Source organism: Nomascus leucogenys, chromosome 2 (genome assembly GCF_006542625.1).
Source record: "Nomascus leucogenys isolate Asia chromosome 2, Asia_NLE_v1, whole genome shotgun sequence".
NCBI lineage: Eukaryota > Metazoa > Chordata > Mammalia > Primates > Hylobatidae > Nomascus > Nomascus leucogenys.
The window spans coordinates 106,600,575-106,744,753 of NC_044382.1; the positions used below are offsets into that span (position 1 = coordinate 106,600,575).

The following is a 144,179-nucleotide window of genomic DNA, read 5'->3' on the forward strand; positions in this document are numbered from 1 at the left end:
TGGTTAGTGCTGTCAGAATTCTTACATAAGAGCCAGGATTGCACCCTGTAGCCTTTTTATCCAAACAACTTGACCTTACTATTTTAGCTTAGCCCTCATGTCTGCGTGCAGCAGCTGCCACTGCTTTAATACTTTTAAAGGCCCTAAAAATCACAAACTATGCTCAACTCACTCTCTACATTTCTCATAACTTCCAAAATCTATTTTCTTCCTCATACCTGACGCATATAGTTTCTGCTCCCCGGCTCCTTCAGCTATACTCACTCTTTGTTGAGTCTCCCACAATTACCGTTGTTCCTGGCATGGACTTCAATCCGGCCCCCCACATTATTCTGGATACCACACCTGACCCTCACGACTGTATCTCTCTGATCCACCTGACATTCACCCCATTTCCCCATATTTTCTTCTTTCCTGTTCCTCACCCTGCTCACATTTAGTTTCTTGATGGCAGTTCCACCAGGCCTAATCACCACACACCAGCAAAGGCAGGCTATGCTATAGTATCTTCCACATTTATCATTAATGCTACCACTCTGTCCCCCTCTACTACCTCTCAGCAAGCTGAACTAGTTGCCTTAACTCAAGCCCTCACTCTCGCAAAAGGACTATGCGTCAATGTTTATATTGACTCTAAATATGCCTGTCATATTCTGCACCATCATGCTGTTATATAGGCTGAAAGAGGTTTCCTCACTACGCAAAGGTCCTCCATCATTAATGACTCTTTAATAAAAACTCTGCTCAAGGCCCCTTTACTTCCAAAGGAGGCTGGAGTCATTCACTGCAAAGGCCCTCAAAAGGCGTCAGATCCCATTGCTCTAGGCAATGCTTATGCTGATAAGGTGGCTAGACAAGCAGCTAGCTTTCCAACTTCTGTCCCTCACGACCAGTTTTTCTCCTTCACATCGGTCACTCCCACCTACTCCCCCTCTGAAACTTCCACCTACCAATCTCTTCCCAAACAAGGCAAACAGTTCTTACACCAAGGAAAATATCTCCTTCCAGCCTCACAGGCCCATTCTATTCTGTCATCATTTCATAACCTCTTCCATGTAGGTTACAAGCCGCTAGCCCGCCTCTTAGAACCTCTCATTTCCTTCCCATCGTGGAAATCTATCCTTAAGGAAATCACTTCTCAGTGTTCCATCTGCTATTCTACTACCCCTCAGGGATTGTTCAGGCCCCCTCCCTTTCCTACACATCAAGATCGAGGATTTGTCCCTGCCCAGGACTGGCAAATTGATTTACTCACATGCCCCGAGTCAGAAAACTAAAATATCTCTTAGTCTAAGTAGACACTTTCACTGGATGGGTAGAGGCCTTTCCTACAAGGTCTGAGAAGTCCACCACGGTCATTTCTTCCCTTCTGTCAGACATAATTCCTCGGTTTGGCCTTCCCACCTCTATATAGTCTGATAATGGACCAGCCTTTATTAGCCAAATCAGCCAAGCATTTTTTTAGGCTCTTAGTATTCAGTGAAACCTTTATATCCCTTACAGTCCTCAGTCTTCAGGAAAGGTAGAACAGACTAATGGTCTTTTAAAAACACACCTCACCAAGCTCAGCCACCAACTTAAAGAGGACTGGACAATACTTTTACCACTTTCCCTTCTCAGAATTCAGGCCTGTTGTCGGAATGCTACAAGGTACAGCCCATTTGAGCCCTGTATAGATGCTCTTTTTATTGGGCCCCAGTCTCATTCCAGACACCAGACCAACTTGGACTGTGCCCCAGAAAACTTGTCATCCCTACTATCTTCTGTCTAGTCATACTCCTATTCACCATCCTCAACTACTCATACATGCCCTGCTCTTGTTTATTCTGCCGGTTTACACTGTTTCTCCAAGCCATCACAGCTGATATCTCCCGGTGCTATCCCCAAACCGCCACTCTTAACTCTTAAATAAATAATCTTTGCTGGCAAGGCTATGCTGAACCTCCTTAGGCACTCTCTAATTAGATGTCCTAGGTCCTCCCAATTCTTAGTCCTTTAATACCTGTTTTTCTCCTTCTCTTATTCCATTTAGTTTTTCAATTAATACAAAAGTGTATCCAGGCCATCACCAATAATTCTAAATGACAAATGTTTCTTCTAACAGTCCCACAATATCACCCCTTACCACAAAATCTTCCTTCAGCTTAATCTCTCCCACTCTAGGTTCCCAAGCCGCCCGTAATCCCACTCGAAGCAGCCCTGAGAAACATCGCCCATTATCTCTCCATACCACCCCCAAAAATTTTCACCGCCCCAACACTTCACCACTATTTCGTTTTATTTTTCTTATTAATATAAGAAGACAGGAATGTCAGGCCCCTGAGCCCAAGCTAAGCCATCATATCCCCTGTGACCTGCACGTACACATCCAGATGGCTGGTTCCTGCCTTAACTGATGACATTCCACCACAAAAGAAGTGAAAATGGCCTGTTCCTGCCTTAACTGATGACATTATCTTGTGAAATTCCTTCTCCTGGCTCATCCTGGCTCAAAAGCTCCCCTACTGAGCACCTTGTGACCCCCACTCCTGCCCGCCACAGAACAACCCCCCTTTTTCCTTTACCTACCCAAATCCTATAAAACGGCACCACCCCTAACTCCCTTAGCTGATTCTCTTTTTGGACTCAGCCCGCCTGCACCCAGGTGAAATAAACAGCTTTATTGCTCACACAAAGCCTGTTTGGTGGTCTCTTCACACGGACGCACATGAAATTATGGAACACTCTTTATGTGCCAGGCAGTAATTTCTGTTCTTGGAATACAAATACAACAATGAACAACAGGGATGGGCCCTTGCCCACAAAGAGCAATAAATGAACAAACAAAAAAGTAAATAAGCCCGGGCGCAGTGGCTCACACCTATATTCCCAGCACTTTGGAAAGCTGAGGCAGGCAGATCATGAGGTCAAGAGATCGAGACCATCCTGCCCAACATTGTGAAACCCCGTCTTTACTAAAAATACAAAAATTAGCTGGGCATGGTGGCACGCATCTGTAGTCCTAGCTACTTGGGAGGCTGAGGCAGGAGAATTGCTTGAACCTGGGAGGCAGAGGCTGCAGTGAGCGACAGAGCGAGACTCCATAAAAAAAAAAAAAAAAACAAAACACAAAAAACAAACAAACAAAAAAGTAAATACACAGCCTTGCCTTAGTTGCTATGAAAACATATATATATATATATATATATATATATACTAGACAAAGAGGAGGTGAAGTAACAGGAAATAGTTTCAGGTAGGTATCCCACTCTAGGGTCTGTGAAATACTAAGCAGGTACTGAGACAGAGTTTGGAGTTCAAGATTTTTATTCGTTTTTAATGCCTGTGAAGTAAAAGGAAAAGAAGAAAAAATGAATAGTGGAAGGAGTCAAGCTGTGATGCAGGCAAGACACACCTTCTGAGAACCCGCTGTGGAGCTCTGGAGCAGGTATTGCTCGTTAATGCCCCTGTAGGTTGAAAATTATCAGTCCTTTTTTTATCTCTGCCGCACTCAGTGGTTGAATGTAGACTGCTATAGGAAGGGCATAACTTTGAATGGACCATTTCTGCAAAGGAGGCAAACCTTGAAGTTGCTGACAGACCAAGGTTTTCCACTGATTGTACTTCCTACAACTCAGCAGCATGTTCTTCCCTGGAATGGGATCTAGGTGGCACAGTTTTATGTCCACCACAATAGGATCACCAAGGAAGGTTTTTTCTGAACAGAAACCTGAATGAAATACAGAAATAAACTTTGCTAACATATAAAAATGCATAGCTACACTCAAGACCCTAAAAAAAAATTTAATAATCTATTTTACCATTCTTTAATTTTATTAAGCAACAACTTTTTTTATAAGAATATCTGAAGGAAACAAGAGACAGGCAGTCAATGAAGAGATCAGGAAAGGGGTTCAGAGAGCCTGGGAAGTGATAATAAGGACAGAAGTACAAGAAAGGGGAGAGAGGATAAGGGTGTACTAGGCACAACGATCAAAATATTCATTGAGCCAACATTTCTTAATAATTGAAGGTGCCTCATGGCAAAGGCAGCCAGGCGGCCACGTTAAGTTCTAGGCCGCCCTAAACCCACCTTGGCATAGCCGTTTGAAGCCAGCACAGATACTTCACCCAGGGAAAACTAGCTCACACAGGCTAGACAGCACCTATGACTTGGCATGTCATAGCACTATAGCATTTTTTTTAATTCAAAGAAAACAAGCCAAAACAATACTTATTTGCAGAAATCTTTGTTGATTTATTTGACCTTACTTGATGTGCATTATTTAACTTCACAGCGAGATTAAAAAATTCAGCCAAACTATTCATAAACGTTAGAATATAATTTCATATAATTCACTAATTTCATATAATCCTAAGTAATCTACTATAAACAATGAAAGTGAAGAGTAGCTGAAGCATTTTAAAGAAGAGACACTAAGACCACCAAAAGTGAGAACCAGCAATATTTAGGAATAAAAATATCTGTACAAATCTACTTTCTAGATGAGCAGTTTTTGGATGTATTTTGGAACATGCATAGGTAAGCCTATAGATTTCAAATTATATATTCACAGACAAATCATTTTTCTAGGATCGTAGAATGTGACAAGACAGAAAAACAAAATGAAACAGCAGTATATTATAACAAATATCTAGTAATACAAAGCTCAGGCTACTTCACAGCCCACCATTATCCTTAATTATGCCAACAGTTAATAACAAAAGTATTTTATTTGCAATATTACATATCTGTAGGAAAGTCATAAAGCTGATGGAGACCTACCAGGAGCAATAGCCCTGCCCAGAATTCACAGATGACAGAATAAGAAATGATGCTGAATTTCATAAGGTGCCTGATATTTAGTAAGCAACACAATTATCATTCATTTTTTTCATCAATATTTATCAAAGGAGAAAAAATGTTGATATTTTACTATTTCCAATATCTACTTCCCAAGCAATTAGCCTTTTTAAAATAACCAATTAAAGCACAAAAATGTGGCACTGAATTTTTATATTTATGTCTTTTTTTGTATACAGTAATTAATTATAACAAAATGTTTTAGTTCTACCCAAAGGGAGTTATGCTTGAAAAGTATAAGACAATTTAATTAGGTAACACCCTTATTTGAGCTATGTTATATGAGAATTTTTAAAATATCTTTTTTCTCAATATATTAGGGTACAAACAATTAAAAAGATGGAAGCCAGAGACATTTTCAAAAGTACGTTGAGCTTGGTTTAGCTGCTGAAGGATAGCAGATATACAGACACGAAGTCTTCAACATTTATTTTGATGTTGTCTGGGAATATCTGCTGAGCATGGCAGCCCATTCTCTTTAGATCTGGCTTCAATCTTTAGCAGTGCAGGAAAAGACTAGGCTAGAAGTGGGCTCGCATTGACAGAACTGACCGTCTCTACTCTTAGTCCAAGCTCAGTGTCAAAATATATGACAATATATAGAACGACCCAGACAAAAAGTTACCAAGTAGGTGAAGTCCCATGATAAAGTATGAGAGTGTCTCAACAGGTGCCTGGGAAGGTGAGGGCTGCAATGGTTGAGGTGATACTTAGGTAATCATGTCAGCAGAAAGGTCCTTATCACTGCACCACAATCCCACTCACTAGCAAGTTCTCCTCAGACCTATCTGTGGTTATAGGTATGAGGAAAGCTACTGAAATAAAAGCTTGGGAAAGGAAGCATAGATCAAGCATAGTTATATGATATGAGGCACCAGATGTGAGCTCCTCCCTGGGACTAGGAAGAAACACAATTGGTCTGACTATGTGAACTGATCTCCAAATATACTCAGTACTTCCCCATGTCAAATCAAACAATGCTTTTATTTGGTCATAACTTGTCATCTCTCTTTTTTTCTTCCCTTCCAAATATCTTATTTAATGAAATTGAATTAACTCTAATTTTTACTCACCAGTATCACCAGTACCCAGATAACTCTCAGATCCAATGGTTTCATTTCAGTCCTCACCCTGAAACATACATCCCTGTGTAGAATACTTCCACTTTTTTGGAATCAGCTCTCACTTCTTTTCCTTCTTTCTCTCCCTTCAATCCTGGGACAGAGCAGGAAAGAGGAAGAGAACTGCAAGATGGGTAGATTTTTACAATCCATCCCAAGAGGGAGAAAAGAGGAACTCTGAGGTTACATGAAAGCCAGGTTTTGAGAATTATTTAGACTCATCATTGTATTCAGTGGACTGAAACTATTATTGAAAATAAAAAAAAATGACCACAGTCATTTTTATAATAAGGAATTATGTAGAGAAGGATCTGTTGAAGATGTTATCCAAGTGGTTAGAAAATAGCTCTTTGTGAGAGTTTTAAGGGCCAGTGAAAAGAAAGGATAAAGCTATTTTCTGCTTATAAGTAATGAAGTCTGGGATTTCCACATGGATAATTATACTAATGAGTATCAACATGTTATCTTCAGCCCCCAGCTCATTTAAGACTCACATTTCCAGCTTCCTATTGAGTATCTTCACCTGTTAGTCAGGCACCACGTTATTTTCAGGTATCTTAACCAAGCATACTCAAAACCAAATTTGTACCTATCAAGCATGTTTATTTTCCTATATTCTCTCTCAGTAATAAGGACATTATAGTTCATCCAGCCTAACATGTTAGTCATTTCAAATCAATTCTGACTTCTACTTTTCTCATGAGTCTGACATTTAATTCATCAAGTACTTTGTCCTGTCTCTTAAAGAAATTTCACTTCTAGCCCTTGTCCTTCTTTGTGTCCAATCCATTGACTAAATTCTAACCATCAAAATCTTTTGTCTTGACTTTTGAAATACTCCCTTATCCATCTTACTGTCTCCAATGTCATATTTTAGCTGCTCTCCCAAACTACCTCCAGTTTCTCATTTGTAAAACAAATATGATTACTGCATCCTCCTTTGTCTATGCATATTGCACATGATCTTTCCTCAAATAGAACCGTTTCTTCTGCTAGAGAACTCTTACGATCATTCAAGAAGAACTCATCAGTTTCTGTGTCATAGCAGGATAAGTCCCCAACTCTTTTTCTTGATCCCATCACTTTGTATGAACATGGATTACAACATTAATCACTCTGAATTGTGATTATGTGCCCCCTCCTCCCTCCAGAGGCTGAGTGCCTTAAGTGTAGGGGCATTTTTCAGTCATTTTTTTATTGTCCAAATGCCTGGTTGTTGGATGAATTATCCCAATGACGGGCTACCATAGGTGGTGCTAGACATTCTTACTCCACATTTGACTCAAACTAGGGTTAAATCCTAGGAATTAAAGGTAAAGCTGAGCCTTTAGTTTTGAGCCCAATATCAAAATGTAATCCTTGATAGAAATGGATAGATGAGGTAGGTGAGGTAAGTGAGGGAGATGAGTCAAAGGCTGGAAACCAGACTAATCTTCCTAAGTACTAGGATTCAGCAAAGCTAAAAGCCATTCATTCATTTCAGTCTTGTTTTTCTTCTTTCAATATTTTATCCCTGTGGTTACTTAGAACTAGAGTTATTTGTTCAACACATTGTTAAGATATCATCATAATTCACTACTTTTCATTTGATTGTTCAAACATCCTTACAGTTTTTAAATAGAAGTCATTTGCATTATAACCTTGCTGCTCTGCTTTAGTACTTATTCAATTCTTCAGACTGTTGAATAATGAAGTATTACATAAATGCTCCATAAGATTAAACAGTCAGTATGGACTGAGGAGCTGAACACATCTATGTTTAGAAATTGAATGAGGACTGCATCAAGAGAAGATTGTCTACAAAATGCAATGATTCTGCTTATTATTGGAACACAAATGTAATTGTTTTTTATAATAACTCTTATAGCTTTCTTTTACATTATCTACATGAGAAAAGCTTATTTGCTAGAGCTGTCAACCAGAATGAAGTACTGTGTTTGGAGAAAGAGAGAGAGAGAAAGATAGCATGTAATTATCTATGTATCTATATCTATTTCTGTGTCTTATACGTAAGAAGCTTTAGTGAATATATGGATCCCTGTGTGTTAGTCCATTTTCACACTGCTATAAAGATACTACCGACTGGGTGCAGTGGCTCACGTCTATAATCCCAGCACTTTGGGAGGCAGAGGCAGATGGATCACCTAAGGTCAGGAGTTTGAGAGCAGCCTGACCAACATGGTGAAATCCCATCTCTCCTAAAAATACAGAAGTTAGCCGGGCATGGTGGCATGCACTTGTAGTCCCAGCTACTGGGGAGGCTGAGACAGGAGAATTGCTTGAACCCAGGAGGCAGAGGTTGCAGTGAGCCAAGATCATGCCACTGCACTACAGCCTGGGTGACAGAGTGAGATTCTGTCTCAAAAAAAAAAAAAAAGGATACTACCTATGACTGGGTAATGTATAAAGGAAAGAGATTTAATTGACTCACAGTTCCACATGGCTGGGAGGCCTCAGGAAACTTACAATGAAGGTGAAGGGGAAGCAAGGCACATCTTCAAAAGATGGCAGGAGAAAGAGAGCACAAGGGAAACTGCCACTTTTAAACCATCAAGGGGGAAATGGCCCCCACAATCCAATCACCTCCCACCAGGTCCCTCCCTGGACATCTGGAGATTACAGTTCAAGATGAGATTTGGGTGGGGACACAGCGAAACCATAGCACCCTGATTAAACAATTAGCCCCTAAACTAGGGACCATGTAGCAATATAATTCCTGATGTGTGCTTAATTTATCATCTCTATGAATTTTTTGTCATAATTTAGAAATTTCCTTTTTTTGGTAAAAATTCAACATGTATTTGTGATTTTAAAACAACCTCTCAGTAGATTATGAATAAAAGGAAAATATCTTTATTTTTTATATTTATTTATTTATTTATTTATTTATTTATCTAAGACAGGGTATCCCTCTGTCACGTGGCAGGATCATGGCTCACCGTACCTATAACTTCCCAGGATCAAGTGAGTCTCCTGCTTAGCTTCTGGAGTAGCTGGGACTATAGGCGTGTGCTAAGTTTTGTATTTTTTTTTTTGTAGAGACAAGGTTTCACTATGTTGCCCAGGCTAGTCTTGAACTGCTGGGCTCAAGCAGTCTGCCTGCCTCAGCCTCCCAAAGACATGAGCCACTGTGCCTGGCCCAAAATTTCTTCTTCTTATTTTTTTTAGAATTTTTAAATTGACAAATGAAACTGTTTAAATTGACAAATGAAACAACAAGTTGTTTTGAAGTCTGTATACACTGCGGAAAGACTATAGCTAACTAACATGCATTACTTCTCATAATTATGATTTTTGTGATGCAAAGATTTTATATCCACTCTCAGCATTTTTCAAGAATATAATTTATTGTTAGCTATGGTCACCATGTTGTGAGATAGATCTCTTGAATTGAATCCTTTTTCCTAGCTGAAATTTTGTATCCTTTGACCAGCATCTCTCCCCTGCCCCCCAGCCAACCACCCAACTCCTGGTAACTATCATTCTACTCTCCAATCTATACTAATATCCTAATAGATAAGATATCTCCAAATGACATATGATGGCAACAGTGATTGATGCATGCAGCAAAATGCAGGGCACTCTACCTTGAAAATGATACTGTAATGCTGTAGATGTAGAGTTAGTTAACAATTGTAACCTAAACAGATATATATCCTTAACACCAATAATTTCACTTCTACACATAAGCCATTTGAGAAAAGAGATTCTGTCTCCATGTCTCCCAAAATGCCTAGCACAGTGGTAAAAAAGATAAATATGTAATAACTGGTTATCTGTTAAAATTGTGTAAAATTTTTGAGGAGGCACAGACAGGCACCTACTTCTTTCTTGGGTATTGCAATTTTCTCTTCCCACCATTTTCTATTACTATAATCATAGTCATCTTTATTACTTACTTAGAATATGTGACTGTTATGTTATCATTGCAGAGACCTTTTCCTTATTACCAATCTTCTTTTAAAGCATTACATGGAGGAACATGAACATTCAAAGTTCAAGATTTCAAGACAATCAGTTCTGTTTGCCTGATTTACAGGATGAAGGTAACAATAAGAGAAAGTGATCATAATAGTCAATATTTAATACATATTTTATATATATATATTTTTAGATTTAACAACTGGTTAAATCTATTAACCATATATCACCTAACCATTTCTATACCTTCCTATCACTCTTCTTTTCCCATTCTCTCTTAATTCCAATTTTCCTACAACACACACACTCATATACATATACGCACACATGCACCCACTATCCATAAGACCATCACGTCTGGAGATTTTGGACATACAGAGACTAATAAAATTCAGCAACAAAGAACGTTCAAATTCATAACTCAAAAATTATCAGGTACAGAAGTATATGAGCTGAGATGAAGAAAAGCCAAAATACTGTGAGAAGTGGAGTATCTTTCACAAAAGACCTTCTAGGAAGATCATATGGTACTGTTCTGCAAATCTTTCCTTTTACAACATTGAATGTTTTAATGTGAGCTTTGCTGATTCAGTTTCAAATCTTATCACTAATCCTGCCCTTAAGCAAAGCTGTAAAGAAAGTGAAATTAATTTTATACATTTCCTATTCTGCATTCTGTGATCCTCACCTTCCTTTGAGGGTCTATCAACCACTTTCTGCTTGTGCCCATTACAACCCAGATTTTCACCTTTTGCACCTGGAACAGGCCTGGCCTTCCACAATGCTCTATGTGCTATGAAATCCAGTTTCTGCTATTATCAGTGTGTTCTATTATTTCATGTATTTTCTAATAGCCTTAAAGTTTACTTTGAATAGGCCTGGAATCTCTAACACAATTAAATACTATAGCAGGCATATAGTATTACCAAGGAAAGTAAAGCAAGATATAGAACAAACTTGAATGATGAAAACTGAGACAAACTGGAGACAGGGACCATGTCCAAAATGGACATCCATTATTCAACTGTAGCCTAATGTTATCATGTGGGAATGAAGGCCTAGTGTTGTAAGATTTTAGATTTTTAAAGAGGAGCCAGAAATGTGGATCTTTATATAAAAATTTCAATATTTGTAAAACACCATAAAAGTGAAAAAAATACCTATAAATCAGAATTTAGACTATGTTGACATTAACTTGCTTCCTCTGTTATACGCAATTTTAGAATAAGATTTTATTCTTGCTTAATTCTTCTCTTCAGAGATACCTAGTGTAGTAGAAAATCTAACACTTAAAAACAGGTCAGGTATGGTGTCTCACACCTATAATCCCAGCACTTTGGGAGGACAAGGTGGGTGGATTGCTTGAGCCTAGGACTTTGAGAGCAGCCTAGGCAACAGAATGAGACCCTGTCTCTACAAAAAATACAGAAATTAGCCAGCTGCAGTGGCCTATGCCTGTAGTCCCAGCCATTTAGGATGCTGAGGTGGGAGAACACTTGAGCCCAGAAGGTCAAGTCTGCAGTGAGCCATGATCATGCTACTGCACTCCAGGCTGGGCAAGAGGGCAAGACCCTGTCTCAAATAATAATAATAATAATAGTAATAATACTAACAATTTTGTGATGGGTGATAAATATCATAGGGGCAAAATGTCATGGGAGCACAGAGATGGGAGAGGGGAGTTTCATAAGCCTAGAATGTTCTCAAGGAGTATGTCTCAGAGAATATGAACCTCAAATGAAAGTAGGCCTTTACCAGAGAGAGAGAAAATAAAGGGTATTCCAGAGAGTTGTGTGTGGGAAGATGCAGATGTAAGAAACAGCAGCATTTACTTGGGGAAAAAATAGTTTAGGTTCTGTTCCCAGGTAAGTGGAATTATAACAGATACAGTTTTTGAGGAGAGTCTATTTGGGACAGGAGGGCCTCTTGAGTTCTTATTAATAGTTTTAAAATATGAACACACCTTACTGCACATTTGGCACATGTACCCCAGAACTTAAAGTATAATAAAAAAAAAAATTTTAAAAAGAAAAAAACTGTGAACACACCTCTATTTCTCTCTCCAGGTAATTTTAACATGACCTTGCTACTCCCTTGGATGAAAGGATCATCACAAAGTTTTACAACAAACTTTATGGTTATGGAAGTTCTGTATTTACATTTGGAAGATGACAAGTTTGCCAGTAGCAAATATTTTAATTAAAAATATTTTCCTTACTGTTCCAACATCTCTAATGTTTTTAAAAGTAGATTTATCTTACTTACAGGTTCATATGAGGTAATTGAAAACAGGGTGATCTCAGATACAGCAGCACACATGTGAGGAAATGTAGTAGTCAGTCACATTGGAATACCTTCAAAATCTTCAGTAAAATATGGTTGATGTTGACAAATAGTTCATTTTCTCTGTGGAGCTGTCCACAGAGGCTAAAAATAGCTATAAATAGAAGAATCCAGATAAAATCATGTTGTATCATGTGTCATATCAATAGTAATATATACAAGTGAAAAATATTGTGAAAATAGTAGAGGTAGAGGTCAGATATGTTAATAAAGGGGTTTAGAGATGAAAGCATGGATAAATAAATATGGCATAGGTATTTTGAGCCAGGCTTTTCAATGATCATAACATATTCTATATTTATATATTCACATATTTTTGCATATATACAACCTATTCACATTCAAAGAAGTTGTTGCAAGAGTGTACAAAAATGTCACTAAGAAAAACAAGATTTATCAGGTAATTGCAGTGTTTGCCATTACTTTTAATTACTTTTAATGGCAAACGCCGCAATCCCTTTTGCACCAACCTAATATGTGGCCTCAGGTAATATGCCTGTAATTAGCTTGTTGGTTTTATTTGAAAACAACTATTGTGTAGCAGTTGGAAAGTCATTAGCAGGACTCTTTTGTCACATTCATTTTATGCAGGATAACCTTGAGTCCACTCTTGTTATATACCTATTTGCAAGAAAAGTCAGTTTAGTTCATCTGTTTCTTTTACCCTGTTCCCCCACCCTGTTCTTATTTTATGAATGTATTTTGAGTGTGTTTACTTAACCTGTAGATTTCTATTTTGTGTGGATTTCTTTCATGGCATTTTCAGCTGATATGTTGATTAAATTTATTCATATTCTTAACCAAATCCAAGCATGCTGATCAATATTTTCTGAACAGAATTGAGTGTGAAACACCAGACAACAGGAGCAAATGCACACTCATTGATGTTTCTCTACAGTGAGAATTATTTTAAGGTGTGGAATGATTTATGTGTGTGGATGTGTGTCTCTTGAGATATGATGGTATAATCAATATGTCCCACTGAGGACAAAGTCCTAAGGCTAAATGGTTTCAGCTGGGCTGTGAAGGAAAGCAACTGAGAGTATCATTATTTCGAGAAAAATATGTATGAGTTTATCTAGATAATGAGAGTTTGCACTGTAGCAACATTCCTAGATGAAATCTCTGTACACCAGAGGTTTCCTCTAAAGCTTCATCTTATATACTTAGGTGAGGGTGAGGCAAGGGTTAGGTGGCCCACTAGAAGGAGACTTCTGTGAGATTCTTCATTATGCATCCATTATTCTAGGATTTTCTCACTTGCTGAGTTCCATAGTTTTTATTTATTCATAAATATCAGGAATAGGAACAACCAAGCCAGATTCAAAGAGCCTAACAAGGAAGAAGATAAAACAGCAAAAGTTGAAAATGAAATGTAGATGATGACACATAAAATTAAGGCATCACTGATTCATTTTCAAAATAATTTTTAAAACGCCTTTCTTTTGTGAAAATCCAAAGAAAAAGCTCCTGGATAGAGTAGGGGGAAGAAAATGGCATTTTCTTGGTATCCTTCATCTCAGCCAAGAAGGAAATCTTACGTTAAAAATGAGTGGTTGCGTTAAAAACTTTTTTTTCTGAGAGTCTTTAACATCATCAGAATAAATTATCCTTCTGTATCAAATTCAAATGAAATTTATCTGGAGCATTTAATGTAGGTAATATGGCTTGGCTCTGTGTCCCTATGCAAATCTCATGTTGAATTGTAACTCCCAGTGTTGGGGAGGAAACTGGTGGGAGGTGATTAGATCATGGGGGTGGATTTCCCCCATGCTGTTCTTGTGATGTGAGTTCTCACAAAATCTGATGGTTTAAAAATATGTGGCACTTTCTCTCTCTCTCTCTCTCTCTCTCTCTCTCTCTCTCTCACTACCATGTGAAGAAGGTGCTTGTTCCCCCTTTGCCTTCCACCATGATTCTAAGTTTCCTGAGGTCTCGCAGTCATGCTTCTTGTCAAGCCTGTGGAATTGCGAGTCAATTAAACTTCTCTTCTTCATAAATTAAACAGTCTCAGATAATTCTTTATAGCAGTCTGAGAATGAACTAATACAGTAGGACTATCAGTTTAAAATACATAAGAGACAGAGAATTATGTAGTTTAAACTAATTTTTGCAGATGTGAGGTGTTCTTTCCTCTTTTAATTACTAGACAAAACATTTGAATGAATCTTAAATGTATTCAGATAGATGAAATCACTTTTCCACCAACCCATCCCCAAGGCCGTCATGAACTATCAGTTAAGAAAATCAAATTCTGTGCATTTCTATTCTTTTAACTTTTTAATTTTATAATTTATACTCTAGTCCAGTATTTATAGCTTTTTGGGTTGTGTATATTTTGGGGGCAATATTACTTATGGATAAGAAAATGGAGGCATGAGAACTTTATCAATTATCCTAATTTTAAAGTGCAAGTTGCACTGTAAACAGATCTCAAAGTACTGTGTGAAGTAGATTGGAGTCACAAGTAGTACTATTAAAATTGTGAAGAGCTTGATGTTGCAGCTGCAGTTGAAGCTTGAACAAGTAATTGTGAATGTGATACAAAATGAGACGGATCAGCCAATAACCACAGAGTCATTGCTTTAAGTTCAATGTCAAAGTCACTTCAGACATGCAGCACAATCTTTTTGAACAGACTTGAGTGTGTAATAAGTGGAATAAATGTTTACCTAATAATTTACCTCTGCAATATAAGTTATTCTAAGGTATGAAATGCTCCTTGAGCATTTACGTGTTCTCCAAGGTTGTGATGGAATAATTTATTCATTCTTTTAAAGATCAATTGCTAAAGCTGCATAATTTCAGCTAGAAATGAAGGAAAGGAAGAAGCAATTGCATCATGCTTAGAAAGGCAAATGTGAGTTACATTGAGTAATAATGGCTTACACATTCCAATGAAACCTCTGTGGCCCAGTATCTCCAAAAGTAAATAAATGCCTTGAAGAAAGTAAGATATAAACCTAAATGGCCTGCTAAGCAAGCTCTGATCTAAGGCCTTTCATTTCGTATATCTGTTATCCCAGGCATGTATCTTACTAACAGGACTGTAGGTATTGATTTATGCATAAGGTGTCAGACATAGAAGCTCACATCTTTGGTCTGAATATGGTTTTTAACAGTGTATCTATCACGGCAGCTTTTTAAAGTTAAGTTCTTTCAGGATATAGAAAACCTTTAAAGAAAAAAAAGTGATACGTGGATAAATTGTTTTCTTCTCATTTCCAAGGATTGACAATTTTTTCCTTCCTTCCTTCTTCCTTTCTTTCTTTTTTCTTTTCTTTTTTTTTTTTTTTTTTTTGAGGTGGATTCTCACTCTGTCACCCAGGCTGGAGTGCAGTGGTATGATCATAGCTCTCCACAGCCTTGACCTCCTGGGTTCGAGGAATCATTCCCACCTCAACCTCCAGAGTAGCCGGGACCACAGGCACATGCTACCATGCCCAGATTGCCATTTTTTTAATGCAATATTTATAAAAAGTGTTTTCCAAGTCTATAATCTATATGATATAAATGGCATTTATTCACTTTATAATCCACAAATATCATTTTTCTCATTTGAGAAAATCCGTAATTATGAACATTGTGGCCAAATAATTGGCACCATGCTATTTACATTTGCTGTCTCTAAGTTTTATAACCTATTTTTATTTATTGATCCTGATTATTTTATTTAATGATTCTTCTATATTTAATGAGATGCCTTCTAGTTCTAATATTCTAGAGCTGAATAAATATTAATCATATTCACATCTTTTATAATTTTATAAACTTTGATTCCTCCAACCCTATGTTCACTCTTACCTCTAAGTTTTGGTCTCTTTAAATCACATGTCTTAAAAAGCCCATTGATCTTTGTACAGTTGTTCTTTTCTGGATCAGTTTCTATATTGTTATTTCTTTCTTAAGGTATGGCATACAGAACTGCATTCAGTACACTAATTTCAATAAATTATATTTTATTCAAGGATAAGAATAAACTAACTAGCTAATTTTCCTTTTAACTACATTCTCAATAATAAGCCTTGTTGTTCTGTTGACCTCATGTTTTTCAGAAAATATTCTTAGGAATGATTCTACAAGAGGAATGCATTTTCCTTGCAGTATAGAAAGTATGGATGTGGGTATTGTGTGTGTGTGTGTGTGTGTGTGTGTAATTTTTATTTTTCAAATGCATTATTATACTAGTTCATTTGGATATTTAGCTTCTACTCATATGCCAATTTATACGTAAGACTCAGTTGTAGCCTATACTCCTCCACCAGACATTTCATTTTCTTCAAGTATTTAGTGCTATTTGAAAGTCATGAAGTTTCCTTGCTGACTTTCTTTCATAGTGAAGATGTTCAGGTAGGTCTTGGCAGATCACCAAGAAGGTTAAATCTTATGTATTAGTCAGGGTTCTCCAGAGAAACAAAACCAACTGAATATATAGAAAGAAAGAGTGATTTGTGGTAAGGAATTGGCTCACATGTTGGCAAACCCAAAATCTGCAGAGCCAATGTCCCAGTTGGTGACTGAAATTGGAAAGCTGCTGTAGAACCAGGAAGAGCTGATGTTCCAGTTTGAGGACCATCAGGCAGGAGAATTCTCTCACTCAAGAAATTGTCAGCCTTTTCTTCTATGTAGGCCTTCAACTGATTGGATGAGGCCCATCCACACTATGAGGGCAATCTGCTTTTGTCTAATGACTTCATTGTTAATCTCATTTAAAAATACTCTCACAGAAACACCCAGAATAATGTTTGTCCAACTATCTGGGCACCTGTGGCCACTGTTACATCATGGTATCTGTTTCTCATTTTTGAAAGGAGCCTATCTCTCCCTAGCCTTTGTTTTTCTGTCTATGAGTCATCCCCTCTTTAAAGAATTTGTTCTTCCCACTTCATACTGATCAACTGCTTTTAATACCCTTAATTACATAATTTTATATAATTTAAATTCTGAATAAATTGTTTCTCATATAAATGATCTGTCAAATAATTCTAAAATTAATAGAAACAATTTCCCTTGAAAGAATACCATATTGCCTTTCCACTAAATTTCTATGCATATTTAAGTGTAAAATAATCTTGCCTTTTATTGTAATTCCAGACAGTCAGATATGGTAGTGTATTTTAACAGTTTGTACTTTTCAGGGTCTTTTCTGGGTGCAAATTACATTAGCTATGAGCTTGTTCCAGTTGTTCAGCAGAGTATGGATTTGGATGTTGTTTCTTGACAAATGAGCTGAATAATTACTTACTTTAGCCATGATATTGTTTATATTTAAGTTCTAGATTGCTATTAGATTTGGAACAGTGATTCCTAAACAAACCAATCATCAAAATCACATGGAAACTTATGAAAAATACAATCATAGGCCCCCAAATCCATAATTTTAAAATATTACTTTTCTAATTCTAAGCCATTGATGAAGAGAATATTTGGATTTACAAAGTATTTTTATTAATTGTCTGGTTTTTTTTTATTTTTTACAATTATGTATAGCTAGATATTTAGCTAACTTTTTCATAATAAAAATCAAAGTAAAGAATCTATTGATTCTCTTTGTTGAATTCTATTTCAAAGGTCAGCTTTTCAACTACCATCATTGTATAGTCCTGGTGATTCTCAAGCTGGCATCCTACTATTGATTGATTGATTGATTGATTGATTGATTGATTGATTTAAAGATGGCATTTCACTCTTCTTACCCAGGCTGGAGTGCAATGGCGCAATCTCGGCTCACTGCAACCTCTGCCTCCTGGGTTCAAGCGAGTCTCCTGCCTCAGCCTCCTGAGTAGCTAAGATTACAGGCATGCACCACCACACCCAGCTAGTTTTGTATTTTTAGTACAGACAGGGTTTCTCCATGTTGGTCAGGTTGGTCTCGAACTCCTGACCTCAGGTGATCTGTCTGCCTTGGCCTCCCAAAGTTCTGGGATTGCAGGCATGAGCCACCATGTCTGGCTGTTGATTTATTTTTTTAAAAAGCTTTTATTATTTTCTTTGGAATATAAAGCACAGTATTCCTTAAAGTCTTTTTTTTTTTTTTTTTTTAGCTAGTCTTATGGGGTTTTTTGCACCTGATTTACCTTACTTAATAGATTTTCTTGTTTTGTCCCCTTTACCAGTTGTACCTTTAAAAAATGCCATCTCCTTTTTCTCACCCACAATGACCTTTTTTGCTTTGCCAGTTAGCCATACAGGGTTTTTGTTTGAGCACCTGGGTTTCTTGATCCTTGGCACATATTTTCCCTGGGCTTCTAATAAGGTGTTTTAAACAGTTTCCAGGTTTCTGGTAGATTATTTGCTTTTTTTTTTTTTCCAACTCCCTTGCATTTTATTCTAATATTCACATTTTGATGTAGGTCTCTTTTCCAAAAGTGAGTTAGCATGTGTTCTATGTTTCTTGGCTTTTCCACCCTCAGTAGAAAGTGAAACTTAATCATATACTAATCACTAATATATAATGATTGTATAATTCCTGATTCAATTCCTGTCTTTTATGCAGAACTTAGTGTATTTCCTTTCAATGTGAATTCTAAAGTTACTTAATCTAAGAAGCAGTTATTTATTCTCCCAAAAATGTATTCCTCATACCTATCCTTAATGAGAAAAATCTATGAATCCAGATGTGAATAATTAAAATTGTATTTGATTACCGTCTGTACTGATTTCGAGTATTCACACCTAGTGTCAATATTCTTAGCATATATATTATATTATGTGTATAGCATATTATACATACTAGCATACATACATATAGCATATTATATATGCTAAGAATATATATATAATACATATATAATATGTATTTGGGCATAAGATGAAGAGGATTGAAGTAATCATAAATCTCAGTGCATAGCACATTATTTTTATTAGCTTCTCTCTTGATTGACTGATTAATTGATCAATTATCTTCCTGCCATAGTTCTCTATTTTCTCCTTCTAGACATGCAATGATGCTAAGAAATTTAACACATCATTTTGCTTATTTGTGTTCTTGCAAAATGTGTACTGTTATTTTGTTTGTATTTTGTTGCTTATTGTACTTGGCATATTTGTAAAAAGTATTTTGATAGATATTTCCCACTGTTCTTTATGTTTAAATCCGTGCTCTGTTTCTGTATAGTGCTATGAGTCTATCTAACCTTTTGTTTCTAACTGCTGTATAGTACTCTGTGGTGGACATCCATGACTTTTCCTTTATTTTCTCTTTTAGTGATGGTGACTCAAAGTGCCTCCAACTCTCCTACATTATTTAGCCCTGGTTTATGGCACCATCCACCACTAATTTCTTGCTTGCAATTAATTTAGGAAAGACTAATTCTCCTCCAAGTGGTTTCATAGTAAAATCTTTATTTAGATGAGTGCTTCTGAACCCTGGCACTTTTAACATGTATTGTAGGATATTTAGCAGCATCCCTAGCTCCACCCACTACATGCCAATAGCACCGTATTTGTGAAAATTAAAACAAAAACAAACAAACAAAAACCTCTCTAGACATTGTCAAATGTCTCCTGGGGGAGCAGAATCAGTCATCAATGAGAACGATTGATATAGATCTTCTAAATTTTTATTTAGATGCTACTTTTGTTAAATCTGATATATTCTTTGTTGTCTATTACCACCTGTAACTCAGTGGCACTATATCTTGGCTTCTTTATCTACTCATTTGTTGTTTTTCCAAGATGTCAATTACAGAATTTTACTCATTTCCTGACAAGCATTTTATTGAGGAATACAATCTATCTGCTTGCTTGATTGGATTTTTACATAATCACTGGGGAAGAAAATCCTGGCTTCTTTGCCAAAACACTTCTGACATTTTTCAGTGACTAACTCCTTGTATGATTTTTGTTTTTCATTTTTTTTTTTTTTTGACAGGGTTTTGCTCTGTCACCCAGGCTGGAGTGAGTGGCATGATTAAAGCTCACTGCAGCCTCCACCTCCCGGGCTCACACTATCTTCCACTTCAGCCTCCCAAGTAGCTGGGACCACAGGTGTGCCACTATGCCTGGCTAATTTTTCTATTTTTTGTAGAGATGGGGTTTCACCATGTTGCCCAGGCTGGTCTCAAACACCTGGGCTCAAGCAATCTGCCTGCCTTAGCCTTCTAAAGTGCCAGGATTAAAGGTGTAAGCCACCATTCCTGGCCCGTGTACATTCTTTATATATAATGATGTTCTTTTTTTACTTAATACACATAAGGCAGACTTCAGGTTAAACAGAAATGTCAGCACTTATCTTTAATTACTTAATTTCAAATTTGCAAGGAAACAAGCCCATGATTTTTGTCATACCCTGATTTTAATTATAACCTGAGTTATCCAATTATTTCACAGATTTGATTTTAGGCTCCTTCTGTCTGTATTAAAAATGAAGCTTCACCAAAAGGTCCAAGATCTCATTACTCAATTAAGTGGCAGATTCATTACCCAAAGAATCCAACTATCAGCAGCTATCTTCTTTTTAATTACTATCAAATATGAACAAGAAAATTACATATTTAGAGCCTGAATTAACATTTCATTTCAATGACTCCTAAAAATATATGAAATGTTATGTTGAACTTCCAATTCATATGGTCTGAAATCATGCAAGCAGCATATTTTTAGAAGTTTAAATTAGTGACAAGGTTAAAACTCTCAACAAAGGGTTGAGAGTCAAAATATTTGAGTTTAATAACTGATTTGTCCTTATTCATTTTGCTTTAAAGTCTCTAAATTTTGTTTTTTCAACTGAGAAATGGCAAAATTATTTTAAGATAAAATTACATTAAAGTCCATTAAACTCAAAGATGCTATCAAATAGATGGGATCATTTAATTCTTTACTGGAATTTGAACAAAATTTTGACTCTGTCATGTATGAGACCTTATTTGTAGTGGCAGGAAATTATCTAGAGAAATTCATCTGGACTCCATGAAGTTACCAACATCATCTGGTATTGGTTACATACTCATCTTTGATTCTCCCACCCCTCTATTTCTGCTATGACATCATAACTCACCACTTCCAGTTTGTCATTTGTTTTTCCTCCCTATCTTATCCATCTATTCTTGGCCAACACAAAAGATCTGCTTACTTCTGATTTTTGGTCCAACATTTCTTCAACCTGTCCCCCACCCAGCTCTGGCTCACAAATATTTCTCACTAACTATTCCATTAATGGACCTAGTCATAATCCCTAAACTGGTGTTCTTATACATGGAACTCAAGAATATATATTGCCCATAAAGATCCAGCTTACAGATATTCATCAAAAGAGCAGAAACAAGTCAAGATAGTATTGGATTCTGAGGTCATGTAATGCCCCCAATGAATAGCCTCCATCAGCTTCCCATTTAACCGAGAATAGAATTCAGTATCCCTACAAACACATCCAAACATGATTTGACATATCTATACCATCTAACTTCATCTGCTGCAGCTGTACCCTAGCACATTCTACTTCATCCACACTGATTTTGTTTCTCATCGTTGAATAATACAAAATAGACCTTGCAGAGTTGTTTTTCTTTCCGCTTGGAATACACTCCTTTCACAGTAAATGCCTAATAAGTATTTGTTGAATGAATGAATGTTTCATACCTCTCACTTACCTCTGTTGCCACTTGTAAGGGCTAAGGATGAAAGCCAATGTTCTATTATGTGACTTACAAGGCCATCTCATCTAAATGCTATGTCTATTCCCAGTTGCTCATTGGTGGTTATCCACTGAACTTCCCCCCAAAAATAAATGCATAACTATGTATCAAATGAATATTTTAATAAACCTAAAAGGTCAGTATGTAATAATATATTTTACAATGTTTTAGAATAGATCATGTGAACTTAAAATATGCATTTTTTGTACCTGATCTGTTTTCCAGCTATACAAATCATAAAAAGTAAAGAAATTATTAGTTAATGACATTAAAAATCTGTAACCAACTTATTTTGCTATTATGTGAAAGTTGTTGTTGTTGTTGTTGTTGTTTTGAGACGGAGTCTTGCTCTGTCCCCCAGGCTGGAGTGCAGTGGCACGATCTCGGCTCACTGCAAGCTCCACCTCCTGGGTTGACGCCATTCTGCTGCCTCAGCCTCCCGAGCAGCTGGGACTACAGGCGCCCACCACCATGCCCAGCTAATTTTTTGTATTTTTAGTAGAGACGGGGTTTCACCGTGTTAGCCAGGATGGTCTCGATCTCCTGACCTCGTGATCTGCCCGCCTTGGCCTCCTAAAGTGCTGGGATTACAGGCATTAGCCACCACTCCCGGCCATGAAAATTTTTTAACTTCTGTGTTTATTGATTTATAAAATATAAATGAATTTGTATGGAAAATGGGTAAAGTAAAAAGGAATGAAAATGCTTATAACATTCAAAATTGAAATCTGTGATACGTAATTTTTTAATGATTACAGGAAACTGGCAGACCCATGAAAAGCAGGTTAAATTATTGTTTGGATTGATTCTCTTTATTCATGCTGAACTTTGCTAATACTATCTAACATATGAAGAAGCTGCGAGCTTAATCGTTGCCATAATCAGAAAATATAATAGTGATAATACACTGCAGGCTCGCACAGTGCTGTGTAATGTTTCCAGCCAGCTGCAATCTCTCTCTGGCAACCAGATATGCCGAGCCGTATCTCCTGGGGGATGAAGGAGAGACAATGCATTTGTACATCCAAGTGAGTGTGTATCCAATTTGAACATTCTCATCAATGAGAAAGACCAGTATTTTATGATTATTTTTCCTTTTGTTTCCATTTCTGCATAAAATGCTTCTTAAACAACATAGTAGGAGGAGGTTATTAATATCTGTTACATAAACTACCTAAATGAAGAACACCAGCACTTACATGGTAACAGGCCATTGGTGTTGAGTCATAAAAACATCTAAATCTCAATTCTGCCATTTATAGCTAAGCTTGGGCAAGTTTCTTCATTGTTCATAATTTAGTTCATGTCAGTAAAATGGTGGTAGGTGACGTTTAACTTATAGGTCTAATCAGAAAGATTACAGTTTAAATGCCTTGCACAGTTGTTGACCCACTGAGCACTCAGAAAGTTTAGGCCTTGAAAAACCACACCATCAATTATCTAACTAATGATAGATTCAAAGCCGTGTGGGCAGCACTCCATTGAAGAATTTTTATTGGTGTTATGGTTAGGAACCATGTCTTGATTGACTTGGTGTGATTAGGAGCTTGCTCTGTGCCTGGCTCATGTGTGATTAGGATTGTGCTCTTTGCCTCTCTCATAATACGTGCTCATTAAATGTTGATTGCTGTTGAATGATACTCAGCTGTTCAAAGTGAATATGGAGAACCGAGGGTAGGGGAGAAAGGGGAAGGTGGGTCATCTCCCTTTGTTTACCTTTCTACCGAAGAGTTTGTTGATTGTTTTTATCCTAATGATTTGAGTGTTCTCTCATCAACACTTAGTTTCTCAACAGCTTTGAGTTTAGCAATCTGAACCTTCCCCTTGTCTTCTACTGGCCAGACTCTGGGTTATTTTTTAATCCCCTGGGTTAAGTCCTGGGTGATTACCACAGCATCCCTTTCCTCCAGATCTTGCTGCTCTACAAAGCCATACAGAGCCCTTCAGATATTCAAATATAGAAATGGTTTCATAATAATTTATTTGTAACAGAACTCTGTTGTTTGCTTTTCTGAGATCTGCTCACTCAGGAAGCAGGGTTCCTTAGGGCAAAATCTCTGTGCAAGGCACAAGGTGAGAGGCTCAGAACATATTGCACCGATTTAAATAAAAAAGCCTCTCCTAGGCCTGTGTGTCTAGCTCCTCTGCTGACAAAGTCTTTCTCATAGGAGAAAGACGAGAACCAGGAAAGGTGGTCTGCCCTAAACACACTCTACCATCTTAGATATCTTTAAAACAGGCTTTCAGAACTCTTGTGGGGGACATATTGCACTGCCCAATTTAATTGCCAGTGTCCTGCAGTATCTTACCAGGGCAGCTATGGTTCTGCCCACTGTCAATAAAATGGGCAGAGTTTCAGTGAAGCAAAATAAACAGGCTCTAGAGATCTGCTGTAACCCTTGTCAACAATAATATACTGTACACTTAAAAATGTGTGAAAAGAATGGATCTCATGTTGTGTTCTTATCACAATGAACTAAAATTTAAAAAAACACGTATGTTTTAAAAAATAAATAATACAAAATTGTGCCTTCTTCCCTACTAGTGTGGGAAGAAAGGAAGCTAGACTCTTAGAAGCAACAAAGGCAGGCATAGAATAAGATGAAATTACATTTTAATGTGGTGAAATCTAACAGCAAAATTTTGCGTGCAGGGAGGGGAGGGTGCAAGGGGGAAGGAAACGATTTACCATTCTCTGTCACTCTGGGGTTAAAATTAGTTTCAGTGATTCACTTGTTATTGCTGTGTACTGTGAAGGCTTTATTTAGCTTCCCATTTGGGGATTTAAGTCCTTTGTTCATTTAAAACCAATAAGGAGAGAATATTAGTTCATGAAAGAATAATATTCTTCGTATCATCTCTCAAGGACATTTTTTTCTCTTTCTTCCAGAAACCTGGGGCTATTGCATTGATTTGCTTTTCCATCTACAGGCAAGTAGAGAACACTAGTAGAGCTTTGCTTACAGTATCATAGATGATTTCCCCTCATTTTCCAGTGTTGAAAATCAGAATATCTAGTTCTAAACAGGTTGTCATGGTTGTGTGTGTCTCTCTTTTCAGGTTGGGTTTCAAAGCGAGTCTGCTTTATAATTTGTTACTGAAAATGCTCATTGACTTGAATGCCAGTTGGATTAAAGGGAAAAAAACCTTATTTTATGATTTGTACAGCTGTTTCTGAGCCCAAATTCTTATAAAAGGTACCGTGGTGGCATTTCCTTACCACAAGATTGACAGACTGGGGAAAGCTAAACATTTTCTTTTCTAAAGAACTAGTGGAAAACGGACCTATTTTCAGGATTGGCTTGTCCTTGGTAACAAGTTTGAAACCACTGAGTTGCATCATGACCATAAAGCAAAGAAGTTATTCCAATGTTTTAATTTCTAGCCAGTGTTTAAGCAGCTGCAACAGAAAATATAATGGCTCCTGACCTTCCATGTCATTCCCAGTAAACTGATTTTGCTGAGAAATTTCACAATGGTTATTTCCTCTTCATGTCCAAACAGACGTTTAGTGTTTTTAAGACCCTTTCTGTAAATGTCATATGGTACTTAAAGTATAATTTAGTGTGTACATGCTGTACACCTTGGTGGTATTCTTTCATTTGAGAAAATATCAAAAATATCAGAGAGTAGGAGGATAGGAAGTTTAGGTAGGATTTCTTGGGGGAAACCACATATGCACATGTTTCTTGAGGAGCAGACATCATTGAGATTTAGCAGTTGGAGTATCATTTAACCTAGCCTTTTTTTTCATAATTTTTCTTGCATTCCTTAGTGAGTTTCATTACCATGTGAAGGCAAGCTCTGCAAAGATGAAGAGGCATCATCTGCTCCCCAGAGAGGGAGGGAGACTAATATAACAGAATTTCAGGGTGTGAGCAAGAGTGCAGACACACAAACCTCCTGTGGATTGTGGGAAACCAGACAGCTTTTTTTTTTTTTTAATATTATTTATACTCCAAATCTAAGGGGAGAAACACCATAAGACTACATGTTACAGTCCAAAAATAATTCCTTTTTCCAACAGAAAAAGGCTATGATATGGTTCTAATTGATAACATACTTGTACCTTTTTTCCCACAAACCAATCTTCTTTCTAAACCTGCTGGCTGTATTCCTATGGTCTTTGAACCCCACAATTTCTTCCCATGTCTGTCTAACTAAAGAACTTGGTTAAAAGTTAAGTAAAAAATAAAAATAAAAAACCTTTAATTTCTTAAAATATTTAAGTATAGGTTGGTTTCTTTTTTTTCTGTTTTCCTTTTAGATGAACTATTTAGTAATCTAAAACAATCATCTTATTATTGTATGATTTAACTTTCCTGTCTATGCAATAGAAATTGTAAAATGCTAAATATAAATCTCTCAACAAAAATATTTTTTTCTCTTGCTCTCACTCCTAATGAGTGGTATGTTCAGATGGATCAGAGATGAAAAACAATAAGAGAAACCTGAAGTTGACTTTATTGGACATTTAGAACATTGTTGACCTAAGAGACATTAGAAATTGAGGTGGGGATATATAGAACATTAAAAGAAAGAGAATTTACTGCTGAGAATAGGGAAAAGGGCAGGAAGTGGCTATAAAATAATGATTTCTGTTTTCCATAAACCACATAAAAACCCCATCTCATTACCATATAGACATGGGTATACACACAGTAAAACCTTTGTAATACTGCATTTTAGAGGAAATGAGTTGCCAGCTAATGTCAAGTTATGGTTAATAAAGACTTAGTTCATGTTATCTCAGGTGGTATCCTTCTTGTACCTCCCTTATTCTCCCCTTAAAGTCTTAGACCTAAGTCATAAAAGGTCAGTGGTTTATAGAAGTAAATCATTATTATCTACTTAAAGAGAAAAGACTAGTACAGCGGGGATCTACCTTGTCACTATTCATCAAAACGGTTACATGACAAAATGGACCCATTAACCTCCATGTTTCTCTCCTTTCGGCATCCTTATCAATGAATCCTTTGCAAATAGCTAGATTCATCTCATTAATTTTAGGAGAAAGGGATCAATACACACACATATATCTTATATGTATATATTAGATTCCGTAGACCTTGAAACAGATATATGACACTGAGGAAAAGCAAGGAATAAAGCCACTCACTGATCTTTTAAAGTAGAGCTAAATATAGCTGTCCAACTTCCATGTCCTTGATCATTTAAATGTTAGTCTAAACCTCATGCAGTATGAAAGTAGATAATAGACATCTATATCTAATATACTTCTCCTCGTTCTTTTTAATTTTTGGTCTTCTCCTCTGAGTTGCACAGACCTTAAAAAATGTTGATGGTCCACTCTCCCCAGTGAGAATGCTGCTTTCATTGATCAAGCCCTTTTTAGCTTCAAATCCTGTGCCAGAAGTGAGGATGCAAATGAGACACAAATGCTGCCCTTGAGGAGTCTGATGTGCTAGCTTGGGGGACTGACTCTCAATTCCCTTTACCTAAACATCTGGGCCTAATACTGGCCCTTTAGAATAACTACTCTTTCCCATGTCCTCAGAGCTTTGGTTCATCAGAATAGTTCTCATATTCTTCAAGCATGAGAGAGTAAGCTTTATGATTGGGATTTGTGTTAGGGGAAAGTGATGGTGCTGTGAGTCAGAAGTTCTTAAAGTTAAAAATATAACAAATTACTTAGATATCTAGAGGTTTTTAACACATACATTCCTAACCCCAGTTTGATTCTTCTGAATTAGATTTTCCATACATGAAGCCTATGGGATTCTGGTGGGCAGTAGAAGATAAACTGTACTTTAAGTAAGGTTTTTATAAGCCAGCTTGGGATCAGGCAAAGATCAGGTGAATCCTTCTTGATCTATATTTGTATTTTAATCTATTTAAGAATTGTATGTAAAATACTTTAAAAGCTTGGACTGGGGAATCCTTCATTGTCCAAGTGTGGGGTACATTTTCACATCAATTTTTCTGTTTCCGTTCTTATGCAATTATAAGTCCACATTATGTATAATAAATAGTGCAAGAATTTCCTCTGTCAGTATATTGCCATAGGTATTTCTGACAGATGCATGCAGACAGACGTGAAGTTTTTATTTTTTTACTGTATAAGCATATATAATCACATTACATATTTTTTACAGAATCAATCTGATTATATGTTAAACAAATATATGCAGTGTATGTTTAGTCAGAGGGTCTTAGGAATATATCCAGAGACAACTGGAAAATTTTCATTCACAATCAAAAATTTTTACCACCAGTTCCAGTGAAACATTTCAAAGAGATCCATGTGTACTAAATACAAATTGTACCTTCATTTGGAATTATTCAATCTTTAAAGTCCATGTAGCCTCAGAAAGCCCATCTTTCATCCACACAAGCCTTGGGATGTGTTTAATGCATTACAGGTAGAGTGCCAGAGCCACTGACCTTGCTGCTTTCCAATCCTCTTCCTTCTCCCCCCTTCAGAGTGGAGAGTACCAGCCTAGTAGACTGGCACAGGCAGCCTGAGCCACGCTAGCCTCTATGTGGTGTGCTCTGTAAGCCTTAGTTGGAGAGGTTCTGGCTCCCTCTGTCACATATGATTCTGTGGTTTTGAACATCAGTTTTCCTTTTCCACTTTTTCCCTAGTGCTCCGGACTTTTTTGTGCAGAAAGCAGCCTCTCACATCATCCTGCATTAATCATCATAAACCCCTCAAATCAAAAGTGGAAAAGACCCAGTGATTCAGTCATCTGTTTGCTAACAGTAATCTTTTTGTGGGTTTGTGTGTCTGTGTTCTTTGTTAAGTTCTGTTTTAAAAGAATACAGGCTCCCATACTGCTGGAGTGTGGTGTGCTTGCAGTAACCTCTCTGTGAGATGCTCCAGAGAGAAAGGCTTCCCAGTGAAAACACTAGACTCAGAGTTGTTTTCAACTCACATAGCCCATGACTCTGAAAAAAAAAAAAAGAAAAAAAAAAAAGAAAGAAAAGAAGAAAAAAGCTCTTTTTGGAGCACATTTTTTCTCATCATTAAAGTGAAGAAATAGAACCAGGCTGACTTTAAAGTTCTCATTATTTTATCATTCTATGGCTCCTTCCAGGAAGTTTGTCTTCTTTACTTTGGCCCAGCATCCCATATATTTTATTTAGTCATCATGTTTTCCCCATATCTTTATTTATCTGAGTGGGGATGTCATCTTTCCTCAGGGCTGGGTGGTTTCTATTCACATCTTTGCAGACTGATTGCAAAATTATCCTTAAGGGAACACAAGCATTGACCAGCATTTATAAATCCCTAGCAGCACACCACAGATGGTTAATGAAATAAAATGCATTATCTCATAGGCTTAGCTAATCTCAAAGTTATGGACCATCTCTGGATGTGAGGACTTAATATGGAGGCAGGCTGTAGAGTGACAAATTAAAGCTGATAAGTTTGCTGCTCTGCCTCATCCTTCAACTATTCATAAACTTTGAACCGAGTCTCTCACAGGAAGCAGGGATCACTACAGAGATATGCTACATATTGCACTTGCTTGACAAACATGCATGAACATGAAATACAGGAAATACTAGGCACAGTTACCATCACCTGTTGCTCAAAGTAAAATTAAGAAAAGAGCCGGGTTCAGAAATGTTTGCTTTAATCTAATTATATGGTATGTTCAAATTTGTCTCACTTAAGAACCAGCTAAGCAGTGGTCTCCAACCTTTTTGGCACCAGAGACCAGTTTCATGGAAGACAATTTTTCCATGGATGGGAAGGATTTGTTGTGGGGTGGGTGGGTGGGTGGGGGGCTGTGGGGGAGGGTTGTGGGGAATGGTTTTGGAAAGTCTTCCACCTCAGATCATCAGATATTCTCATAGGTGCACAATCTAGATCCCTTACATGCCCAGTTTGCAATACAGGGTGCAAGCTCCTGTGAGAATCTCATGCTGCTGATGATCTGATCTGACAGAAGGAGAAGCTTAGGTGGTAATGCTGGCTCGCCCACCACTCACTTCCTGCTGTGCGGCCTGGTTTGTAACAGACCATGGAGGGTACCAGTCTGTGGCCTGATGGTTGGGAGCCCATGAGCTAAGGGACTGATAGAAACATTTTATAAGTAAAATTAATTAAACGCACACACAAATACTTATTTTTAAAAAATAGTCCACAAATATCAGCTTAATGATCCCAAATGTAAAAGAAAATCCTCAAATGTTTACATAATTAAAGAAATGATCAGTATCTTTATTGAATTTTCACATGCTTTTATCATTCTTAGCTTAATCTGGTAAGAATGAGGTCATAGCAAATTCTTTGGGTAGTGAATTCTAGGTCTCCAGATTTGTACTAAAATAAGGTACATAAAGTAGACAAAGAGAAACAAAAATGCATTTTAGTCTGGTTCCTCTTTCCTCATTTACTTGAAATGCAAATATATATCTATGAATAATCACATATAACTTCTCCTTTCTAATATTCTTTAAATATAAATTACAATTTCTAAGGATTGAATATTTAATAAGTCTTTTCAAAATGACAAAGCAAGCACATAATCTTGCTCTTGTTTATTGTAGCAGATGTCAGAGCAGTTTACTGCAGAAATTAAATTGTTATTTATTTTGAATGTTGGGTTAAACAATTCTCTCATTAGGGGAAAAATATACTGCTAAAATAAGTGATAGTTATATCAAGAATTAGATAAGAATTAGTGGAAAAAACCCACCAGTGTTTCTGTTTCCCTAGCAGAACAGTCTATACAGTGTTGCAGCAAGACAGACATCCTCACACAGCAGAGGTGCTAGGGACAGAGCATCCCTATAGGCAAGTACTGGAACTTCTCTAATGTACTTGTAGTTTGCAGATTCTCTGGTTACACTAGCCCTTGCTAACATTGTTTTTCTTTGAATTTGATTAGTCTGAGCTCATTCACGATTCTGTCACCATGTGAGTGGGAAGGGAAACAGGGCTCTATGCTGCCATATTGCTTGGTTTTCATGCCTAGATTCTAGAATTCTTGAATGTGCATTGGACACAGATCACTCATGGATGCTTTCCACAGCAAATGGTTAGCTTCTTACAAATAATTTAAAAGCATTGAGGATTGTGATATTTCTCTGGTTTTGTCCTTAAATTTTATATATAACTATTTATTACGTTTACTAGCTATTTTTGTGTGTCTAAGTAGCAAAGACAATGTTACAATTGCAAATCTAGACTAGGATCCTTGGATAACCAGCTTCCAAATGGCCCCCAATGATCTCCACCTCCTGAAGTTTATATGTTTGGGTAGTTCCCGTGTATGTTGTTCCAGGAGATTCCAGATCAGTGTGACCAATAGAATATGGCAGAGGTGATCTTATGTCACTTCCAAAATTAAGTTATAAAAGATTCCCTGCTACATGCTTCTGTTGTACTCTGTACTTTTCCTTCATAATACTTACATGTAAGTAACATTCTGTGTCTATCTTTTTTTTTTAATTTTTTTATTTTTTGATGGAGTCTTGCTCTGTCACCCAGGCTGGAGTGCAGTGGTGCAATCTTGGCTTGCTTCAACCTCCGCTCCCTGGGTTCAAACAATTCTCCTGCCCCAGGCTCCCGAGTAGCTGGGATTACAGGTGCGTGCCACCATGCCTGGCTAAATTCTAAATTTTGTATTTTTAGTAGAGATGGGATTTCACCATGTTGGCCAGGCTGGTCTAGAACTCCTGACCTGGTGATCCAACCACCTCGGCCTCCCAAAGTGCTGGGATTACAGGTTTGAGCCAACACACCCAGCCTATTCTGTGTCTATCTTCCAAGCCTGACATTAAGCTCATCGAGGACAGAAATCCTGCCTTTCTTATAAATTATGCATATCACAGTACCTAGCAGACACTCATTGTCTAATAACAAGAGAGTTAAGGGTGAGAAAAGTAATGAATTAATTTAAATAGCTACCATTTTTAAGAAATCCAAAATGTTTTCCCACTTTTTACTGATCCCTAGTTCAAGGGGTTCCCAATCCCCAGGCCATGGTGTCGGTCTGTGGCCTGTTAGAAACCAGGCTGCACACTAGGAGATGAGCAGCTGGAGAGCAAAGCTGAGCTCTGTTTCCTGTCAACTCAGCAGCAGTATTACATTCTCATAAGAATATGAACCCTATTGTGAACTGCACATGCAAAGGACCTAGGTTGTGCGCTCCTTATGAGAATATAGCTAATGCCTGGTGATCCGATGGGGAACAGTTTCTGAAGCCATCCTCCCCACCCCACATTGTCTGTGGAAGAACTGTCTTCTGCAAAACCAATTCCTGGTGCTAAAGTGGTTGGGGACTACTGCTCTAGTTTTCTCACATATTACCCTGAAAGCACTATAAGGTGATTATCTGGGGGGCAGTTCCAACATGGCCAAATAGGAAAAGCTCCAGTCTACAGCTCCTAGCATGAACGACGCAGAAGATGAATGATTTCTGCATTTCCAACTGAGGTACTGGGTTCATCTCACTGGGGATTGTCAGACAGTGGGTGCAGGACAGTGGGTTCAGTGCAGTGAGCGTGAGCCGAAGCAGGGTGAGGCATCGCTTCACCCAGGAAGTGCAAACGATTAGGGAATTCCCTTTCCTAGCCAAGGAAAGGGGTGACAGACAGCACCTGGAATACTGGGTCACTCCCACCCTGCTACTGCGCTTTTCCGAAGGTCTTAGCAAATGGCACACCAGGAGATTATATCCCACGCCTCGCTCGGAGGGTCCTAGGCCCACGGAGCCTCGCTCATTGCTAGCACAGCAGTCTGAGATCAAACTGCAAGGTGGCAGCAAGGCTGGGGGAGGGGTGCCTGCCATTGCTGAGGCTTGAGTATGTAAACAAAGCAGCCGCGCCACTGGGAAGCTCAAACTGGGTGGAGCCCACTGCAGCCCAAGGAGGCCTGCCGGCCTCTGTAGACTCCACCTCTGGGGGCGGAGCATACCCAAACAAAAGGCAGCAGAAACCTCTGCAGACTTAAATGTCCCTGTCTGACAGCTTTGAAGACAGTAGTGGTTCTCCCAGCACGCAGCTTGAGATCTGAGAATAGACAGACTGCCTCCTCAAGTGGGTCCCTGACCCCCGAGTAGCCTAACTGGGAGGCACCCCCCAGTAGGGGCAGAATGAGACCTCACATGGCTGGGTACTCCTCTGAGACAAAACTTCCAGAGGAATGATCAGGCAGCAACATTTTCTGTTCACCAATATTCACTGTTCTGCAGCCTCCACTGCTGGTACCCAGGCAAATAGGGTCTGGAGTGGACCTCTGGCAAACTCCAACAGACCTGCAGCTGAGGGCCCTGATTGTTAGAAGGAAAATTAACAAACAGAAAGGAAATCCACACCAAAACCCTATCTGTACGTCACCATCATCAAAGACCAAAGGTAGATAAAACCACAAAGATGGGGATGAAACAAAGCAGAAAAACTGAAAATTCTGAAAATCAGAGCTCCTGTCCTCCTCCAAAGGAACGCAGCTCCTCACCAGCAACAGAACAAAGCTGGACGGAGAATGACTTTGATGAGTTGAGAGATGAAGGCTTCAGACAATCAAACTTCTCCGAGCTAAAGGAGAAAGTTCGGACCCATGGCAAAGAAGTTAAAAACCTTGAAAAAAGATTAGACGAATGGCTAACTAGAATACCCAATGCAGAGAAGTCCTTAAAGGACCTCATGAAGCTGAAAACCAAGGCAGGAGAACTACATGACGAATGCACAAGCTTCAGTAGCCAATTTGATCAACCAGAAGAAAGGTTATCAGTGATGGAAGATCAAATGAATGAAATGAAGCAAGAAGAGAAGTTTAGAGAAAAAAGAATAAAAAGAAATGAACAAAGCCTCCAAGAAATATGGGACTATGTGAAAAGACCAAATCTACATCTGATTGGTGTACCTGAAAATGACGGGGAGAATGGAACCAAGTTGGCAAACACTCTGCAAGATATTATCCAGGAGAACTTCCCCAATCTAGCAAGGCAGGCCAACATTCAAATTCAGGAAATACAGAGAATGCCACAAAGATACTCCTCGAGAAGAGCAACTCCAAGACACATAACTGTCAGATTCACCAAAGTTGAAATGAAGGAAAAAATGTTAAGGGCAGCCAGAGAGAAAGGTCGGGTTACCCACAAAGGGAAGCCCATCAGACTAACAGCTGATCTCTTGGCAGAAATTCTACAAGCCAGAAGAGAGTGGGGGCCAATATTCAACATTCTTAAAGAAAAGAATTTTCAACCCAGAATTTCATATCCAGCCAAACTAAGCTTCATAAGTGAAGGAGAAATAAAATACTTTACGGACAAGCAAATGCTGAGAGATTTTGTCACCACCAGGCCTGCCCTACAACAGCTAATGAAGGAAGCACTAAACATGGAAAGGAACAACCAGTACCAGCCACGGCAAAAACATGCCAAATTGTAAAGACCATCGAGGCTAGGAAGAAACTGCATCAACTAACAAGCAAAATAACCAGCTAACATCATAATGACAAGATCAAATTCACACACAACAATATTAACCTTACATGTAAATGGGCTAAATGCTCCAAATAAAAGACACAGACTGGCAAACTGGATAAAGAGTCAAGACCCATCAGTGTGCTGTATTCAGGAAACCCATCTCATGTGCAGATACACACATAGGCTCAAAATAAAGGGATGGAGGAAGATCTACCAAGCAAATGGAAAACAAAAAAAGGCAGGGGTTGCAATCCTAGTCTCTGATAAAACAGACTTTAAACCAACAAAGATCAAAAGAGACAAAGAAGGCCATTACATAATGGTAAAGGGATCAATTCAACAAGAAGAGCTAACTGTCCTAAATATATATGCACCCAACTCAGGAGCACCCAGATTCATAAAGCAAGTCTTTAGAGACCTACAAAGAGACTTAGACTCCCACACAATAATAATGGGAGACTGTAACACCCCACTGTCAACATTAGACAGATCAACAAGACAGAAACTTAAGAAGGATATCCAGGAATTGAACTCAGCTCTGCACAAAGTGGACCTAATAGACATCTACAGAACTCTCCACCCCGAATCAACAGAATATGCATTCTTCTCAGCACCATACCACACTTATTCCAAAATTGACCACATAGTTGGAAGTAAAGTGCTCCTCAGCAAATGTAAAAGAACAGAAATTATAACAGTCTCTCAGACCACGGTGCAATCAAACTAGAACTCAGGATTAGGAAACTCACTCAAAACTGCTCAACTACATGGAAACTGAACAACCTGCTCCTGAATGACTACTGGATACATAACGAAATGAAGGCAGAAATAAAGATGTTCTTTGAAATCAATGACATGACAACAAAGACACAACATACCAGAATCTCTGGGACACATTTAAAGCAGTGTTGTAGCAGGAAATTTATAGCACTAAATGCCCACAAGAGAAAGCAGGAAAGATCTAAAACTGACACCCTATCATCACAATGAAAAGAACTAGAGAAGCAAGAGCAATCACATATAAAAGCTAGCAGAAGGCAAGAAATAACTAAGATCAGAGCAGAACTGAAGGAGATAGAGACACAAAAAACCCTTCAACAAATCAATGAATCCAGGAGCTGGTTTTTTGAAAAGATCAACAAAATTGATAGACTGCTAGCAAGACTAATAAAGAACAAAAGAGAGAAGAATCAAATAGATGCAATAAAAAATGATAAAGGGGATATCACTACCAATCCCACAGACATACAAACTATCATCAGAGAATACTAGAAACACTTCTATGCAAATAAACTAGAAAATCCAGAAGAAATGGATAAATTCCTCGACATATACACCCTCCCAAGACTAAACCTGGAAGAAGTTGAATCTCTGAATAGACCAATAACAGGCTCTGAAATTGAGGCAATAATTAATAGCTTACCAACCAAAAAAAGTCCAGGACCAGATGGATTCACAGCCAAATTCTACCAGAGGTACAAGGAGGAACTGGTACCATTCCTTCTGAAACTATTCCAATCAACAGAAAAAGAGGGAATCCTCCCTAACTCATTGTATGATGCCACCATCATCCTGATACCAAAGCCTGGCAGAGACACAACAAAAAAAGAGAATTTTAGACCAATATCCCTGATGAACATCAATGCAAAAATCCTCAATAAAAAACTGGCCAACAGAATCCAGCAGCACATCAAAAAGCTTATCCACCATGATCAAGTGGGCTTCATCCCTGGGATGCAAGGCTGGTTCAACATACGCAAATCAATAAATGTCATCCAGCATACAAACAGGACCGATGACAAAAACCACATGATTATCTCAACAGATGCAGGAAAGGCCTTTGACAAAATTCAACAACACTTCATGCTAAAAACTCTCAATAAATTAGGTATTCATGGGATGTATCTCAAAATAATAAGAGCTCTCTATGACAAACCCATAACCAATATCATACTGAATGGACAAAAGTGGAAGCATTCCCTTCGAAAACTGGCACAGGACAGGGATGCCCTCTCTCACCACTCCTATTCAACATAGTGTTGGAAATTCTGGCCAGGGCAATCAGGCAGGAGAAGGAAATAAAGGGTATTCAATTAGGAAAAGAGGAAGTCAGAATGTCCCTGTTTGCAGATGACATGATTGTATATCGAGAAAACCCCATTGTCTCAGCCCAAAATCTCCTCAAGCTGATAAGCAACTTCAGCAAAGTCTCAGGATACAAAATCAATGTACAAAAATCACAAGCATTCTTATACACCAATAACAGACAATCAGAGAGCCAAATCATGAGTGAACTCCCATTCACAATTGCTTCAAAGAGAATAAAATACCTAGGAATCCAACTTACAAGGGATGTGAAGGACCTCTTCAAGGAGAACTACAAACCACTGCTCAATGAAATAAAAGAGGATACAAACAAATGGAAGAACATTCCATGCTCATGGGTAGGAAGAATCAATTTCATGAAAATGGCCATACTGCCCAAGGTAATTTATAGATTCAATGCCATCCCCATCAAGCTACCAATGACTTTCTTCACAGAATTGGAAAAAACTACTTTAAAGTTCATGTGGAACCAAAAAAGAGCCCACATCGCCAAGTCAATCCTAAGCCAAAAGAACAAAGCTGGAGGCATCACACTATCTGACGTCAAACTATAGTACAAGTATACAGTAACCAAAACAGCATGGTACTGGTACCAAAACAGAGATATAGACAAATGGGACAGAACAGAGTCCTCAGAAATAATGCCACATATCTACAACTATCTGATCTTTGACAAACCTGACAAAAACAAGAAATGGGGAAAGGATTCTCTATTTAATAAATGGTGCTGGGATAACTGGCTAGCCGTATGTAGAAAGCTGAAACTGGATCCCTTCCTTACACCTTATACAAAAATTAATTCAAGATGGATTAAAGACTTACATGTTAGACCTAAAACCATAAAAACCCTAGAAGAAAACCTAGGCAATACCATTCAGGACATAGGTGTGGGCAAGGACTTCATGTCTAAAACACCAAAAGCAATGGCAACAAAAGCCGAAATTGACTAATGGGATCTAATTAAACTAAAGAGCTTCTGCACAGTAAAAGAAACTACCATCAGTGTGAACAGGGAACCTACAAATTGGGAGAAAATTTTTGCAATCTACTCATCTGACAAAGGGCTAATATCCAGAATCTACAAAGAACTCAAACAAATTTACAAGAAAAAAACAACCCTGTCAAAAAGTGGGCGAAGGATATGAACAGACACTTCTCAAAAGAAGACATTTATGCAGCCAAAAGACACATGAAAAAATGCTCATCATCACTGGCCATCAGAGAAATGCAAATCAAAACCACAATGAGATACCATCTCACACCAGTTAGAATGGCCATCATTAAAAAGTCAGGAAACAACAGGTGCTGGAGAGGATGTGGAGAAACAGGAACACTTTTACACTGTTGATGGGACTGTAAACTAGTTCAACCATTGTGGAAGACAATGTGGCGATTCCTCAGGGATCTAGAACTAGAAATACCATTTGACCCAGCAATCCCATTACTGGGTATATACCCGAAGGATTATAAATCATGCTGCTGTGAAGACACATACACACATATGCTTATTGTGGCACTATTCACAATAGCAAAGACTTGGAACCAACCCAAATGTCCAACAATGATAGACTGCATTAAGAAAATGTGGCACATGTACACCATGGAATACTATGCAGCCATAAAAAATGATGAGTTCGTGTCCTTTGTAGGGATATGGATGAAGCTAGAAACCATCATTCTCAGCAAACTATCACAAGGACAAAAAACCAAACACCGCATGTTCTCACTCATAGGTGGGAATTGAACAATGAGAATACATGGACACAGGAAGGGGAACATCACACACTGGGGCCTGTTGTGGGGTGGGGGGAGGGATCGCATTAGGAGATATACCTAATGTAAATGACAAGTTAATGGGTGCAGCTCACCAACATGGCACATTTATACATATGTAACAAACCTGCACGTTGTGCACATGTACCCTAAAACTTAAAGTATAATAAAAAAAAAGCACTATGAGGCAAAGTTTGGATATTTTATAATAATATACATGCCTGTCTTCAAAGACCTATAGTATTCATTTTTAATAAATCATGTAATAAATAAAATTAAAATTCCCAAATTAAAGAAAAAAATCTTTTGTTTCTTAAAAGCGAGAAAACTGCATCCCTCTTTTGTTTAATTCTGTGACATATTTTAAAGCATTTTCATATTAATTTTTTTTAATTTTGTCATACCTATCCTGGGAAGTAGCCTGTTTTGTAAGTGAGGAAGTGAATTCCTAGAGGATAAGCAAATATGCTTTGGGATGCAAAGCTCTCTTTTGGTGGGACCAAGGCTAGAATCAAGAGAGCAATACTCATTACACATTTAGAACCCTTCCAACCAGTGCAAACTGCCTCAGGAACCTAATAACCAACCACTGAGGATCTAATTCCAAGATGTATCTCTCTCTCTCTCCTGTCTTTAAATCTCCTTAGCTTCTTTCCATTCTCTGCTTTGTGACATATTATTATTATTTTCTCTAGTGAAGCAACTTGCAGAAATCAATTTTTCCTATTCTTCCTGAACTCCAAAGTGTTTGAGGGGGCAGATCAGGGCTTATTTCTGTTTATCTATGCTTCAACCTATAATATAATTTCTTACATAGATTAGAGGATGAACAAATTATTGTTGAGCTAAGTTGGAATAAATTTTATAAAGAGTTATCAGCAAAATTATTCAATACTTGATTATTTTTAATAGCAATCATACAATAAAAGTACATTTGGGGTTACATTTGGTTTTATGTAATCAACATTACATAGTTATTCTTTAATGGAATTCTACAGTTAGTGCTTTTCCAAAAAGTATATGGACCACTTGAGGTTGCTTGTTTTCTTGAGTTCCCCTGGACTTTTTCACTTTTTTGTACTAAGTGATTTGGCTAACATAACAATAATAACTAATAATATCTAGCATTATTCAGTGCTTACAACTTAATTTTCATAACACTAGAAAAATAGGCAGTATTAACTATTTTTATATTTCCAGTAATTTTCTCAAAATTACACAGCTAATAAAGGCAGAAGCAGGTTTCAATTCCACATTGCTGAAACACAAGGCCAATGTTCTTAATCAAAATAATCAAGAATAAATAACACCCATTGGTCAGTTGCTCCTTAAAACTTCCACCTAATTACTCAATGTATGAAAAGATAATTCTACATTCAATTAAATTAAATTAAATTAAATATCTTTAGAGAAAGGAAATACAAGATAATTATCTGAATCATACTCTGACAGAGACAGTTAATGAATTCATAAATTTTTTCCAAATTTTAAGGAAGATATTCACGTTGAAGGGTCATGTTTTTATAATACAGAACACATGTTTCTGCAAGAAGACAAAGATTCTCAAATTGCCATTGCCTTAAAAAGAAGGAAATTCACAAAGGAACAGCCAAGATGGCCGAACAGCCAAGATGGCCAAACAGAAACAGTTCCAGTCTGCGGCTCCCACTGAGAAGAATGAAAACAGTCAGTGAATTCTGCATCTTTAATTGAGGCACCCAGGTTCTTTCACTGGGACTGACTGGGTGATTGGCGTGCACCCACGGAGAGTGAGGAAAAGCAGGGTGGAGCGAGGGCCCACCTGGAAGCTGCATGGGGCAAAAGGAGCTCCCTCCCCAAGGTGGTTAGGGATTGTGCTACCCCCCCCCCGAAATCCATGCTTTTCCCATGAATCTCTGCAACCCCTGGATAAGGAGGTCCCCCTGTGAGCTCATGCCACCAGGGCTTGGGTCCCAAGCACACAGCTCTGTAGACTCATGGTGCCTGCTCGGGTGGGTGGCCACTCAAGCAGGCACTGAAACACAGGAGTTTTTGCATACTCTGGCTCCAGGAACTCTGGTGTGGCAGGAGATCCATCCACTCCCATGGGATGGGGCTAAAGCCAGGGAGCCAAGCAGCCTTGCTCAGTAGGCCTGATTCCCACAGAACCCCACAAGCTAAAACCTACTGACTTGGAATTCCTGTCAGCCAATGCAGCAGGCTGGAGACTGCCTAAGAAGACTGAATTCGGGCACAGGAAGGGGTGGCTGCCATCACTGCAACTCCAGTCAGTCATATTCCCCTGCTGCCAATGTCTGCAAGACTGGGTAGTTTGGTCTGGGAGGAATTCCCCACAGTGCAGCATAGCAGCTGTGAGAGTTCATGGCAAGACTTCTTTAAGTGGGACCCTGTCCCATTTCTTCTTACTGGGCAGGGCCTCCCTGCAGGATTCTCAGCATCGCCAGCCAGGGGTTTACGGACAGAACTCTGATTTCTCTCAGAGAAGCTCCTAGGAGGAAAGGTGGCCACGGTATCATGAATCAGCGGTCTTAGTATTTTATGCCTGCCAGCTCTGGAGAGTCAGGACAGCCCAGACAAGGGGGATTACCCCCTGCACAGCACATCTGCTCTGCAAAGGGGCAGCCAGGCTGCTTATTTAAGCAGGTCCCTGATCCTGTTCTTCCTGACTGGGTGAGACCTCCTACAGGAGTCTCCAGACACCTCATACAGGAGCATTCTGGCCAGCATCAGGTTGGTGCCCCTCTGGCACAGAGATCTCAGAGAAAGGACCAGGCTGCCATCTTTGCTGTCCTGCAGCCTCCACTGGTGATAATTCCAGGTTTAGGAGGGACCCAGGCAAATAAGGTCTCAAGTGGACCCCCAGCAAACTGCAGCAGCCCTGTGGAAGATGGGCCTCACTGCTAAGAAAAACAAACAGAGAGAAACAACAACAACATCAACAAAAAAGACCCCACAAAAACCCCACCCAAAGGTCAGCAGCATCAAAGATCAAAGGTAGATAAACTCATGAAGATGAGAAAGAATCAACACAAAAACGCTGAAAACTCGAAAAGCCAGAATGCCTCTTTTCCTGAAAAGGATTGAAAAACCCCTCTAGCCAGGGCACAGAACTGGGCTGAGGCTGAGATGGGTGAATTGACAGAAGTAGGCTTCAGAAGAGATGGGTAATAAAGAACTTCACTGAGCTAAAGGAGTATGTTCTAACCTATGCAAGGAAGCTAAGAACCATGGTAAAACATTACAGGAGCTGTTAACCAGAATGACAAGTTTTCAGAGATACTAAAATGAACTGATAGAGCTGAAAATCATAACATGAGAACTTCACAATGCAAACACAAGTATCAATAACCAAATAGACCAAGTGGAAGAAAGGATATCAGAACTTGAAGACTATCTTGCTGAAATGAGGCAGGCAGACAAGATTAGAGAAAAAATAATGAAAAGGAATGAACAAAACCTCTGAGAACTATGGAATGATGTATAAAGACAGAACCTATAACTGATTGGGGTACCTCAAAAAGACAGGGAGGATAGAACCAAGTTGGAAAACATGCCTCAGGATATCATCCAGGAGAACTTCCCCTACCAAAAAAGACAGGCTAACATTCAAATTCAGGAAATGCAGAGAACTACAGTAAGATACTCCATGACAAGCTCAACCCCAAGACACATAATCACCAGATTTTCCAAGGTCAAAATGAAAGAAAAAATGTTAGGGCAGCCAGAGAGAAAAATCAGGTCACCTATAAAGAGAAGCTCACCAGATTAAGAGCAGACCACTCAGCAGATATCCTACAAGCCAGAAGAGATTGCGGGACAGCCGGGGGGCAATATTCAACATTCTTAAAGAAAAGAATTTCCAACCTAGAATTTCATATCTAGCCAAACTAAGCTTCAAAAGCAAAGGAGAAATAAAATCCTTTTCAGACAAGCAAATGCTGAGGGAATTCATCACCACCAGGCCTGCATTACAAGAGCTTCTGAAGGAAGTACTAAATATGGAAAGGAAAAACTGGTACCAGCCACTGCAAAAACACACCAAAGTACAAAAACCAATGACAGTATGAAGAAAGTGCATCAACTAGTGTGCAAAATAACCAGCTAGCATCATGATGACAGGATCAAATTCACACATAACAATATTAACCTTAAATGTAAACGGGCTAAATGCCCAATTAAAAGACACAGAATGGCAAACTGGATAATCAAGATTCATTGTTGTGCTGTATTCAAGAGACCCATCTCATGTGCAAAGACACACATATACTCAAAATAAAAGGATAAAGAAAAATGTACCCAGCAAATGGAAAACAGAAAAAAAGCAGAAGTTCTGATCTTAGTTTCTGACAAAATAGACTTTAAACCAACAAAGATCAAAAAAGACAAAGAAGGGCATTATGTAATGCTAATGGGGTCAATTCAACAAGAAGAGCTAACTATCCTAAATATATATCCACCCAATACAGGAGCACCCAGATTCATAAAACAAGTTCTTAGAGAACTACAAAGAGACTTAGACTCTCACACAATAATGGTGGGAGACTTTAACACCAAACTGTCAATATTAAACACATCGTTGAGACAGAAAATTAACAAAGATATTTAGAACTTGAACTCAGCTCTCGATCAAGTGGGCCTAGTAGGTATCTATAGAACTCTCCACCCCAAACAACAGGATGTACAGTCTTCTCAGTGCCACATGGCACTTACTCTAAATCTGATAACTTGGTTGGAAATAAGTCACTCCTCAGCAAATGGAAAAGAACTGAAATCATTCATAATAAAAATCTCTTAGACCATAGCGCAATCAAATTAGAACCCAAGATTTAAAAACTCACTCAAAACCATACAACTCCATGAAAATTGAACAACTTGCTCCAGAATGACTCCTGGGTAAACAATGAAATTAAGGCAGAAATTAAGAAGTTTTTTTGAAACTAATGAGAACAAAGAGACAATGTACCAGTCTGTGGGATGCAGCTAAAATAGTGTTCAGAGGAATTTATAGCACTAATGCCCACCTCAAAAAGCTAGAAAGATCTCAATCAATGTTGTAACATCACAACTAAAGGAATTAGAGAGCCAAGAGCAAAGAAACCCCAAAACTAGCAGAAGACAAGAAATAAGGAAGCTCAGAGTGGGACTGAAGGAGATAGAGACACAGAAAAACCTTCAAAAAAATCAGTGAATTTAGGAGTTGTTTTTTTTGAAAAAATTAATAAAATAGACTGCTAGCTTGACTAATAAAGAGGAAAAGAGAGGAGAATCAAATACACAGAATAAAAAATCATAAAGAGGATATCACCACAGACCCCACAGAAATACAAACAACCATCAGAGAATACTATCAACAACTCTATGCAAACAAACTAGAAAATCTGGAAGAAATAGACAAATTCCTGGACACATACACCCTCCCAAGACTGAAGCAGGAAGAATTTGAATCCCTGAACAGACCTACAACAAGTTCTGAAATTGAGGCAGTAATAAATTGCCTACCAACCCAAAAAAGGCCAGATTCAGGTGAATTTATGCTGAATTCTACCAGAGGTACAAAGAGAAGCTGGTATCCTTCCTTCTGAAAGTATTCCAAAAAATTGAAAAGAAAGGACTCTTCCCTAACTCATTTTATGAGGCCAGCATCATCTTGATATCAAAACCTGGCAGAGACACAACAACAAAAAAAGAAAACTTCAGACCAATATCCCTGTTGAACATTGATGCAAAAATTTTCAATAAAATACTGGCAAACTGAATCCAGCAGCACAGCAAAAAGCGTATCCACCACAATCAAGTTGGCTTTTTCCCGGGAAGGCAAGGCTTGTTCAATATATGCAAATCAATAAACGTAATTTATCACATAATCAGACCTAAAGACAAAAGCCACATGATTATTTCAGTAGATGCAGAAACGCCTTCAATAAAATTCAACATCCCTTCATGTTAAGAACTCTCAATGAACTAGGTATTGAGGGAACATACATCGAGATAATAAGAGCCATTTATGACAGATCCACAGCCAATATCATACTGAACGGGCAAAAACCAAAAGCATTTCTTTTGAAAACCAGCAGAAGACAAGGATGCCCTCTCTCACCACTCCTATTCAACATAGTACTGGAAGTTCTGACCAGGGCAATCAGGCAAGAAAAAGAAATAAAAGGTATTTAAACAGGAAGACAGGAAGTCAAATTGTCTTTGTTTGCAAATGGCATGATCCTATATCTGGAAAACCCAATCATCTCAGCCCAAGAGTTTCTTAAGCTGATAAGCAACTTCAGCAAAGTCTTAGGATACAAAATCAATAGGCAAAAGTCACAAGCATTCCTATACGCCAACAACAGACAAGCAAAGAAGCAAATCATGAATGAACTCCCATTCACTACTCCTACAAAGAAAATAAAATACCTTGGACAGCCAACAAGGGAAATAAAGGACCTCTTTAAGGAGAACTACAAACCACTGCTCAAGGAAATCAGGGGAGACAAACAAATGGAAAAACATTGTATCCTTACAGATAGGAAGAATCAATATCATGAAAATGGCCATACTGCTCAAAGTAATTTATAGATTCAATGCTATTCCCATTAAACTACCATTGACATAATTCACAGAATTAGAAGAAACTATTTTAAAATTCATATGGAACCAATAAAGCTTGAATAGCCAAGACAATCCTAAGCAAAAAGAACAAAGCTGGAGGCACCACACTACCCAAGTTCAAACTATTAACAAGGCTATAGTAACCAAAACAGCATAGTATGGTACAAAAACAGACACATACAACAATAAAACAGGATAGAGAACTCAGAAATAAGACTGCACATCTACAACCATCTGATTTTTAACAAATCCAACAAAAACAAGCAATGGGAAAATGATTCCCTATCTAATAAATGGTGCTGGGAGAAATGGCTAGCCATATGCAGAAAATTGAAACTGAACCCCTTCCATACACCATATACAAAAAGTAACTCAAGATGCATTAAAGACTTAAATGTAAAACCCAAAACTATAAAAGCCATAGAAGAAAATTTAGGCAATAACATTCAGGACATAGGCATGGGCAAAGATTTCATGATGAAATCACCAAAAGCAATCGCAACAAATGCAAAAATTGACAAATGGGATCTAATTGAACTACACTGCTTCTGCACTGCCAAAGAAACTATTATCAGAGTGAACAGGCAACCTACAGAATGGGAGAATATTTTTGCAATCTATCCATCTGACAAAGGTCTAATATCCATAATCTACAAGGAACTTAAACAAATTTGCAAGTGAAAAACAAACAATCCCATTAAAAAGTGGGCAAAGGACATGAACAGACACTTATCAAAAGAAGACATTCATGCAGCCAACAAATGTATAAAAAAAGCTTAACATCACTGATCATTAGAGAAATGAAAATCAAAACCATGAGATATCATCTCATGCCAGTCTGAATGGTGATTATTAAAAAGTCAAGAAATAACAGATGTGGGCAAGGTTGTGGAGAAATAGGAGCACTTTTATGCTGTTGGTGGGAGTATAAACTAGTTCAACCATTGTGGAAGACAGTGTAGTGATTCCTCAAAGGTCTTGAACCAGCAACACCATTTGATCCAGCAATCCCATTACTGGTTATATACCCAAAGGGAATACAAACCATTCTATTATAAAGATACATGCAGGTATATTTTAATTGCATCACTGTTCACAATAGCAAAGACATGGAATCAACCCAAATGCCCACCAATGATAGACTGGATAAAGAAAATGTGGTATATATACACCATGAAATACTATGCAGCCATAAAAAGGATCAAGATCATGTCTTTTGTTAGGATGTGGATGGAGCTGGAAGCCGTTATCCTCAGCAAACTAATGCAGAAACAGAAAAACAAACACCAGATGTTCTCACTTATAAGTGGGAGCTAAACAATGAGAACACATGGACACAGGGAGGGGAACAATACACACTGGGGCCTGTTGGGGAGTAGGGTGGAGAGAGGGAGAGCATTAGGAAAAATAGCTAATGCATGCTGGGCTTAATACCTAGGTGGTGGGTTGATAGGTGCAGCAGCCACCATGGCACATGTTTACCTATGTAACAAAGCTGCACATCCTGCATATGCACCTAAAACCAAAAACAAATTTTTTTCAAAAAAACCTCTAATGTAAGAAATAAAATTCTGATTTTACAGATAAGAAAACTATATTTTGGTCACACTATTAGTATGAGATTGATCAAGGCCTCAAACCAGGGTCTGATTAACTCCCAAGCCCATGCCTGTAACTTTGATATGCACTGCCTTATCACATTAAATGTTCCCAGCATCAGTCTCATAAAGAAACATAAATTTAAAAATACAAATAAGAAGGAAATTCACATATAGCTCTTATAACTTCTTTATTAAACTAGACTGTGGGCTCCTCCAAGATAAGAATTATAGAGTTTTTATCAACATTTTTTTTCAATATGTTTTTTGACAAGTAGGTGCTCAATAAATGCTTAATGAATTAGTAAGTTAATGTGTACGTAAATAAATGAATGAATTTTCACAACTTGTGTTGATATTTTCTTCATTATTTGATGTCCACCAATCACAAGAAAGTCATTAGAAGGTGAGAACAGCACTAAATCTTTTCATTTTTGATAACAGCATCTTCTCCTCCCTCTGCATACTTGAGATAGGGCAGACATTCCAAACAAGATAGCTAGCTACTAAAAAAAAAAAAAAAAAAAAAAAGGTGTCCGTTCATTTTTGCTTTGTTACTTTCAACTTATATATTAGGTCAGTAGTTATTTTGGAAAACCATGTTTCATATCTTTAGAGTTGTCATTCAACACATCCTACATTAGGATAAAGTAGCTTGAAAATAGCATGACTTTTCTTGAGTAAGTAGCTCTTCTGCATCATACCTATGTAGCTCAACTCTGAGTTTCAATTTCTTCCTCTACAATGTAGTGTTTAAAAACTCACTTTCCATTGTGTGTGACAGCAGAGAATGAAGGTACGTTCTTTTGTTCAGTGCTGGCATATGGTGATGTTAATAATAGCCGTGATGAACACCTGCCAGCAGCCATTCATTGGACTGAGTGCTTCCCATGTGCTGTGGTTTGAATGTCCCCTCTAAAACTCATGTTGAAATGCAATTATCCTTCTAACAATATTAAGAGGTGGGGCTTAAAAAAGTGATTAGGTCATGAAGGCTCTACTCTCATGAATGGATTAATCATATTATCAAGGAAGTGGGTTAGTTACTGTGTGAGTGGCTTTGTTATAAAAGCAAGCTCTCTTTTGCCTTCCACCCTTTCACCATTAGTGAATGGGTTGCCTCTCTCAAGATGCCAGCACATGTTCTTGAATGTCCCAGCCTCCAGAACCATAAGGCAAATAAACCTCTTTTCTTTGTAAATGTTCCAGTCTGTGTTATTCTGTTATAGCAGCAGAAAAATGGACTAAAACAACATGCACCATCACACTTAATCCTTTCCACTTACTCCAAAGGAGGTCTTTTTGTATCCCTTCACTTCACAGAGAGCTTAAGTCACCATTCCTAAGTAATAAAGCTCCTAGATGGCAGAACTGGACTCACAACCCAGGTCTGCTAAGGCAATAATTACAGGCTCTTGTCCATCATACAGCACCAGCTGCCTAGATGTCCAGGGTAGTTCTCAAAATAGCTGTTATAGTCATGTATCACCTAACCATAAGGATATTTTTAGAAATGTATCATTAGAATATTTTATCATTGTGCAAACATCATAGAATGTACTTACACAAACCTAAATGGTATAGCCTATTACACACCTAGGCTATATGATACAGCCCCTTGCTTCTAAGCTACAAACCTGTACAGCATATTACTGTACTGAATACTGTAGGTAATTGTAACCCAGTGTTAGTATTTGTGTATCTAATCATATCTAAACATAGAAAAGATAGAGTAAAAACATAATATAAGAGATTTTGAAAACAGTATACCTGTATAGGGCACTTACCATGAATGGAGCTTGCAAAACTGGAAGTTGCTCTGGGTCTTAGTGAGTGAGTGGTGAGTGAATGTGAAGGCCTAGAACATTAGTGTATACTACTGTAGACATAAACACTGTACACTTAGCTAACACTAATTCTTTTTTTTAAAAAAAGTCTTTAATAATGAATTAACCTTATATTACTATAACTTTTTGACTTTATAAACATTTTAATTTTTTAAACCTTTTGTCTCTTTTGCAATAACACTTAGCTTAAGGCACAAACACGTTGTACAGCTGTATATAAATTTTTTAAATCTTTTTTTAGGCTTTTTTTTTTTTTTTTACTTTTTAAACTTAAAAAAAATAACAAAGACACAAGAATGAGTATTAGCCTAGGCCTACATATGGCCAGGAACACCAATATCACTATCTCCCACCTCTACATCTTGTCCCACTGGAAGGTCTTCAGGGATGATAATAGGCATGAAGCTTTCATCTTCTATAGTAACAATGTCTTCTTCTGAAATACCTCCTGAAGGATCTGTCCAAGCCTGATTTACAATTAACTTTCTTTTTTTCTAAGTAGAAGAAATACATTCTAAAAAAAAAAAAATGATAAGCTAGGTACAGTGACTCCTGCCTGTAATCCCAGCAGTTTGGGAGGCTGAGGTAGGAGGATAGCTTGAGGCCAAATATTTAAGACCAGCCTGGACAACATAGGGAGAGCTTGTCTCTATCAAAACAAACAAACAAACAAACAAATAAATAAATAAATTAGCTATATGTGGTAGTGCGTGCCTATACTCCCAACTACTCAGGAGGCTTAGGCAGGAGGATCATTTGAATCCTGGAATTCAAGGCTACAGTGAGCCATGATCATACCACTGTACTCCAGCCAGGGTGACAGAGAAACAACTCATCTTTAAAACTGTAAATAAATAAAAATATATATTAAATAAAATAATGATTAAAAAATGTAATAAATTAATAAATCAATAACATGTATGATCATTATCAAGTATTTCATGCTGTACATAATTGTATATGCTATACTTTCATACAACCGGTGGTACAGATTTTTTTTACACCAGCATGACCACAAATATGTTAGTAATGCATTATGCTACAACATTATAATAGCTATGACATCACTAGGGATTTGAAATTTTTCAGCTTGGAAATAATATTATGAGGCAACCACCATATACATGGTTTGTTGCTGACCAAAACATCATTATGTGATATGCATGACTGTGACGGTATTTGCTGTTCTAAATTTATCTTAAAAATAATAATAGATGGAGTGCGTGTACAGATTCAAGCAAGTAAAAGGAAAATTATACATGTATCCAAACAACATGCTCCACAGTCATCATTCATTTACCAAATGAGCTCTCGAATGGGAAGATTACGGGTTTTCCAATCTTAATGAAAATGGACAAAGTGAAAACAGGTGTCTTTCATGTGTTTGCTAATACGTTTTCTCTCATGTGGTTGGAATTGGAAGGGATTCAAAGCCTGGCTTAAGCACAATGTAAACTGGGCATAAGAAACCATACGGATGCAACTATTTATCGCCGACAGGGTGTTGACCAAATTGTCACATGCATTGACTGCCTTACTCAGAGGGTTGGGAAAAACCACTCCAGATGGCCTATATTCCAAAGTGGTGCCACTTTCCAGGATGACCATGGCAAGGTTTTACCAAATCCTAAAGGCTATCTGATTTTGAGGAACTGCCTCAGAAAACCTGAGCAAACCTGTAACAAGATGTAATGATCACAAAAAGGCATGGGGTTTATAACTGGCCCATGTAAATAGAGCATAGCCTCCAGATTTAAGGCTTTGTGGTTCTAGTTTAGAATATTAAACAGGAGGTCTATACTGGGTTCACTTGCTTCCGGCTCACTTAAACCCACTTCTGATCTTGCCTACTGTTCTTCTGTCATTATTCCTGCTGTTGCTATCTGTAGACAGCCCAATCCAGTACCTTTTCCCTCTTAAATAGTCAGTAGTTATTGGTAAGTTGTATTAAAGGCATGGTAATCTTTGAAGACTTTTTTCCTAACGTAGGAAAAATTTAAAGAATTTGAAAAGCTGCAAGATAACTGACAGCTTATATATTAAAATTTTATTCCCTGAAAGAACAGGCAATTAAAAAGGCGTCCAAAATAGATACTTACATAAAAAATTTAAATGCTCATCATAGAATGTATTATTCTTTAAGAGCACCTGAATCGAAGTTAATATGATATCTTGTTTCTGCTATGTTGACATTTGAGTTCAGTCTTCCTGTGTTTCTAGCATAAAGTGATGAGAATGGAATGAAGAAATATACAGGTATATCTTACCCTGGTAAAGAATGGCATGCACAGAATTCTACTTAAGAGTGAGGGGATGGCGTGGTTTCACTAAACTTAGAGTCTCAGAAACAAGGCAATTAAAGCAGGTGTGTTCAGAGGTGCATTTCTCCTACTCTCTGCACACTCACCCTTCCCTTGTCAATGACTTGAAGTGGTAGTATCTCATTTGGAAAATGTTAGTGAGTAATTTTTAAAAGAACCAGAAATAGTAAAAGAAAGAAAACGTCATGGCAAGTGTTGTTCCACACATGTGAACTAAACAATTATATCTGCATTTTATATTTTATTCTAGTTGAAAAAAAATCTTTTTTCCCTTTTTCTTTTTAGTACTCAGGTAGACTACATTTTCCAGGCTCCCTTGCAGTTAGATAGAGCCATGCACGTGCATTTTAGCCATTGGGATGTGGGTGGAAGTAACGCATGACACACAGTTACCTCCCACAAAACTTCCTACGTGAGATCCTCCATGCTCTTTACCCATCTGCCTCAGAGAGAACTCAAATGACCTAGGAGAAGGAGAGCCACGGGAGCTTGCATACCTTAGTCACTACTACAAGGATAGCTGCTAAGACAAAGAACATCACCTTAAGATGGTTGTGTGAATTACGGTGCACTAAACTAGTGATCTTTTTGATATAATTTGAATAGCAGTTAACCTACCCTCACTAATATAATCAATTATAAATAAATCAGACCCCTTTGAAATTCAGTAAGTGACAGCTTATAGCTCTTGAAAGTATGCGTGTGAAATATAAATTACATGCCCTCCTAAATTGTATTTAATTGCATCCAATGACCTGAGCCCATACTACAGATGTACAGTCCTTATATAGGTAGCATGGGAACACCTGAGAATAGATGTGGTAGAAAGAAAAGGGCCTGTAAACTAAGAGAGGCATAATTCTCACCTCCACATCTGTCTCCTTCCAGATGTTTACATTCAAACGACTTTTTTTGAACCTCATCTCAAAATGGTGAAATATTATCCCTCTCAAAATGAGATAAACTGGCCCCTGCAATGTGCCTGGTATAAAGTAAGCATTCTGTATCAGGATTCTTATCAACCTAAGGTAACTTTTAGGATATTAGCATATTTCTGAATATATACTCAATTTTCTTCTTGAAACTCTTTTTCTATTTTTGTGAAAGCAACCTTTTTTATTAGTCATTATTATTTATATAGTATTTAGTGATAGTAGACACTCAGTATATATTTCCTGAATTAATAAAAGAAGTAAGTTAGGAAGGCAGGGAGGCTAGGACTTTGATTTAATTGCTTACGCATTTAGCCTGAACATTGAGAGTTTTGAAAGCTCCCCAGACGACTTGACAATGTTGAGAACCAGTTATCTAAAGCCTTGATAGTCAAAATGTAATTCATAGCATCACCATCATTTCGAAGCTTGTAAGAAATGTAGAATCTTGGGCCCCACCTTGGAATTTACTGAATCAAAACCTGCATTTAACAAAATGCCTAGGATATTCGTATAAACATTAAAGGTTGAGGGGTCGTAGTCATATCAAATGCAATTCAATTATTCTTTAAATACCATGATGTCAAATTCAGTGAAGAGACAATTGCAACATTATTTCAGTTGGCAGTCCAATGCAAAGCAGCAGGTGATGCTGGAAAATTTGTTCATAAAAGTGATTGCATGTCGTGCATCTAAAGCATCAATAGAATATAAAGATTCTCTTTTGGTGTGGACTAATGTTAGCATTCCAGCAACCCCATGAAGTAAGTATTGTTCTCTCCATATTACAGATGTAAAAACAAACATTTACAGAAATTACACAATTTGACCACATTAGGGAATTTGAAAATGCAGTATCCTGGACACTGGGCTGGTTCAGTATGGCAGTTGGAAATACTGTTACTTGAAAGCTACAAGGCCACCAAAATTCACCCCACATATCTCAGGTCTCAGGACTGTTTACTAGTGAAAGACATTTAGGAATGAACATGGGAGCTCAGCTGCAGAGCAAGATAGCTCAATCAGGTGATCATACATAATAATAAGTGTAACTCAAATTAAGAAAAGGAAAACCCAGCTGTCAGTGAGGGGCAGCATAAGCAGGCCTAGGAAGAGAGGTCACCTAGGACATGGGCCTGAAAGCAAGTGTTCCGAAGAGAAATGTAAGCTATTCCACAACGGGAGAAATTTGGGAGTTCCCAAACTCTTATATTCTCATTGTAGGGAAAAATCTTAATCTATGTTTTTAAAGCAAATGTGGAGGGGATGTCCTTTCTAGATTTTGAAAACTATGTCTTTTCTGGCTTGGATATGCAGACACTATGTAAATTGCAAGGGTTTGACATTAATCTGGAGTTACAATGTCAGCAGGAGGCACACTAGTTAACTAGGCAGCAGCTTGCGAATTGATTGATGATGTTTTGGCACAGTATAGAGTCTTGTAATCATTAAGCAATAGTCAGAAATTGTATAAATTTGCTACTCCCAAATAAAAATAATATGAAATGCTGCAAAACCTGAGGTGCTCAATGGGATTTACACAGTAGTTGATACCTTTTTCTCTTGAATTGCCTTGAAATTTTACCAGTGTTCCCAAAAGAAAAAGAACAAAATATGCGGTGACCTTAGTAGTTTTCATTGGGTCTTCTCTGAGCAGCCCTCTCTATAAAAGAAATGCTGTCTCTTTACCATTTGCACTCCAACTGGGACTGGATTTAGGTAATTAACTAGAAAATGCCCTACTTTGAAATACCAATGTATCTGCTGTTTGATTTTCTGTGTTATGTTTGAGCCATGACTTAAATGTATGTATTAGGTACGAGAGCCAGAGGGAATTGTCAGGGTACTTGGGTGTATCTCTGTCACAGCAGAGCTGAGAACACTACATATTAAAGATGAAGTTATAACCGTAGTATCCTGGGCCTTAGTTCTAGAGAAGTGGGACTAGATTAGAAGATTGGAAGAAAATGAGCCTCACAGAACATATTGGCTTCTTCTCATAAACTTAACTGAGCACAAAAAAATACATATATATATATATATTTATGAAAATTATATTCCTGAGTAAACCCAAACCCACAGCAGGTCACTTCTGTATCATTTAGAGACATATTCAGTTGGTTCAGTGGCCCAAGTGGGTGTGAAATCTGCCAGAGCTGAAAGGCAGTTCTTTCTACTGCTTCTTAGAGGGGTCATATCACTGCCTAGAAACAACCTGCACTAGCATGCTGGCCTCCATTTGTAAAGGTCAAATAAGAGCCTTGTACATTTGTAGGTCCTTCTGATCTACAAGCTTCCATCTATTGACAGACATTAAAGCAGTCTAATGATCTGCCAGAGAAGCATCAGGAACTTGCATGCTCAGAGGGAGAGGGCACCTCTCCCTTCCTATATCATTCATCAGCAGGAGTCTCGCAAGAACCCCAGAATTCCTGGCAAGACTTCCAACCTTCCCCCAAACAACACTAATAGATGTTCCACGTTGATATTCCTTGAAACCATCAGGACTTATTTTATCATATTCTTTATTTACGTTTTTGTTAGTCACAAAAGCCTAGGTGTCCCAGGTCATACTTCACTGTCTAATCTCCATAATTTTTGTATATTCCCTTCCCGATTCCTGAAACCCTTCTATTATACTCTCTGGAATTTAAAGGGATAAATTCATCAGCAAAATATCCTATACTCTCAAATCCTTCAACTGCTCACTTCACTATCTGGCTCTAAATGAAAACTGGGCCTCCCTTGAAGACAACACTTCACCTGTGGTCCCCTCAAGTGAGGGCTTATTCTCTTCCTCAAGCCCTTTACTGCTGGGCCTGGAGGTAAGTTAACAGTCCTCTTTGCCTCTCATTCCTACTTGCAAACAATTTAGACTCTTCTTCTTGCACACCTCGACCCCCAGCTTTGCATCTCATTTCATCTTCATGAGCCCCACTACCCTCCTTGTTGCCCTCCGTGATCAACCTTTCAAGCACTTCCCCTTGTTTCTTAAAGACTCACTGTCACTCTCTCCAAGATCACGCTGTTTTAATTCTTGGTGACTTTAATGTCCATGCAGCTATTTCTTCTAATACCATAGTCTCTCAATTCCTTGAATTCCTCTCTCTAGTGATCTTTTCTTCCATTCCCTGAGCCGCTTACTCTATGGTTATTCCTTAGACTTGTTATGATTTTTCTAGTTTGCTCCCTGACATGAGGTAATTTCAGAAATACCTTATCCACATAGGGATCTACAATCTACTGATCCTCCCACCTTTTCACTCTGTCTCTCCCTTTTCATACCCTTGCTTCCCTCCTTCTCAGGTTGGTTTTTCATGATCAGTTATAATCATTCTTTTCTATGCACTGTCAACTCCTTTGTCTCTCTCTTGCTTTGTCCCAGAAAACAACAACATTCTTGATTTAATCCAACTTTCAATATACTTCACAGCTTTCTCCTTCACAGCTGACCCATATTCTGTGTGTTGTCAAATGAGATTTCCTTTTATCAGCCATGTAAGCATTATTTGGCACATTTGAGCATTTCTTTCTTACTTACTTGGCTTCAGAAATCACACTCTCCCGGTTTTCTACCTTATTGGCCACTCACTTTCAGTTTCTTTTCAGCTTCTACCTCATCTTCCCATCCTTATATTTTTGGAGAGCTTCAGGACTTGGTGCTTGGATATTTTTTCTTTCAAGTCTATACTCACTCACTTATTGATCTTATCTGCTCTCACAGTTATAAATACTACTTAGATTTGTATACTTTGCAAATTTCTATCACTAGACCAGACCTCTCCTCTTAGAGTCCAGAATCATATGTCCCACTATTCAGATAACTATTCAGCATCTCTACTTAAATATCTAAGAGAGTGGGATCCTACTACAGATTTTTCTGTGTATCCCAACTCTCACTATTTAAACTTTTGTCACACAAATCTAGGAAAGGAATGGATTCAAACAGGGAAAGATCATTCTACATCCAAATTCAACTCCTGGATCCTCTTTCCAAAACATACTACTCTTACTGTCTTTCTTATACCTGAAAATGATGATACAAGCTTTCCAGTTTCCTCAGGCCAAGAAACAAAAAGACCTTGGACCCATCTTTGTCTCCTCTCTACTCTGTCAGAAAATCATGTTGGTTCCACTTTAAATTTAAATTCAGAATCAACTCTGTCTACCAATCTCACCATCACTTTCCTTGTCAAAGCTACCATGTTCTCCCTCCTAACCAGTCTTCTGCCTTTACCCCTGCTGCCTTCAGTCTCTTCTCAGCACAGCAATCTGAGCAATCCTGCTAGTCAGATGGTCTCTAATGTGCTTACAAAATGCGGTGGCTTTCCAGTTCGTACTGGCTAAAAATAAAATGCACTAGCATGCCCCTCAAGACTTTCTCCTGTGGCCTCATCCCTTAGGACCCCACCCCGTGCTCACTCTGTTCCAGCTGCACTGGCTTTCTTTCTGTTCTGTTCTTTAGACATGTCAATCCTGCTCTTACTTCAGAGCCCCTTTCCTTGATGTTGTTTCTGCCTAGTATACTTTCCCTTGGACTCTGCATATCTTCCTTCCTTGCCTATATCAGGTCTTTCTTAAAATAGCATCTTGTATCTGTAGTCTTCTATGACCACTGACCAAAATGAAACAACTCCAGATGCACACACTATCCTCCCTGCTCTCTTTCCTGCTTTAGCTTCCTCCATGTGATATGCTACACATTTTGCTTATGTATTCAGTTATTGTCTATTTCTTTCCCAGAATGTAAACTCCTTGAAGATAGGAATTTTTCTGTTCTTTTTAATTGCTAAGTACCCAGTGTCTGTAACAGTGCTTGACACATTTTAGGCACTCAATAAATAAATACTGAATGAATAGACAGACCTGTTACTCATAAACAAAATCACTAACATCACCTAGGCCTTATGTATGGGTTTTGAGCCATGACATTCTTCCTGCACTGGCACTTGGTGGAAATCCCTACTGTGACAGCACTTATGCCCTTTCTCTCTCTCTCTGTTTCCCCTACCCTCTTTACATTCCAATTTTCAACACTTCTTTGTCTGCATCTACTCTGTAGTGACTAGGAACTCATGCATGTCTACCCAGTGTCTTCATGAGCACACCTGGCCATAGCTTATCACACAAAGGTCTGTGGAGACAGTACTTAAGCAGGGGTCTGGAAGAGTTTCCTAAGGCTGCATAACAAAGTGCTACAAACTGAGTGGCTTAAGCAACAGAAATTTATTATTTCACAGTTCTAGAAGCTAGAAGTCGAAGATTAAGGTGAGAGAAGGGTTAACTCCTTCCAAGGGCTGTGAGGAAAAATCTGTTCTATGCCTTGTCCCCCAGAAGTTGACTTCACCAGAGGGTGATTTTCTCCCAGTCTTTGGCATTCTTTGGCTTATAGATGCATCACATTGATCACTGACTTCATCTTCACATGGCCATCTCCCTGTGTGTCTATGTCTTTCTCCAAGTTTCTCCTTTTTACAAGGACACCAGTCAAATTGGATCAGGGCCCACTGAGTGACCTCATTTTAACTTGTTAACCTCTGTCAAGACCTTATCATTAAATAAGGTCACATTCTAAAGTACTGAGGGTTAGGACTTCAGTGATGATTTTTGCGGGGACGCAATGCAGCCCATAAAAACTTTTATATCCCTGCTTGGAATAGCACGCTGCTAGAGAGGACGAGTGTTTGATTCTCTTGAAGGTCTCAGAAAGAGCAAATACCTAAATGATAAGAATGAATTCCCTGAGTTTAGACTCCCTGACGGTCTCACCTACAGTTCCAACAATGTTACAAAACCCTTTGAAAAAAGCCTTAATTAGGACATGTAATATTAAAGATAATTAGGACACATAATAATTAGTAGGGAACTCAGATCAAAATAATACAATTTCATGGATTTCATGTTACAATTAATTCATCATAGTGGAAGGAATTTACATATAGAAAAGTAATTGAAATATTTCAATCCAATTTAACAGTTTCAAGAGAAGTCTTGGGAGACAAAGCAACAGATGTCAGCCTGACCAGGCTGATAGAAGTGAAAGCACCCAGGGGGTATCTCTGGAATTATGGGTAATGAATGAAAGGTTTATTTTGTCCAAAGGCACAGACTTTAATTCCTTCCAACAAATCCAAATATAGAGCTTACTATTTTCAAGGCTGAAAATATATAACAGCTGCCACAACTTCTGAAGTGGTAGAGGAATGACTTCTTGGGGCTGGGAGCATGTTTCAGCAAAAGCCTAAATATAACAGTGAAAATAAAATGATGCTCACATAAGGTGAACAGATTTCTACAGCAGAGAATAATGAATTCTGATTTGTTATGGTTAGAAAATAATGCACACATCTTTATTGACTTAGCACTAATGATGTGTTTATTATTATGCCTTCTATGTGTTAGACATATTTCAGATTAATAAGACACAATTCCTGACCTCAAACTGCTCACAATCTAATGAGATAGTTAAGAAAATTAATCCTTTCAATACAATGAAATAAGTGACCTAAAGAGCATATTAGACGAGTACAGAACAAAACAACTTCCTTGTCTTAGCCTGGAAAGATTAGGAAACACATCCAAAATCCGGATCTCAGCTGAGTCACTGAGGAACATTTACTTGGCAAAGAGGGGTTGGCAGGTATTTCAGGTGTCAGGAGAAGCAAAGAGAGAGGCAGGAAGGCATGAGGTAACACAGTGGGCACAAAGCACGGGAAGTAATTCAGTATGGCTGGAACATATTTTTATGAAGGAGAAAGAACATAATCTTTTCTTTTAAAGACAAAAAATAAAAGGTGAAGAACAAGTAGGAAGAATGGTAAAATGGAACAGCCTGCTACCTGAAGGAGAGGGTGTTTAATGATATTGAATATCTCAGAAAGGCAAGTATCAATGATGAAGAAGAGCCCAGAGTTTGACACAGAAGGTCATTGAAAATCTTGGTAAATACTTTCTCAAAAAAAATCTTAGATAATTAAATGTCATTAGCCTTACGTGCTGATATTTAATTGATGTCTATGATAGTAAGATAATAAAAAGTTACTGTCTTCTTGCAGAGCTTAAGTTCTAATATGAATGAAGTAAAATCATGGGAAATATTTTAAAAAGTGATGCATACATCTACAAGGAAAAGAAAGCTTGTTGGGAATAAGTTTGCATTTTAATTTTTGTTTTCTGTAGTTCTCTCTAGATTATTTTATGTATTATAAAGCAACTGGGAAAAAGGAAAACTGAAGAGAGAGAGATTACGATGTGAATTTATGAAGCCGTGGTAATGGAGTGTTTGTGTCATCAGATAGAAATTTCCAACAGGTATTTCAAGCCATTTCTTCTCATCTGTCAGCCATTTTCTATTCTTATTTTCTCTTTTCCTTTATCTTTTCACCCTCGGATTTTTCTCTCTTCTGACAGCTTCATCAATAAAAGAACATTGCTGGATTAGTGAGAAACACAATAGAATATTTTAGATGGGGTAAGACTGAGGATTCCACTGTACAAGCAAGGCAGATACGGGGGTCTGAGCCAACTAAGACCTTATAAACTATACATTTTAGTGCAGTACATTTTTTGCAAATCAGTGACAAAAATCTTCCATAGTGGGTTTTTCTAGGTTTTGAAATGTACATGTAACTATTCATCTCCATGAACATCAATGAGCTTTACAATGTTGAGGGCATTGTAAAAGGTGGTTAAAAAAATGAAGGTCCATAAGACACAATACTGTTCTGAAGATGCTTGCAAACATGTACAGAAATGTGGCTTTTACATCAATAGTAGTTCGGATTGAAACAATTTCCAATGTTAAACTTCTGTTAAAATGATAACACATACCAAGCCAGCTTAGATTTCATTTCATGGAATTGCTATCCCAAAGGGCTGTGAAGCCCTTTTTGCCATTACATCACCACACTACGTTACCCTTTGTCCACATTCTCCCTTCACCCATTTGGTACAGACCCAGACCCGTAACCTCCACTGACTTCTGACTGCTTATTTGTTGCTAGAATTGCTTTGTGTTAGGGATTGAGGGTGGGAGAAGCATGTCTTAACGAGTACTCTCTTCTTTTTTTACCACCACATACTGAGGCTGTCACCTTTAATTTCTATGTTAAACTTCCAAGTCTTTCTTGGTGATAAAAGAAAACAGTCAGCAGCAGTCTAGCTTTAATCTTAGTTCAGGGCTCTAGAAACCCCAAATTCACTGTTGTCATCTATGTAAACATTGTCTTTTCCTAAATGGAGACAGAGGAAGGAAGCAGTACACAGATAGAGGGCATGTTAGGTAAAAAAATAAATAAATAAATAAAAGAAGAAAAAATAGGATAACCTGATTTTACCCAGATTACTCCTAGCTGGCTATCCTTGTCTGAGTGAAATTATATAATAGCAATCCTTTCAGTCTCCAAAGTGTCCCATTCTGGACAATAAATTATATAATCAGTGCAGTTAAAGTTCTATTCCAGGTCCAAGGAATTACTAGTGATTAAGTGAGGTTCTCATAAATATGGGGAGAAAGGGGTGGAGCCAAGATGGCCGAATAGGAACAGCTCCAGTCTACAGCTCCCAGCGTGAGTGACACAGAAGATGGGTGATTTCTGCATTTCCGTTTGAGGTACCGGGTTCATCTCACTAGGGAGTGCCAAACAGTGGGTGCAGGACAGTCGGTGCAGTGCACTGCGTGCGAGCCGAAGCAGGGCGAGGCATTGCCTCACTCAGGAAGCGCAAGGGGTCAGGGAGTTCCCTTTCCTAGTCAAAGAAAGGGGTAAGAGATGGCATCTGGTAAATCGGGTCAGTCCCACCCTAATACTGCGCTTTTCCAACGGGCCTGGAAAATGGCACACCAGGAGATTGTGTTCCGCACCTGGCTCGGAGGGTCCTATGCCCACGGAGTCTCGCTGATTGCTAGCACAGCAGTCTGAGATCAAACTGCAAGGCGGCAGCCAGGCTGGGGGAGGGGCGCCCACCATTGCCCAGGCTTGCTTAGGTAAACAAAGCAGCCAGGAAGCTCGAACTGGGTGGAGCCCACCACAGCTCAAGGAGGCCTGCCTGCCTCTGTAGGCTCCACCTCTGGGGGCAGGGCACAGACAAACAAAAATTCAGCAGGAACCTCTGCAGACTTAAATCTCCCTGTCTGACTGACAGCTTTGAGGAGAGTAGCGGTTCTCCCAGCACGCAGCTGGAGATCTGAGAATGCACAGACTGCCTCCTAAAGTGGGTCCCTGACCCCTGAGCAGCCTAACTAGGAGACACCCCCCAGTAGGGACAGACTGACACCTCACTCGGCCAGGTACTCCTCTGAGACAAAACTTCCAGAGGAACTATCAGACAGCTGAATTTGTGGTCTCACGAAAATCCGCTGTTCCACAGCCACCGCTGCTGACACCCAGCCAAACAGGGTCTGGAGTGGACCTCTAGTAAACTCCAACAGACCTGCAGCTGAGGGTCCTGTCTGGTAGAAGGAAAACTAACAAACGGCAAGGACATCCACACCAAAAACCCATCTACATCACCATCATCAAAGACCAAAAGTAGATAAAACCACAAAGGTGGGGAAAAAACAGAGCAGAAAAACTGGAAACTCTAAAAAGCAGAGCACCTCTTCTCCTCCAAAGGAACACAGTTCCTCACCAGCAACGGAACAAAGCTGGACGGAGAATGACTTTGACGAGTTGAGAGAAGAAGGCTTCAGACGATCAAACTATTCTGAGCTACGGGAGGAAATTCAAAACAATAGCAAAGAAGTTAAAAACTTTGAAAAAAAATTAGATGAATGGATAACTAGAATAACCAATGGAGAGAAGGGCTTAAAGGAGCTGATGGAGCTGAAAGCCGAGTTTCAAGAACTACGCGAAGACTGCAGAAGCCTCAGTAGCCGATGCGATCAACTGGAAGAAAGGGTATCAGTGATGGAAGATGAAATGAAGTGAGAAGAGAAGTTTAGAGAAAAAAGAATAAAAAGAAACGAACAAAGCCTCCAAGAAATTTGGGACTATGTGAAAAGACCAAACCTACGTCTGATTGGTGTACCTGAAAATGATGGGGAGAATGGAACCAAGTTGGCAAACAGTCTGCAGGATATTATCCAGGAGAACTTCCCCAATCTAGCAAGGCAGGCCAACATTCAAATTCAGGAAATACAGAGAACGCCACAAAGATACTCCTCGAGAAGAGCAACTCCAAGACACATAATTGTCAGATTCACCAAAGTTGAAATGAAGGAAAAAATGTTAAGGGTGGCCAGAGAGAAAGGTCGGGTTACCCACAAAGGGAAGCCCATCAGACTAACAGCTGATCTCTCGGCAGAAACTCTACAAGCCAGAAGAGAGTGGGGGCGGATATTCAACATTCTTAAAGAAAAGAAGTTTCAACCCAGAATTTCAGATCCAGCCAAACTAAGCTTCATAAGTGAAGGAGAAAAAAAATACTTTACAGACAAGCAAATGCTGAGTGATTTTGTCACCACCAGGCCTGCCCTAAAAGAGCTCCTGAAGGAAGCACTAAACATGGAAAGGAACAACCGGTACCAGCCACTGCAAAAACATGCCAAATTGTAAAGACCATCGAGGCTAGGAAGAAACTGCATCAACTAACAAGCAAAATAACCAACTAACATCATAATGACAGGATCAAATTCACACATAACAATATTAACTTTAAATGTAAATGGGCTAAATGCTCCAACTAAAAGACACAGACTGGCAAACTGGATAAGGAGTCAAGACCCATCAGTGTGCTGTATTCAGGAAACCCATCTCACGTGCAGAGACACACATAGACTCAAAATAAAGGGATGGAGGAAGATCTATCAAGCAAATGGAAAACAAAAAAAGGCAGGGGTTGCAATCCTAGTCTCTGATAAAATAGACTTTAAACCAACAAAGATCAAAAGAGACAAAGACGGCCATTACATAATGGTGAAGGGATCAATTCAACAAGAAGAGCTAACTATCCTAAATATATATGCACCCAACTCAGGAGCACCCAGATTCATAAAGCAAGTCCTGAGTGACCTACGAAGGGACTTAAACTCCCACACAATAATAATGGGAGATTTTAACACCCCAATGTCAACATTAGACAGATCAATGAGACAGAAAGTTAACAAGGATATCCAGGAATTGAACTCAGCTCTGCACAAAGTGGACCTAATAGACATCTACAGAACTCTCCACCCCAAATCAACAGAATATACATTTTTTTCAGCACCACACCACACCTATTCCAAAATTGAGCATATAGTTGGAAGTAAAGTGCTCCTCAGCAAATGTAAAAGAACAGAAATTATAACAAACTGTCTCTCAGACCACAGTGCAATCAAACTAGAACTCAGGACTAAGAAACTCACTCAAAACTGCTCAACTACATGGAAACTAAACAACCTGCTCCTGAATGAATACTGGGTACATAATGAAATGAAGGCAGAAATAAAGATGTTCTTTGAAACCAATGAGAACAAAGACACAACATACCAGAATCTCTGGGACACATTCAAAGCAGTGTGTAGAGGGAAATTTATAGCACTAAATGCCCACAAGAGAAAGCAGGAAAGATCCAAAATTGACACCCTAACATCACAATTAAAAGAACTAGAAAAGCAAGAGCAAACACATTCAAAAGCTAGCAGAAGGCAAGAAATAACTAAAATCGGAGCAGAACTGAAGGAAATAGAGACACAAAAACCCTTCAAAAAATTAATGAATCCAGGAGCTGGTGTTTTGAAAAGATCAACAAAATTGGTAGACCGCTAGCAAGACTAATAAAGAAGAAAAGAGAGAAGAATCAAATAGATGCAATAAAAAATGAAAAAGGGGATATCACCACTGATCCCACAGAAATACAATCTACTATCAGAGAATACTACAAACACCCCTACGCAAATAAACTAGAAAATCTAGAAGAAATGGATAAATTCCTCGACAAATACACCCTCCCAAGACTAAACCAGGAAGAAGTTGAATCTCTGAATAGACCAATAACAGGCTCTGAAATTGTGGCAATAGTCAATAGCTTACCAATGAAAAAGAGTCCAGGACCTGATGGATTCACAGCCGAATTCTACCAGAGGTACAAGGAGGAACTGGTACCATTCCTTCTGAAACTATTCCAATCGATAGAAAAAGAGGGAATCCTCCCTAACACATTTTATGAGGCCAGCATCCTGATACCAAAGCCTGGCAGAGACATAACCAAAAAAGAGAATTTCAGACCAATATCCTTGATGAACATTGATGCAAAAATCCTCAATAAAATACTGGCAAACCAAATCCAGCAGCACATCAAAAAGCTTATACACCATGATCAAGTGGGCTTCATCCCTGGGATGCAAGGCTGGTTCAACATACATAAATCAATAAATGTAATCCAGCATATAAACAGAACCAAAGACAAAAACCACATGATTATCTCAATAGATGCAGAAAAGGCCTTTGACAAAATTCAACAACGCTTCATGCTAAAAACTCTCAACAAATTAGGTATTGATGGGATGTATCTCAGAATAATAAAAGCTATCTATGACAAACCCACAGCCAATATTATACTGAATGGGCAAAAACTGGAAGCATTCTCTTTGAAAACCGGCACAAGACAAGGATGTCCTCTCTCACCACTCCTATTTATTATACTTTAAGTTCTGGGATACATGTGCAGAATGTGCAGGTTTGTTACATAGGCATACATATGCCATGGTGTATACCTATGTATACACGTCTCCTCCTCCTCCTCCTCCTCCTCCTCCTCCTCCTCCTCCTCCTCCTCCTCCCCTCCTCCTTCTCCCCTTCTTTCTCTTTCTCTTCCTCTTCTTCTTCTTCTGTCTCACTTATTGCCCAGGGTAATCTCAAACTCTTGGCCTCAAGTAATCCTCCCACTTTGGCCTCCCAAACCACTGGGATTGTAGATATTAGTAACCATGCCTGGTGTCTTTTGTTTTCTTATAGTTGAGCTCCAAGAGCTCTTTCTATGTTTTGAATATAAATCTTTTATTGAATATACATTTTCTGTTTTCCAAATATTCTCTTTCAATTTTTTTTGTGTGTCTGTCTTTTTATTCTTTTAGCAGTGCCTTTCAAAAAACATATTTTTTAGTTTTAATTAAATCTAACATTAAATTATTTTTCATGTATCATGCTTTTAGTGTGTGTCAAAAATTTAATGTCAAACCATAGGTCACCTATATTTTTTCCTATATTTTCTTCAAGAAGTTTAATATTTTGTATTTTACATTTAAGTCTATGATCCGTTTTGAGTTAATTTTTGTGAAAGATATAAGGTTTGTGTCTAGGTTAAGTTTTGCATGTTGGTTTCAATTGTTCCCACATCTTTGCTGAAAGGACTATTATTTCTCTATTTAGTGGCCTTTACTCTTTTATAAAGGATTGGTTTACTATATTTGTGTGATTATATTTCTATTCTCTTCCATTTATCTAAGTGTCTGGTCTTTTACCAGTATCACACTGTGTTGATTACTCTGATTTTATAGTAAGTTTTGGAATTGGATAGAATTTCTCCAACTTTTTCTTCTTCAATATTATATTGGATATTCTAGGTTCTTGGCCTTTCTATATAAATTTTAGAATGAATTTGTCAATATTGAAAAGATAGCTTTTTGAGATTTTGTTGAAATCTATAGATTTGAGATTTAAGTTGAATCTATAGATCAAATTGGGAAGAAGAAACATCTTTACAACACTGAGTTTCCTAATCCATGAACATGGAATATCACTCCATTCAATTAGAGCTCCTTTGATTTTCCACAGAGTTTTGTATTAATAGCTTTTAGCATAAAAGTTATGTACATATTTTGTTAGATTTATGCCCAAATATTCCATTTTTGGGTGTTATTGCAAATGGCATTGTTATGTTTATTGCTGGTATGTAGAAAAATAATTAACCTTTGTAGGCTAACCTAGTATCCTGCATCCTTATTAATTCCAGTATATTTTGTTGTCACTGTTGATTAATTGGGATTTTATCATGCTCTTTGTGAACAAAGACTATTATATTTCTTTCTTTCTTTTTCTTGTTTTATTGCATTAGCTACCACTTCCATGATAGTATTGAATAGGTGTGGTAAAGGGGACATCCTCATCTTATCTTGATCTTAGATGGAAAGTGTCCAGTTTCTCACCATTAACTAGTATCTGTAGCTCTCATGTTATTTATAACTGATACTTTAAAAATATTTGAGAACACCTAAGGTTGTTGCTATTTTTCACTTCTGATATATTCCCCCTTTTGTTGCTACCAATAAGCTGCTTATTATCTTCCAAAGAGCTGAGTTCATTTTAAAGATAGGCTAGGATAGAAAAGAATGCAAGGATTGTCTGTTCTGATGAACAGTAAAGGATAAATGAAATCTTAATCAGAAGCAATAAGTTGAAGCTCATAAGCCACTCCTTGGAGCCATATTAAAAAACAAGGGAAGATCTAAACCCTGTCTCTACTAAAAATACAAAAATTAGCTGGGCGTGGTGGCACATGCCTGTAGTCCCAGCTACTTGGGAGGCTGAGCAGAAGAATCGCTTGAATCTGGGAGGTGGAGGTTGCAGTGAGCCGAGATCACACCGCTGCACTCACTCCAGCCTGTCAACAGAGCAAGACTGCGTGTCAAATAAGAAAAAAAAGAAAAAGAAGATCTAAGTTTCTAAATTTTGTTCCTGGGTTGGGAAGTGTCTTTCTAGAAATACCTATTTTTATCTGATCCCCTTGGAGTTTAAAGAATTTGATCAGCACGTCGAGAATGGGAAAGATGAGGAAAGGAGATTTCAAGTCTCATAACCTGAAGGATTTGTTTCTTATATTCCAAACTGGAATTCTGAATGAATTCTATTATAGTAACATATCTATATCTGGTAGCTATTTTTCTCTAGAATTCTTGGTCAGATACCATGTTGTACTTCACATATTATGCATTCATTTATTAAACATCCATTGAGTGTGATCTCTATGGCATTGAAAACCTACCTAGTACATAATTTATCCGTATGCATGAACATGCTCTGAATTCAAAACAGCTGATTTCCACATGCAGCATTAGATCCCAACTATTTGAACCAGTTGAGTCCCATTAGCAAAGTTTTCCTTTTGCAGGGACAAGGCAAAATCATCACATAAAAGGTAATTTTTAGTCCTAATGAGAGTAATATCTCTGGGCTCATCTTTCCACTTTTCCTTCAGTCCAGTTTATTCTGATCTAATATCTCCAATTTTCATTCTGGTTTTTATTATCTTTTGTGAGAGAGATACAAAAATATAATAAATTATAATAAGTATACATCCCCTCCATTTGATTTACATAAGAAAAGGCTCCTTCTGGAAGAGAAGAGGTGTTAGGAAAGATACAAGGGAAGGAAAAAGCAAAAGGAAAGAGTTTGGACCAGAAAGAGATTAGATAGGTAATTAGATTAAACATGCATAGTAAAAGAACAGTCATGGTGAGTGAAACCGAGTAGAGAGAAGGGTGAAGAGAAATTTTGCTGTGTATTAGGCAACATAACCTCTTCATTGTACCACATTGAGCATATTTAATAAACAGTTGCATTCATTTTTTTCAATATTGAAATAGTGCTTCCTTCTCTGTGACCTCACTCAGATTACTTGGTTACACTAGTTTCTCTCTTTCTGCCTAACCCCTTGCATACTAAGACTAATTGGCTGCTTATGAGGCCTGATTCTAGTTTTGCCCCTAGAATCTATGGCTCAATTTTCCCTTGATTCTAGCCCAGCCTGCCTGCTGGAACAAGCCTATGCTAACAGATATCCCAGCCCATATCCCACATTCTGCATTCCCTCTTGCCCAAGGCTCTTGGACAGTCAATTGTGTCAGGAAACTCATAACAAGTGATTACATTAAGAAAATCAAATTTTATATGGCATACTAGTTATAAAGCTTCCAGGAGGATCATAAAACAAAGAAGAAACAAATTAACAACAGCAGGAATTGACTAGCATTACTAAGACGGCAAAGACACAAGGAGAAGATGTTATACAAACTGATAAGCCAGGGCCATGCAGTAAGAAATCAGAGTCAATTTAGGGGAGCTGGGACTATGGAGAAGGAGACACAGCCACTGCTAAATACTGTCTGAAACCAAAAAGGTAAAGAGAATACTCTGGCTTCTCTCTTCCTTCCACCTTCCAGTTTCCCACCAGTGCTTCCCATTGATGAAGCTTAGCCAGAAGCCAATGGACAAAGAAGCTAAGAAAGGTGATTTTTGAATTTGTGGGGTCAATCAGCTCCCTATAATTCAGAGCAAAGCAGAGGAAGAACAGAGAAATAAGCTGAAAGCAAACAGAAAAATTACATACGAAGACAGTCATTCTCTGAGGACCTAGTTCACAGGTCCTCACCACTGATCTCAATTCTCAGATCTATCACTATTACAGATACTGCCTGCCCATTGAATATTCATTCATAGTTGCTGCATTGTATCCCAGTTAATGAGGATGTGTCCAGAGTTTTGGGTTTAAGGATCTTCAATGCTATGCTATGACTTTATGAATCGATGATAAAACTGCAGATGGTTCTCTGGATTTCGGTCCATCATAGAGAGCACCACCCCTGCTGTCTCCCACCTCCACAAGAGCAATTTCTGAAGAAATGTATGTGCCTCTTCCTGGTTTCATGCCTTGCACAGAAGCCATATAATTGGGCCATAACCCTCTTTTCTCCAGGTTGCTTGTTGAAGATACCTTACCTCCAAGCAGTACTAAGCAACATCTTTCACAGGTTCACCCTGGGATGATGCCCACCGATAAGATGGCTAGATGCTGACAGGATCAGAATCAATGACCTGTTGCCCTGTAGAACGTTGGCCATAAAATTCCCAGACAACATGCCCCAGAACAACCAGTTAAAAGGGAAATTTAAAATATCACAAGACAAAATGGAAAGGCAAAATACCAAAACTTATGGGATGCAGCAAAAACAGTTCTAAAAAAATGTTTATACCAATAAACACCTACATCAAAAAGGAAGATCACACCTGTAATTCCAGTTACTCAGGAGGCTGAGGAGGAGAATCACTTGAGCCCAGGAGTCTAGACTGATGAGCTATGATCATGCCACTGCACTTCAGCCTGAGTGACAGAGTGAGATTCCATCTCTTAAAAAAAATTAACAAATAAACAACATTTTGTCTTAAGAAAATAGACAAAGAAGAATACGCTAAGCCCAATGTTAGCAGAAGAAAACAAATAATAAACATCAGAGCAGAAATAAATGAAATAGAGGCTAGAACAATACAAAAGATTAACAAAATGAAGAGTTTTCTTCAAAAAGATAAAATTGACAAATTTTTATCTAGAAAAAACAAAAAAGGCTCAAATAAATGAACAAGATATTAGAGAGGAGATATTACAACTCACATCAAATAAAAATATCATGAAACTGTTATAAGCAATTATATGCCAAAAAATCGGATAACCTAGAAGAAATGAATGAATTCCTAGACACATACAACCTACCAAGACTGAACCATTAAAATAAAAAAAAAAACAAACAGAAAATCTGAACAGACCAAAAAATGTAAAAGAAAAAATGTAAAAGAGGCATTAAAAATAAACAGGCTTTGGAATAATGAGTAAACAGATTGAATCAGTAATAAAAAGTCTTCAGCTGGGTGCAGTGGCTCACACCTGTAATCCCAGAACTCTGGGAGGCCAAGGCAAGCAGATCAACTTGAGGCCAAGAGTTCCAAACCAGCCTGGCCAACATGGTAAAACCCTGTCTCTACTGAAAATACAAAAAAATTAGCCAGGCTTGGTGGCACAAGTCTGTAATCTCAGCTACTCAGGAGGCTGAGGCATGAGAATTGCTTGAGCCTGGGAGGCAGAGGTTGCAGTGAGCTGAGATTGCTGCACTACACTCCAGCCTGGGTGATAGAGCAAGACTCTGTCTGGAAAAAAAAAAAGTCTTCCATCAAAGAAAATTCCAGGACCCGATAGTGTGATCCTTAGATTCTACCAAGCATTTAAAGAACTGTTACCTGGGATAATGCCTATGTGACATAGCTGAATTTCTACCCTGCCGTAACTCTGCTTATCATTAAGAAACAAGACACCTATGATAAAAATTCTCGTTGTAATCAGACTGGTTAGAACCAGAGCTCTTTGTTTTGAGATTGTTTAGAAGCAAGATAGCCAATTAAATGACTTCAAAAAGACTCAGGCTTTATTATAATCTCATTTCTACACTAAATGACACTACCTTCAGCGCCATGACAGTTGACAATTGCTGTGACAATGACCAAAAGAAGCCATGAAAGGAAGAAAAAGGGAGGAAGCACTCCATTTCCAAAAAGTTCACCACTCATTTCCAAAAAAGACATGAATATCCTTTCCCTCACTTTTAATGCCCACCCCATGCATTAGACATACCCCATATTTTAATCCACTCACCCTTTGCTAGTCAAGAAGTTCACTCATGAGCCATGCTCCCACTTCTCAATTCCATGGCCATTAAATAAAGTCTGCACTGCTTGAAACTCACTTTCGGTTTCCTATATTTGGTTTCATGACACTGAACAGGGAAAGACTCCATCTTATAGGGGACCAGCTTTGTCAGTAACAGACCTGGTTAACCAGTATGGGGCCCTGGACTAAACGGTCCACCTCCCTCTATGGGAAGCCCATTATCTCCCTGGAGACCCAGCAACTGGCACCGGACAGCATCAGCTGACAAAGAATTCTGACCTATACAGAATATTCCATCCGACAGAATACACATTCTTCTCAAGAACATACAAAACATTCTCCAGGATAGATCGATGTTAGGCAACAAGACAAATGTTAGCAAATTTGAAAAGATCAAATTATATCAAGCATCTTTTCCAGTCACAATCAATAACAACAGAAATTTTGGTAAATTTGCAAATACGGAGAAGTTAAACAATATGTCCCAGAACAACCAGTTAAAAGGGAAATTTAAAATATCATGAGACAAACGAAATGGAAACACAACATATAACTTATGGGATGCAGCAAAAACAGTTGTAAAAAAATGTTCATACCAATAAACACCTACATCAAAGAATGTACGTTTATCCTGACTCTCGGTGCCAGGAGTCAGCTTTGAGGAATGTAATATATTATTGTTGTGATGAAGTAGGCAGGCAAAGGGTTATAAAACTGTACTGGGAAGGACCCGCTGAGCAATGTATGATGGGACATTTTCCCAGGATTATGGTTCTGCATGGGGTCTCCTGGCACCACATTATTGTCCCATCCTCAGTAAATGGCTCCTTACGTCGCAAGACTCCCTTAAGTGTCTCGGCAAAGGTGAGAAAGGAACTGAAGGGTGGCTATGCCCCAAGTAGAGGGCCTGCAAAAGGTTCTTGAAAAGATGAGAGAAGAAATGAAGGGCTGACAGTCTAGACTGCAGGATTAGGAAAGAGCCTATAGGTAAATTGTGTGTGTGTGTGTGTCCTTCTCTGTTTCTCTCTGTTTACTCCTCTTAGTGTTTGTTCTCTTACATCTATAAAAACCTGCAACGTACCATTTTTCTTGCACTGGAGAAGCTTGGGTTTCATCCTTCTTGGAAAACACCTCCTCCTACTCTTTGACAAAGCCACAAGGACAAGGTGGCCTTGGCTACTCTCCTGAAAGGAGAGGTGCCAAGGATGCCTAGCTGGCCTTCAAGGAGATATCAGGGATGCCTGCATGCAATGATAAATAGTAGCTTTGTGCACAGTAAGAGATATTTAGAATTCAAATGGCTAGCCTGCACTTACCGAGTTAAGTAGTTTTCTAAAGCTATTTTCCTCTCTCTTTTTTTGCCTGCTGTGAATCCCCTGTTATTCAGTTGCTGGTGCTGAGATAAGACTTATTATTTCTGGTCTAACTGAAATGGAGACACTGAAAACCCATTTGAAACTGAAGAAAAACTGTAAAAGAGGATTACAAAAAAAAAAAAAACTGCCATAAATACTGCTTTACCCAAATTTTCCAATTTTGTCAAAAAAAATTAAATCCACTATTTTATCACTTATAAAATGGTGAGTCTGTATTGTATCTCATGGCTAAAATTCTGAGGTAAAAGCTCTTGGATCTTTGTGTATGTACAGATGTATTATCTTATGTGGGAAGTCTCGCATACCACCAAAGTGGCTTATAAGTAAATAAGTACTCATGAAGTAAGTCCAAATGCTCTTCAAGTTCACATGAATTTAGTAACCTTCGATAAAAATGGTTTTCAAATTAATAAAATTAAAATTTTAAACATGTCTTCAATATCGTTAGGACATATTTTTGTCCAGATTTGCTAATTATTTTATACTTAAAACTCAGTGAAGGGAAACAGAGCCTCTTACCCGCAGGAAAGAAAGAGAGGTGGCAGGGTTTTGGAAGAGAGGCAGACCTGACATTTTCACATTCCTTCACACTCACCTTCCAGGATCCTGGGCGAGGCCCCAGTTGAAATGGGAAAGGTTCCCTTGTCCCCCTCGCAGGGAATGTGATGAGGCTGTGGCTTGCTTCTCCAGTGCCCCACTGCTGGAACCTCTAGGGGAGCATACAGACAGGCAGGCTGTGGGGCAACAACCCCGCGGCAGTGTCTAGGGGTGAATGTTTACAGCTGAAGCCCCAGTGGGCGTGTGTTACAGGGACCTCTTTTAGTTTCCCTGTATAGGCGACTTGTGATAACCAGCTCAATTAGACCCTCTTCCTTACCACAAGGACAGAAGGATTTCTGTATCCCAGGGTTTCTTGCCTTGGTGTACCAGAAGAATCAGATCACACGTGGGCTTGGAGAAGGAGTGCAAGGTTTTATTGAGTAGAAGTAGCTCTCAGCAGATGGGGGAGTCAGAGGGGAGATGGTTTTCCCCTGGAGTTGGGCAGTCTTTCTCTGACTGCCCCAGCTAAACTCTGCCTCATCCCACTAGTGGATGGCCTGTGATGTGCTAGCGTGCCTGCCTGCATCTGTCGGTATGCTCTTCTGCTGGCATGCTCCCTCCCCATCCTCTTGCGTCCAGCCGCTTGTGTCTTCCTCTGCTGATGTGTTCCTCTTGATATCTGGCTGCCTGTGTGTCTGCCTCCTAAGGTCTTGGGTTTTTATAGGCCTAGGATAGGGGCCTGGCGGGTCAGGATGGTCTTGAAAAATGCAACATTTGGGCATGAAAGCAGGAGTGCCTGTCCTCACCTAGTTTCACGGGGGTGAAGCCCTTGCCAGGGACCTGCCTGTCTCTACCAAGCACTGCCCTGCCCCACTCCTATATCACTGTGTGGACCCAGGCATTCAAAAACTCCCCCACAATATTTAGAGAAGCCTTAGCTAGGGACCCGGAGCACCTGATTCTTCTGAATGGACGACATAATGTGACCAAGCATTCTGAAAACTTAAAACCCAACTCACGAAGCCCCCACCATTAGCCCTACCCAGCTTAAACAAACCTTTTCATCTTTATGTTTCATAAGAGGAAGGAATTGCTCTAGTCATACTAACTTGAAGATTGGGCCCACTGACCTGGATAAACGATCTACTTTTCCATGCAACTGGAATTACTTGCTATACGCTGGACTCCTTGCCTTGGGTCAGTGGCAGTCACAGCCCTCCTTTTAAAAGAAACAGAAAAGTTAACCTTTGGCCAACCCATAACTATCTGGACTCCCCACCATACCCAGACCTTCATGAATGAAAGGGGGCAGAATGGCTGTCCCCAGGCAATGCTCTCCAGTTACAGACAACCATCACATAACTTTGAAGGTATGCAATAGCTTGAACACAGCCACTCTCCTTCCACCTGAAGATGGTCACTTATCTCACAACTGCTTAGAGGTGATGGAGTAAGTTTACTCCAGTAGGCCGGACCTTAAACGTGACTCTAGCGAGAATGCAGAATCTCAGTGGTTCACCAATGGGAGAGGCTATATGCAAGAGGAACAGGGGAGGGCAGGGTATGCTATGGTCTCTCTCACTGATACTGTAGAAGCGGGCACTCTTCTACCAGGATGCTCTTAGCCTGCACTGTCAAGCCCGCACTGCTTGACCCTCACTTTCAGTTTCATTGTATTGGCTTTGTGATACTGAACAGAGAAAGGCCCCATCTTTTGGGGGACAGAAGGCAGAGCTTGTTGCTCTAACCGGGGCATAAAAATTCAGTGAAGGGAATGCACTTAAGCATACGCTGATTCCGGGTACTAATATTCCATCTTACACACACACAGCACTAGTTAGAGGAAAAGGGGCATGTTAACCTCTGATAATAAACAGGTCAAAAATGGCACCATCATTTTAAGGTTATTAGAGACTGTAAGAAAACTAGCCCAAGTGGCAGTAGTTCATTACCGCAGCCACCAGAAGTGGGATGTTAAGGTAATTAAAGAAAAGAATAAAGCCAACCTAGTGTCAAAACAGGTGGCTTTAGGGAAGGTCACTTTCCAAATGCCACCTTCACCTTCTTTCCTGGGTCCTGCTCTTTTTATCCTGTTTTCCTCTCAAAAGGAATGAAAAAAGCCTCCAAATGGGGTTATACCAAAAGTGTTGATCAGTCAGGATGGCTAATAAGCGCTCATGGACAATTTCTTTTCCCAAAAGCAGTTGCCTTGCAGACCGTTAAAACAAAAACCATTCTAATACTCACTGATCAAGAGGCCCTTTCACTGGCTTTGCAAAAGTATAACTGCCCCAACCCTCAGGGAGCTAATCAAAGAGGTAGTTGAGACTAGCCCCATCTGCTATGTTAATAACCCTAATATCCACCTTATGCAGTGGGGAGAAGGGAAGGGAGACTACTCAGCTGGTCTAGTACCAAGGTAGACACCTAGGGAAAGCTTGGTAAATCGGTTTCACAGTTATGCCCAGAGGCTCTAAAAACTTATATACCTCCTGGTTCTTACGGACACCTTTTCAGGATGGGTAGAAGCCTTTGCCACCCACACTGAAATTGCACATGAGGTGGCAAAGGTCCCCAGATTCAAGCTGCCTTGGTCAATCCACAGTGATAATGAACCAGCATTTATAGCTTTCATTACTAAGGCTGCTTCTTGGAGCTTATAAAATGATCCCTACATACCACCTGGAGACCACAGTCTCAGGCAAAATAGAGCACACCAACCAGACCCTTAAAAGGACTTTAGCCAAAGTAAGCCAGAAAACCCATGGATTTCATTACTCCCTACAGCCTTGTTAAAAATAAGAAAAACTCCAAAAGGAAAAATCAAACTGAGCCCTTATGAGCTAATGAATGGCCAACTGGTCCAGGTCTGGTAAGGTAACCAGGAGGTCCTCAGAAACATGAAAAAAATAAAATATGCTACCAAGGTTAGAAAAATAATAAAGGCCTTTCAGGAGTATAGAATTCAAGGATTACCTTCATCATCTCATTTGGCCCTTCATCTTTTACAACCCAGGACCGAGTGTTGTTAAAAACCTAAAAGTGGGAAGACCACAAGATTATTTAGAACCTAAATAGACAAGACCATATCTGGTAATTCTCACAACTAACTCTGCCTTAGAGTTACAGGGAGTGACGCCTTGGGCCCACCACACCCAGATAAAGGCAGCCATGGAACCTAAGGAAGAAAGTGCCACTTACTGAGCTGAAGCAGTCTCAGACCTGAGGTTCCTTTTCAAAAGGACGGACAAGAAACCTCAAACAGACAGGTTACCTTGGGACCACATATACTTTTTTGTCAGGGCTTAATCTACTTGTCTTGCTTGCAGATATTCTAAGCTTTGCTCTTGGAGTCACCCTGTTTCATCCAGAGCCTACCCCTGTTTGGAAAACACATGACATCAAGGAGAGTGCAGTTAGGGAACCTAACCCCCAGACAAGTCAAAATATTTAATTGTTTTCCATTCCCCTCTTGGTCAAGGAATAAAACGGTGATTAGGCTTATTCTGACTGGCATCAGGATAGTGGGCAGTCTCCTTGCCCCTTAGGGAAGGTTTGCCTACCATGAAGTTACCCTCCACAACTTTGAAACAGTTATAGAAACTTTAGCCAATAAGACCGGTGATGGCCTTATCTGCCTCACAGTCTCCCCAGACTTACTAGCCAATATCGTGCGTTATAACCATCCGGCTCTTGATGACCTCTTGGCAGAACAAGGTAGGGTGTGTGTAGTCACCAACTCTTCCTGTTGTGCTTGGGTAAATAATTTTAGATAAATAAAAAAATACATTAAAGTCATCTACAACCAGACCAAGTGGTTGCACCAATTTAACCAAAAGGGCATGGGCCCTCAGGGAATATAGAAAAATTATAAAACAGGCCATCTCTAATCTCACATGGTTCTTACCCTTCCTGGGCACTTTAGCTGACATCCTACTTCTCATGATCTTTGGGCCCTGTTTCTTAAACTGCCTTGTTTCTTTTGTGTCTAAGCAAGTTGAGGCCATACAGCAATATGAACAGCTAGGCTTATACCCAGGAGATAACTAGACCTACCCAAGACTAGCTAGGAAAAATTTCACTCCTCTAATGGGGCCCATATCAACAGCTGGATTCAGCTTAAAGAAGTTATAGAAGATAGACCTTTGTCCCTTCATACCCCTCAAGAATGAGGAGTAAATATAGAGAAAAGGAGGAATTTGTTACACAGTTTAATGGTAATATGACATAGCTGAATTTCTACCCAGCCTTAACTCTGCTTATCTTTAAGAAACAGGACACCTGTAATAAAAAATTCCCTTTGCAACCCTTACGAGCTGAGACTGGTAAGAACCAAGACAGCCAATCAAATCACTTCAAAAAGACCTCGGGCTCCATTATGATCACATTTCCATGCTAAATGGCACCATGACCACTGACAATCACCATGACAATGACCAAAACAAGCCATGAAAGGACAAAAGGAAAGGCAGCTCTCAGGTTCTGGGACATTTCCCTCCCATTACCAGAAAAGACATGAATATTCCTCTTCTCACTTTTAAGGCGAACCCTTTCATTAGAGAAATCCTGTATTTTAACCCTTTCACCCCTCGCTAGTTGAGAAGTTGATTTGTGAGCCATGCTTTTACTTCTCAATCCCATGGCCATTGAATAAAGCCTGCACTGCTTGACACTTTCAGTTTTAGGTATTGGCTTTGTGACACTGAACAGAGAAGGACCCCATCTTTTGGGGGACCAGCTTTGTCAGTAACAGAGTTAATACCAATTCTCTACAAACTTTTCAAGAAATTAAAGAGAAGGGAACACTTCTAAACTCTGTTTACAAGGCCAATATTTTTCTGATACCAAAGCCAGACAAGGACATCACATGAAAAGAAAACTACAGGCCAATATCATTAATGAACATGATGCAAAACTCCACAACTAAATACTGGCAAACTGAATTCAGCAACACATTAAAAGGATCATTCACCATAATCCAGAGAGATTTGTCCCTAAGATACAAGGATGATTCCACATTCACAAACTGATAAATATGATACACCACATCAGCAGAATAAAGGACAAAAATCATATGGACAAAAATCACCTCAAAATGTATTAAAGACTTTAAACATAAGACTTGAAACTATGAAACTGCTATAGGAAAACATAGGAGAAAAACTACATTACACTGATTTGGGCAATGATTTTTTTAGATTTGACCCTAAAAGCATAGGCAACAAAAGCAAAAGTACACAAATGGAGTTACATCAAAATTTAAAAGTGTCTGCACAATAAAAGAAACAATGAACAGAGTAAAGAGAACTTACAGTTTGGGAGAAAATATTTGCAAGTCATATATCTGATAAGAGATCTATATCCAAAATATAAAAGGAACTCAAACAATTCTATAGAAAAAAACAAATACTCTGATTAAGAAATGAACAAAGGACTTGAATAGACATTTCTCAAAAAAGACATACAAATGGCTATTAGATATATGAGAAAATGCTCAACATTACTAATCATAAGAAGATGCAAATTAAAAACACTTCACCCCTGTTAGAATGTCTGTTAGCAGAAGACAAATGATAACAAGTGTTGGAAAGGATGTAGAGACAAGAGAACCCTTATACACTGTTGGTGAGAATGTAAATCAGCACAACCATTATGAAAAACAGTTTGGAGATTCCTTTAAAAACGAAAAATAGAATTATCATATGACCTAGCAATCCCACTACTGGGTATTTACCCAAAGATTTGAAATCAGAATGTCAAAGACATGTCTGCATTTCCGTATTCACTGCAGCACTATTCACAATAGCCAAGATATGGAATCAACCTAAGTGTCCATCAAGGTATGAAAGGATAAAGAAAATGTGGTATATGTACACTATGGAATACTATTCAGCCTTAAAAAAGAAAGAAATTCTGTCAATTGTGACAATGTGGATGAAACTAGAGAACATTAGGCTAAATGAAATAGCCAAACACAGAAGGCAAAATATCATGTGTTCTCACTTATATGTGAAATCTAAAACTATTTAACTCATAGAAGCAGAGAGTAGAAAGCGGATTACCAGGGACTGGGGGCAGGGTGGAGAACGGGGAGATCGTAATTGAAGAGTACAAGCCTCTTAGGAGGGATAAGTTTGATTTGTTTTTTTTTTTTTTTTTTTCGGAGAGCCATTGCACAGCATGGTAAACATAGCTTATAATTGACTACTGTACATTTCAGTATTGCTAAGAGAGTAAATTTCAAATGCTGTCACAAAATAATTGTAATACTTGAGGTGATAGATGTTAATTAGCATGATTTATTCATTCTACATTGTATTCCAAAATCATAACATACTTTTTACCCCATAAGTATATTTAAGCATTTTATATATATATATATATACACCTCCAATTTATCAATATAATAAAAATAAAATACCCAAAACTACAAAATTATATTCAGGTCCCCCAGATTAGACCATTTCAACTTAAATCTTAAAATACAAACAAACACAAATTCTCCATTTTTTAAAAATAACTATCTTTTTAAAATGTCTCATTTTATCACAGTTTTACAGCAGCAATAGCATGATGCACATAAGCTTGAGTATCCCTTATCAGCTTTCACGGGAGAAGGATGGCAGAATTAAATTTCCATGCGACACACTAAGAAATAGCAGGCACAACTTAGAATCAGGGATAAAAATTCAAATGGACTAGATTCTGGGACGAGATACCACCTAGAAAATGTGGCAAACATTAATGTTTCCAGGCAGTGTCACTCTGCCTTGTGAAATTACCTGGGTCTTTTGGTGTGCTGGCTACTTCTTTGTAAGTGGTTGAGTAAATTCATCATCTCAGTGTCATATGAGCTCACTGTTGGCATGGTTTCAAGAAATCTCATTATTTTTTGATGTCTATGATGGATTAAAGATGAGAATATTGCTGGCCTAAGGGTTCGTTAGCCTTGCCTGTCATATTTGTCAGCTACAAAGCAGCTCTGCTAAAGGGTTAGGAGGGCGTTTGGGAGAGTGGGCCATTAAAACACAGTTCCATTACTTACACTCAGTTAGACTGAGGAAATGGAGGGTAACAAGTGTGAGAGTTGCCCCATGGGATCCATTTTCTTTGTTACACACCCGAAAAGAAAAAATCAAGATGACAGCAGAAATGGCAAGAAGCTCTCCCAACACAGGATGGTTACATCTTGTAATTTCTCACTGCAGGTGAAAAGTGCTTGTTTGGGTAACCTCACAGGCCATTCTGGGAGTTATGCGGCCAGGCAACATCCTGCATGATCAACCCCAATTCTTACGTGAACTGACCTTAGATTGCTCTCTAGGCACTTAGAGGTAGAACAAGGCTATCTGTTCTAAGTCCTAGGAACAAAGGCTATTTGTTTCAATCACAACAACACATTGTGATTGAAAATATTAAACATATTCTCAAAGATATTTTAAATGTCTAACATAATGATAGTAAAATTATCTTTAGTGCTGTAATTTTTAAGTAGATATTATGTTCACAAGTTTTCAGGAATGTTGTACATACAAGGTAAAGCAATGGACATCCGCAACGTTACTGAAAAATTGATTACCTAATTCATGGTAATGCCTTCCAGGATTATTCTTCTCATGTTCATGTAGGAGGTGCTACTTATAGATCAGACTATGCAGGGATGTAGATACCTTTGGAAATTTCTTTCCTGAAGTCCAATATAGCCATTTACTGCACCAAGTATTCTACTAACTGATAAAGTGGTGAAAAAAAAAATACAAGTCCTTTCCTTGCTTTCATGAAGCTTACAATTTAATATGGTTACAGACATTAAACAAATCTTATCCTATAAATACATATTTCTTATTTGGTTTAGTTCACTTAAAAATGTGTGTGTATCTACTACTTGTAAGATAATGCGTTAGTAGTTCTGGATTCCACAGACATGAAAACAACACAATCCTTTTGGCCTGCATGATGCTTACAGTTTTGTGGGAGAGAAAGATATGTAAACAGATCATTACAATACTTTGCAATACATCTAGGCTTCTGTCTCATTCAAGAGAATCCCTTCCCTTCCCCTTCTGCTTCTGCTTCCTTTCCCTTTTCTCTTCCCCTTTCCTTTTCCCTTCCTTCCCCCACCTTCCTTTTTTCTTGCTGTTTATTATATTGCTAATATATATCAGGGACTATATACTAAGTGAAGTTCAGATAGGATCGATTGTCTGCTTACTATGTGCCAGGCACAGTGCAAATTGTAGTACATGCATTATTAACTCAAACAATTCTCAGAATGGTATTATTATTATTATTCCCATTTTATAGAAAGATTAAATAACTAAAGAGTCAAATGGGAATGCTTACATTTGAGCAAATATCTGTGTGATTTCATAGTATGTGTTCTTATCCACTATATATCTATATAGGAGATCTGTGTTAGAGTGAGATGTTATTCAAGAAAAAAAATAAACCTTAGCCAAAAGTGAATAAAGATAAATTATTTCTATAAAGTGAAAATGTGTACCCAAGAAAAATTAAACTTGTCACTTTGATTTATTAACATTGTCCCCAAATGGATTAAGTAACACTAAAATGTATTTTTAAATAGTACAGTATAAAACCTTTCATTAAGTAATACTATAAAATAGTGTGTATATGTGTAGGTACATGTGTCCCCACACATGCAATTGAAAAAACTTAAGTAAAAATATTTTTATCTTTAAAATATTAGCTCTGGGCTTAGTGGAAGAATTATTGGGCCTCACCAATTGCACCAAAAGCAATGGCTGTAACAGTGTAACCCTGAGAAAGTGTAACTTTGGATGAGTGGTGGTGAGGGCTTGGGGGACATCACCACCTGCTCTGTCAACTCCACATGCACATCCAGGAGGATGGAGGGAGGCAAGTTGATGGTTGTTGAAGGATTATGTTTTTTGTTATCTTAGTTAACATGGAGGCCACATGAAAACACACATTAGCTCTTTCTAAGCCAAATTTTCCCCTTGAGGTAGTCACGCAAGTATACAATACAATGCCTTATAGCTTATTCAGTGGTGTTAGAGGGAAACAAAGTTAAAAATGAACTGCTGGAGCCATGGATCCTCCCGTACCGCCTCTGAGGGTGAAAGTCAGTAGAAAGACAGATCAGGCTCTGCCTTGAGATACACACAGGCTAGCAGAACCGAACCATCACTTGACACTGTAGAGACTACTGAGCTTTGCCGAACGCAGTGTTGGTAGGACCATAATGAAGCCAGGTCATTCCTACGTATTTAAATTCTCAGAAACACCAAAGCCAAGCATGTTTCTCTGGATTCACCATGGGCTCTGGCTTAAGAAACAACTCACTCATTTGTTTGCAGGGATGTGTACATCTAACCCAAAGCATAGGCCATTCACATTTTCTCACTCCCACAGGCTATTGTAGGGGAACTGTTCTTACTCAAGAGAAGAATCAGCTGTCTAGAGTCCCCAAGATAAGTAAACTAAAAATCTCTGCCTTAGGGCCTATTTGGTAGACAACAATTGTAAACAAACTAAGATTTGTACTCCTCACCCTTACAGTGTTATATAATAAACAATTCAAAACCTCCAAATTTGATTTTATACATTCAGGGTTTTAAGAATTTAATCTTACTGTGTCAGTCTCCAAATCAATCTCCTAACACATTGTTTTGTCCATCCACCACTTACTGAAATTTGTTCAATAATGTATCTCATCTGCACCCCTTACCCATTGTACATACAACTTCTGGCTGCAGGATAGAGTCTACAGTCTAGAAGATTAAGGAAAAAGTGTTGAATCTAAATTCCCAGAAGTGTTCCCATAGTATTCCCATGAGTTCAAACATCCTAGAGTCAAAGGACCATGTCTATTTTTTTTTTTTTAATTCCCAAGTGCAATATCTAGCGTGGTGCCTTAAACATAACATGTTTACATTAGCACTTGAGAATATCTGCCTCTTTAATATTTATTATTTATTTTTCATACATTATTTTGGAGAGTACTTATTATTTTTTCTATTTATTAACTTTTGGGGTATATGTGCAGGATGTACAGGTTTGTTACACAGATAAACATGTGTCATGGTGGTTTGCTGCACCTATCAACTCCTCACCTAAGAATAAACCCCAGCATACAGTTAGGTTACTAATTTGGAAACAAAATATATTAGGAAGTGAGAATCATTCATCCCATAATTTTTAAAAGAGAAAATAATATATTTTAACATTTATCTGTGCTTACTCTATGCAATACCTTGTTCTACCGAATTTTTAGAATTTACTTTTAGCTATCCGTACTTTTCTAAGAATGGAAACATGTCTGCTATATTTTGCACTAGAGAGTTACTGAAGCTTGAAATTTTCACAACAGAAACAATGTCTTTTGCTTTCCCTTAGACAATTCAGCTGCTTCTTTTCAATACAATCTGGTCATTACACTTTTTGAGAGCCACAGAAATATCCCCTCAGGGATGTTTTTCCCTTTCTTTCTTCACTCCAGCACTTTCTAATCTCAGGGGAAAGGACGGTCAATGGTTTCTGCGTACATTTTCCATACTGTACAAATTCCCTGTATTTTCTTCCAATGGACACAACCAGTCACCTTTCCTTTTATTAATTCCCCCATTGCAAAATGAAAACTTTTTTTAAAAAAATTGAGTATTAGGTTTTTAAATTTGTTATTTTTCGTGAAACAAAATAAACATTTTAATTACTCAGATAATATAGAAATTAAATGGAATGATGAAGGAATATAATAAATGACTATATGCTGAAAAATTCGTATGTAGATAAAATAGCAATATTTCTGAAAAAGTTTACATCAGGAAAAAATAGAGAATTTGAAAATACAGTGTCAAAGAATAAAAGATGAAGATAAATTATTTAATTTAAAAATTATCACAAATTAATGTAACCGGAATAACTATTTAATTTTATGTTATATTCATTTGAAACTGAATATTTAGTACTTACACTTGTGAAATTACTATAAAGGCATTTGATATAATATGAAAATATTTTTCTATGAATCCATCTTATTTATGAATATTATTTATGCTAGATACAGTGGGCATTTAGCAAGCTTCTTGGAAATTTTGAATGGTAAGACAAGATGCTGGACACTAATTCAAGGACAAAGAGAAATTAGCAACTTTCTAAACTTGGGGTCATTAAACCCAGTGAGATCATTACTTTTTAAATAACAGAGTAGGTGAATAAATATATAGATAAATAATTTAAATATATAAATAATTTAAATATATAGATACATAATTTAAAACTTTTTCTCTTCTTTTGAATTTTTCACATAAGTTCTACACATGTTACATAGATAATACAGCATGCAAACCTTAAAAACTTTGATTCACTTTTTGTACCTTATGCCCAAAAGCTGTTATTTTATTCATGGCAACTCAAAAGGACTGTAAAAACCATACGAATTAAGTCACACAATTGTCTGCATCTCTTGTCCAAACTCATTGATTAAAAGCCAACTGGTAATTTATCCCAACATATCAGGAAATGATCATTCTGTTCCTTGTTCTGTGGCTGTAATGGCTTTACAGTTATTCATAAGACTCCAGAGAATAAACATTTAATAAATTTTCATTCTCACATCCTAATGTTTATACTTGAGTAGTAATAAGAGGAAGATTATTTTTCTTTCATTTCTAAAAGTTATATTTTAATTGTGTATGGTAATAGAGTGAGATTATTAAAATACCACATGAAATGTAAAAACTATACAAATGGTACTAGTAGCCAAATTAATCCTGCAAAAAGGAAAACATTGCAGAAAACCCAAAAGGAAATTTAAAGTTTTAATGCTAGAACTTACAGATTCCACTTCAAGTTGTCTTAATGAATAATGAGGGTAATAAAATGACCCTTAATATACTCAGTGAGTTTTCATCAATCACTTCTTAAAATGTCTGTAACAACAAATTGCTAGCTTATTTCTGATAGCAAATTGCTGTGTTGAAGGATCAGGTACACACTGATAGAATTTTAAAACCAACATAGCTGTGAGTTACTCCATATAGAAGAGGTAGATCATGAGTCATGAGTCTTGTGTACAGACAACATCGATGCAGTTGGGAAAATGAGGTTGAGTAAGGTGATTGATCCAGGAAAGGAAGCTTCTATATCTGGATGAGTTATATCCTGAGTTGTGTGAAAAATTTACAGAAGGAGCTCATTAAAACTAAATCAATCTTTAAAAATGTCAAGGAGATGAGAATAATGTCAGAAGACAGAAGAAAGACCAATAAGATAAGACTTTCTAAATGATGTAAAAAATGGATATTTGACAGTGACCTTCCCCCCAAAGATACTATGATAGATTCTCCAACTGATGATCTAAAAATTTAGTTAAAAACCCACTCACTTTTCTCTAGGAGCACATACCAATTTACTAAAAGCAAATCATTTCCAATAACTTTCTTTTCTCTTTTGTTGAGCTTGTCTCAAAAGCAGAGATTGATTAGTAGGTTTCATTTGAATCTTTGGACTCAGTAAATTAGGGGAAAAAGACAAGATTACCTACCAGAATATGCTGAGCAGAATGAAGTAAGACATTTTTTGCGATAAAGATCATATATTCGTACTGTTTGAGAAATAAGATGCAGGATTTCATCAAGTCATGTTTGAGATCACAAGTTACTCTTCACAGAATTCTGTAGTTTAGCAACATGGAGTTGAAGAAGTGAAACAATTTTCTGTGGTGTGTAGATGAGGTAGCATAGATGCCATTTTGGTTCCATTGAAATCAACATCCTGACAAACTGGCCCATAAAGTCCCATTCCTGATACAATTTTAAGCTAGTTTTCCTTTTTTAAAATGAGAATTTATATAGTTATACATTTTAATAAGTTTAAATCAAATGTTCATTAACATTTACAATGAGTTAATTTAATTTGAAAATAGTTTTAGGAGCCATCCTGCTCTCATAAATATTTTTATCTCTAAATATTTTTAGATATTTTTAGAGATTTTATCTCTAAATATTTTTAGATGATTTTTGCTGTTTTCTACCAGTTCTAACTTTGCTAGAAGCTTGAAATGATCAAAAATATTTTTGTGAAATTTATATACCAATTTCTCCTTGGTCTTAACCCCAGAAGAAATTATAGACTTTAGGGACCTTTAGGGTATTGCAAAAGGTCAAAAACTCTATAAAAATGCAAAGGTTTAATTAATGGAGATGATGAAGAGCAGACAAGGCTTGATGGCTGGTAAGAAAATGTGTGGAAAATTGTGCTTCAGAGTACAGCAAATAAAGCAAAACATTTATACAAACCAGCCCTAGTCTGATCTGTATCTGAAACATAATGTCATCCTTTTGATTTTTACTTGCTTGGTTAAATTTCATTAAACAAAATATACAAGCATCAGTAATTTCCTGAGAAGCACTGTCATTTGAGAAAAGTGTAACTACAAAAGGAATAAAAAATGCACAATAATTAAGCCCAAGCTGATTACATTGAAATAAATTTGTTAAGTCCTCTTACCTTTAAATTACATAGTTAACATATCAAATAAATGCCTGTACACAAATCAAGTTTTTATATTTTATTTTTGTAAAAAGGGTATTTATTCCATTGACTCAAATTTATCAACTTACAAAAACAACAAAAATGCTAGACATTAACCAAATTTAATTTGAAGCTTATCTCTCTGAGTCGTCATCAAAGAATATGAATCCAAGGAGTAATTAGCATATGTGCCTAATATCCTTACCTGTTGCTTTGGCTGTGATTCAAATGCACAGTAAGAAATAGGGTTGGGCTCACTTTTTTGATCTATAAGACTCTGAAAATGTCAAGAGGCGAAGCCTGAGTTTCCTTTGCCGTTTGTCTGCTTGTGGTGAGATAGGATAACTATCCCTCTGGTTTTCCCTCTGGTATAAGCTGAGCATTAGGGAGAATACAGGGCAATTTGAAGCAGCTGTTAGAAGTAAAGCTGGAGAGTGATAAAAAACTTCTAACAACTGGACTAAAGGATCATAGTTCCTTATAAAGTCCCTTTAAGCAGCGATCCCCAACCTTTTGGGATCCAGTGACTGGTTTCATGGGAGACAATGTTTCCATGCACAGGGTCGGGGGTGGAGGTGGGGTAGAGGAGATGGAGAGTTCCACAATAGGGTTCATGCTCCTATGAGACTCTAACGACCCTGGCTGATCTAACAGGAGATGGAGCTCAGGTGTTAATGCTCCCTCCCAGGCCGCTTACCTCCTGCTGTGTATCCCTGATCCTAACAGGCCATAGACTGGTACTGATCTGTGGACCGGGGTTGGGGACCCCTACCTTTAAGGGCCAAATAGCTTTGTCCTGGTAAACAACTTATAAGGAGGTAACATGTGCTTCCTAAAGTCATGGTTGCTGTCTTAAAAGACATGGATGAGAAGAGTTAAGAGGAGGGCTGGGAAATGGCAGAAAATACAACTGTATCAAAAATAAGAAATGAACAATTCTATGAGGAATTTGATACTTTTTCACATTAACCAAAGTGACACTATTTGATTACTTTTTTTCCAATCACTCATTATTTTCTGTCTTTCTAATCATTCCTATCATTGTCTTACATTTACATTCTTTACTTTTGTCTTTTCCAGTTTTGGTCCTTGGATAGCTTCTTGTTTCACTTCACTTTCTTTTCCTATGGAATCTCACTATGCACATCTTTTCCTATCTAGCATTCCTCTTCAAATCCTGAAATTCTTCTCCTTTGCTTCTGTAGATGCAGAGCATCATTTACAGAACCCCCCAACCTGTGCTTTGAACATTCATCTCACCTTCTTGCTCTACAGGAAATCTGGCTTTGTCCTGAGAACACTGCTTCCTCTGGGACCCTCCAAAAAGTATCTATTATCTGTAATAACACTGGGCCCTAGGGATAAGGTATTTCTTCATTTCCATTTTTATAACATTCACTTTCCCCTTTCAACAGAAAACTTTATGTCATAAGTGTATCCCCACTCTCTGATTATTGCTACACTCTACTGAACCCCAAGTCATACCCCTCATTTCTGAGGAATGTCATTGTCATTATTTTTTCCAAATTCAATATATGTACAAGTGAGTTAGTCTTAAGCACTCTGACCTCCCAATTGCTTGAACTTCTCTTCCTTAAAGATCTTATATGGCTTATTAATTTATCCACTCACCCCTTCTGTCATACTCCAAATTTTGTTATTAGCACTGCCCATGCCTTTTTGAAATGCAATTCCCTGCATCCCACCTTCTGACAGCCCCTCCTATCTATCCAGGTCCCTCACTCTAGTACTTTTCCTACTCTCCTGTAGCTGAAATTCTATTGTCAATCTTCTTTATTCTTTTGTATATACTCTTTCCCTTGCCCATCTGTACTTCTGTGGTAATCTCTTGGCAAAACTAAAATCCTGGTTAAATCTGTCTTCCATCTATTCCATGCCTGTATCTGTTCAGCTGAATACAATGAAGAAAAAAATCCCCAGTAATACTATTAACTCTTTAATGTGATGGCTACTAATACAAAGTTGGCTCTAATTGCTCCTGGTAATCACACTACACTTCAGGAGTCCATGCATTCACCTACTTTCTTAGGTGACTATGTCACACATCTTTTCTTCAAATCTCCAATAGCTCCTCTCCTAGCTTCACATTGCCCTGATAATTTAGCTTCTAACTTTATCAAGAAAATTGAATAACTCAGAAGAGAGCTTCAATAATCCTCTCAACATATTCACCCACATTTCAGCATCTGAACTCACATGTGCCTTACTTAATGTTACCCAGAACAATACCCATGACCCTATCTAAAGCCAGTACCACCACTTTTACACTAGATCCCATCCCCATTGCCTCATCAAGAACATGCTGGCAATTCTCACCTCCCATTTCTATATCATTAATTTTCTCTCTACTGGCTAATTCCTCCCAACCTACAAATTTGTTCTCCCTCACATCTCAAAAGAAAAATATTATCTCTCAATACCTTTTCCTGACTACCATCCATTTTTGTGAAATCCTTTTCAGTAGAATTCTTCAGAAATCTATATTCTCTGCGTTTAATTCCTGTCCTTGATTATCTTTTAGACTCATGGCAGAAAGGCTTTTCCCCCTTACAGTTTAAAATAGGTACAAACTATTGATTTTGTCCTAACACACTAGTCACTTCCTCTCAATCTGCTTTGCTGGTTCTGCCTCTTTTCCTTGATATATAAATATTATAATGCCATAGAACTCAGCTCGTGGACCCTCTTGCCTTATATACCCACATTAATTTCTTCAGTTTCTCATTCAGTTTCAAGGGATTATATCTCTCCAGCCCTTCCAAGTTCCACATGCCCATAACCAACTGTTTACTGGACATATCCATATGAATGTCTAATAAATGCTGCAAACCCAATATAGCTCAGATGGAATTCTTGCGCTAGACATTCCCATCTCAGTTGATGGCAACTCTATCCTCCAATTGCTGAGGTCAAAATCATTGCAGTCATCTGTGACTCCTCCCTTTCTCTCATATCTCCCAAAAGCCTGATAACTCAACTTTTGAAACATTCAGAATCTGACCATTACTCACCCCTCAACTGCTACCGCCTTGGTACAAGCTATTGTATCCTTTAACTTGAATTACTATAGTAGTTTCCAACTGTTGCTTTACTTTAACTCTTACCTCTTATTGTCTATTCTCAATGAAACAGTCACTGTAAAAGTTTGAAGGTGTGAGTTGAACCATGATAGGACTCTGCTCAAATCCCTCTAATGTCTCCTTATTTTTATCTCAATAAAGACCACACTTCTTCGGGGGGCTACAACTTTCTATCTTCTGCCTGCTACCTCCTTCCTTCCTCACACACTCTCTCACCCTATCTCTCTCTCTTCCAGGGACATAAGCCCCTACTCTACTAACTTTTTTCCCTTGTAGCATATATCACCTACTAAAACAGTGTATTCTTTGGTTATTTAATATGCTTATTCACTTACTTAATATGCTTACTCACTTTGTAGATGCAGAACCTCAGAAAAGGATTCTACTGACAATTGTGCTTTAGGGAGAAGTGGAGTAGGGAAGAAGGACAGAGAAAGGAGCAGAGCCAATAAAAGATGTACTATCAAGCAAGGTACTACTATGGATAACTGGAGATAATCCTAATATTCTCCAAGTGATGAAGAATCCTCCAAAAAATTTATGCAAGCAAATGACACAACTGGATTGTGCTTTTTAAATATAACTCTAAAAACATTGTAAAGAAATACAGCTGAGAGACTCAAATTAACCAGCGGAATTTTTTTCAGCATATTTCAGATGTTATTGCTGTTTTCATACAAGAAATGACAAATTCTAAACTAAAATATTTGCAATACAGCTGGAAAAGAGACTGATAGATAGCATAAATAATCCACATGAAAGGTATAAAGGAGATGGGACACATTTTTGCCAACTGTTTTAGATTATTGTTTGCGGGCTTCTTTTGACAAGGCACAAGAGAGTCCTCAGAAAAAAGATACAGATAGTTGGAAGTTAACAGTGATGGGAATTATTAGTACTAAGGGACCATAGGCAGGGCACTAACAGAGTTTTGTACAGTTTGACATAACATTTGTGGCCCCAAATAAAATATAGGCTGCAAGAGAGCGGAAATGTTCATAGATACATCCCAATTACCCAGAGCAGTCCTTGTGAAAAAGAGGTGCTGAGTAGGGATTTGCAAAATAAATAAATAAATAAACTAATTTACACTTGAATTTGCCTACTACATACATGCAATGACTTCCTAGTCTATTTATCTACCTCTTCTCTGATATCCTCATGAACATTTCTAAAAGCATCCTGGATATGTCCAGTGGAGGTTCTACAGGCACTTCAACTACTGGATGTTGTGAAACACACTTATCTACACATAATTCACATCAACCTTAGACTTGGCTACTGTATTGCCATCCACGCTATTCTTAAGACCAGAAGTCATGGGGTCAGCTCAACTTCTTTCCTGTCATGAATCAATCAACAACTTTTACCACTAAGCTACTTTTTGCATGTGTTCTCCTTTCCATCCCTATTGCAAATAGTTTAGATTAGAATGTGGTCATTTCTTCCATGAAAAAATGAAATAATTCCTAAAATACTCTGAGAAAAATTTTGCTTATTGAGTCTCTCAACTGTATCTATTACAATGTTCTCAGAATTATATTTAAAGAGCACAATCTATTTGTGTCATTTCCTTTCTTACAATTTTTGGATGACTCTTAGTTGTTTGGAGAATATACTTTAAACTCATTATTAAGGTATACAAGTCCTTTCCTTTCTGACCACAACCTTTCTCAGTTACTCCTCAGTTTCATTTATTTATCAGTGGATTTAACTAATATATGCTAGAGGTGCTATATGCTAGATGTGCTGCTATGTGCCACACCCTGTGCTAAGCGCTATTACTTAAGAGTATCTTTCTTTTCTAGGGTGGGCCTAATGTTTACTCTTTTAAAACAAAAAAAATATGACTTATCAAAGGATTTTCACTATTTCTTTATTCATAATAATAAACAGCATAACACTTTAACCATGTGATTGTTTCAAAGGAATCAAACCTTTTCTGTTCCCCTTTTTTACCTCTCAGGTGCAGAAATCATTGGTCATGGTGAGACCAGATCAAAGCACCATTACCTTATTTGAAATGCATTTGATGACCAATTTCCCCTCTGTTTTTTGATAATAACAATATAGCAACTAAGAGTTAAAGGTTCTATTTGTTAAAATACGTGCATTTTATTTTATAATTTTTTTAAAGTTTTAATTTTTAATTTTCCTGTATATATTATAGTTGTACACATTTATGGGATGCATGTGAAATTTTGATACAAGCATACAATGCGTAATGATCAAATCAAGGTAACTGGGATTTTGTTTTTGTGAAATCATATAAATCTTAATTCAATTATCTAAAAACAGCAAAGAGTAATAATTTTCTAATCTTATTTCCATGGGAGAGAAAAGTATTTTTAATTCTATGTTTATATATATTTGTATCTTTCCAAAGGCTCTCAGTTTTCATTTTTGACTTCTTATCCCTAATATTTTGAAGAAATATAGTCTCTTTTGTTTCTATATTATACATTTATAAAACTATACATTTTACTGGATTGATAGATTTGCATGTTAAGAGGTGGTACTACATATAGGATGATGAGAATTCTCTCTCTCACCCATTTCTGTTTAGTGCAAATGATTCATTCGGCCTTTTAGGTGCTGATTTCAGCAATGAATTAAACCAGTTCTGTATGGTTGGCAAGGCTTCAGGAAACTTACAATCATGGTGGAAGGGGAAGCAGGTATGTCTTACATGGCAGCAGGAGAGAGTGTGTACATGTGTGTGTATGAGTGCAGGAAAAACTACCACTTATAAAACCATCAGATCTCATGAGAATTTACTCACTACCATGAGAACAGCATGGGGGAAACTGCCCCACAATCTATTCATTTCCCACTTGGTCTCTCCCTCAACACCTGGGGATTACAATTAAAGATGAAATTTGGGTGGCAACACAAAGCTAAACCATGCCATTCCATTCCTTGCCCCTCCCAAATCTCATGTTCTCACATTTCAAAACCAATAATACCTTCCCAACAGTCTCACAAAGTCTTAACTCATTTCAGCATTAACTTAAAAATCTGATTCCAAAATCTCATCTTAAAAAAAAAGCAAGTCCCTTCTGACTATGAGCCTGTAAAATCAAAAGCAAGTTAGTTCCTTCCAAGATACAATGGGGTTACAGGCATTGGATAAATGTTGCCATTCCCAATGGGAGAAATTGGCCAAAACAAAGGGGCTACAGGCTCTATGCAAGTACAAAATAAAGTGGGGTGATCATAAAATCTTAAAGCTCATAAATAATCTTGACTCCATGTCTCACATCTAGGTCATGCTGATGCAAGAGGTGGGGTCCTCTGCCCCCGTAGCCTTGTAGCATACAGCCGCACTCCCAGCTGCTTTCACAGGCTGGTGTTGAGTGTCTGTGGCTTTTCCAGGCACATGGTACAAGCTATCAGTGGATCTACTACTCTGGAGTCTGGAGGACAGTGGCCCTCTACTCACAGCTTCAGTAGGCAGTGTCCCAGTGGAAACTCAGTGTGGGGGCTCCAACCCCACATTTCCCTTCTGCACTGCCCTAGCAGAGGTTCTTCATGAGCGCCCCACCCCTGCGGCAAACTTCTGCCTGAACATCCAGGTATATCATACATCCTCTGAAATCTAAGTGGAGGTTCCCAAGCCATATCAAGCATTTAGATTGATTCCATGTTTTTGCTATTGTGAATAGTGCTACAATGAATGTATGCATGCGTGTGTTTTTATAATAGAATGATTTCTATTCCTTTGGGTATATATCCAGTAATGGGATTGCTGGGTCAGATGGTAGATTTGTTTTTAGCTCTTTGAGGAATCACCACACTGCTTCCACAATAGTTGAACTAATTTACAATCCCACCAACAGTATATAAACATTCCCTTTTCTCAACTTTGGTAGCATCTATTATTTTTTTGACTTTTTAATAACAATCATTCTGACTGGTGTGAGATGGTGTCTCATTGTGGTGTTGATTTGCAATTCTTTAATGATCAGTGATACTGAGTTTTTCATATGCTTGTTGGCCGCATGTATGTCTTCTTTTGAAAAGTATCTCCTTTTGCTTTTTTCTTGTAAATATGTTTAAGTTCCTTGTACATGCTGGATATAGACCAATGGAATAGAATAGGGAGCCTAGAAATAAGGCCACACACCTACAACCATCTGATCTTCCCAAAGTTAGCAGAAACAAGCAATGGGGAAAGGACTCCCTATTGAATAAATGATGCTGGAATAAGTGGGTAACCATATGCAGAAGATTGAAATTGGACCCCTTCCTTATACCATATACAAAAATCGACTCAAAATGAATTAAAGACTTAAATGTAAAACCCAATACTATGAAAACCCTGAAAGACAACCTAGGCAATACCATTCTAGACACAGGAACTAGCAAAAATTTTATGAAAAAGATGTCAAGGCCAGGTGCGGTGGCTCACGTCTGTAATCCCAGCACTTTGGGAGGCCGAGGCAGGTGGATCACGAGGTCAGGAGATTGAGACCATCACCTAACACTGTGAAACCGTGTTAGTAGTGAAACCCCATCTCTACTAAAAATACAAAAAATTAGCCAGGCCTGGTGGCGGGCACCTGTAGTCCCAGCTACTTGGGAGGCTGAAGCAGGAGAATGGTGTGAACCCACGAGTCAGAGTTTGCAGTGAGCCGAGATCATGCCACTGCAGTCCAGCCTGGGTGACAGAGCAAGACTCTGTCTCAAAAAAAAAAAACAAAAAAAAGAGAGAGAGACGCCAAAAATAATTGCAACAAAAGCAAAAATTGACAAATGGGATTTAATTAAACTTAACAGCTTCTGAACAACAAGAGAAAATATCAACACAGATCATGGCAGATGGGAGGCAGAACTAGATTACAGCTCCCACTCAGAGCAGTGTGTGAAGGCTTGTATTGTGAAATTTTGCTTCAGAACGACTGCAGGAATACATTAGGAAAGCCAAGAGAACCCACAGACCCTCTGAAGGAAGTAGATTGCTCCTGCAGGACTCAGGAGACACCCAAATACTGTGAGTGCCCAAACTGTGGAAGCTGGAAAAGAGGATTGTCTGCCCCAGAACACACCCCCACACTGGGGAACCCGAAGGTCTAGATTACAGAAGAAGATTCTTATCTTACCTGGAGCTGAGTCAACTTAGAGACCTGAGAGGAATACAAGGGTAGAGAAAGCAGCTGGAAAAGCCCTGTGGGCTTGCTAGGTCCCCAAGCAAGCTATTTCTACCCTGCCTCACAGGGGTCCTTGGAGAGGGCAGCCAGAGGCACTGGAAAATGGCTTCCAGGAGAAGGAAACCTCCAGCTGAACTTTGTTAACAATTTGAACCGATGGAGAAGTCTCCTGGCCAGAACTCAGGAGAGAGTTTGAATCCGGTGTGCAGACTCCACAGGCAGGGGAAGAACAAAAGCCCTAATTGTTTTTGCAGCTGGGAGGTGGGTAGCCTGGGGCAAGTTCTCTTACCTGCTTGCTCACTGCCTGGAAACAGACTCGTGCTGTTGGGGGAGGCACAGTGGGAGTGAGACCAGCCCTTTGGGTTACGTGGGAGCTGGGTGACTGCTGGCTTTCCCCCACTTCCTTGACAACCTGCATGACACAGTACAAGCAGCCGTAATCCTCCTAGGAACATAATCCTATTGACCTGGGAACCTCACCCCCATCTCCCAAAGCAGCTGCAACAAGACTAGCCCAAGGAGGGTCTGAGTTCAGACATGCCTAGCCCTGCTCCCACCTAATGGTCCTTCCCTACCCACCCTGGTAACTGAGGACAAAGGGTATATACTCTTGGGAGCGCTAGAGCTGATGCTCTCTTGAACACGCCACCTCCTGGCAGGAGGCCAACCAGTGCAAAAATAGTGCATTAAGCAACCAAAGCCAAAGACCCTCACAGAGTCCATCTTACTTCCCTGCAATCTCCACTGGATCAGGTGCTGGTATCCATGGCTGAGAGACCCACAGACAGTTTACATCACAGGACTCTGTGCAGACCACTCCCAGTACCAGCCCTGAGTCTGGTAGACTTGCTGGGTGGCTAGATCCAGCAGAGAGATAAAAATCACTATAGCTCAGCTCTCAGGAAGCCACATGTCTAGGAAAAGGGAAAGAGTACAACATCAAGGGAACACCCCACGGGACAAAAGAATCAGAACAACAGCCTTGAGCCCTAGACCTTCCCTCTTACAGATCCTACCTGAAAGAGAAGGAACCAGAAAACCACCTCTGGTAATATGACGAAACAAGTTATTTAATACCACCATCCCCCCAAAAAAATCACACTAGCTCACCAGCAATGGATCCAAACCGGGAAGAAATCCTTGATTTACTTGAAAAAGAATTCAGAAAGTTAGTTATTAAGCTAAACAGGGAGGCACCAGAGAAATGCAAAGCCCACTCTAAGGAAATTTAAAAGATGATACAAGAAGTGGAGGGAGAAATAGTCAATGAAAAATAGATCACATAAATAAAAAACATTCAAAACTTCAGGAAACAAGGGACATACTTATAAAAATGCAAAATGCCCTGGAAAATCTCAGCAATAGAATCAAACAAGCAGAAGAAAGAACTTCAGAGCTCAAAGATAAGGTCTTTGAATTAACTCAATCCAAAAAAGACAAAGAAAAAAGAATACAAAAATATGAGCAAAGCATCCAAGAAGTCTGGGATTATGTTAAATGACCAAACCTAAGAGCAATTGACATTCCTAAGGAAGAAGAGAAATCTAAAAGTTTGGAAAACATATTTGGGGAAATAATCAAGGAAAATTTCCCCAGCCTTGCTAAAGACCTAAACATCCAAATACAAAAAGCTCAAAGAACACCTGGGAAATTCATCACAAAAAGAACATCGCCTAGGCATATTGCATCAGGTTATCTAAAGTTAAGATGAAGGAAAGAATCTTACGAGCTGCGTGGCGAAAGCACCAAGTAACCTATAAAGAAAAACCTGTCAGATTAACAGCAGATTTCTCAGCAGAAATCCTATAAGCTAGAAGGAATTGGGGCCCTATCTTCAGCCTCCTCAAACAAAACAATTATAAGCCAAGAATTTTGTATCCAGCAAAACTAAGCTTCATAAATGAAGGAAAGATATAGTCTTTTTCAGACAATCAAATGCTGAGAGAATTTGCCACTACCAAGCCAGCACTACAAGAACTGCTAAAAGGAGCTCTAAATCTTGTAACAAATCCTGAAAACACATCAAAACAGAACCTCTTTAAAGCATAAATTTCACAGGACCTATGAAACAAAATACAATTAAATTTTTAAAAAACAGCGTATACAGGCAGCAAATAGCATGATGAATGGAACGGTACATCACATCTCAGTACTAACATTGAATATAAATGACCTAAATGCTCCACTTAAAAGATACAGAATTTCAGAATGGATAAGAACTCACCAACTAACTATCTGCTGCCTTCAAGAGACTCACTTAACACATAAGGACTCACATAAACTTAAAGTAAAGGGATGGAAAAAGACATTCCATGCAAATGGACACCAAAAGCAATTAGGAATAGCTAGTTTTATATCAAACAAAAAAACTCTAAAGCAACAGCAGTCAAAAAAGACAAAGAGGGACATTATACAATGATGAAATTCCTTGTCCAACAAACAGGAAAATATCACAATCCTAAATATATATGTACCTAACACTGGAGCTTCCAAATTTATAAAACAATTACTAATAGACCTAAGACATAAGATAGATAGCAACACAATAATAATGGAGACTTCATTACTCGACTGACAGCACTAGACAGGTCATAGAGACAGAAAGTCAACAACAACAACAAAAAAACAATGGATTTAAACTATACCCTGGAACAAATAGACTTAACAGATATATATATAGAATATTGTAACCAACAGCTGCAAAATATACACTCTATTCAACAGTACATGGATCTCCAAGATAGACCACATGATAGGCCACAAAACAAGCCTTGATAAATTTAAGAAAATTGAATTATATCCAGCACTCTCTCAGACCACAGTGGAATAAAACTGGAAATCAACTCCAAAAGGAACCTTTAAAACTATGCAAATACTTGAAAATTAAGTAACCTGCTCCTGAATGAGCATTGGGTCAAAAATGTATCAAGATGGAAATTTAAAATTTGTTTAAACTGAATGACAGTAGTGACACAACCTATCAAAACCTATTGCATACAGCAAAGGCAGTGCTAAGAGGAAAGTTCATAGCATTAAAAAGTCTGAAAGAGCACAAACAGACAATCTCAGGTCACACCTCGAGAAACTAGACAAACAAGAATAAACCAAACCCAAACCCAGCAGAAGAAAGGAAATAACCAAATCAGAGCAGAACTAAATGAAACTGAAACATAAAAATCACAAAAGATAAATGAAAAAAAAAGCTGGTTCTTTGAAAAGACAGATAAAATTGATAGAACATTAGCAAGATTAACCAAGAAAAGAAGAGAGAAAATCCAAACAAGCTCAATTAGAAACAAAACAGGAAATATTACTACTGAAACAACTGAAATACAAAAGATTCAAGGCTACTATGAGCACCTTTACCCACATAAACTAGAAAACCTAGAGGAGATGGATAAATTCATGGAAAGTTACAACCTTCTTAGCTTAAATCAGGAAGAAGTAGATACCCTGAACAGACCAATAACAAGCAGTGAGATTGAAATGGTAATAAAAAATTACCAACAAAAAAAAGTCCAGGACCAGACAGATTCACAGCAGAATTCTACTAGACATTAAATAAGAATTAGTACCAATCCTATTGACACTATTCCACAAGATGAAGAGGGAGCCCTCCCTAATTCATTCTATGAAGCCAGTATCACCCTAATACCAAAACCAGGGAAGGACATAACCAAAAAAGAAAACTATACAAACTATAAACCAATATCCCTGATGAACACAGATGCTAAAATCCTTAACAAAATACTGGCTAACCAAATCCCACAACATATCAAAAAGTTATTTGATCATGATCAAGTGGGTTTCATACCAGGCATGCAGTGGTGATTTAACATACACAAGTCCAAAAATGTGATACACCACATAAACATAATTAAAAACAAAAATCACATGATCATCTCAATAGATACAGAAAAACCATTTGACAAAATCCAGTATTCTTTATGATTAAAACTCTCAGCAAAATTGGCATACAAGGAACACACCTCAATGTAATGAAAGCTATCTATGACAAAACCACAGCCAGCATAATACTGAATGGGGAAAAGTTGAAAGCATTCCCTCTGAGACCTGGAACTAGACAAGAATGCCAACTCTCACCACTCCTCTTTAACATAATACTTGAAGTCCTAGCCAAAGCAATTAGATAAGAGAAAGAAATAAAGGACATCCAAATCAGTAAAGAGGAAGCCAAGCTGTCACTATTTGCTGATAATATGATTATTTTCCTAGAAAACTCTAAAGACTCTTCCAGAAAGCTCCTAGAACTGATAAAAGAATTCAGCAAAGCTTCCAGATACAAAATCAATGTACACAAATCAGTAGCTCTTCTATACATCAACAGCAACTAAGCTGAGAATCAAATCAAGAACTCAACCCCTTTTAGAATAACTGCAAAAAATAAAACAAAATAAAATAAAATACTTAGGAATATACCTAAGGAGGTGAAAGACCTCTAGAAGGAAAACTACAAAACACTGCTGAAATAAATTATAGATAACACAAGCAAATGGAAACACATCCCATGCTCATAGATGGGTACAATCAATATTGTGAAAATGACTATACAGCAAAAGAAATCTACAAATTCACTGCAATTCCCATCAAAATGCTACCATAACTCTTCACAGAATTAGAAAAAAAACAATCAGAATTCATATAGAACCAAAAAAGACTAAGCAAAAAGAACAAATCTGGAGGCATCATATTACCTGATTTCAAACTATACTATAAGGCCATAGCAAAACAGCATGGTACTGGTATAAAAACAGGCACATAGACCAGTGGAACAGAAGAGACAACCCAGAAATAAACTCAGATACTTATAGCTGACTGATCTTCACCAAAGCAAGCAAAAACATAAAGTGGGGAAAGGACACTCTATTCAACAAATGGTGCTGAGATAATTGGCAAGCCATGTAGGAGAATGAAACTGAATCCTCATCTCTCACCTTATACAAAAACCAACTCCAGATAGATCAAGGACTTAAATCTAAGACCTGAAACTTTAAAAATTCTAGAAGATAACATTGGAAAACCCCTTCTAAACATTGGCTTAGGCAAGGATTTCATGTCCAAGAACCCAAAAGCAAATGCAATAAAAACAAAGATGAAGAGCTGGGACTTAATTAAACTAAAGAGCTTTTGCATGGCAAAAGGAACGGTCAGTAAACAGACAACCCACAGAGTGGGAGAAAATTTTCACAATCTACACATCTGACAAAGGACTAATATCCATAATCTATAACGAACTGAAACAAATTAGCAAAACAAAGAAAAAGCAAACAATCCCATCAAAAAGTGGGCTAAGGACATGAATAGACAATTCTCAAAAGAAGATATACAAATGGCCAACAAAAATATGAAAAAATGCTCAACATCACTAATGATCAGGGAAATGCAAATCAAAACCACAATGCAATACCACCTTACTCCTGCAAAAATGATAAAATAATAAATAAAATAAAAACAATAATAAAAAAATAATAGATGTTGGCGTGCATGCAGTCAACAGGAACACTTCTACACTACAGTGGGAATGTTAACTAGTACAACCACAATGAAAAACTGTGGAGATTCCTTAAAGAACTGAAAGCAGAACTAGGATCCAGCAATCCCACTACTGGGTATCTACCAAGATAAAAAGAAAAGATACTTGCACACACATTTATAGCAGCACAATTCACAATTCGCAATTGCAAAAATGTGGAATCAACCCAATCAACAAGTGGATAAACTGTGTGTGTGTGTGTGTGTGTGTATATGTGTATATATATGTATATATATGTGTGTGTGTGTATATGTGTGTATATACATATGTATATGTATACATATATACACACACACATATATATACTATATACACACATATATACACACACACACACACACACACATATATATATGGAGTATGACGGTATACTACTACTCAGACATAAAAAGGAATGAATTAATGGCATTCCCAGCGTCCTGGAGGGGACTGGAGACTATTATTCTAAGTGAAGTAACCCAGGAATGAAAAAGCAAACATCGTTACATTCTCACTCATAAGTGGGAGCTAAGCTATGAGAATGCAAAGGCATAGAATGACACAATAGACTTTGGGGACTCAGGGGAAAGAGTGACAAGAGGGTAAGAGATAAAAGACCATACATTGGGTGCAGTGTATACTGCCTGGGTGATGGGTGCACCAACATTTCACAAATCACCAATAAAGAACTTACTCACGTAACCAAACACCACCTGTTCTCCAATAACCTATGAAAATAAAAAAAATTAAAAAATAAAACTATCAACACAGTAAACAGATATCCTGTGGAATGGGAGAAAATATTTGCAAATTATGCACCTGACAAAAGTGCTTTGTTATATTTTCCTCTAGTTAAATCATATTTCTGGTATATGAGTAATACTAGAAAAAAAAAATCAGTAAACAAGAATGTTTCAGTTCTATCCTGTATGTTCTTGCTAAGAAATTCTAAGAAGGAACTGAAAGTCTGTTTTACTACAGACATCAGCTTGTGTTCTTTTAACAGAATGACATAAATGACAGTAGAAAAAACTAGGAATAGCATGTGGACGGGTGAAAATATAAGTACACTCAGGTTTTTGGGCAATCATACATGATTGGTATATTAATGCAGAGATTTTGAAGACAGTAATTTCCCTCTTTCTAGCACCTCTCTTCCAAAGTACATTACAAAGTAACTTTTTTTTTTTAACAAAAGCAACTATAATTCTTGTCCAGGCTTATCATATATCAACAAAGTTTGAGAAAGGCAAGGGGAGAATAAATAGACCTCAAATACTCTTGCCTTATCTGGTTTTGTTACTTTGAAAGGCCCCCTTCACTCATCTCTCAATCTGCAGTCTGTGGGTCCCAGGTGTTGCTGAGATTTAGATAAATAAAGACACCTCAAGGCACAAGAAGACATACTGAACATGATTAGTAAATGTTCAGTGCTTTCCTTGGTAGACAGTGTGTAGCCAGTGAATTTAGGGCTGCACTAAATGACTCCTAAAACCCTTTGCAGGCCTGAAATTCTATTATGAGGAATCAATTAACAAGAGCAAGTTTCTGATGTGTACACTTGCTCCCCTTATTTTGAGGAAAGAGCAAGATAATATATATCCCAATAGAACAGATTAACATGCAGACAAGCTGGAGGGGGTATTGGCCTAATATTTTGAAACCCTTGCTTCACAGCTTGGGCCATAAAGATACAGCTGGTATATTAGGGATATTTATAAGAGTATTTGTTTTGAAATTCAAGTTTGGTTTACCTGCAGTATATAAAAATCACTTCAGATTTGTATATATATAGGATTGTATATGGAGAATATACAAAGATGGTGTGACGTCCCAAAGGTAACATTTATTTCATTATTTGAAAGAGATATTTCAATATTACTAGAACTATAAAGCACCTTGACTCCTAGGATAAAATGATACTTCATATTTTAATATTTGGGGTAAAAATTATATCTCTCCTTACATGTTTATACTGAACCTGGAACCCAAAGAACATTTTGTAAACACTGGTGGGCTGTATCCTGTCCCTGTTCTATAATTACTAAATCTAACATGCAGTAGGTTCACATGACAAATGTCTATTTCTATCTGTTGAGCTGCCGCTTCTAATTATTTGCTTGGATTCAAAGGGGCCTGACTGATGGAAAATTCCAAGCCAAAGCTTTTGCTAGAGCAAAACTGTGTCTATTGATACTGCAATTTGTGGGGTTCAATATTTATGAATGGTGAACCAGTCACAGGGGAAATGACTAAAACAGAAAGCATTGAGCAATAAGATAGGTCATGTCCCAAACTTTAACATAAATTCCTTTGGTCAAGGAATTGGCTGACTCCTAGGTATCTGGAAAAGAGAGATTCTGTGTTGTATTGTTGTGCCAAAAAGTGGTAGGTTAGCGGACTACTCACAGAAATGGTTGCAGACTAGAAGCTACAACATCTTGAGTGTGTGCCCACATATGGCCTATCACTGCCCATTATGCACATCAAGGAATGTCAGGATGCACTTCAGGCCATTTTCTAAAGAACAGTCTGGAGTTGTTGATAGGAAAGAAAGCTGACCTTTTTATATAGCATAATTTTCCCTGTCAGTGCTTCATAAATACAGGTATACCAACCTGCTGCCTTTCCCTCAGATACTCTGGTTTAGAAAATAAATGAAGATAATTATCACTTTTAATTGTGGCTCAGAGCTCTCAATTCTTTGTCCAGGTTAGTTTTTTCTAAACTGTGTATTAAGGTCAGTTGAACTTCTCTAATACAACCATATTTATTTCAATGAGAAAAAAGAAGGAAAAAATTAAAAAGTCATCCGTTTCCACCAGTTCTGCATTTGCACACCCCCTACCTAGGAATGTATTCACCACCACAGATGGTTACAGTGTCGTCCTTGGGTGTTAAGTTCTCTGTTCTTGATGCTCCAGCTGTTATTTTCTAGTAATGCAGCAAGTATCTCAGAAACAAACGCTATCGAGGCATGTTTTCCCATCTGTAATACATAAAGGTGTATTTATACAATGCTATTAAGTGTGCGGTTTTACAAAGCACCTCTCTTATAAATTTTACATTCCTTTGAGAGAAATGTTTTTTTCTCATATTTCATTTGCTTTACTTACAATCTCTAATTCACTGAGTCAGATAATATTAGAGTGAAAATTACAGTGCAGGCAGATCACTCAGGCAAATACAGTGCAGAACTGAAAAAAATTTGAATTGTTTGAATTCCAATTCAAGTTTAAATCTACTAGGTAAAGTATATATTTTGATATATAAACCCTCATGAATCTCATTCCAGACATAAATTTTATTTCATTTACATCAATTTTCTAATCAGTTAGTGAGGAACACAAATACGCTTAGTGCACTGGGAAATGCAAGCCGTTCTCAATAAAGGCCAGACAGAACATTTATTTTCCTTTATCAGAATTGGCAAAGCAGAAAACAAAGTTGGAACATTACTTTGAGACTTGTTTTAGCAAAGGGGTTAATGAACTCTCAAATTGTTTTCTGCTCTATTTATGCTTTACATGAAAATCTATGATGTTCAACTCCATCCTATTTTATCCCCAAATTAACTTCTGTAATGGCAGGCTCCAAAATGTATCCTGAAGAGAATGCTGAAACAGAAAGCAATGAGCAACAATGCTGCCATTCAGGCTGCAATATAAATGACATTTACTTTGAAGAAACAGGTAACACCTCATCGATAGGAGTAGTAGTCCTATTGTAGGAAGAAGTGATGAGGAGATAATTGCTTATTGTATCACTTTTCTGGAATGGCTATAACAAGGGCCACAAACTGAGTTACTTAGAACCACAAAGATGTATAGTCACACAGTTCTGGAGGCTGGAAGTCTGAAATCAAGGTATTTGCAGGGTAAATTCCTCCTGAGGACAGTGAGAGAAGGATCTGTTCCAGGACTCTTTCCTTGACTGGTATATGACCATCTTCTTTTTTTTTTTTTTAATTATACTTTAGGTTTTAGGGTACATGTGCACAATGTGCAGGTTAGTTACATATGTATACATGTGCCATGTTGGTGTGCTGCACCCATTAACTCGTCATTTAACATTAGGTATATCTTCGAAGGCTATCCTTCCCCCCTCCGCCCACCCCACAACAGTCTCCGGTGTGTGATGTTCCCCTTCCTGTGTCCATGTGTTCTCATTGTTCAATTCCCACTTGTGAGTGAGAACATGCGGTGTTTCATTTTTTGTCCTTGCGATAGTTTGCTGAGAATGATGGTTTCCAGCTTCATCCATGTCCCTACAAAGGACACGAACTCATCATTTTTTATGGCTGCATAGTATTCCATGGTGTATATGTGCCACATTTTCTTAATCTAGTCTATCATTGTTGGACATTTGACTTGGTTCCAAGTCTTTGCTATTGTGAATAGTGCCGCAATAAACATACGCGTGCATGTGTCTTTATAGCAGCATGATTTATAACCCTTTGGGTATATACCCAGTAATGGGATTGCTGGGTCAAATGGTATTTCTAGTTCTAGATCCCCGAGGAATCGCCACACTGACTTCCACAATGGTTGAACTAGTTTACAGTCCCACCAACAGTGTAAAAGTGTTCCTATTTCTCCACATCCTCTCCAGCACCTGTTGTTCCCTGACTTTTTAATGATCGCCATTCTAACTGGTGTGAGATCATATCTCATTGTGGTTTTAATTTGCATTTCTCTGATGGCCAGTAATGATGAGCATTTTTTCATCTGTCTTTTGGCTGCATAAATGTCTTCTTTTGAGAAGTGTCTGTTCATGTCCTTTGCCCACCTTTTGATGGGGTTGTTTGTTTTTTTCTTGTAAATTTGTTTGAGTTCATTGTAGGTTCTGGATATTAGCCCTTTGTCAGATGAGTAGATTGCAAAAATTTTCTCCCATTCTGTAGGTTGTCTGTTCACCCTGATGGTAGTTTCCTTTGCTATGCAGAAGTTCTTTAGTTTAATTAGATCCCATTTGTCAATTTTGGCTTTTGTTGCCATTGCTTTTGGTGTTTTAGACATGAAGTCCTTGCCCACACCTATGTCCTGAATGGTATTACCTAGGTTTTCTTCTAGGGTTTTTATGGTTTCAGGTCTAACATTTAATTCTTTAATCCATCTTGAATTAATTTTTGTATAAGGTGTAAGGAAGGGATCCAGTTTCAGCTTTCTACGTATGGCTAGCCAGTTTTCCCAGCACCATTTATTAAATAGGGAATCCTTTCCCCATTTCTTGTTTTTGTCAGGTTTGTCAAAGATCATATGGTTGTAGATATGCGGCATTACTTCTGAGGGCTCTGTTCTGTTCCATTGGTCTATATCTCTGTTTTGGTACCAGTACCATGCTGTTTTGGTTACTGTAGCCTTGTAGTATAGTTTGAAGTCAGGTAGCATGATGCCTCCAGCTTTGTTCTTTTGGCTTAGGATTGACTTGGCAATGCGAGCTCTTTTTTGGTTCCATATGAAATTTAAAGTAGTTTTTTTCTTTAATTCTGTGAAGAAAGTCATTGGTAGCTTGATGGGGATGGCATTGAATCTATAAATTACCTTGGGCAGTATGGCCATTTTCATGATATTGATTCTTCCTACCCATGAGCATGGAATGTTCTTCCATTTGTTTGTATCCTCTTTTATTTTCATTGAGCAGTAGTTTGTAGTTCTCCTTGAAGAGGTCCCTGGGATGCAAGCCTGGTTCAACATATGCAAATCAATAAACGTAATCCAGCATATAAACAGAACCAATGACAAAAACCATATGATTATCTCAGTAGTTGCAGAAAAGACCTTTGACAAAATTCAACAACGCTTCATGCTAAAAACTCTCAATAAATTAGGTATTGATGGGATGTATCTCAAAATAATAAGATCTATGACAAACCCACAGCCGATATCATACTGAATGGGCAAAAACTGGAAACATTCCCTTTGAAAACTGGCACAAGACAGGGATGCCCTCTCTCACCACTCCTATTCAACATAGTGTTGGAAGTTCTGGCCAGGGCAATCAGGCAGGAGAAGGAAATAAAGGGTATTCAATTAGGAAAAGAGGAAGTCAAATTGTTCCTGTTTGCAGATGACATGATTGTATATCTAGAAAACCCCATCGTCTCAGCCCAGAATCTCCTGAAGCTGATAAGCAACTTCAGCAAAGTCTCAGGATACAAAATCAATGTACAAAAATCACAAGCATTCTTACACACCAATAACAGACAAACAGAGAGCCAAATCATGAGTGAACTCCCATTCACAATTGTTTCAAAGAGAATAATATACTTAGGAATCTAACTTACAAGGGACGTGAAGGACCATCTTCTTCTTGTATATCTTTAGATGGCATCCTCCATGTTTGCATCCCTTTGTACAAATTTCCCTTTTATAAGGACACCAGTAATATTGGGGTAGGGCCTCACCATACTCCAGTATGATCTCACCCTAACATAAAGAATCACATCTGCCACAACCTTATTTCAAAATAAGGTCACATTCTGAGGTACTTACTGCTAGAATTTTAACATATGAGTGAGGGGGGAGCACAATTCAACCTATAACATTCATATATTTTAGGCATGTTCTCATATTTGCAAAAGATATGAGAAGAGTATTCAACATCATATACCCTCAGGGGAATGAAACACTGAAGCCATGAGAAATACCATTATACCCCACCGTAATGGCTAAGGATTCACACATCTTTCAGTAGTAGAATGGATTTATTTGTTGTGGAATATTCATAGTAAAACACTACACGGGAATTAAGAAGGAAAAACTGCTACATGCTACACAACAGTTGAATTACACAAACTTTGGCAAGGATGTAGAGCAACCAGACCATTGTTTATTGCTAATGAGATTATAAAATTGTTCAACCACTCTAAAAAACTGTTTGGCATAATCTAATGCCACTTGAATTAGTCCATTCTCACACTGCAGTAAAGATACTACCTGAGACTGGGTAATTTATAAAGAAAAGAGGTTTAATTGACTCATGGTTCTGCTTGGGTGGGGAGGCCTCAGGAAACTTACAACCATGGTAGAAGAAGCAGCAGGTACCTTCTTCATAAAGCAGCAGGAGAGAGTGTGAGCAGAGAGCAAAAGGGGAAGAGTCCCTTATAAAACCATCAGATCTCATGAGAACAGCATGGGGGAAACCACCCCTATGAGCCAATCACGTTCCACCAGGTCCATCCCTCCACAACTGGGAATTACAGTTGGAGATGAGATTTGGGTGGGGCCACAGAGCCAAAACATATCACTACTTATCCTATGACCCAGCAAATTTCACTCCCACGTGTATGCCAAAGAAAAATGAGTGCATATGTGCAGCAAAGGACATGCACGAGAATGCTCAAAACAGCTTTGTTAAAATTATCAAAAACCTGGAAACAACCATGTCTTTCAACAGTAGAATTGATAAGTGAACTGTGATATATTCATAGTAGAATTCTACCCAGTGATTAAAAACAAAAAAAACTACTGCCACACACAACATTATAGCTGAATACTACAGGCATAATTTGGGCCAAAAAAACCACAACATAAATGAGTATATACTATAAATTTCTATTTATATGAAATTTGGAAAAAGGTAGAACTAACAGTAATAAAAATCAGAATAAGAATTACCTTTAATGGGGTGATATTGATGAGAGGGGCATGAGGAAAGTTCTTGTGATATACTTCATGTTCTACATCTTACTCCAGGCTGTGGTAAAGTCAGTAGATATATATGTAAAATTTCAACATTTTTTGTATGTGTGTTATTATCTAAATAAAAAAATTACAAAATACAAGGACGATAAAAAAGATTAGGTAACATGTATAGTACAGTTCTCATAAAATCATAAACAGAGTTGAAATAGCAAAACCAAATTACTAAAGGCAGAATCAAGTCACATCTTCCAGTTTTAAGATTTTATACCACTGGTTCAGAGGCTCAGCTATAGTAGAGAATTGGGAAATTTCACTTAACCTAAGAAAACTCTTTGCTTTCTACCTGCTTAGGTTGGGAAGCAGTGGTAGTGAGATGCTTTGGTCCTCACTTTCTGCCTCACCAAGGCCTCTCTCAGACCTCACACCTACACTATACTTTCCTAATTCAACATGCATTAGGAAGTTCCCATTTTATGATGGGTATTTATGGAAAATATAGGACTCAGGGGGATGATTAAAGATGTCCCTATATATTACATTCATTTTCAATCTTTTACATTTGAATCAAAACTCAAGACCTAGGCCTGAGGCATTTTCAGTTTATGCCAAAATACTATAAGGAGAATATTTCCATTGGAATGACTCAGGCTACTCACCAAATATTTACACGTCCTTTCACACCCTTACCTCTAAAGAGCTGTAATGCAATGAAGAATTTGTAAATCTGGAGATGTTCCAGAATCATATAAATCCTCATATTTTGAATTCAAAACCGAATATCTTAAAAGAGAAGACTAACCCTTATTGAAAGTATTAGGAACATTGCTTATAAATGTCAGAAAATAAAGATTGTAAATAATTTATCTAGCACTGTGTATGTTTCACCAACGGAAGAAAGGCAACAACAATATACACTTCAGGTTAGAAGTTGAACTCCACCTATTTTTGACTTTCAGTTGTGCATAGAGAAGAAGGAAATTCTTCTGGAGTCCATCAACTCATGGACAGATGTACATATGTTCTGAGTAATGTTGCAAGAAGTCTTCCTTTTTCTTTCTTCTCTTAATCAATTGCCTAATTAATTGCTTTTTTTAGCAGTAAGCATCAGGTTGCCTTAGGGCAACTGCCTTCTGATGCATAGCAGAAAAGTAATTTGTAGTTTTAAATCCATGAGATCACTAAACTTTTGAGTCAAGATTCAAGACACTCTCTCTCTCTGGCACTTTTCATGGACAAAGGCACTGAAGTATTAAAAAATATAAGGGATAAAAATGTATGGGTAAAAAACAATGAAGAGTGAAAAAGATAATTAAATATACTAATTATTAGGCCATTGATAACTTTTAAGGAAGTAGTTTTAGTAGGGTGATATTGGAGTAAAAGCCTTTGTTTTATTAAAATCTGTAGTGATGACTGACATCATTGGGTGGGCTAAGTATGGACTCTACATAGACATTTCAAGCATTGCTGCTATATTTTCTGGATATTTTCTCTCTTCGATTCAGCAAAATAACTGTCACCTACCATTGACAAATGCCTCTAGTCAGGGCTGATCCCAATCAATGGTAGAATGATGATGAGGTTTGATCCAACCACCCTTCTGTTTAGTTCTTGCTCTAAAACCCAGAGACCTAGTGCTTAGAGACAGCCCTGTGTGGGAGGAGCAGCTGCCTGTGTATTCTTCCTGGTTTAGGATAACGCACAGTCTCCCAATTTACTGCTTCATTAAACTCTGTCTACTTGATCTCCATTGTACCAGACACTGAATGTGGCAGCCATGAGTGGCACATGCAGGAAACCAATGCAATGGCTTCCTGAAAAGGTACCAATCTCAGCTCAAATGATCAGTTTTTATGAAGGTACTTTAGGAAGTATTTAATACGGGAAAGTTCAAACAATTTAAGGAGGGTCCATTTGAAGGTGAGGGTCTATTTCTCTCTCCCCTTCTAATCACACCTCATAAGTCATTATTGGCTCTGCTTTTTTTAATGCTGCCCTTGCCTAGAGTATTAAAGACAAAAATAGGGAAGTAAAGGGAAGTGGAAATTATTCATCAACATTTACTCTTCTTTCTATGTGTCCAGGGCATAGACACAGAGCTGTGGCATTCTGATGCATCTCTGGCTTCACCAGCTGCGGAAGTGCACGTGTATGTTTTCTTGATACTGAGAGGTTCTGTAGATACGTTATTATTGAGTTTTTCCTCTCAAGGGTCTTCTGCTCTTGATGCTTCCTGCAACATATGTAGATATTTTATGGCAGGAAGCTATAGAATTGGGCCCACTGGGAATACTTTTATTAGAACTCAACATGTACTGAAATAAAGTTCTATTGCAATTGGGACAATTTGCAAGCTCTCCTACTTACTAGTACATTCCTAATTTCCAAAAGCTCATCTCTTCCCTACACACAAAGTACCCTCGGGAAATGTCGGTTGACGTATGTAAGTAAACCACTTAAAATTATGTTTTATTGTGCATGACCAGTCTATTAAGGTGTAGATTCATTATGTACTAGAGACAAAAGTATTTTCCCTCTTCCTCATTACTCTGACTTCTAAAGTACTAATAAAGGTTTTAAAATAATGTATGAACAAGCACTGGATCCTTTCTTCTCCCAGGTCTCCCTCTTCAGGTCCTCAAATCAGATCCTTGATATCACAGTGAGTGAATCCCCCATTGATTGAATCTCTGGATAGCATACAGAGTGGAGTATTGCTGAAATCACTTTCCTCTGCAGCTGCAATTTAATAATTCCAAAATAGTTTACCAAAGACAAAGAAAACATAGATTTATAAGAGCATTTGAAGGAAAACTTATTCCCACCATGTCTAAACTTCTCATCAAAAAGAAATATTTAGAAAATTCAGGATATATAGATTTTTTTCTGACTTCAAACACAAACCTGTTCATGACTTTGTTCATGCTAATATTTTACCAGTATCTCTGGTGGTTCTGAAACTTAACATTATAAAGTTTTGGTTGTTGATGTTATTTTTTTACATTCACCTGAAAAATGCTGAATATGACATGATCAGAAAGTATTATTCCTTAATTCACTTACCAATGGTGATATATGTTGGGAAACCTTTGCACATAATTCTTTGCTAGATACTGAGTTTCTGAGAAGGGGAATGAGAAAGGCAATATTTACAAAGACTATTTTGCCGTAGGAGACATTTTCCTAAATTATTTTATTTCTTTCCGACAATTTATTTAAAGATAATTATTGCTATATGGGACAATTTGCCATACAGAAAAAACATAGATGATATAGGTAGCAGCTGAGTACTTTGATATCAAAGGTTTGTGTAAGCCTCTTTCTAATAATAAGGAATGGAAACAACCATGTTTCTCATATACTTTTCTGAGCTATCGATTTATAAATAATTTATTTGTATTAAAACCATTACAGCTTTCTTTTAAATCAGAGGAGAATATAATTAGAAAATGTTTAATGCCATAGAAGCATAATAATGAATTTGAAAACCTGTCCATAATCTCACAAAATCCACATAAGACATGTGCCACTTGCACATAAAACAAAGCTGTTTAATCAGTATGACTGAAAGATCCTCAATCCTCGAGGCAGAAAAGGTTTAGAACAATATCGTCCTAGTGATGATAATAATAATTAGGTGTCATAAAGAATTATGTAAAACCTACAAAGCTAGTGGTAGAAATTAATGTTTTCCCCAAAGTATTAGTTACACATTGATTCTTGTAATGTTTTAGCCTAGGATTATAGGAAAATGAAGCTTAAAAAAGCATGAACAATCATCTCGGAACACATTTTTGGGAATTTTTCCTTTCTGAATTTTGGAATAATAGGAAATATAACTAGAAGAAAAGAGGAAGATAAAAGCAGAGAGGGATCTCAGTAAAAAACTGATGACCTTATTTTGTACATAGCAAAAGTAAGGCAGAAAAAAATTATATTATTGGAACATTCAGGGTTTACTTCTCAGAACAATAGTCTCATGCTCTGTGCCACACAAGGACAAAAAAGTCAAAAATTATTCACATACATGTACGATATTAATTGTAATCAGGTGGTGAAATTTTATATTCAAATTCCTCTATTTAGCAATATTACTTTAACCATTATCAAAGTAAAGCAGAGTTTAAATTGGGACTGAAAAGATAAAAGCAAATATTGCACCACTTCATAATTCATTCTGCATAATTTTAATTGTATCACATTTTAAGGAGTAGCATCTTACTATGTAAAAAAAAAATGCATTTGACAAATACTTCTATCTCTGTTGATGTGACTGGATGCATTAGAAAAGGTTTGTTCCAGGACGGAAAGAATTGCCTGCTTCCAAAATCTCTTTGTAAATCAGTTAGCCATAGTTCTTTTATTGTCCTTTATGGGAAGGAAATTCAGGTTGTTGAGGCAAGTGTAGGTTCATCATCCCTGGAAGGAACATTTTTACCCAGCCTCTCCTTGAATCAACCCTTTTTTCCTGAATTATTAGTAAGCCATATTTCCAACAATTATAGTAAGTAGATCCACGAGAAAAACAACAAAAAAATGCTCTTGACTTTTTAGGGAATGTATGCTGGGGTCATTTTCTTAATTTTAGTGATTGATTGCTCCCCAAATTCAATAATTACAGAATCTGTACGAAGAAAGCAGCTGCAAAGCTGCTGCTACAAGTAAAAATATTACCCTCACATAAAAGGTCTCTCAAATGAATGGCTCTGTGTCCATTAGAGAAACTCTGTATTGTGATAAAACTACTGCAAATGTATGTGAAGAGCATAGGAATGTCAAGGAAATTCATTGTCTATAGTTATTACTTTCTTAGTTCTCTAACCTTTACTTACTAAATAATTAACACTAAAAACAAAACAAAACAAAAAAAACAGCAACAGGGAAACAATACTTTCCATTGTGATTCTAAATCTGACTTCAGCACATGTTATAGCATTATAGTTCTCTGTGCTGTGATTTTGATTCAATTACCCACATTTTGTTTCAAAATGGAGTAGAACCCAACTCTGCAGAATGTAGTGCCTTAATTACCCTTCATTTGCAGTACTCCCTTTCTTTTAACCAGATTTGTACTATGAGTTAAATTTGAACAAGCACATACCAAAATATTTTATTATTTAATATTTAAATATGTGTTTACCTTAAGTACTTTTGAACAGCCTCATTGTATTCCTTGAAACAATTAAACATTATACCTTTTAAAAAATTATCTGACTATTCTTTGGATATATCTTAATGCAGGAAAAGTCAGATTTCAAATGTGTTAGCAGGATATCTTATTGTGACTTTTAACCATGAAGTTTATGTTGATGCAAAGGCTCCATTTAAAAAGAAAGTTGCCATAATATGCAACTCATTGTAAATCTCAATACGTAATTGACAAGGCTAATTCAGTTTCTTTGAAGGAAGGCTCAACTTCCAATCATATTTTATCCTGAAAAACCCTAATTATTATATTTTACTGGTTCTTTAGTGGAATAAACCAGCCTTTCTCTACTGTTTAGTTTAGAGCTATAATGACTGTCCGGATACATAAACCAAAAACTGGTGAAGAGCTTGTGCCATTGTCCAGTGAATTCAAGTTTCAGGAATAGTCACATATTCATGGAACCAATGTTTATTGAACATCTACAATGGACAAGGTACATTTTTGGTATTGGAGAGCAACAATAAACAAAATAGACAACACCCCCTACCTTCATAGAGCTTGCGTTCTAGTTGCAGAAACAATAACTCAGGAAAAAATTAAATATTTATTATATTCTTTATACGCCTCCCGGGTTCACGCCATTCTCCTGCCTCAGCCTCCTGAGTAGCTGGGACTGCAGGTGCCTGCCACCACGCCCGGCTAATTTTTTGTATTTTTAGCAGAGACGGGGTTTCACAGTGTTAGCCAGGGTGGTCTCGATCTCCTGACCTCATGATCCACCCGCCTCAGCCTCCCAAAGTGCTGGGATTACAGGTGTGAGCCACCGCGCCTGGCCTATTTTTTATAAAATTTCTAACAAGGAATAAAAGCCTAAGAGTGAAAAAGGAACATGTGTGCATGGGGGCAGGGTGAGGGGGGTGAGGCAGTGTCTCTATATATGTTAGCCTAGGAAAAAACTGCTTCCAGATAATTCAAGAAATGCATTTAACTAATTTAGTTTATACCCTGAGAGAAACACACCACTTTATTAAAGAATCAAAATGATGCTTCTTCCAGTGAATTCTGATGAAAATGTGGTAAGAAATATGCTCTTCAAGAAGTATATTTGAATCCAGTATAATAAGCAGAAAACAAATCTATTACATTGCATATTGATATGTTTGGTCTAGTTGGGTCTGTCTTTACCATTATCTTTCACAAAACTGAAAGATTCTGAGGAACAACAAGCAAGTTGTTTCACCTCAGTTGGAGGTCTAGAATTGCAAATGAATTAACAGTAAGGGAAAAAAAATATTTTGGTTCCAAGCTTCAGTCCCACATGTGTTAGAGTGGATTATAAAACACACAAGAACAAGTGATCTTTCAAGTTACTTGGCAAACTAAACTTAAGCATCTTAATATAGGAACCATAAAATAATATTGCACATTTTTGTAGTTCCAACAAGCACTTTGAATTATTTTTAAATAAATTTTTAATAAGTGGTTTTGACTGAAGGAAAACTATCATGGTAATGATGCAAAATATACTAAAAAAAAATAAGGAACATTTCTCACTAAAAGACACTGGAAATACATATACCTGCCTTTGAAGAGATGTCAGCACATCACATTTAAGCCATCTAGTCTGTAGAAAGATGACAAGGTATCTTATACTTTCTGTAAGATATTTAATATCCCTCTATCATTTTCCCATCAGAACAATTTGTAAATTTCCCAAATCCGTGTTCAAGTTACTCTGCCTCTCAGGATTCTCAGAGCAGCTGCCAATTTCTAGTACCAAATGTAGAGAAGGATTTCTCAAGACCATAAATCAATTCTGTCACCATTTGGGATTACATAAGGACATAGAAGGAAAGACTTTGATCTGGACACTAAATCCAATTAACAATGAACTAGACATTGGAGCAGTCAGTCCCTTTGTCAGCAATCTCTTTTCTGAAGTGTCCTTGGCCTGAGATCCATTGAGATGAAGGTCCTTGTGGGCTCAAAGACTACTCTCTCATAGCCAATATTTGGACCTGCTCTCAGCAAGAGCCAGTGTTCCTATGATATAAGCTCTTTCAGATTCTGGTCTTAGCTAAACTACCTCTGGTGAGGAGTGATCTGTGTGTGAAATTTAATGAAGCACTCAGCAACTGGCTTCTAAAACCTGGGTCCTGCTGGAGGCAGATGAGTTTTATTAAAACGTTACCAAGCCACTAATTTTGTTATTTGAAGAGCCCCACTAAGAGTTGCTTACAGAATTCTTTGCTTTTTTTCAAAGAACTAAGAAGCAAAAGTTGGAATTTTTGTTAGCGGTGTTTCATCTTTCAGATACGATCATTCTTGCTCAGCATACCCACCTTCCTCACTAAAATGAAAGGGAGTAATTCCCGTAGGAGTAAAGCTGCCTCTGCCAATTTCATTTTCACTAGAACCAATCAAGAAAAGACCATAACATCTTTTATTTCTCAGCAGAGTTCTTCTGTCTTCCCAAACACGGGTGTACTTAGCCAATTATTGCGAACATATGGATCTTTCATATTTATATGATTTAATATCAATGATGACAATCTATCTCAAGGGAACTGACTCATGTAAGAAAAAAAGTTTTCTGGATTTGGATTTTTCAAAAAGGTGGCCAGGGTTTTCTTCTCTAAGGGAAAAATCCCCTTCAAGCTGCCTGTAGAGATGTGATTTCTAATTACGTGTAAGGCATGCCAGGAGGGGCCTGACACCTGTATAGGGGAGAGATTCTGAGTACTGTGGTAGTGACCAGGGTCAGGTGGCTCAGGTTAGAGATGCCAGGTGTACACGCCCCAGGCCAGTTTCACAGGCAGCCATTGTTTCCCCAAATCTAGACAAGACCAGAATGTCAGTGATGAACAACCTTGAGGGAGCTAGTTCTCACAGCGCTGTGTATCCAACTGTGTTGGAAATTACCCAGGGAAGCCTGTTTCAACAGGACTTCTAGCTGCAGTTGTAGGCCCAAAAGGTTCAAGGGAGTCTTTGAACTTGAGGATGCCTATCATTCCCAGGTTTTGAAAGCTTCTAAGAACTGCTAGCTGCCAGTCGCCAGGAAACAGAGAAAGGAAGTTAATAAGCTAACTCACTTTAGCTGTAATTTATTGCAGTTCATGTTTTTCCCTGTCTTTTTCGCACATTTGGAATGCAGTGTTACCATAGAAGGATCTACTCCTCGGAATGTATTTTGAATCTTTTTTCTAATCCTTGCTTCATAGAGTTTCATAATATCTGAAAAAAATGTGATTTTAGTTATTCCTGTTGGTAAAATTTCTATAGGATCTAGCCACAACAAGCTCATAGATACACCTAGAGATTAATAGACACATAGTCTAATAGTCTCACCTTCATTTCTGCTGACTTCTAGTGACAGGCACAGACTGCTGTATTGCATTACGCAGTGAAAGAACTTGAGAAAAATAATCCAAAATTGGAATGTGAGGCCCCACGCTGCAACTACTGCTTTAGGACCTGGGGATAGTTTTCCTAACCTTTCTACAGTTTTAGATCTATAAAGTGGCCATAATAAAACATGCCCTATATCTCAAGATGCTTGCATATGAATCAAAGGAGATTATTTAAAAGCTGTTTGATAAGGGCAATATCCTGCAGAAATAAGCATTTTGATTTTTACAGATACGCTCCATCCAGAGCTTTCCCAAATTTGGGTTGTGTACTATTGAATATTTTATTTCTTAGGCCTCTTGCATTTATGTAATTATATAATTCTCCACTCTGGGTGATAATTATATGTATATGAAGAAAAACCCTCGATAAAGGGAAATAGAAAAGGTTGGATATCTTCCTCCCCTAATGTTGCTCCCCTGAGGGTACAGTACCTGGCCGTGATGGACTAATCACAAGAGAAATGCACTGCAGACATTCCTTCATGCTTCTGAGTTTTTTTTTTTTAAAAACTATAAAAGTGAAAGCACCATGAGAAACATGCCATCTTGAAGGGGAAAGACCCATTAATTGAACCAGGAGTGGAGTAACTTCTAATGGGGAAAAACAATAAAAGTTAGTTAAAGATAGTGTTTTCAAAAACCTCTGTTATGCCAATTCTCATGAAAAATACATAAGTCATAGGACATTTGATTCTGGCCCTTAGGTGATTTGCAATTCAAATGTGCCCAATCCTTCTGACCTCACTGACCAGAAAATAGCCAATGAAATTATTATTAATAAAGCAAATGAATGTTGTTCATGTTTTATGTTGTTGTCGTATATTACTTAGGAGTTAATTAGGGATGAACGGGGAGTGTATGGCTGCTGAGTTGACAATGTGGTTTTACTATCACTACTGATTTCCTACTGTCAAATTCACATCACATCACCTTATAAAGTTTCCTTCTTCATTTGAATAATCATAATTTAATTTCATAATGGCCAGCTATTTCTATCAAAGTATTTCTTATTTTTTGATTCTTAAATTGTTTAATTTTTCTTCCAAGACTTCCTCAGAATAGATTATCTAATAAAATTATTGGAAGAATCTAGATGCTTCTTTTTTATTCCCCGTTAAGTTTTTGAGTTAAAAGTCCTGTCTTCTAGCTCATGACTATTTTTTTGTGTGTGTTCTCAGGTCACTTCTCTACTTGTTGGGCCAGTTTATCATCTCTTGGTTTTCAAAGTTACTTAATTTTAACTACAACTTCCTCCAAAAATCAAATATTCTTTCTCTTTTTCCATTTCAAATACTTGCAGATAAAACAACATTGTGAATTCTCATTTTAAAAAAATACAGCTGTAGAAATAGGAAATATTATTTAAAACTTCCTCTAGAAGTAACATTATAAGTAAAACTTGAAAATGAATTACTATCTTTTAAAAGTAAATGTGAATCTAAACTTGATGTATTAATAATGGAGGGAAATCAACAAGACAATAACAACTCCGTTTAAAAAATGGGCAAAGGACACAAACAGACATATCTCAAAAGAAGACATACATGTGGCCAACAAGCATATGAAAAAATACTCAATATCACTGATCATTAGGAAAATGCAAATCAAAACCAAAATGAGATACCAACTCACACCAGTCAGAATAGCCATTGCCACAAAGTCAAAAAATAACAGATGCTGGTGAGATTGCAGAGAAAAGGGAATGCTTATACACTGCTGATGGGAATGTAAATTAGCTTAGCCACTGTGAAAAGCAGTTTGGAGATTTCTCAAAGAACATAAAATAGAACTACCATTAGAACCAGCAACACCATTACTGGGTATATACCCCCCAAAATATAAATCATTATACCATCAAGACACATGCACGTACATGTTCATCACAGCACTATTCACAATAGCAAAAACATGGAATCAACCTAGATGCCCATTAATAGTGGACCGGATTGTTGGGAGCAAGCCCCCCAAAATCTGGCCATAAACTGGCCGCAAAACTGGCCATAAACAAAATCTCTGCAGCACTGTAACACGTACATAATGGCCAAGCTGGAAGCTTGTGGATTTACGGGAATGAGAGCAAGGAACACCTGGCCCGCCCAGTGCGGAAAACCGCTTAAAGGCATTCTTAAGCCACAGACAATAGCATGGGCGATTTAGGCCTTAAGGGCATGTTCCTGCTGGAGTTAACTAGCCCAACCTATTTCTTCAATTCGGCCCATCCCTTCATTTCCCATAACAGATACTTTTAATTAATTTAACATCTATGGAAACAATTCTAATGACTGGTTTGCTGTTAATAAATACGTGGGTAAATCTCTGTTCAGGGCTCTCAGCTCTGAAGGCTGTGAGACCCCTGATTTCCCACTTCACACCTCTATATTTCTGTGTGTGTGTGTCTGTGTCTTTAATTCCTCTAGCACTGCTGGGTTAGGGTCTCCCTGACCGAGCTGGTCTCGGCACTGGATAAAGAAAATGTGGTACATATACATCATGGAATACTACACAGTCATAAAAAAGAATGAAATCATGTCCTTTGCAGCAATGTGGATAAAGCCTAAGGGCATTATCCTAAGCAAATTGACACAGGAATAGAAAACCAAATACCGCCTGTTTTCACTTTCAAGTGGGAGCTCAATATTGAGTACAAATGAGCATAAAGATGGGAATAATAGATACTGGGGTCTATTTCAGAGGGGAGTCTGGGAGATGGTTAAGGGTCAAAAAACTACCTATTGGATACTGTGCTTATTCCCTGGGTGATGAAATAGTTCGTACGCTAAATCCCCACAACATACGATTTACCTCTGTAACAAACCTGTACATGTATCCCTGAACCTAAAATAGAAGTTGAAAGGAAAAACAAAAAAGGAAACAACTGGAATCACTTGGGGAAAAAAAGACATAGTTGTGGAGAGCAGGATTTCAGAACAAAGCTGCTTTGAAAAATATGGACATTGACACCCAGGATATGCAGAGGTTTGAAAAGGCACAGCAAATGAAAAGGATTCTTTGGACACATTTTTAAAAAGGGAAATAATTGATTTAATACAGGAATCTCAGGACACGATTGCAAAAAAAAAAAGATATAACTGCAAAAAATGTTAAAATTAAAGTTTCCGATATGTCTGACTTAACTAAAATTTGAACTTGCATTAAAGGAAGCGAAGACCAAGGAGATGACAATCTTTCTGGAAGAAGGCAAAGCCTAGCAGCTGGAGACCTGGAAGTCTTCCATGGACAAGAGACAGCTTGAAATATGGGAGTTAAATCAAAAGATTCAGATTAATAATGAACATATTCAGGTGGACTTAGCAAAACTAAGAATTTTAATGACAAATTGAAAAGTTCAGTGCATTTCAGAGTTAACTAGTAAACATGAGTCAAATTTCTTTAAGGCTGAATTAAATAAAAGGAAATTTCTAAGTTTTCCATGAAGCTAACATCTGTATTTATTACAATATCATAGTAGAGCAACATTAATGTGAATGAAATAATTATGTGAAAATATAACATCCACTACTGACATTTTGGAAACAAATGTCTTGAATAATGATTTCCACTGGTCCTGAAATCATGAGCATTTTAATTTTTATAGACCTTAATTTTTCTTAAACCTTTTAATTTTAATTTTTATAGACCATTATTTTTCTTAAATCAAGCCCATTTTAAGACTTTTAAGAGCTTTGAATATAAAAACAATTTGTTTATGTAAAATAGTTGTTCTCAAACAACTCTACACATTGGAATTCTGTGTGGAATTTTAAAAACGCTAATGCCTGAAGTCCAGGCCTGGAAATTCAGCTTTAATTTGTATGGAAGCGCAGTCTGGGAAATGGGGGCTTTTTAAAGCTCCCCAGGTAACAACAATGCACAGCCGTGTTTGAGAACCAATGATGTAAAAGGAATAAGAAAAAAAAAATCAGTTGATGTTTGTTTACAAGAATACAGCAAGCTACTTTCGCACAATCACCTGCTTAATGCACTGTCTCTTCAATTTATTTTCCAGCTGGGACTGAAATTATTGACCACAGAGTGTTTATGCAGTTAGTAATACTCATTCCAATTAAATAATTTTCTTTCTGTTGTTTCTTTCCACAGGGTTGCGCAGTAGTATCTGATATTCTAAACAGGTGTCTCCATTAATGTGAATTTGCAAAACCAAATATCAACAGAGCTGCTTGTTAAATACGCCAATACTGTTTGTGATGGCTTCTAGTTCTGTCCTTTGGAACTCACTGTGAGCCACCAAGAACAATTAATAACAGGCATCTGCTGCTCCAGTTTACTGTGTAAGAATTCCAAAATGATTTTAATCATCTTTTTGGTAACAGTGCTTTTTATCAAACAGAAAATTATCCATGCAAATTATTAACTTTAAACTCATGAATAACAGTGAGGAATTTTATACAATCTTAGAAACAAAACATTCCTCACTGATGACCTAAAAGGTACTCTCACTTTTTCACAGATGAGAAAATTAGCCCCAAGAGGTTAATGTGACTCACTTGTTACCACATATCCAAATGAGACAAAGCCCTACCTGGAACAAACATCATCTGTTTCTCAGTCCACTATTCTTTCTGTAATAGAATAACGTCTCTTGGAGAGTTCAGAATACTACAAGTAAATATTTATTAGTTGCTGGAATCAGACTTTCTATAAAATTAAAGGCTATTTTACAACCTTGATGAAAACATACATTGATTTCTCAGAGTTCTTATATTTCTTATCGGTGAAACTTGTATCAAAGTTAACTATTAAAAGAAAGTAACCAACATTTAAATTTCTCAAAAGCTTGTACCACGTCTCACCAGAAATAGTTCCATTAATCGAATGCATTTCTTTATAACTGTTGATTGGTTCTATTAATGTCCATTTCTTAAGTGTACCTCTAATTTGGATCAAAAGTTCCAACATTTCATCTAATGAGAGGCAAGAGTGACAGTCTAAAGCCCAGTTTCCACTTGTGAAATAGAGTTCATGAAACATGGCTTTCATTCATGCAACAGCTTACACAGCCCTACAGTGGGGCTGCTCTTTATTGTATTTTGGAGGACTCTCAAATTCTCACCAGCATTCAGACCAGTGTGGTTAGCCTCTAAGCTCCTATTTTAGTTACTGGTGCCTTCCTTTTGCCCCTTTATGATATTATTTGTAGCTTAAGTTAAATTTTCTTGACAAGAATTACCATATTCACAGCTTTATATTGAAGATCAAAATTTCTAGTCCATGCAGCTGCCTTTGCAAGGTTTTATTTGCCCCTTTCTGTGACTGTGTTTTAATAGAAGAATTGTAAAACAGCAATGGACTTTATCTTCACATGAACCTCCACAATTTCAGACTCAGAGAGTTGTATTATATTTCCTTTATACTCTTCAAAGAAGGAAACTGTGACATCCTCTACTCAGGTATTGCTATGTGTCATGCTATTTCTAAATACATGACTGTGTTTTTCTAATATTCTTTCATTGTGGTTCCTTAAATTTTCATCTATTATAAAAAAAATTAGTGGACCAATTCCAAAAATGATTCTATCCCATGTTAAGAATAAAAGTTTTGTTTTTTGATTTATTTTGTTTTGTTTTCCAGGGAAGTTTCTAAATCTCTTTCTTGTTTGCTCTTTTAGTTATTGGTGGCTTCCTTTGATGCATTATGTCATTCTTGCCTCAATTTAATTTTCCTGGCATGCAATACCTGGGTTTGAATTCCAGCTCCACCATTTCCTAGTTATGTGATCCTTCGAAACTTATTTAAACTCCATAATTTCTGGCTTCCTATGAATATAAATGAAACTAATAATAATACTAATATCAAAGTATTATTACTAGGGCTAAACATAAGGCATATAGCAGGTGTCCAGTACAAAGTAGTTTTTTGAATGTGAGTTATTTTATTGTTTTTACAATTGGAGGTAGTGGTAAGAGTGAACAACAGAGAGCTAAAGAGGAAAAAAGAGGCTGTATGAGTTCGTTCTCATGCTGCTAATACCCAGGACTGGGTAATTTATAAAGGAAAGAGGTTCAATTGACTCACAGTTTCACAGGGCTGGGGAGGGCTCGGGAAACTTACAATCATGGTGGAAGGGAAAGCAAACACATCCTTCTTCACATAGTGGCAGCAAGGAGAAGTGCTGAGCAAAGCAGGGGAAAGCCCCTTCTAAAACCATCAGACCTCATGAGAACTCGCTCACTCTCATGAGAACTCGCTCACTCTCATGAGAACAGCATGGAGGTAACTGCCCCCATGATTTAACTACCTCCCACCAGCTCCCTCCCACAACACATGGGGATTATGGGAACTACAAGGTGAGATTTGGGTAAGGACACAGCCAAACCATATCAGAAGCCAACTCCAATTTTGACCTCTGGGATCAGTAAAACCTATTGGTATAGGGAAAGGGATCCCAAGATTCCTTGTTGGTTGTCTTCCATCACTACAAAAAAGGGGAAAAATAGATTTAGTCACTGGATCCAAGCAGGTCAATGTTTCTCTAGATTGAATGTCCATTAACTCCTTAGTATTATCAGCACAGATTGTACTGCACAATTTATACATTCCTATGGTAACAAAAAGCATGAAAAGATTATAAAGGGTAATTGGGTTTCAGTACCTCTCAGTTTTTAGCAAATTTGTATATTTCACTTACCGTCTTTATTGTCTTTACTGAAGAACATTTCTGGCTTTCTAAATAATGTCTTCAGGATATATCCTTCCCTCCTCAGAGTGTCTAATGAATGTACACAGAAGCCTGCTGTGTTCTAAGAGCAAACATGAAAATAACTTTTAAGCTATCTTTTTCTGTCAAAAATTAAAAAATCAATAGCAAACTAAGGGCTCTATTTCCTGCATTCATATCATAACCTCAAGTATAATAGGAGATTTCTATATAAATTTATATTCTTAAGGTTACAAAATGCTTTACTAAACCTTTATATTTGGGTAGTAGGAATTCAAGGAAAGACAATACAAAGTAAATCACAACTCCACTGTAGTATACTTTGTTTCTCTCATTCGTGAAACTATATAACATTACAACTTCCACTTTTGAATGTATTGACAGATATCTTCATCATAATTTAAATTTGAACACAAACATGTGTTCTTTAATCTTTCCTTTGCTACAAGATCATTTAGCAGACAAATACAAAAATTTTATGTGTCTATATTTTTCTTAACTTTTTCATAAAAGGTTAAAGGCCTCAGGTAACATGATAAAATAAAATTCAAAGAATTAATAAGCCTAAAACATAAATTATTCATCAAGTAAATGAGATATAATACAGCCATGTTACGTTTTTGCCTAAAATAAGAATTAAAAGAACATCTGATAAATAGTGCAGAAAATCAAGCAAGAGAATGGTTAGGTTTCAAGGTGAAAAGTCTAGTACTCTTTTATAACTTGATTGAGGAAGAAATCACATCAGTTTAGGAAAGAAGTCAGAAATCGAAGAAAAGCAATAAAATAGGGATTTCAGTATTATTGAATTTAGCACCTGAACTGAAAGAGTGTAAAACCTTAGTCTTTCCTGATGAACATTGGGCATTAAAAAAAATTATTTGCACTACAGGCCAGAAAAGTTAAGAGGTGAGGTGCAAAGGTGACAGTTTGACAGGTTTACCCAGGTGTGGGATCATTTGACAAAAAGTCTGAAATCTCTACGTTGATGAATTTGTAAGTAATGAAAGTGGGAAGAAATTCACAGTGATTGATGGCTTTACTGTTAGAATTAGACTGAAATGCCTGCCAATATTAAGAGAAGGTCAAATAATGAAAACACAATTTATTTCTATAAAGTTTCCCAGGTTGTGAGAACTTTCAGATACATTATCTTACTAAAGCTTGTCAATGATTTTAAAGTAGATATGTCAGGAATTATTGTTTTGATTTTACAGAGAAGGCACTGAGCCTCAGAGAAGGAGCTGCCTAAGGTGATAATCATAATCAAAGCTCTCACTCAAGTTTTCTGACTCAAACTCTTATGCTTTTTTCAATATGCTATGCAAGGAAGCCAAGAGAAGGAGATAACTTTTAAATACTTAACTTTTATTTTTTTCAGGAACAACACATTTGTGATTCCATTCAATCTTCATGACACCCCGATATTAACCAATGATAAAGAACTATCGTTTACTCTAGCCCTATTATATTTTTCAGGACATGCATATCTATTATTCCTAAATGCTCATAATAGCACTGCAATGTAGTGTTAATATTTCCATTATGCAGATCAAGAAAATGACTCACAGAAAGATTAGAAGACTAGCCCAGGATCCACCAAGCATCTTTTAAAAACACAAAGCTCATGTCACCTAGCCCCTTCTGCTTAACCCACTAATGGATCCCCACTGGTCTTAAATAATGATTTGCTATGTGAAGCCTTGATCTTCTTTCTCCAGTCTTATATTACCCCATTATTTTCCTTGTTATCGCCCTTGTCCCATTCTCTTTGCATGAAACTCTAGTCTCATTCACCCAGTTAACTCTTTTATTTCCTCAGACAAACCTTCCTGACTAAACCAGTCTCTACCATCACATTCACTCACTTTTTACTCTTGTACAGCCTCTTTTTGATAGCACTTCAACAGCTATAATTTTATATGTATCTGTAAAATTAGTGGAATATTGTTTCTGTCACCCCAAATCATAACTTAGATGAGGGCTGGGACCCTGTCTTTCTTTTTCTTGCCATTTTATCACCAGCTTCAGTATAGCACTTGCACAAGTCTTTTTAAAACAGAGATTATTTATTCTTTTATTTAACAAACATTTGTAGCATACTTCAATGTGCCACACTAAAACTGTAGAATGTACCAATGGGAAAGAAACAGTATCTTGAATGGATCTGCTCTTTCATAAAGTAATTCTCATTCTTGACTTATTTCTTCCTAATTATATAACCTAGTGTTATATAGGTGAGAAATTTTTCAACATATGGGTGGTGAACTTTTCTGTATCTCTTTGGATGCCTTTAATTGGCTCCATTTTTCAAAGACAAGTCCAAATAGGCATTCTTCACAGAAGCTGTTTATTATTATTATTAGTTGTAGTAGTATTCACTTTCTCCCAACTTACAGAAACTGTTCGCTTTTACATACTTTTATGATACCTTGGTTTTGCCACATAATCTGTCTATTTTATGGTATAGTTCTTGAATGTGAATTTCTTTAGCTAGTAAAGTCAGATTCTTCATTACAGAAGCAATGTCTAATTCATCTTTCTGGCCTTTGCAGTTCTAGAGTAGTGATTTGCACATAGTCATGACTCAGGAAATTCATGTTAATAGAGAGCCCATGAAAGCAGACATCCTGGTAAAAAGGGTTGGTGTTATTAGTAAGGTGCCAGAAACCTAAAAGCATAGCTCCCTTTGACTTGCTTCTATTTCCAGACATTTCATATGTTGTGGTGTATGTAATTTCCACTCAAACTCTCTAATACGAATTGGATTCCTACAATTCACTTCAATTCTGACAGTAGCTACCTAAAGTTAATGTCAGTTACCACCACAGGTTTGGGGGCTTAGTCTCACGAGACTACCCTCACTTCAGAAGTTCCACACTTCTGAGGTATGGGGAGCACCCATACTATTGATCGACTGGCTATAAATGCAGGGTTCTCATGATCCTCTTTCAATTTTATATAATTCACTGCAATGACTGACAAAACTCAGGAGTGCCGCATTTATTATTACAGTTTTACTATAAAAGATACAACTCAGGAATAGTCAAATGGAAGAGATGCGTAGGGCAAGGCTAGGGGCGTAGGACCTGTGCAGAACTTCCATATCCTTTCCAGGCTCCCAACACATCCATGGGTTCACCAACCCAGAGGTTTCTTGAGCCTCATTGTTTCAGGGTTTTTATATGAGCTTTTCTTTTGTATATGTGATTGAATAAAATATTGGTCACACGATTAAATTTAATCTCCAGTCCCTCTTCTCTTAGCAGGTCAGGGAGTGGGACTGAAAGTTCCACCTCTTTAATCAGATGGCTTGTGATAAATAACAAAAGACACTGTTATATCTGAGGATTTCCAAGGGTTTGAAGAACTCTATGCCAGGAACCCAGGAAGAAGCCCAAATGTATTTTTTATTATATCACATGATAGAATTGGGAAGGAAAGGTGGGTAGAAGACATAACCCCACTGCTAACCTTGTTGCCAGTGAAAGTCAACCAATCTGTGCCTCATATTGAAGAATTTTGATTAAAATAAAATAGCTTTCCTCCAAATTTGCTAAAAACCTAAGAATATGAGTTGAATTAAAAAATTATCTTTAAAGCATTTTTTATAAACTAAAAAATATCTTGAAAACAACATAAAAATAACTAAGATTTTGATTTCGGATCAAAAGAATATGTCAACAACTTCAAAACAATTCCTGCTAATGAATCTACTATATATATTTTGGAATATTTAACGAAGTGATAACATTCATAAATGGGCTTATATACTGGAGACATTCATTCTCATTTTCTCTCACCCTCTCTGTCTCTCTCTTTCTGTCCTCTCTCCTCTCTCATGCTCATGCACTAGATTGCTTGCTTGCATTTTTCCTCCTTCCTCAAACAGAACAACCATCACTCTCGAACTGCAGAGACATGAAGATCAACTGCTCCACATCTCCGTGTAGCAGGAATGTTTTAAAATTTAGTACGGGCGTGGCTGATTTTAGGGATCCCATTCTGCCATTCCCTCCCAAGTAAGAATTAGAAAAAAAATCTATCATAGCAGCAATAAAAGGATGAGAGAGAGAAATTGGGATCTTCAAAATGTATGCATGTTCATGTTTGTGGGGGAAGGAGGAGACACATATTATTAGATGGAGGAGTAGATAAGATCCAACCGCATCAAACAGTAGGGAGGCAAATGCATAGGACCTCTTTATGGTGAAATTTAAGAGAAGGAACCTGCCAACTAGCTGCACAGACTTTCATACCATGCAAAGCATATATATAAAAACCATCATGCTGCATTTAGAATATTTTATAAACTAAAAATTATATTTGGATTCACTGAGATATTTTACTTGCCTGACAGAAAAAAAAAATTACAAATCACACTATGAAAGCTTAAAGATTACATTCACTAACATGAACGTTTTAAGTCTTACATAGCTGTTTCTCCTCCCTTCTTGACAAAATATGGTATTGGGTGATTGCACTGCTTAGTTACCATTCCATTAAATGCGGTCAATCTTAGCTTTTCATTTTCTAAGATTCTAATGAAAGCCATGAACCATGTCTCCGGAAAATATAACTCACATGAATGTAATTTGGGATAATTCATAGATGCTCTAAAGCCTAGGAAAATCCTTAGACAGAAGAGAGGAGTATGCAAACACAGTTTCCCAGAACTTCTGCCACTCAGATCAGATCATTTTCTGAAAATATGGTGGATAACAGAGCTGTTCTCCTTCTTGCACTGGAGAAACTTGTGCAAAATATATAGGTTGCCTTTAAGGCCATACAGAAATATCCAATATTTTTAACAGAACAGTCTGATTTACTACATCTAAAATTATAACACAGGGGTCTGTTTCCATTTCAAATCCTTAAAGCTTTTGATTTGTTGAGTACTGAGAGAAAAAGAAATACAAAGAGATGCGTACATCAAGTCAACATCTTCATCCCTAGAGTTTCATCAGGCTATTTACATCTCAAAAGAGATCTTCTAGTGGCGACTGAAGCAGCATGGCCAAGCCCTGCAGGGTGCACCTGAGCGGGGAAGCCCGTAAACAGGTGGAGGTCTTCAGGCAGAATCTTTTCCAGGAGGCTGAGGAATTCCTCTACAGATTCTTGCCACAGAAAATCATATATCTGAATCAGCTCTTGCAAGAGGACTCCCTCAATGTGGCTGACCTGACTTCCCTCCGGGCCCCACTGGGCATCCCCATCCCAGACCCTCCACCCAAGGATGATGAGATGGAAACAGATAAGCAGGAGAAGAAAGAAGTCCCTAAGTGTGGATTTCTCCCTGGGAATGAGAGAGTCCTGTCCCTGCTTGCCCTGGTTAAGCCAGAAGTCTGGACTCTCAAAGAGAAATGCATTCTGGTGATTACATGGATCTAACACCTGATCCCCAAGATTGAAGATGGAAATGATTTGGGGGTAGCAATCCAGGAGAAGGTGCTGGAGAGGGTGAATGCTGTCAAGACCAAAGTGGAAGCTTTCCAGACAACCATTTCCAAGTACTTCGCAGAACGTGGGGAAGCTGTGGCCAAGGCCTCCAAGGAGACTCATGTAATGGATTACCGGGCCTTGGTGCATGAGCGAGATGAGGCAGCCTATGGGGAGTTCAGGGCCATGGTGCTGGACCTGAGGACCTCCTATGCTGAGCTTTATCAATCATCAGCAGCAACCTGGAGAAAATTGTCAACCCAAAGGGTGAAGAAAAGCCATCTATGTACTGAACCCAGGACTAGAAGGAAAATAAATGATCTATATGTTGTGTGGGAAAAAAACATTAAACTTAAAAATTTTTAATTTATTTACACATATGGGATCCCCTAGTTTAAAACTAGGGGATCCCATATGTGTAAATAATTTTTAAATGTATAGTAAGACTCATCCCCTCCATTTAACCAGTAAGAAATATAAACATAGTCATTTTTAATGATCCTCTTAAATTTATGTGTTTAGCAAGTGGTGAATTCACCATTACAGATAGATTCATACACGCCCTGACTTTTGAGTCAATAAGATAAGACCTAGTAATACTTATTTTTACCAAGCATCCCAAATGATGGATTAGTCATAAACTGTAATATTTCTTAGAACTTTTGAAATCTTCGGTTCATATGTATTACACCTACCTCAGGAGGCCTCTGAAAAGTGCAAATGGTAAACAGCTTCACCCAAGACTCACTGAATCAGACTCTGTAAGGGGTGGGGTCTGGGAATGAACCTCTTCATGCAGCTCCCAATATTATTCCAATTCACACCAAAGTTTGAAACCTACTTCACTGGAAGTTCCTTCCAGCCCTGTGATTTTTATGATCCTGGTTTATGACTAATCAGCCTAAATTTTACTTGGTAGACCACACGTCTCCCTGCCAAACTTCCTCAGCCAAATATAGCAAGAGTTGACAGATGCCAAGCGGCAGTGGTCTTTGTCAGTGCCCATCCTAAAAGCAGCTGGGCCCACGTGGCCTCATCCCCAGCTGTCTTGAGCTGGGCAGCAGGTGCCAGGATGGCCAGCTGTTCTCCCAGGCAAGTCTGGCAACTCTGCTTGTCCAGATCTCGAATTTTCCCTTGGGTGGCCTTGCTTTTGTGGGTGGTCCAGCCCAACCTTAATCCTAGTGAGTGAGCATTCCAAAGCTGAAATACCCAAACCAGAGCCAACAGAGAGTGCATATGTGTTTTATATTTATAAATACATATTCACACATTGGATTGGATGATCCCTTAAAGTCCTATCTAGCCTTAAATTCTATAAATTATGTGTGTTCATGTATCAATATTATGCAAAGTGTTGTCATACATATTCTTGGTTGCAGATGAAAATTGGTATAGTCCTATTTCTACTCTCTCTCAACCCTCCTCTATTTTTCAAAATAAGAACACCAAGAAAGCAAAACCTAAATACCACCAGACTGAAATAACTACACCTAACAAATCTCATAGGAAAGAAAATGATGTGACAATACACTGCCTATGTGCAAAGGACATAAACATTTACAAAGGAGAGGGAAGGAGGGATGAATAGGCAGAGAACAGAGGGTTCTTAGGACAGGTGATAGTATATATACACTATGTATAATGCTACATATATGTATACTATGTATAGTATATAGTATAATACATAATGTGTATATATATACACACTATGTATAAAGAGTATATACTTACAGTATACACATGTATATACTACATGTATATATATTTAGTATAATGGTGGGTACATGTCTTTATACATTTGTCCAAACCCACAGATTGTACAACATCAAGAATGAGCCCTAATGGACTTTTAATGATACTGATATGTCAGTGTAGGTTCATCAATAGTAACGTATGTGCCACTCTAGTGTGGAAGTTCATAATGTGGGAGGCTGTCCATGTGTGGAATACTTCTGTACCTCCCTCTCACTTTTGCCATAAAACTAAAATTGCTCTAAAAAAGTCAAGTTTTTAAAAAATGTTACGTATATGTACAGGAATAAAGACAATACATACTTTTGCAAAACTGTAGGGGAATGATGTGGTTCTGTTCTCATTTTGCTTTTGTTTTAAAATACAAGTAGCAAAATATTGTATACTGTAACAATATAATACCAATATTCAATTTGTAAAATTGATGCAAAATTAGATTTAAATTTAAAAGTGATGTTTTTAGTACCTTGAGTTTAGGTATTCTTTACATTTGTATTATTTTCACGTTATTTTCTTATAGTAAATAGTAATAGTACAGAAGAAAACCTCCATAATTTGATGTTGTCAGATAAACTTTTGCTTAGCAGATTTCTCACCATTCCAAAATGAACTGATAACTGTCTTGCAACTTTATGGAATGAAATCATCTGTGAAGGCTTTTAAGAAAAATACAATCTTTTAATACTCTGAGTCAATACAATTTTAATCTGCTTCACCCACACCCTGAAATCATGATAGAATAAAGCTGAAAAGCCCTAAAGCACTTGGTTATTTTTTCTTTTAAACTTCTTATGCTAGATGTTGTTGACAGATAATATCACAAATCTTTGAAGAAACAATAACTTTGTAATCAACTATCTCTGGGACTGCACTAAAGATGACAAAAATACCCAATGATTCTTTTGGAGAAGACTACCAGATGTACATACCAGCCTATACCCACAGAAATATTTGGACAAAAGAACTAAAGTTGCAAGAGAATAAGCAATGCTTTTATATGAAAAAGGTGAAATTGTATTTTACATATTTATCATGAAAAGCAAAGAAAGTTTCACATACACATCATATAGGCATATAAATTATACAATTATTTTAGTTGCTAATAAAATGCCATTATTTTAACCAACTTAATAGCTTACTTCAAATGTCTATAAAACCATTTGCAAAGTTGAAATAGACATACGCAAATGCCTATATATATGTTATAAAATGAAGAGGAAATTTGATTGTTGACTAATTCGACCAATAAGACAGGAAAAGTGGTATAAACAAATTGATGTGTAATCTTGAATTGTTCAGGGTGTCCACACTGATATGCTTAAGTGGCAAGCCCACAAATTTCACTTCATTTTATGGGAATTGGGACAGAAGTCCTGCGGGGCAAATATGGTAAAAGTGTCTCTTACCCCAGGGCCTCCTGTTGGACATTCTAGTCTCACCTTTTACTCTCTGCAAGATAAATTTAAGACCCCAAGGCTCTCATTGCTTCCATGCTTTCCTTTCTATTCTGTAAATAGATTCTTGTTCTGATGAAATCATCTGTAATATAGTTAGCAAATGTGTAAACATGAGTGAACATTTAGAATATTATCTTTATTAATATATATTTAATTAACTTTTTTCTTTTAACATCTTAAGAAGCATCAAAATCTCCTGTTGAAAAAGAGAACTGATTTCAAAATTTAACAGGTGAGGAAATGAGAACTCCAGGGGAATTTCCCCGTGGATGGCCCCACATGTACAGTTAACAGTCCATCTCTACATATGGCAAGACTCCGCACACCCACACATAGCTTTTGTGATGTATTCTCTAAAATCCCAGCAGCCTAAGAACAGCTAGGAACTTACATTTCTTTTATAAGAGATAATGTAACAGAGAAGCTAAATTAGCACAGGCTCTGAGCCAACAGCCCAAGATCACGTCCTACTTTTACTACTTTCTAGTCACAGCTTTAGCAGTTTAAGGCATTTGCGGCACTGTGCCTCAATTTTCTCATTTCTTATAATGAGAATGATAAAATGATCACAACAGGGGCTTATTGGGCTGTAATGAATGCTAAATGTGTCAATATTTGTAAAGTATTTAGAATATTGCATGGTACATGGTAAGTGCTATGTAGACAAACTATTACTCTTATTTACAAAAAAAAATTCTGCTTAAAAACAGACTACAATATAAAAATAAATGCACATCTGTTAAAGATGACATAAACAAGCTTAGAACACAGAAAATACACTTAGAAAAAAATATTTGCGACATAGATAACAGGTAGAGAGCTTCTACAAATCAGTAAGACATAAACAATAAAATAAAATTGAGCTAAATGAACAAACAGATCCAAAAAGTAGAAAAAAATGAAAAATTTTAATATGCATATGAAAGATGCTAAACTTCACTAATCATAATAACATCTCTGCAAATTAAAACAAAAGTGAAATTCAGTTTTTCTATGATATTGGCAAAAATGAAAAGAATTGATGATATACAGCATTAGCAAAAGATCAAATGCTCTCAAACACTGAATATGAATGAAATCACCAGGAAAGTATTAGAAGAAAATTGAAAGTATTTATCAAAATATAAAATATCCTTGCCTAGTAAGCAAGCACTCCCAAATCTAGGAATTCTTACAAAAATGCTTAAAATTATTTTAAATTTGTAAAACTGTATGCACACATGAGTTTATTGAAGCATGCTCTTAATGGGAAACATTTGGAAATAAACTAAATGCTTATCAATATGAAGTTAATACATTATGCTCCAATAATATTAGAAAATATAAAGTAGCTGTTTTACATATCACCCATCACATACCTTAAATGCATAAAAGAAAATGTCCCAGTGTGTATCAAACCGATAACTCTGGTTACCTGTAGAAAATGGAAAATTTTTAAAGACTTTGAAATTTTACGTTATGTATTCTATTTTGAATTTTAAACCAGACATATTTTAATTTTAAAAGGGAGCATATTTCAAAGCAAATATAAAAATTTTGTATTGCTAGTCATTCAATAGCAAGGTACAAAAGAGTAGATGCAGTATCATTCCAAAGGGAGAAAAAGATTAGTAAAGTACACAGCAAATACTGGTATTTATTATGCCTAGATAGTAGGATTGCAGATGAAGCTAGAGTAGTTCCTCTCCTTTTAAACTTTTATACATTTTCCTACTTGACTGAAATAAAATTGTACTATTTTCACATTTGGTGGTGGGGAGAAGCTAATGTTCTTTACAAAATTTTAATACACCAAAATCCATGATTAAAGACTTTATTGGAATAGAGGGCATGGGGCTCCAAGATAAGGAAGTCTACGGTGAAAATGAATTTTTTCTTATGGTTTCCTCCTGCATTCCTGCTATACGTATCCTTGCTCTCACTTGTTTAAAAAACCAAAAGCACAGAAGATTATAGGCAGCAACATAGCAACCTATATGATTTATTGAGCTTGAACATTTCTGACAAAATATTGAAATGAGTCTATCAATCATCAGACAGGAGCTAGGAGTTAGAAAATGCATTGTGGTAGAATTTCCACAAACCTAATAAAATAAATCTGTTGAAAATCAATCTTTAAAGTTCATACTAAATTTGAACTATAATGTTTCAACCAGTGTATTTGTGTCTTTTTAAATAATTATAGAACTTTTGTTCACTTAAATATATTAGTCTCTAAAATTATGTAATTTCTTTTACCTTTCAAATTTCTTTATACATTTTCTTTTTCTATTGTACTTGGCCAAGCACCTCTGAAATTATGTCAGAATTGTAGCTTTTGGAGGTAAAGTCTCAAATGACCAAATGGATCAAATCAAATTTAATTCAATGTGATTTTAAAGAAGCCAAGATACTAAGTTTTGAAAATTGGTGTTTATTCTGAAAATACTAACTAAATATTTTGAGAGAATTACTAAGGAAGCAACCTATTTTTCCTTGTGCAGCTTTGTTACATTTGGCAGTAATTTTAAAAATTGTATCGTATAACTATATTTAGTTTAATGAATACATATACATATACAAGAATTGTACCATAGTGCCATTGATGGTAATGGTACTGCTTATTAAAATTAACAGTACATAAATGGGTTACTTTCAATTATTCATATAGCATGAAATTTAAAATTCAGAGAGAAAGAAAGACCTTATTTTAAACAATAGTTTTGAAGCTTATAAAATGTGTTTTAAGCTTAAAACACGCAGTGAAATTTACTGATTAAAGTTTTATACCATTTTCCTGGCACCCAGATAAGAAGAAAAAAAAGACAGAATGAGAAAGAATAATCTATAGTTTTAAAAAAAGAGAGTTGTCAGTGAAATAGTCATAATCTCAAGGACTCCCTATATTGTCAACAATAAAGAAAAGTCTCTGTGAAAATAACATAGAAAGTGGGACTCTTGAGACTGTATTTTCTCTATATGTTCTTGACATAAAAGGTATTAATTATTGTGAGAGTTCAGAGCCAAGAAGGAAAAATGACTGTTCTGCCTGGAAGACAGGGTATGCCATTACCTAGAGTCTAAAGCAATAATTATCTAGTTTTTCTGAATCCAAGGTATCTTGGAAAAGGCAAACTTCTTTTTTTCTAAAAGAGATTGTCCCTCTTCTTTCTCATGTCAGTCTATGGCTTTGAAAATAAAATTAATAAAATATAATAATAAAATAAAATTAAAGGTAGTGGAGTCACCTCTTCTTTTTGAGAACAGACAGGCAAAATGTGAGTGAGAGAGAGAAGATGCCAAACCAAAAATGTGGATGATATTTTAAAACTCTACAAATTTTAATATGAAGTTATACATGCTAACCTACCCTGCCATAGTTTTTTTCAAATTTTAGTATAAATAAAAATCACTTGGTTACCTTATTAAACCAGAGTATCATTCTGATGTCAGGTGATGTCAGTGTTACTGGCCCAGGGAACCCCAGTTTGAAAAGCTATGCCTCTACATCACGCTACCTGACTTCAAACAATACTACAAGGCTACACTAACCAAAACAGCATGGTACTGGTACCACAACAGAGATATAGATCAATGGAACAGAACAGAGCCCTCAGAAATAATGCTGCATATTTGATCTTTGACAAACCTGACAAAAACAAGAAATGGGGAAAGGATTCCCTATTTAATAAATGGTGCTGGGAAAACTGGCTAGCCATATGTAGAAAGCTGAAACTGGATCCCTTCCTTACACCTTGTACAAAAATTAATTCAAGATGGATTAAAGACTTAAATGTTAGACCTAAAACCATAAAAACCCTAGAAGAAAACCTAGGCAATACCATTCAGGACATAGGCATGGGCAAGGACTTCATGTCTAAAACACCAAAAGCAATATCAACAAAAGCCAAAATTGACGAATGGGATCTAATTAAACTAAAGAGCTTCTGCACAGCAAAAGAAACTACCATCAGAGCGAACAGGCAACCTACAAAATGGGAGAAAATTTTCACAACCTACTCATCTGACAAAGGGCTAATATCCAGAACCTACAATGAACTCAAACAAATTTACAAGAAAAAAACAAACAACCACATCAAAAAATGGGCAAAGGATATGAACAGACACTTCTCAAAACAAGACATTTATGCAGCCAACAGACACATGAAAAAATGCTCATCATCACTGGCCATCAGAGAAATGCAAATCAAAACCACAATGAGATACCATCTCACACCAGTTAGAATGGCCATCATTAAAAAGTCAGGAAACAACAGGTGCTAGAGAGGATGTGGAGAAATAGGAACACTTTTACACTGTTGGTGGGACTGTAAACTAGTTCAACCATTGTGGAAGTCAGTGTGGTGATTCCTCAGGGATCTAGAACTAGAAATACCATTTGACCCAGCCATCCCATTACTGGATATATACCCAAAGGATTATAAATCATGCTACTATAAAGACACATGCACACCTATGTTTATTGTGGCACTATTCACAATAGCAAAGACTTGGAGCCAACCCAAATGTCCAACAACGATAGACTGGATTAAGAAAATGTGGCACATATACACCATGGAATACTATGCAGCCATAAAAAATGATGAGTTCATGTCCTTTGTAGGGACATGGATGAAATTGGAAACCATCATTCTCAGCAAACTATCACAAGGACAAAAAACCAAACACCGCATGTTCTCACTCATAGGTGGGAATTGAACAATGAGAACACATGGACACAGGAAGGGGAACATCACACTCCGGGGACTGTTGTGGGGAGGTACATTAGAGATATACTAATCTATATGTAATGGTCACACAAATGCAATGTATACATATGTAAAACCTGCACATTTGCATGTACCTAAAAAAAATAAAATAAAAAAAAAAAAAAAAAAATGCTCTAATATACTTTAATTATAAAAAAAGAAAGCTACTTCTTTTTTTATTGATTTTTTTATATTTTTATTTTTTACATGATTCTAATATGATGGCTCTTGATCTAATATCACTATTTTCCACCTATCATGTTAATACTTAGTCTAGGAAGTCCGGGTACGGTGGCTTACACTTGTAATCACAGCACTTTGGGAGGCCGAGGCGGTTGGATCACCTGAGGTGAGGAGTTCCACACCAGCCTGGCCAACATGGTGAAACCCCGTCTCTACTAAAAATATAAAATTAGCCAGGTGTGATTGCGTGCACCTGTAATCCCAGCCCTCTGTGAGGCTAAGGCAGGAGAATCGCTTGAACTGGGGAGACGGAGGTCGCAGTGAGCTGAGATCGCACCACTGCACTCCAGCCTAGGTGACGGAGTGAGACTCCATCTCAAAAAAAAAAAAAAAAAAAAAAAAAAAACCTAGGTCTAGGAGTCCATCCATGATGATTAAATTTTCTTAAAGTGTTTTGGTATATTGTCAATTTGAATCAATATTGTCAACAGAAATACTTGAACAAATTGCATAATAATATGGTTGTTGCCCCAGATGATCCTGAAAATATTGATAACAGAGTTTTTTTGCACTGGAAAACTTGGCAAAATAATAAAAAAAAAATATCAATATTTAATAGAACAGTCTAATTTGCCACATTATAACATAGGTCTGTTTCATTCATCCTTAAACTTTTAATTTATTTAGTACTGAGAGAAAAAGAAATACAAAGAGATGCATACATCAAGTCAACACCTTCATCCCTAGAGTTTCATCAGGCTGTTTACATCTCAAAAGGGACCTTCTAGTTTTAAAAATTGATTTAGCAATCCCACTACTGGGTATCTACCGAGAGGCAAAGAATTCACTATATAAAAAAGACACTTGCACATGCGTGTTTATGGCAGCACAATTTGCAACTGCAAACATATAAAACCAGCCCAAATGCTCATCACTCAACAAGTGGATGAAGAAAAATGTGGTGTATACACATATACCATGGAATACTACTGAGACATTAAAAGGAATAAAATAATGGCATTTGCAGCAACCAGGTTGGAGTTGGAGACAATTATTCTAAGTGAAGTAACTCAGGAATGGAAAACCAAATGTTGTATGTTCTCACTTATAAGTGGAAGCGAAGCTATGAGGACACCGAGGCATAAAATGATATAACAGACTTTCAGGACTCAGGGGAAGAATGGGAGGAGGTATGGGATTAAAGACTACATATTTGGTACAGTTTACACGGTTTGAGTGACAGGTGCACCAAAATCTCAGAATTTATCACTAAAGAACATATCTATGTAAACAAATCCCCCCCGTTTCCCAAAAACTATTGAAATGAAATCAATTTTAAAATGGATAAAAAATTACTTTAGGGCAGGATGTTTGGCTGACTCCTTTAGCCCTGTTGGAGTACAATATGCAATTTGTCACTTAATGAATAGTTTTAGTTATCATTTCTCTTCCGCATCCAGTGTAATAGAAGCCAGAAGATACATCCATTAACTGGTCTATGAACATGTTGTTTTATAAATTGTTCTCATGCCCAGAGTGTGTGCACAGGAATTTACATCAATGTAGATAGGATTTTATGAATCTGTAGAGGGAGTCGGAATCTGTTCCAGTGCTATTAGAAAACCACTTTTGCTTCCAATTTAATGGTCTGAACTACAATTCCCTTACTTAATATACTCACATAATATATTTACTAATAACTCAAATCAACAAATATACCAGCCTATGACATCATAATGCCATGGTATGAAAAGATATAGGGTGCCATGGATTTGAAAGAAAAAGATTATTTTTCCTTTCTCAGTATCAAGAGAATAAATGGACCCATGCTTCAATATTTAGAGATGTCCAAAGATTTTCTTTCATGGCTGTTGTGCTGGCTCACACAAAATTTAAGACTTTCAATAGTTAAATGTATATGTCAAGATGAACAACCTGCTCCTCAATGACTACTGGGTACATAATGAAATGAAGGCAGACATAAAGATGTTCTTTGAAGCCAGTGAGAACAAAGACACAACATACCAGAATCTCTGGGACACATTCAAAGCAGTGTGTAGAGGGTAATTTACAGCACTAAATGCCCACAAGAGAAAGCAGGAAATATCTAAAATAGACACCCTAGCATCACAGTTAAAAGAACTAGAGAAGCAAAAGCAAACAAATTCAAAAGCTAGCAGAAGGCAAGAAATAACTAAGATCAGAGCAGAACTGAAGGAGATAGAGAAAAGAAAAACCCTTCAAAAAATCAATGAATACAGGAGCGGATTTTTTGAAAAGATCAACAAAATTGATAGACCGCTAGCAAGACTAATAAAGAAGAAAAGAGAGAAGAATTAAATAGATGCAATAAAAAATGATAAAGGGGATATCACCACTGATCTCACAGAAATACAAACTACCACCAGAGAATACTATAAACACCTCTATGCAAATAAACTAGAAAATCTAGAAAAAATCGATAAGTTCCTGGACACATACACCCTCCCAAGACTAAATCAAGAAGAAGTCAAATCCCTGAATAGACCAATAACAAGTTCTGAGATTGAGGCAGTAATTAATAGCCTACCAACCAAAAAAAGTCCAGGACCAGATAGATTCACAGCCGGATTCTACCAGAGGTACAAAGAGGAGCTGGTACCATTCCTTCCGAAACCACTCCAAAGAATAGAAAAAAAGAGAATCCTCCTTAACTCATTTTATGAAGTCAGCATCATCCTGATGCCAAAACGTGGCAGAGTCACCAGAAAAAAAGAAAATTTCAGGCCAATATTCCTGATGAACATCAATGTGAAAATCCTCAATAAAATACTGGCAAACCAAATCCAGCAGCACATCAAAAAGCTTATCCACCATGATCAAGTCAGCTTCATCCCTAGGATACAAAACTGGTTCAATATATGCAAATCAATAAACATAATCCATGACATAAACAGAACCAATGACAAAAACCACATGATTATCTCAATAGATGCAGAAAAGGACTTTGACAATATTCAACACCGCTTCATGCTAAAAACTCTCAGTAAACTAGGTATCGATGGAATGCATCTCAAAATAATAAGCTATTTATGACAAACCCACAGCCAATATTATACTGAATGGGCAAAAACTGGAAGCATTCCCTTTGAATACCAGCCCAAGACAAGGATGCCCTCTCTCACCACTCCTACTCAACATATTATTGGAAGTTCTGGCCAGGGCAATCAGGCAAGAGAAAGAAATAAAGTGTATTCATTTAGGGAAAGAGGAAGTCAAATTGTCTCTGTTTGCAGATGACATGATTGTGTAGTTAGAAAACCCCATCATCTCAACCCAAAATCTACTTAAGCTGATAAGCAGCTCCAGCAAAGTCTCAGGATACAAAATCAAGTGCAAAAATCACAAGCATTCCTATACACCAATAATAGACAGAGAGTGAAATCATGAGTGAACTCCCATTCACAATTGCTACAAAGAGAATAAAATACCTAGGAATACAACTTAAAAGGGATGTGAAGGACCTCTTCAAGGAGAACTTCAAACCACTACTCAAGGAAATAAGCGAGGACACAAACAAATGGAAAAACATTCCATGGTCATGGGGAGGAAGAATCAATATCGTGAAAATGGCCATACTGCCCAAAGTAATTTATAGATTCAATGCTATCCCCATCAAGCTACCACTGACTTTCTTCACAGAATTGGAAAAAACTACTTTAAAGTTCATATGGAACCAAAAAAGAGCCCGTATAGCCAAGACAATCCTAATCAAAGAGAACAAACCTGGAGGCATCACAGTACCTGACTTCAAACTATACTACAAGGCTATAGTAACCAAAACAGCATGGTACTGGTATCAAAACAGACATATAGACCAATAGAACAGAACAGAACAGAGGCCTCAGAAATAACACCACACATCTTTGACAAACCTGAGAAAAACAAGCAATGGGGAAAGGATTCCCTATTTAATAAATGGTGTTGGGAAAACTCTCTAGCCATATGCAGAAAGCTGAAACTGGATCCCTTCCTTACATTGTATACAAAAATTAACTCAAGATGAACTAAAGACTTAAACATAAGACCTAAAGCCATAAAAACCCTGGAAGAAATCCTGGGTAATACCATTCAGGACATAGGCATGGGCAAAGACTTCATGACTAAAACACCAAGGGCAATGGCAACAGAAGCCAAAATTGACAAATGGGATCTATTTAAACAAAAGTGCTTCTGCACAGCAAGAAAACTATCATTAGAGTGAACAGGCAACCTACAGAATGGGAGAAAATTTTTGCAATCTACTCATCTGACAAAGGGCTAATATCCAGAATCTACAAAGAATTTAAACAAATTTACGACAAAAAAACAAACAACTCCATCAAAAATTGGGCAAAGTATATGAACAGACATTTCTCAAAAGATTATGGGCTCTAAAGTAGTACTTTTCCTGGCTGTAGTAATTATTCTGTATTTCTATTTTATACTTCTCTTATTCCAAAGCCTTCAATGAATGGTTTGCAAATTGTTACAACACAATTTTACTTGTTCTATGTGTTTTGGGTGAACAATGTCCTTTATGTTTGCTATTATGTGGGTGTCTGCATCAGCTATAGGAGAACAGTTGTGCTGAGCAGAGCACTGCTCACTGACAGCTTAGCAGGACAGTGGGTTAATAAAGCAGAAACTGAGGGGTTTGTTCAAGAGCACAATCTTTAAGTTTGGCCACAAGAAGTTCAGTTATCATTGAAGAAGCTCACCGAGGGAAGTTAATTGTTACCTAATAGGCTGTGGGGGTTCATGTCATAATAAACTAATTTAAGAAAGTATAATAGCATTATGAATTCTAAAAAGTCAATAAAAAGGCCATAAAAACAAAAATTAAGTAAAGAATCAGTTAATGTGGAAACAACATTCATATAAATGGTGTCCAAGAAGAAGGAAAATACAACAACAAAAACCCCACTAATATTCAAAACTGGAATCCAAAGACTTTTCAGAAATTAAGAAAAAAGAAAATGAACCTTGATACTGGAAGAGCCCATGAGATAGCTGAGAAAACCAACCCAAAATAATCAATCCTGAGACATATATTGGTACAACTATTCTGTTGAAAAGATAAAGAAAAATCACCAAAACCTCCAGACACAAAGATCAAACAACTTACAAAGGCTAAAGGATAAGATTTAGACCTATATTTTTCTAAATTAACATCCAAAGAAAAGTAAGAATAGAGAAAAATATTAAAAATATTCAATGAGTGAGAATTAAGAAAAGATTTCATATCCAACCAAGCTGACAGCAAGTACAAAATATATAGAAAATAGTTATGTGATTTTATTTACGTAAAATTTTAGAAATACAAACTAATTTCTAGTGCCAAAGCAGATGATGTGTAGCATGAGGATGAGGGGAGAGTAGGGAAAGAGGGATTACAAAAGGTCCTAAGGAAACTTTTGGGGGTATAAATATGTTCATTAACTATATTATGTTAATGCTTTCACAGTTGTGTACATGGGTCAAAACTTATCAAATTGCATACTTTAACTATGTCTCATATATTTATGTAATTTATATCTCAATAAAGCGATTAAAATAAAAAAGTAGGAAATGTAGAAAGAAAGGAAAAAAGAAGCAAAGAAAGAAAGCAAGGAAGTTAAGAAGAGTGAGGTAGGGAAGGAAAGAAAGAAGAAGGCAGGCAGGAAGGAGAGAGACAGAGAGAAAGAAAGAGAGAGAGAAAGAAGGAAGGAAGGAAGGAAGGAAAAAGAAAGAAAGAAAGAGAAAGAAAGAAAGAAAGAAAGAAAGAAAAAGAAAGAAAGAAAAGAAAAGAAAAGATGGAAAGAAAGAGAAAAGAAAGAAAGTTGTAACCATTTAACAGCATAGGAAACTCTGTACCCATGATCCCTTCTTGAGAAATCTTATAAGAAGCATTGGTCAAATTAAAGCCCACAGTTCATATTTCGCCTGTTTTTGTACAGCCAGAAAATTAAGCATGGTTTATACATTTTAAAAAGGTTTTCAGAAACAAGTAATAAAAATAACTGGCTAGAAGTGCTTATCCCTTGCTTCCTCCACAAAGAAGTACTAAAATAGCAAGTTAATAATCACATGTTGAATAGAGTATCTAAGGGAGAACACTGGAATTTATCAGAGACATGACAAGCACACTCTGAGGCATAGAAATGTGAGATCGCAGCGTACAGAGGGAAGTGAAGTAAAGCAGTCAGCCAGAATTTGCTTGGAGCCAAGAAGGAATCCCCTCTGTAGAAAAAAAGAAAATGGGAGATCACCACCACATAACCACTATAGGTGTCTGCAATCCTTAGCTACAAGAGAGCCCCTAAGACTTCACAAGTTCTAAGCCCAGTTTAAAGAGGTGCTTGGAGTTCATGTGGGTGCACTGTGTCAGAGGGGGAATTTATACTGGGTCCCAACCAGCAGTGGGACTCAAGGTGCTATAGCATGGGGCCATTTTGCGAATGAAACCACTACGAGACTGAATCCTGTTCTGAGGCCCCAAAGCCCTTACATCTCCACATCCCTGGGTTTCCACTGACATCACCCTAAATCCACTCAGAGGGCTACAGCATCACAACACCAGCTGGACGCGTGTTGCAGCCATGTCCCGAACACCTGAGCCGACTCAACACCCTACACCCCAGGGAACAGGCAGTCTAGCACAGTACAGAGATGAGGGCCTCTAGGAAATAGGGAGCTAATGTGCATGTTTTCGAAGTCCTGAGAGCCACCAGCCCAGGGCCACCACCACCAACAGTGATCCCCAGGGCCACAATTACCAAGAGTAATCCCGACCACCGGAGGGGCCACTGCACGGCCAAGTATTCAATCTGCAGGCCCAAGGACTAGCCTGCCAGGAACACCATCGTAACTGACACCAATGGTGTCTGTGCATATTGCACAGGGGCCTGTGGAACCACCTGTCTGAGGTCACAATCTTTACCTCTAGAGCCCATGCACACCAGCCAGGATCCCAAGGACTTGTCAGGCCATGCCACCACCAGCACTACCACAGCTGGCACCTGCACGTGTTGCTCAGGAGCCCAGGGAGTGGCCTGTTCAAGGCCCAGTACTGCCACTACTGGTGCTCATGCATGATCCCCAGGCACTTGAGGTTCAGCCCAACCAGCATCCCTAGCTACAGCAAAGCCTCACCACAGGCTTGGCAAAAAACATCTGTCTAAACTGCTGAGGAACTCACAGGCATTGGTGACAGTGACTGGAGTCAAAAAAGTATACAAAGCCTACACACTGCAAATACCCAGAACTGAAGCCAAATCATCCTACCCAACTTTCTCTGTAAAAGTTAGTCTATATAATTGGAAGAAACAAATGTTACACCAAATGAGTAATGCAGAAACACAAGAAACAACAAGAAGCAAGTAAATGTGACCACTTCAAAGGAACACCAGTAACAGACACCAAAGGAAAAAAAAATGAATTAACTAAAAAGAAATTCAAAATAAATATCTTAAAGGAACCCAGCAAGGTATGAGAGAATACATATTGCTAATACAAAGAAATTGGAAAAACAAGAGTTTCTGAAGATGGAAAAAGCCAGAGAAAACATATTTAATACAATAATACCTGATGTATTCTGAAGTCTTGGGAGAGAAATAGACATCCAGATACAGGAAGCTCAATAATCTCCAAGGAGATTCAACTCTAAAAGGTCTTCTCCAATGCATGTTATACTCAAACTGTCAAAAGTGAAAGATAGAGAATTCTAAAAGCTGTAAAAGAGAAGCAAAGTCATATACAAAGAAATATCCAACAGATTAACAGCAGATTTCTCAGCAGAAACCTTACTGACCAAGACAGAATGGATATGTTGAAAGTGCTAAAAGAAAAAAAAACCTACCACTGATAATACTATACCCGGCAAAGTTATGTCTCAGAAATGAAGGAAAAATAGTACATCCTAGACAAGCAAACATTGAAACAAAATTATTATGTAATAATTAATGGATCAATTAAGCAAGAGGCTATAATGATTACAAAGATACGCACACAGCGCCAGAGCATGGTACTGGTACAAAACAGACACATAGTCTGATGGAACAGAATAGAGAACTTAGAAATAAGACCACATGTCTACAACCATCTGATCTTTGACAAACCTGATGAAATCAAGCAATGGGAAAAGGATTCCCTATTTAATAAATTGTGCTGGAAGAACTGGCTAGCCATATATGGAAAATTGAAACTGGACCCCTTCCTTACACCTTATACAAAATTTAACTCAAGATGGATTATCGACTTAAATGTAAAACCCAAAGCTGTAAAATCCCTAGAAGAAAATCTATGCCATACCATTGAAGACATAGGCATGGGCAAATATTTCTTTTTTTTTTAAATTTTATTATTATTATGCTTTAAGTTTTAGGGTACATGTGCACAATGTGCAGGTTTGTTACATATGTATACATCTGCCATGTTGGTGTGCTGCACCCATTAACTCATCATTTAGCATTAGGTATATCTCCTAATGCTGTCCCTCCCCCCTCCCCCCACCCCACAACAGTTCCTGGAGTGTGATGTTCCCCTTCCTGTGTCCATGAGTTCTCATTGTTCAATTCCCACCTATGAGTGAGAACATGTGGTGTTTGGTTTTTTGTCCTTGTGATAGTTTACTGAGAATGATGG

At 37.5% G+C, this 144,179-nt stretch overlaps 1 long non-coding RNA gene and 1 pseudogene across 2 annotated transcripts; one reads left to right on the forward strand and one right to left on the reverse strand.

Moving 5' to 3' along the window:
* Window positions 1-3,290: 3,290 nt before the first annotated feature.
* On the reverse strand, window positions 3,291-75,974 carry LOC115837527. The gene is made up of 5 exons (XR_004032539.1): window positions 75,682-75,974; window positions 75,435-75,527; window positions 75,049-75,154; window positions 12,151-12,322; window positions 3,291-3,709 (listed from the first exon to the last, which is right to left on the reverse strand). It is a non-coding gene; the product is annotated as an uncharacterized LOC115837527 (long non-coding RNA).
* Window positions 75,975-126,962: 50,988 nt separating this feature from the next.
* On the forward strand, window positions 126,963-127,732 carry LOC100579330 (annotated as a pseudogene). The gene has a single exon (XR_177937.3). The product of XR_177937.3 is annotated as a proteasome activator complex subunit 2 pseudogene (transcript).
* The last annotated feature ends 16,447 nt before the right edge of the window (window positions 127,733-144,179 follow it).